Source organism: Chinchilla lanigera, unplaced genomic scaffold, assembly GCF_000276665.1.
Source record: "Chinchilla lanigera isolate Chin_1 unplaced genomic scaffold, ChiLan1.0 scaffold00064, whole genome shotgun sequence".
NCBI lineage: Eukaryota > Metazoa > Chordata > Mammalia > Rodentia > Chinchillidae > Chinchilla > Chinchilla lanigera.
In genome coordinates this window covers 9,647,618-9,791,796 of record NW_004955465.1, presented here as the reverse complement: position 1 = coordinate 9,791,796, position 144,179 = coordinate 9,647,618, and the positions used below count along the sequence as shown (strand labels likewise).

At 44.3% G+C, this 144,179-nt stretch overlaps 2 long non-coding RNA genes across 3 annotated transcripts in view; one reads left to right on the top strand and one right to left on the bottom strand.

Moving 5' to 3' along the window:
• LOC106150128 overlaps positions 1 to 820 on the bottom strand; it is a 3,678-nt gene extending 2,858 nt beyond the window's left edge. Inside the window, exons 1-2 of the long non-coding RNA XR_001236753.1 lie at positions 152 to 820; positions 1 to 51 (exon numbers count right to left, since the gene is read on the bottom strand). The exon at positions 1 to 51 is cut by the window's left edge and continues 23 nt beyond it. This is a non-coding gene — a long non-coding RNA (uncharacterized LOC106150128). The remainder of the gene's footprint in view (positions 52 to 151) is intronic.
• Positions 821 to 50,545: 49,725 nt separating this feature from the next.
• Positions 50,546 to 89,537, top strand: LOC102014225. 2 transcript variants are annotated; one of them, XR_001236719.1, is made up of 5 exons: positions 50,546 to 51,130; positions 52,107 to 52,206; positions 54,294 to 54,473; positions 54,910 to 55,070; positions 87,669 to 89,537. It is a non-coding gene; the product is annotated as an uncharacterized LOC102014225 (long non-coding RNA). The 2 variants fall into 2 exon arrangements; XR_263262.2 differs by lacking the exon at positions 50,546 to 51,130 and having other exon boundaries at positions 51,989 to 52,206.
• The last annotated feature ends 54,642 nt before the right edge of the window (positions 89,538 to 144,179 follow it).

The window sequence follows — 144,179 nt, the reverse complement described above, 5'->3', positions numbered from 1 at the left end:
TGCACATGATTTCCAACATCAGATGGTGCCTTCCAAATGTGTGCAATTTTTCTGTGTCAATTAAAAAATAAAAATAAATAAAAATGTAAAACCAGAGGGGAAAAAAGACACGACAAACAGGGGAACAAAGGCAAAAGTCAACAGTGCTTACCAGAAACAAGGCTGGACAGAGGACAATGGAATGACATCATTTGTTTCCGCTTTATTTCCTTTCATTATTTTATTTTACTTCTGGTGCTGGGGATTGAACCCAGGGCCACGTGCATGCTATGCACACACTCTGCCACAAGCTATGTCCTCAGCACTAAGGTTCCTGTTTTTAATCAGGCTTCCAGAGCACTTCCTGGGAACTAAAAGAAGCAGGAAGGAAAAACAGGCCAACAGCTGCCCACAGGAAATGTCTATGGGTAACACAGGTCAAAGCCCAGACTTGAGACTGCTTCCTTTTTATTCTCTTTCATTCTACTCCCTTAGGAAGGATAAAAATCTTCCTGGTCAACTCAAATGAAAATTTAAGCTCCCTGAAGCCAGGAGAAAGTATTTGAAGATTTTTTTTGTTTCCTCCATAGAGTCCTGCAAAGCTTAGTGATCTGTGGAAATGTTTTTAACTAACTAAGAAGGATCTCATGCTGCTGCTCCTGTCCCACTGGGATTCTGAGAGCATGCCGCACGGCATCAGCACTGACCACATCTCCATAGCCCCAGAAGCAGGTGGAAAATGCCCCTTGGGTCCCTTTCCCATTCTAAACCAGATTTCTGTGGGGGTGATTTGGGACTCCTTCATATATACATGAGATCTAAAACACAGCCAGCTGGGTCCCGTGCGCTTTCCTCAGTGGGCTACTTGTGATCCTTCCAGCTGATTTCCAGTTAATCTGTTTTGTTCCTAATTTGATGGCACAAAAAGAAACTAAGCATTTTGGTTCCTCTACTGACGGTGTAGAATACCTGCATCAGTGGAAATCTGCAGAAAATAAGGATAAATATTTCCCCAATAAGTGAAATCTCCAATTGGATTCCTTTCCACAATTAGATCTGGGAGCTTAGCATCCTGGTTTTAGCAACATGGTGATTAATACATTAAGCCAATTAAACTCTAAGTAACTTTTCACATGTGTTTGCCTTTTTTTTTTTTTTTTTTCCTGAGGCACACACAGAGAATTAGTCTGAACCAAAGGTGTAATTTATTTGTCTGCAGTCTGAGTCACCATGCCTCCTCAGGCCACCTTTCAACTTGTTCTTTTTTAATCCCTGTGGAATATTTTCTTCAAAACATGTGATTTATTTAGAAACAGGCTTCACAGCACAGAGCGTAACCGGTTCTCTGTCTCCTATTTCGGAATTTGCTCCCCTGACTGAAGACGCTTTGTCAACCTGCACTTCGCATATTGCTGCAGCCCTGAATGGGGATGGAGCAGTGGAAACCGTTGCTGTGGATGCTTTGTGATGGAAATCAGAAATGGCCACACTCCCCAGATGTGTCCGTCCATTTTGGAAAGGAAAAGCAAGGAGAGAGGAGAGGTTGCCTTCGCATCCTATTCCAAATCTGTTCAGCTGCATGGCAATCTAACACGAGATAATAGTATAGTTTAAATTAAAAAACAGCTTTCTTTCTAAACATTTACTTGGCTTTTGGCCTTAGGTGGAAACAGAATCAAAGGTGCAGACCTGCCTGGGTCACGTAAGAGCCTTCTGGCCAAAGGTAGATCGTACAGATGCAGGTGGCCCCATAAGGTGACAGTGGAGCCGAAATGTCCGTTGCCTGGTGATGCCATTGTGCACTGTGTCCCTCATGTGTTTGCGGTGTTACTGGTGGAAAAGACCTACTGTGCCGCCAGCTGCTTAAAACTACAGCGCGGAAGCGCAGCGTCTAACATTGCGCGTGATACTTGCGAGTGACAAGAACTGTGTTACAGTCCATGTACTTACCGTGCTATGTTTTCTCATCCTTATTTCAGATGTAGTCCTTCTACTGATTAACAATGCTAAACAGCCCCAGGCAGGTCTTTCCAGGAAACTGGCGTGCAGGTGGCCCCTTGGCCGTTGCTTTGCCTTAATCCTCCGCTTTCTCCACTGTCCACACTCCAACCTCTGAGTAAGCAGAGGAGAGAGAGAGGGCACAAGGCCCCGGAAACCTTACAATGTCTCACTGGTGCCACCAAGTGCAGCTTTCTCCATCACAGCCACAAGCACTTTCAGAGCTCTCCTGGAAACTTCCGACCCGCCCATCCCTGTGTGTTGGTCATACTTACACGCTGTGTCAGAGCCCTCGGCCAAGTCCCGCCAGGGCGGAAAGATCACGGGTGGCCATTTTCCCCACCGTCCATCTTCTCAGACACCTCCTGGCCCTGCCTTTGGTGAGATGACCACTCTCTCCACTGCACCAGCCAGCTCTGGCCTGTAGCCTCCTCCCGTCTCCATTAGGAAAAAAAATAAAAAGGCAAATACACGTGAAAAGTTACTTAGAGTTTAATTGGCTTAATGTATTAATCACCATGTTGCTAAAACCAGGATGCTAAGCTCCCAAATCTAATTGTGGAGTTTGTATCTCTTCAGTACTGCAGACTGGTTTCTACTCTACAAGTAATCCTAGTGGTTCTCATAAGGGACCCGTTGTCTGACCAAAAGTGGAACAGAATATACCCTTCCATAGAGGTGGGAGGTCAAATGCACACCTGCCCACAAGTCGTTCTCAGATGTCCTCTCTCAGCTCTTCTTATTCCCTGTATGTGGCAGGAAGTATAGGTGGGCAACAGGGAAGTGCAGAAAAAGCCATCCTCCCTTTGTGGCCTGGCTCTTTCATGGGAATATGTTCACTATTTGTGTATGAGAGTGTGTGTGTGAGTGTGTGTGTGTGAGTGTGTGTATGAGTGTGTGTGTGTGTGTGTTGTGCTGTGTTTGTTTGATTTTTGATTTTGTTCTTGGTTGCACTTTTCTCTCTCTGGTTTGGGGCCAGACAATGAGAAGATAGGAAGAGTGGCATTTCAGCATGCTGTTACCCTCTCCCTCCTTGACTAGAGTGCTTTTGTACTTTCTTGTGTGTGCATTTCCCCCACAAGTCCTGGACTTAAACAGGCTTCCAAGTTAATTTTACTCCTATTTTTCCATTAAGAAAACCAAGGTGAACAGAACTTAAGGGACTGGCTGGAGATTGCAGCGGGAATTATTACCTAAGAGACAAGAAGAAATGTGGAAAGGAGAGGAGGGGAGGAGACAGAAAGAAAGGAGAGGAGAGATGGGGGTGGGGAAGGAAGGGGACGGGAGGAGATAGAGAGAAGGGGAGGGAAGGAATGAAAAGGAAAGGAGAAAGAGGAGGAGGCTAAAGAAAGCCAGCTTAAGCAAGCTGGGCCCTGGGTATTTTGCTAGCTCATCATGCCAGAGACTTTTTCTCTCCCACAAGCACAGCCTCCATCCAGGAACCTTCTGTCCATCATATCTATTGCTTTCAGACTAGCTTTCTGTGGAAAACAAGTCATCTAAGGGCACCCTAAAAGCTTATTGATTACCAATGGTCCATTCTTTGCTAGGTACTTACAAGGAGGAAAAGAAAAATATAAATAAGCCCCAAATTTACTTCTGCAGAAAGAAATAGAGCAAATACCAATATGGCACCTTCCCAGCCCTGATCATTTCTTACACTCATTAAAATTCAAAAGCACAAATCCAAGTGTGTCCTGGCGGGAACTTCCCAGTCTCACTGATGGTTCGCCCCAGCCTCCTTTCCCACCTTCAGCAGGAGTTTTTCTGAAGGAAGATGGGGAAAGAAGGCACATGCTGAAGGCAGTGGTTCTTGGCTTGAGTGAGCGTCGAACTCGTCAGCGGACTGTGCACACAGCTCCCTGACTCTAGCCCAGCGGAGGCCTCACGATTCTTCAGAGCAGTAACTTGCATTTCTAACAATTCTCAGGTGCCTTAGTCTATTTGTGCTGCTGAAAACACCACAGGCTGAGTCATCCATGAACAATAAAATGTTATGTCTCACAGTTCAGGAGGCTGGGGAGCCCGAGATCAAGATGCCCCAGGACTCGTGTCTGCCGAGGGCTACTGTGCTTCCATGCTGGTCCCTCAGCACTGCGTCCCCTGGAGGCTGAAAGTTGTATTTTCACACAGCAAGGGCAGAAGGGCAAGAGAGAGCTCCCTGCAACTGCAAGCCATGTTACTAGGATGCCCATCCCACGCATAAGGGTGGCTTCCTCCTGGCTCGGTCACCTCCAAAAGGCAGCACCTGTTAATCCTGTTGGATTGAGGATTTTTTGCACATGAATTCTGGAAATAACCTCAAAATTCAAACCACAACACCAGATACTGCAGGCCCAGGCACCGCTGTCTGAGAACCATAGTAGCTCCGAACACAGATTGTGAAAGTCAGACCTCCTCCATCCAAATCTTGGCTCTGCCAATAACTGTGTGACCCTGGACAATTACTTTTTAGTGTTTCAGTTTCCTCACCTTTAAGATAGAAACAGTGGTAGGACCTTATAGTACTACCCACTTCATAGACTCAGACGGGAACTGAAAGTTAAAATGAAGAAAGCACTAGAATAATGCCCGGTACATAGTGAAGACTATGCAAAGTTGTTATGGTTTGTTTCTGGATGTCCGCCCAAAGCCTCATACTGTCATGGAAGGTGGGCTTTTTGGAGGCAGCTGAATCTGCAGTTTATGACTGATTCAGGGTCCAAAGCTGAGATTAAGGGTGTGAGTGCTACACTTTCTCTAGGGCAGGTAGCCTGCATACAATATAAGGGACAGAAAGAGGTTTGTCTCACTCTTCCTTTGCTTGCTTTTTCGATCTTCCACTACCATAAACTGTTTCCCCTCTGCCATGTGCCACCCTGCCTTGGAGCCAGCTGATTATGGACTAAGACCTGTACAAACTGTGAGCTAAACAAATCTTTTCTCCTTTAACTTTGGGTGTCAGTATTTTATCTCAACAGTGAGAGAAAAGTAACTAAGACAAAAGTGTTAGTTAATGTTTATACATTTTTAATGTCATTATTATTGCTCTGCAACTCCCTTCTGTCCTTGAGTAAGCAAACCTGCTCAGCTGAATGTCTTTTATGTTCTCCAGCACTGCCCTCTCAGTTCTGCTAATTATTAGTTCAACTCCTTCCCAAACCTCAGTTTCTTCATCCATAAAATGGAAGAGTTGGCTAAGCTGACTTTCAAGACTCCTTTTTATAGCATATATACAAAGTGATCTTTATTACTTACTGGGAACCCTTTGAATGTTCCTGGAGCATAAATTATGCCCCTCACTCCCTTTCTGACTGTCAAATATAAAAAATTTCTGTGTCCTGCTCAGTGTGAACAATGCCGCAGAGCTGACTGCACTCACCTTGATCCTGAGAGGCTCTACTCTTTTTGAAGTGTGTTTCTTGATTCCCTTCCCATTGTTGTGAAGGAAGGAAAGGGCAGGTTGTGGAGCTGGGCACTGTGCAGGTGCCTCGCACATCCCTTGGTCAGCCCTCTGGGTCAGGTGGCATTGTCCTGTGTTCCAGCTGGGGAGACTGGGCTTGGGAACACTAAGTCACCTGTCCAGAGCCAGCCAGCTGGCAAGTGGTAAAGTGGAGAGCCGAGCTCTGTGTTAGGTCATGAGGGGTAGAGAGGTGGGGACACAGACAGATACAAACAAAGAAGACCAGGGGTGCCAGTAGGCTTTGGGCTGCTGTGACGAAAATACCTGGAAACATCCTCATAAAGCAGGAAGGGTGTATCTTGGCTCATGGTTGGAGGGTTCAGTCCATGGTCACTGTGCTCTGTGGAGAGGCAGGAACATCGTGGTAGAGGGAAGCTGTTCACTTCACTGTAGCCAGGAAGCACAGAGAGATAGGGAGGGAGCTGGAGAGGAAGGGATCAAGGAGCAGATCTAGGCCCAACCCCACCTCTTCAACTAAGAGCAACATGGTGATTTCTGCCACTTCCCAATCATGCCATCAGATTATGAGCCTTTTAGGGGTTAATCCATGGGTGGGATTAGAACCCTGTGGTCCTTTAGACCTTATGAAAGCCCCACCTCTGAGTGCATGAGACTTTTGAGGGACATTTTAGATCTAAAGCATGATGCCAGAATACCCTAGAGGGGCCAGAGGATGGCAGGCACACCCCTGGGTGCTTGGCCCGATTCTCCCGGGATCAAAAGTTTCATTGTTCCTGTGGTCTCGGGAGGGCACATTCTCCTTCCAAACCTGTGTGATGGGTACTTCCTGCAGAAATGGGAGCACCTGGGGAGAGACGGCCTGAGCTCTGTTAACCACCCTCCTCTCTCAGCTCAGTCGTGGGGAGGATGAAATCAGAAGGTGCCTAGTTCACACCCTTTCCCAGTGAGGGCATCCTGTCGCTCCTCTATGCCCTAAAGCTTTACGGGGTGATGGGAACTCCAGCTGTCCCTCCATGCACTCCCCTCCGCCACTCCTGTGCTCACCTGTGCACCCGAACCACACCACCCTCCGAGGCGCTCTGAGGCCTACACCTCATGCAGGACAACAAGGCCCACAGAGCTCTCCTCCCTCCTTGCACCGTGCTGAGCAGCCTGGGTGTTGTCCCTTAGCTGGGGACACGCCCATCCCTGACCACTTCCTCTTCTCAGCTGAACCCATATGTGGAAGCCCTAACCTCAAAAGAAAGTGGAGGTTAAATGAGAGTGGGCTACGGGTGTAGCTCAGCAGCAGAGCACTCATCTGGTATGCGCAGCACCCTGAGTTCTATTCCCAGCACCCTAAACAAGTAAATAAAAAAAAGCCTAAGTGAGATCATTAGGATGGGCACTTCTCCAGTGTGACTATCATCCTTGTACTGCTCCGCCACAGGGAAGGAAGAACCTGAGTCATTTGTAGGGGAATGCACCTTGACACCATGATGTTACGTGAAATAAATCAGATGCATAAGCTTAAATATCATGATTTCTCTCATATGAAAAACCCAAAGAATAAATAAATTAAAAATTAAATAACAAATAAATAAAAAATAAATAAAAAATAAAAATAAATTAAAAACTAGAAGATAGATAATGGGAAACATGGAGATAGATCATTTGCCAAAGGGAAGAGGGCCAAGAGCCGGAGGGAGGGGAGAGGGAAGGGACGAAGGAGGGACGGAGACGTATGATGTGAGTGCACCAACTCCCCGCAAGGAGGGTGAGCGCTGTGTGATTTCAATTAAATGAAATTAAAATGAACATTTTATTTCATTTCAATTAAAATGAAAAAAAGACGGGGTCAGGACATACACACACACGGAGGAGACAATGTGGGGACACAGGGAGAGGACAGCCACCTGCAAGCCACAGAGAGGCCTCAGGAAAACCAACTCTGCCTGTGCTTTGATGTAGAAACTTCAACCTCCAGAATGGGATAAAGTAAATTTCCCATCTCTGATGCTTCATTACGGTAGAAGCAATCGCTCCTCTCGCCCTCTCTCCTCCGTCCTCTTTCTCTCTCTCTCTCTCTCTTTCTCCTTCCTTTCATTCTGCAATATTTGCACAACCATAATGAAATATATTGAGGGTGGGACCAAAATCTAAGCAGAAAATTCATTTACATTTCACACAGACCTTATGGACATAGCTAATTTGGTACAGGTTTTTTATTGTAAGTGCATTTTGACTGTGATCTGTTGTGTGAAGTCAGATGTGGAATTTTCCACCGTGGTGTCATGTGGGTGCTCAAAATATTTTGGATTTTGGAATGTTTGGGATTTTAGAGTTTCAGGTTAGGGATGACCAACCTTTAATCTTTATTCTCATGTTGTTCAAAAGTTGATCCCATAGATGGTCCCATGCACTGAGAAACCCTCCTCTTCTTCCTCCACACCCTTATGCTCATTTCCACCTCCACTAGCTGCTGTTACTGCTTTCTTTTGCCTGCCTTCCACATTTCATTATGCAAATGCAAGCAAATATAAACACATATTCATATTCCCCCCGTTCTCACCCCCAAGTGGGCAGAACAAGTCACTTCATACTTGGCAATTTTCTGTTTTTATTTAGTGATATGCCGAGGAGATATTTTCGATTTTAGTTCACAAAGAGCTTCCTTATTCTTTTCTACGGTTCAGGGGCATTCCACCCTGTGTGGGAATCGTACATTTAGTTAGCCAGTCCCTTAGACAGGGATCCTTGGGTCATTTCCAAGTTTTTAGTAGCCCGAACAATGCCGCACTGTATAATCTTATCATATGTCAGCTCAGACTTGTCAGATATAATCCTAGCAGTGAGGTTGTTGGGTCAAAGGGAATATATTTGAAATGCTAATAACTATGGCTGTTAGTAGGGGCTGTTATCATTTTGCAGTCCCACTAAGAAAGAATGACAATGCCAGCTTCCCTGGCACATAGCCAACAGAGCATTTTGTCAAACTTTTGGAATTTTACCAATTCGTTCAAGGGAAAATTGTATCCCAGCATAGTTTAAATTTTTTATGTCTTTGATTATGAATGCTTGCAAGTATTTTGGACCATTTATATTTCTTATTCTCTCAACTGTCCATGACCTTTTGTCCATTTTTTTTTTCTATTGATCTTGTGGTTTTTCTATTTTTTGTCACTGGGAGCTCTTCATATACTTTGGAGAAAAGCACTTTTCCATGTCATGAGCTACAAATATTTCCCCTAGCTTTTGTCTTTTTTGTGTTGTGCTTTGGGTTGTTTCCTAGCTAGACTTTTAAAATCTACTTTATTTTTAGCTTTTAGATCTTGAGACATAGTTAGATATGCTATTCTACTCCAAGGTTACTTTGTCAGTCAGAGTCCCAGTGGAAATCAAATGGCACTGTCAACTTAGTATAATTCAAGAGGGGCTTATGCACAAGGGAACTTATTAGACGAATCCTACTTTCACAAGGTGTGAGCAAGGTTTAGGGGGCCCTCAGGAGATGGTAGAGAATCAGGACCTAGCAGCAACTGAGGCATCAGCACTCCTAGGTTCAGGGGCTGGGGTGATAGCAGTTATCACAGCCTGAAGGAGAGACAGTTGTGAAGACCAGGTTGGCTAGAAAACAACACCAAATTTATTGGCAGAAATAGTCACCTACAGGACACCCAGATCCTCATTTTCTTCACTGTCTCCCAAGCCTTGTGATGAGGATCTTGTCGGCACCGTGGAGGGCCTCCTGCCTTTCAGGAGGTGAAAGAGGCAGAAGGGGTCTGAGCTTTGCCAGGGGCAAAGGGGAATGGAATCCATGCTTTCTGATGGTGCTTACATCATTTTACCTTTTTTTGTGTTTAAGCCATGAGTGTGTATCTTGGTGCACAATGTGTACCATGGTTCCAACCTCACTTTTTTCTGTAATGGCCATCGCTTTGTTCCACGGTTATTACAAAGTTTATCTTTACCAGTGATCAATGTCTACCGTATATTGCTGTCCATGTGTACACTGGGGTACATTTCTAGGTTTTTGTTCTGTTTCCTTGGACAGTTTATTCATGTGCTACTCTGCATGAATCACCAGGGCCTTACAATGAGTTTTAAGAACTGGGAAGAGCAGTTGTCTTTATTTCTCTTTTATTTTAGAGTTTTATCAGTCTATGACTGATGGCTCATTTTGAATGAATCTGCTTGTCTACTTCCGAAGGTGGAAAACTTGTTAGGAAATGTTGGAAAACTGTGTTAAATTTATACATTTATTTAGAACATCACCTATTTCTTTAAGACAATGATTTGCAAAGAAACTTAACAAACCTCACTTTCCTACCGCACCTTCCTGCCACACCTTCCAGAAAAATTATCATTGGAAGCAACAGAAACTAAGTGGCTTTTGTGCATCCCGATGGGACACACAGATACCACATACTTCCTAGGGTTCCCACCAGGAAGGTGCAGCCTCACCTTCTAATCATGGGAGGAGGTTACAAAAAATCTAACTGGGGACATTTTTAACAAAAGATGGCCAGAACTCTTAAAAAACCTGCTGTATATTTAAGGACAATGGAAAGCTGAGGACCTGTTGTAAATTAAGAGACATGGAGGAGATACGACAGCTATACACACTGTGTAGTGCTACTCGGATCCTGGGTCAGGGTAAAAATATCCATAGAGGATGTTAATGGGGCAACTGATAAAAATGCACTGTAGATTAAATCATGATATTTTGTCCTATCAAATTGCCTGCATTTGACTATTGTATTGAGGTTCCATAAGAGATTATTTTTGTTTTTACAAATTTCCTACTGAAATATTCAGGAGTAAGGGGCATGGTGCTTTCTATTAACTTTCAAATTGTTCTAGAAAAGCATAATATATATAAAGCAAATGCAGTAAAATATCAGTAACTGATAATCTGGGTGAATATATAGAAATTCTCGGTAGTGTTCTTGCAACTTTTGTAAATTTAAAATTATTTGAAAGAAGTTAAATTTGTTTGCATGAGTAGATAGGGAGGAAAAAATGTTAACAGGAATGAAATTCTTGCTTTTAGCCAATTAAGATTGATTCTGCCTTTTAACACATTAGTGAGAAACTCAAGAGGGAATCAATCCATTAATCCCTATCAGTCAATCTTATTTTCACTCCCAATAGTTACTCTTCACCACTTTGGTTAAGACACACAAGCACACGAGCACACACACACACACACACACACACACACACACACATGCAAACACCACCTTCCATCTGCAGCAGGACCAGTTAGTCTTCATTGGGCATTAACCACAGGCTGAGAAAAGACACAGAAAACACGTAATGGAGCAGAGTTTGCCCCTGGGCCTTGGGTTTTCCGAGGGTCCATGACCAGAGGATGATATTTGGTTTTGGTTTACAAAGTCCAAGGGGTAGAGCTCAGTGGCACTGCGCTTGTCTGGCAAGTGTGTGGTCCTGAGTTCAATTCTTGGTACAAAAAAAAAAAAAAAAAAAAAGAATCACTGGAATGCAGAGGGGAATCTCCCCAAAGCTTCTCTTTGGGTCCATCTCCACAATGCTAGCAAGAGCTGCATCCCCAGCCCCACCGTCTATGGCTGTTCACAGTACACCAGCAGGTGTTGTTATCCACTCAGAAACACCTTGCATGGAGGAACATTGTTTTCACTTGCACCTGTGGAAATGACCTAGTGTTCCTTGGCAACTGGCAGGCAGTGCTGTCCCCACTGTCCCCAGAGCTCAGGTACACCTTGCCGGTGGGCAGGGAGGTGGCTGCCAGCAGGATGTCAGGCTTCCAGTCACAGTCAAACCACGAGAACACTCCCAGGAACAGATTGCTCTTCGCCTCACGAAGTGTGGCCTGATGCCCCAGGGAGCTGGTTCCCTGAGCAGCGGGAAACCCAGGCGCCTGGGAGAAGGCCACACTCATGAATTGCATATGTGCCAGGAAAGCGCTCACAAATAAATGCTTGGGTTGTGGAGGAAGACACAGAATCCCTGATAGAAGGAAACATGCTGGTGTTCAAAAAAAAAAAAAAAAAAACCCACAGAAGCAGGGAGCTGTGGGAGCTGGAAGGTGTGGCAGGAAGGTGGCAAGGCTTCAGGATGATGGAGGACCCTGCGGGGAGCAGGAGAGGAAGGGGCCTCCCACCTGGGCGGGCAGACTCCAGCCATTGATGGATAGGGTCCCACATTTCCTGACTGCTCTTCTGTGTGTTCCGTGTTTCTCTGTGGTGTGTGTGTGAGTATGTGCAAGAGACAGACAGAGAGACAGACATAGACAGAGAGATGGAGATAGAGGATAGGGACTCATGCTGTTAGCTAATGATGCCAGGATTCTAATAGTTTATTAATCCTCAATTCTTAGCTGAGCCAGATTAAGAAGTGGCCCAGCTGCGCAGCAATTGTCCCAAATCAGCACCCTTCTGCAGTGCTCCTGGTTCTCCAGGGAGGGCCTGTGCATGGCTCCATCTTCTTGTGCTTGTGTGCTTGCAAAGTTTGAATTGGATTTATCTCTTCTGAAGCTCACGTTGGAATCTGAATTCCAGTGCAACAGTACCCAGAGGGGGTGGGGCCTCTGAGGGGGGATTGGGAGCGGGGCGCTGCCTCATGAGTGAGTTAATGTCTTTCTTGAGAGGCTGGTTTAGTTCTCTTAACACTGGATTAGTTACCTCGAATTTGGGCTGTTATAAAGAGAGCCAGGCACCTCCTCTCCCTCTTGGGCACACACAGGTGCCTCTTGTTTGTGCCCACTGACTTTTCTGTTTTTCTACCAGGAACTGAAGGGCCACATGACCCTTGCCATATGTGATCACCCTATGTTGGATTTTCTAGCTTCCAAACTGTGAGCCCAAGTGAATTTCTTTTCTTATAAATTACATAGCCTCAACTATCTTGTCATAGCAATAAAAAACACACAAAGACAGTATCTATGCCTTGGCATCACTGTGCTTTGTTTCTGATAGTTAACCATTGTGTCTCAATGGCTCTTAGGTGACAAGAGCCAATCTGCCTTTGCCTGCAGAATTCCTCAAGTGTCTGGAAGTCATAGCCCCTTGGCAGTGGCCCCCAGCAATGACTAACTGGTAAAGGAGTTTGAAAGTCTGGGTTGGATCCTTTGATACAGGACACACTCTAAGGAGGTATAATTTTTACCCCAAACTCCTCAGCAGCATGGGACTGAAGTTCCTCTTTGCAGTTTGGCTTGGGAGCTGCCCTTTTCCAGCAGTACTGTCCCCACCCTGAGCCACTTCCTCCAGGACACTGCCTGCATCTGTCACTCGCTCACAGGTCCTGGTCTCAGGGCCTGATTCTGGGGAGCCTGACCTGAGATGACCCTGAACTCAGTCCTAGAGCTGAAACCAGGAAGAGAGAAAGGACATTAATCTCTCAGAACTTGGCTTGATTGGAAAGAATCCTTGGAATTCACTTGTGAGAGGGAGTCTTTCCCACCCAAAAGGTCAAGGACAGTGCCTTCTAAGGAATGCACGTTCACTTACCTGTGGGCTCCCTTGTTTTCTGGTCAAGACTACAAATCAGGGGCCTGAGAAGATCTGCTTGCGACAGTGGTGTTGGGTTTGCACCTGGGCTGCAGGAGGAAAGGAGCAAAGCTGGAGTGGCCTTCCGCTCCTACTCTAAATAGCAAGTAGAAGTATGTTTCGTAACGATGACAGCCTCTTCTGTTACCCTGCAGAGGAAGCTGCTTCTTAGCAAGAAACAATAGGTTTGTACCCAGGTCCTCTGCGGGGCAACTAAGAACTTCAAGGGCCTCTCTGTGATGCTGAGATGTCCTTCGAGGCGGGGTGCTGAGGGGCAGGACATTCACGACCCCTCCCTCCTGGTGACCTGAGTAAAACTCAGACAGCGGAACAGAGGAGACTCTCGGTGGCTGGTACTTGACGAGTCACAGCTGGGCAGCTGTTCTGGGCCATGATCTGTCTTTCTTTTGTGAATGAGAAGTTTGGGGGCCTTCAGTTCAGAAGCCAGCCGCTTGCACACTCGCTACCTGTCAACCCTGTCTTTTAAAAAGTCTGCGATTTGCACATCATGAGGTTAACAGGATAAATTACATCCAGCTAATGGACCTAACAAACGTACAAAGGATGTGGCTGAGCTAATTCTGCAGTGGAGAACAGCTGCCAAATTTATGCATCACCCATGAAGGCTAGGTGCAAGCTTGCTTGCAGGAGATGTGGGGAATCTGATTTGACCAGCTCTCACGAACTCTGGGGCTGGGGATACATGAAAGGAACAAAGCCTGCCTGACCTCTGGCGAGCTTCTCCTGGAACAGGGGCTTAGGACTTGTGTCCTAACAGATATGTGAGGAGGTGGACTCCAGACCTGCTTGGTATCAAAGTCAAAGAAAGTCCTGGGCAGGGTGGGATCCACCTCGGCTGAGCAGAAAGGGTGAGAAGCTGACTTTTCACTAGAGCTCCAAGGAAGGGGTGCTGGTGTAGCGGCTTGGAGTGTTAGGGTAGTAAAAGCCCTTACACCATAGAGCTGCTCTGAAAATTAACTGAGATACTACGAAGTGTTTGGAAGACAAGGAGAGCAAACGTTAACTGACAGTTCACGTTAAGGGTAGGGAGGAGTAGCTGGCCTAGAAAAGGAACATACTGTGAATTAATGCACACACACACAACTATATACTACTTTAGATCTATTATTATTTAGTAGTGAACAATAATGTAGTATTATAATAATCACATAAAATGTGTGCAATATATCAACATATTATATTTGTAAAATAGGCAAGATATATTAATATACTGTCAAATAATTTCTTTTCTTATTAATACATATTAAAGGTCATCAAGCTTTGTATATTGTTATCATACATTAATAGAGCATACATATGCATATTATATTAATATATATAATTATAATTATGCTACAGTATGTGCTTAGCCAGGACAAGCTGGGACCTCTGCCAGGGAGGGGTCTCCCAGAGGTCCCTGGGAAGCTGAAGCCCCTAGAATGAGGAGGAGTAGGTTGGTGAGGGCCCCAGGGGGACTGACAGATGAAAATACTGCTCAGTGATGGGCAGGGCAGGGAGGCCACTGCCTGAAAGAGCCAGCTGGCTACGGATGGGGAGTGTGGGCCAAAGGACGAGGCTGGCTGTAGCGATGCAGGGAGACGTGGCCAAGGGTTCCAGGACCAAGCTCCAGTGCACCAAGTGAGCGAGAACATGGCAAGAAGCCGGGGCCGCTGCAAAGAGCTGGAGTGCTGGGTGTGTCCACCGACTGCAGCGTCCCTGGGAACCCTGGAGCAGGAGGTGGGCCAGGTGGTTGTGAAGAGGAGGGCGGGTGTCTGTCATGCCAAGGGGGTGAGAGAGCAAGGCATTGAGGACACAGGGCCCTAGGTGTGGGGGCAGACAGAAAGTGTCATGTCTGCAGAGAGGGCGTATGTCTTGGGGAAAGGTTGGCTTCTATTTTAACGTGTCTAGCATTAGCATTTGAAAATTGGCTAAGCTTGTTTTCCTGGTGTAAGATTCAGGATTTATAAACTCAGTTGGACTTAGGAAAATAGGCTGGGAATTTGTCACCCATACCCTGTCACCAGTCGAGTCATTGGCTCGCTTGCTTGTTGACTGTTAGTAACTGACCAGCTCAGGCACCTAAGTGTGTAAGCACCCCTCCCCTGCCCTCACACTGTACACATGCAGTGTGCACCCGTAGGGACGTGTTGCACCACTGTAATAATTGGTCTTCTGAGAATCCTTGGGAATGATCAGGACGATGACTAGGAGACACCAGGAGGCCTTTTGTGACTCTGTAACGGGACGGATGTTTAGACAATTACAGGTCCCAAACGGAAAGGCTCACCATGAGGAAGTGCTCTCCTCCTTGGAGTTGTTAGCAGGCTGGCAGAGCAGGGGTTCCTATCCATCCTGCATGAACGAGCAGGCAGCCGCATCGGGACTCGGCTCTGATGGCCACAGCCTTGTGATTTCAGTCTTAAAGATGGTACCTTGGAATCCCCTTTTTTTCTATCTCTAATTTTTACTTTCTGCCTAAGGTCTCAGGAGAACAGCCCATCCATGTTCTGAGAGCCTTAGGGCCCCCCACCCTGCTGTAGCAGGGTGGACGCTGCTTTCTCCCTGGAGTTTGTGGGGCGGCACTTTCTGAAACCCCGAACTTCACGCTGATGAAGCCGGTTGTGCTACAGCTTCATAGTGTACAGCAGACTCCCCCCAACCTAAATGTCACTCCCACCCCAATTTCCTGACCCAGGAGGACGCCTGACCCAGCAGGAACAATTTCCTGTCTACTGCTCGTCGTCTCCCTCCACTCTGCTGCCGCCACCCCCACCTTTCACTGCCTCCTGGGGCAGCAACCTAACAGGTGCTGAGCAAGCGCCACCATCCCACAGAGATTTCCAGAAGTGCAGAACCAGAGATTTCCACACTGCTTGTGACCCTAGGAAAGCTGCCCACGTGAGACCGTTTTCCTCTGAGTCGTAAATGAGAGGCATTAGGACAGCCCCATCCCTGTAGTCCTCATGGAACTGTCCAGTGGGAAACTCTGCCCTGGTTTCTGCTGCACCATGCCTGGCCTTCCCCGAGAGCCTGGCTGTGGTGCCACCCTCCTCCACCGCTGTATGACAAGCTCCCAGATGCCTCATCCAGCAGGAACCTCTCAGAGCCACACAGCAGGGGAGTTCAGGTGGCAGCACACCAAAAGGTCGTACTACGGAGGCGAGAAAATAACCCTGGACCAGGACCCAGCTCCTTCAGTGGAGCCAAAGCCCACCTCCAGCATCCTTCTGCCTCCTCCTTGGAGACACAGAGTTGAAGGCAGAGATCTCTGGGGTCCAGGGTGGTAGTCAGCTTTCTGTTACGGTAACAGTTGCGCCCCTGAGACCATCAGCTTAGAAAGAACAAAGGCTGGTTTGGTTCCCAGCTTTGGAGATTTCAGTTCAGGGTCAGTTAGCTCTGTTCCTTTGGCCCTTTGGCAAGGCAGCACATAATGTGGGACTGCTCAGGGAGCAAGACCACTCACCACATGGCTGGGAGGCAAAGGACAGGAAGTGGGGCAGTCCGGGTCACGCTTCAAGGACGCGTCCCATAGACCTCACTTCCCCGAGAGCGCCAGAAGCGCCTCTGACACAAGGGTCTCGGGGACCATCCCTAAAGCTCTGTCACTTGTCAGCCAGGAAAGAATCTAAATGAATATTTTTCCGCTTCTCTATTCTTCTTCGGTTGTAGAATTAGTAAATCAAGTGAAGCCTGGACCCTGTCCCGGGTAGTGGCTATTTTGCTGCACTTACTAGCTCTAAACCTCAGTGATTTCTTCTTGACACTTGCAAGGACCCATTTTCCTTGTGTGAGTGCAGGCCCCCAAGCCCTTACATGACCCCCAGTGTGCCAGGGTGCTGAGGGACCTGAATGACATCCAGAGATGCAGTACAAGAAAACGGGCTAAGCTGGAGCTCCAGAGTCCACTGTGTCCCCTTCCTGGCCAGAGGGAGTGCTCGGCCAGCGAAGGGCTCCACGGATGAGTCAGCAGAGGATGGCGAACAGGGCCCTGGCGGTCCAAATCCAAGACTGAGCAGAATATTGATTGCACAAGGCTGCAGGAAGGGCTGGGGGCAGGGAGAGACATGCACACCCAACAGATGCAGGGACAGAGGCAAGAGCAAGGCTGTGGCTCTGACTGCTGCACACGGCTCTTTCTCCACTAAAGCCTGAGTCACTGCCGATGCCTTCCAAATAGGCTGGCGGTGAGCCGGGAGGGCAGGGAGGCAGGGAGGTGTCAAGCTGATGATGGGCTGTCAGCAGCCGCATTTGTTTATTTCCGAGCAGGACTGTATTCATCAGCCACCACACTGACCCCTGGCTGGGAGGGGCTGAGTCCAGGGAGCTGACAGATACAGTGGGTCCCGTTGTGCAAGGGCGAAATTGCCGCAGAGAATGTGACTTTCCAGGAGAAGCACTAAATACCTCCCAGGCAGAAGAAAGCATTCATGTTGCTCTTCTGCACAGTGCAAGCTTACCTGAGGACGACTCTGCCCTCTCCCCCTTGGCTACCTCTGGAATTAATCTTCCAGAGTTAGATGGTGACTGCGAAAGAGAAATGAAAAATGTGGTCCTTAAATACTGAGCACCAGGTGCAGGGTCCTGGATGTCAGGAATGGGCATGTCCACACCATTCTTGTTCTACATTATCTGGTACACACTGCACAGTTAGCAGCCCAATAATCCAATTTAGCAGACATTTAGGAAGCAGCAACTCTGCACCCAGCCTGCTTCCAGCTGCAGGAGCTCCCAATGTGACCAGCTCTAGGCCGTTTCATATATATATTTTCTCTCTGTTTCAACTTCCTGATGATTTTGATAGTTGTCAGGAGAAAATTTGTATTATAGTTGCTTAATTGACAAGCCTGTGAGTAGTCACTCAAAGACTAAACATCCTTACATTTCAATTTTGTCTGTTTTATGAAAGAGCCAAAATAAATTGAAGCTGTGAAACCTTAAAAAAATATTTTTTTGCCACAAAGGAGAGGACAAGAAAAGAGATTAGAGCTAACATTAATAGATTGGCATTTTTATGTATGCATGAACACAAACACACATCTGGTCTATGTCTCAATTTCAGAGAGTATTAACTGTCTCCTTCCAAAGTGAGAGGAGGGGCCAGGCATGGTGGCTCATGCCTGTAATCCCAGCACTAGGGAGGCTGAGGCAGGAGGATCATTACAAGTTCAAGACCAGCCTGGGCTACAAAGTGAGCTCAAGGCTGGCCCAAATTGCATATCGAGACTCTGTCTCAAAAAGACAAAAACAAACTGAGAGGAGGCAGACTGGCATTCTTATACTCTCTCCATTTTCCTTCCTCTTCTGCTTCAGTTCTCCTATGTTCTTATTGTGGGTTGAACAAGTCTCCTCAAAAGTCATGTTGAAGTTCTGACCTCTGGGTGTCTGTGGATATGGCTTATTTGGAAAAAGCATCTTTGCAGAAGTAATCAAGTTAAGAAAGGATAATCCTCACAAACAGCAGGAAATTTGGACACAGACACAGAGAGGAAAGAAAATCACAGGAAGACAGAAGCAGAGTTTGAAGCGCAGCACCTGCAAGCCCAGGAATGACACACATTGCTAGAAGCAAGGCCTGGCCCTGTTCCCTCGAGCCTCCAGGGGGACTGACCCTGTCAACACCTTGATCTCAGACTTCCTGCCTCCAGAACCACAAAGGAAATAAAATCCAGTTTTTTAAAGCCACCCTGTTCCTGGTACTTTTTTTAGGCAGTCTTATAAAAACACGTGATAATGTTTGCATTGTTCAGGTTTGCGTTATTCACAGTCTGTCGGGCGATCATAATTCTTGTTGGTGTGCCATGTGTGCTGTACATTGCAGTAGGTTCACTGTGCCATGTCCACGTCTTCGGGTCTGCACAGAGTTTGGTCTCCTCTTCCCTCACCTTCCTTTCCTGAACTCCTGGTGAGACCCTCCCCTCCTCCCGCCCGCTCTTCTTCCCTTTCTTTGTGCTGTGTTTTTGCAGAGCCGCTCAGTGCTTCTTTTCATCTCACACCCGCTTGCGGAGCTCTCTCCAGACATCCTGCTTGCTCTCAAGTGGGGAGGGAAACCTCACGTTCCCCTTCCTTTGCTGACACTGAGTTGTCCTCCTCCAGAAACAGCTTGAGGCCTATTTCCTTTTCTCTTGTCTGAAACAGGCAGAGGAAGGAATTTAGTAGATGTGATCCGGTACCCTGGCTGGACCTTCTGGACTTCCTTTCCCTAAAGGACCTTCTATTAAATATCCAGTACCAGGACCCCCTTGTCCTAGCTGAAAGGCATGTCCCACCCCATGGGGAAGCATCCGATGGCTCTCCTGAGACCCTGTCAGTCCCGGGGACCTCTCTCTATGCACGATCCTGTTTCACTGTTTCCCTCTCACAGCTGACTCCACCGCTGCTGGGGTCAGAAGTGGAGAAGCGTGAGCTCCTCTCGCACCCACCAGCGTCACTGCTCAGGCTCGGCGGGGTTGGCTGAAGACCCAGCTGTGTCTCATTCCACAATCCCAGGTTTCTTTTCTTAGATTCTGGCTTGAATTTTTTTTGGTGGGGGGTTGTTGCACTCTTTTCTTCCTTGATTACTGTTGGAAGTTTTTTTCTCCTCTTTCTTCTTGCTTGTTTAAACTGTTTTTATTTCTTATTTGTATTGAAAATTTGTTTAAAATTCTGTAAATCTTAACTCAGAAGTTTGCTACTAAAAATAGTGACTAATGTGAAATTTATACTGAACATAATAGACCATGAGTGTCTCCTGGACGGACAGATGAATACATATGCTGTTACTCAGACTTCTAATTCCATCACTGTTGTTGTAGAAAGGAATGAAGAAAGGACCACCAGTGATGACTCAGTCTTATGCAACCACCATCATGAAGGTTGTCCACTCTTGGCCAAATTGTCCTTAAGTGGTACACAGCTGATGAAATGGAACCTGGGAAATTTCAGCATACCTCAAAAGAGAGGATAGGATAGTGAGCTTTGTGAATGGTGCCCAGAGTAGAAATATAGGATAAAAAGGATGGTGGCAGATCAGACTGTAGATAGAGCCAGGCAAGTACACTAAAGTTCAAATGAATGCAGTGGCTGGGACTGGCTGATGACACCCTGAGCAGTATCTGGAGCAGGTACTGATTTCAGCTAGGGCTTTCACCTTTACTCTCAGGTTGTTCCATTTAGGTGACCTGCTATCTGTATCCCAGTGGAGCAGTCTTCCTATTCCTCCATTTATTCATTAGTTTTATCTTCTCATCTTTCCAAATGTGCCTTTTGGGGAAAATTTTAAAAATCTAGTTAGGCAAGTGCAACAGGAACCCTGCCATCATCAATACTCACCATGATTTATTCATTGCCCACAAAGTTCTAAGCCTCAAGCACTCTGCTGGCCATTCCCCTACTATCCTCACACAACCTCATGATGCAGTATAAGGGTGTTCTTGCTCCTCTTTGGGTCTGTCTGGGGGAAATGGAGGCACAAAAGTGGTTCATTTCTTAGCAAGAGACATTGAAGCCGAACAACCCAACAACTTAGCCTGGGTAGGAATCACCTTGGGCCCCAAAGAGTCCTGAGGCCTGCGCCTTCCACTGCAGGCTGCATGGCCCATAGGGCAGCCTCATCACAGCTCAGTCAAAGTTAGGAGCAGGACTTGTCAGGCTGAGAGTGGATTACTCAGCGTTGCTGTCTGAGTGGCTATGGATTTGAGATGTGATTCGGTGGCCAGGATACCAGGCACTCTTGTAGCTTTCAAGGAAATAAGTTTGACTTAACATTCATGTCCTCGTCCTAGGTCATGCCTTCCCTTTGTCAGGACTGGCAGTGATGGATGCAGAAGTTCTCTGGTGCATGCTAAATGCTGAGTCAGGGAGGGCAGACTCAGCTTGGTACCTTTCCCAGCTCCTGTTATTCTATTTTGAATGCACTAGGTGCTTAATATATATATTTGTTTAACCAACTTGGATCAATTCATTCATATTCAAAGGATAATGGTTTAATGGCACTGAACATATTCCAAGTATATTTCAAAGGCAATTCTGAAAGGAGATTGTTTTAACCAGGGAAATTAAATAAATGGACAATGGCTGCTATTAAGGCTGAAGATAACAATGGTTTATCCTGCAGTTACATCATAGTCCAATGGGCTCCAGGATGACTCTCTTCCAACAATGACTTAGGTCTAGGCTGCTTCCGTCTCTGCACCAGTTGCAGCAACTCCTGATGGAGTTCGCCTTCCAAGTCAAATACAGGTGATCAAAGTTGTAACTTCAGTTGAAACTACAGCAATTCCCCCCACTTCCCTTATCTGAGATTTCACTTTCTGAGGTTTTTGTTGCCTGCAGTCAACCTTCATCTTAAAACTCTAAATGAGAAATTCTAGAAACAAGCAATAAGTTTCAAACTGTGTACTGTTCTGAGCATCAGGAAATCTTATGCCATCCTGGTCCAGCCTTCTCTGGGAGGTTAATCATACTTTTGTCTAGTGTATCCACACTCTAGACACTACCTACCCATTATTCACTTAGCAGTTGTTATGGCTTAGATTCAAAATGCCCCCCCAAAGCCTCATGCATTTGTTTTTGTTTTTGGTTTTTTTTTTGGTTTTTCTCCAGTACCGGGAACCGAACTCACGACCTTGCGCTTGCCAGGCAGGCGCTTTGCCGCTAAGCTAAATCCCCAGCCCCAGCCTCATGCATTTGGAGGGTGGTTGGGTCATGGTGGTGCAATACTCATCAATATATGCCTTCGTTGATGAAATTATAGCTAAATGTGCTGTTAGGTGCCGGAGCCTGGTTGGAGGGGTCACTGGGGAATGACTTGTGAGTATATTCTTGTCCGTTCTCTTCTCCAGCTCTCCCGTCTCTCTGCTTCCTGGCTGACATGGCTTGAACGCCTCTTTCCCCGCCATGTTCCTTTGCCATCCTATTTTGGTCCTGGAACCATCGGTTGACACTGTAAACCAAAACAAACCTCCCCTCCTTTAAGTTGTGAGTGGCAGGTATTTTGTCCCAGTGATGGGAACGGGAAGTGAGTAATCATATTGGCAATCAGATCAACTGTCGTGGTGTAACCAAGCTTGTGTTAACTAATCTTTATGTAGCAGCCTAATGGGACATCACGGTGCTTACATGTCTAATCATTCACCTCCTTCATCGCTTTGTGCAGACATTGCATCGTTTCCTATTGAGTCCAGCACAACGAGAGGGATTATAAGGACTCTAGTGATGATTTAAAATATTTAAGAGGATGCACGTAAGTTATATGTAAATCCTATGCCATTGTACACAGGGACCTAGGCATTCTCAGATTTTGGTGTATTTGGGGTTCTGGACCTACTCTCCCCACTCTGATGGATTATTACAGCCGGACTGTGTGGCAGGAGAGGAGGGGGCAGTTGGCAAGAAAGCCAGTAGGTGCCCGATGTGGACAACCTTATCTGTGCTGTGGTCAGCACTTGGGCTGTCTGGTGCCCCGCAGAGACCCTACTCTTTTCACAGGGGTAACGTTCTAAGTTCTGACTCTTTCCAAGGCAGGGCCTGAACCAGGTTATGTAAGTGGTCCCAGGACACATGAGTCAAGAACGGGGAAATCAGCACAGGGAACCCGGGACACCACATGCGGGTATACGAGATGTATGCAGAACGTGCCCAGAATTGTGCAACTGAGCCAGAGCCTGGTATGACTTCCTTGGGGCAGCAGGCCAGAGGTGACCGTGTCCTCCTGAGCTGTAGTCATGTGGCCGAGGCAGGGGAAGGTGGGAGTCACGGTATCTGTTGCACAAACACACAGGGAAGCCTTCAAGTCCAGAGTTCTGACCCAGAGACCTGCTCCCCAATCTACCGCCCTATCCATCTGGCCGTGGGAGTCGTGCTTTGGCTGAGCTGTCTGCTGCAGGAGGCCTTCGCTTGTCCTTGCTGGCCCACCACCCCTGCCCTTGGTCATTTGGTTCTGAACACAGCGAGCAACAGTGTCCTCTGTGTCCCGGTCACAACACAGTTCGTCCTGAAGACTGTCCATCGTCATAAAGCTGGATGCGCAGACAGCCAAAGCCATCCCTCATTCTCAGGCCACGCCTGGTGCAGCCCCGGCGCAGTGTGAGGGAGTGGAGCCCCCATTCGTCGTGCAGTGACAGCACGGGAATTGCATACAGGGCATGGATCAGTGACTTCCCCCATCTGTTTCCCAAAGTGCATTTGTTTTCAGATGCCCTGTGCCGCTTGCTCTGTGATGAGACCCTTTCCTCCAAGGTCACCTGTGTTGCCTCCCTTGAGACCCCTTTTCAGTGCCACTAAGTTCCCTTTGTTCTTGTTCTCCATTCCCTAAGGACATCCACCACCAGTGCACCTCCCACGCCCTGCTGAGCAAAGCCGGTTTGAAAGAGCAGCTCTGCAATGTGGCGGCCACCCTGGGAGGAGCCTCTGCACCAAATGAGCCCCTTTGATGAGAGCTGTATGACTTCCAGACCCCATAGGCTAGAGGCAGCTGGGCAGGAGCATCTCACTGTGAGCAGGACCTGCTGCCTTCATCCACGACCTGCCCAGCAGCTGGCTGCCTTGTTACCAAGTGGTGAGGAGGAGCAAGGGGACCAGAGGACAGAACCACTCCCCACAGTGGCTGCCCCTGTCTGGAGACCAGGTCTGAGACCAGGGACCCTCAGTGCCATGATCATCCTGCAGCAGGTTCCACCAAGGGCTTTGCAGGAATTGTATGTTGCGCTGAGAATGTCAGTGCTTTGGCTTCAAAGCTTCTCAGGAGGTCACCTGGAAGAAGAAATTTAAGGCTTGTGCTGAAAACACTTCTGTGCTTTTTTCTTTCTTTCTGCAAAATCCAACCTAAGCCATCCATGTGACCTCCCTGGTGGGAATAAATGTACTGCTGCTGAAAGCTCGGACATCATAGACCCAACTCTGCAACCTACCAGCCTTCTTCCCAGGGACCACTGCCTCAAAGCTGATCCAGGGTTTCCAAAACCACGCAGACAAGGGGCAGTATCCATTCTCACCTACACTGATGTTTGCTCATTCACGTCACTGCCGCCAAGCTCAGGCACTGTCCCAATCCGAAGGTGAAGAGAGACAGCCCCTCTCTGGGACCTCACTCTTGAGGGGCAGTAAGCGAATGTAGTGCAATGGGATGAGCACTGGAAGAGGAGTTGTTTCATGTACAGGAGCACAGAATTGCTGCATTACCTGGGTGAATCAGGAAAAGAATGAGGCATAAAGAGAACATTTTTGCTGGGGTCTTGAAGGGTAAGTAGGAATTTTCCAGTGGAGTGAGGAGGAGGTGGGCATTCCAAGCAGGGTAGGAGGTATAAAGTGTAAAGCACCATGCTTCCTCATGTGTCTGTGACTAGAAGATGGAGTAAAAGAGACATGGGTGAGGAGGTATCAGAGGGAGCCACAGCTTGACACTGGAGCTAGTTTACAACCCACTGTGGAGGTGGTTTCAGGATGCTGCTGCCGGGGCTCCTGCTGGCTGAACTAATTGCTACTGGAGATGAGATTACACTAAAGGAAGCTCTTAGTTTAAGCAAACGTGCAGCCTCAGCCTCCTGAATGATAAAAGCAGCATTTCTCCTCTGATGAGATTTGAAAAGCAAAGGATTCTGCCTACAATGACTTTCTTTATCAACTTGGCCCACTACAGGAAATGTCACCATCTGAGTGCCATCCCATGGGATCACCAAGGCCTTTTGATCTTCAGCATCTTTTACTAAGAATGCAGACAGCCCAGGAAGAGAGAACACCCTGGTCTGTTGGCTTTCTGTGATTTCCTGATCACCAAGGAGAGTGGCTTTCCACACGTGCCTGGCCATTCATGATTCCCCTCCTGGGCAATGTTGTTCCACGCTGTTCCTAATTCTTCTATTGAGTTGTTTTGTATTGATTTGCAGTGATGCTTTCTGCCCTTTGGTTGTTAATCCCTTCTCAGTTGTACGATTGGCAAATATGTTCCCCAGTCTGACTTGTCTTTTTATGAACACCAGAGAGATTTCATGGCATCGCTCTTTGCTAACACTTGGCCTGAGCTAATGGGCTGCTTTTGTGTCTGACAGATGGTCAAGAGCAAGGTTAAGACATGATGGAGTGCCTGGCCTTGTGCAACCTGATTACCTCTGCCTCAGCTTCCCATCTGTGTCATAGGGGGATATGTGACACAGGCACTTCAAAGGCAAGACTCATGGCACAGGTGTGGCATGGTACAGCCTCCTCTGGTTATTTGTTATCTATTGCTGTTTGAGCAGAACCCCAGCTGGCTTGCTGAGGGAACATATATGCTTCCTTACCTCTTAACTTTCTTATTCCCATTTGCATTCCTAGTACATTTAATATTTTGATTACTTGATACTCTATAGGAAAGACACCCACTGCAAACAATAAAATAAGAAGAGGGGATAAGGAAAGTTTGCTGTCTTGGTTACTTTTCTCTAGTTGCTGAGACAAGATACCCAACCCCCAAAATTAAGGAAGGAAAGGTTTACTTAGCTCACAGTTTGTGGAGGCTTCAGTCCATACTCAGCTGGCTCCAAGGCAGGGTGGCATGGCACAAGGGCAACACTTCACAGCCACAGAAGACAGCAAAAGCAGCAAGAGCAAAAGGGAGGACAACAAGCCTGTTTTCCTCCTTTGTATTATAAGCAGGCTACCCACCCTGGAGCGGGTATAGCAGTCACAGCATCTCTGTGCTCTCCTCTTGCACAGGATGAGGATGTTTACAAATTGAGGACTCTGGCTCCCTGCTGAGTCACTTAGTTAAACTTCTAGAGTTCTCAAGTTGACACAATGTATCCATCACCACAGTTGCCTAACAGTAGTTACAGTGAGAGTGAAAAGGAGGGGGTAAGCAGCTCTGTGTGCTCTTCATGGTAGGGTGACTACAGATACTGATTGCGTACCATCTATTTTCACCATAAAGAAGTGGTCAGTGTTCCAGGAAGAAGACATGCATAATCTGTTACACAGGGTGTAGATGTATTGAAATATCACAGGATAGTCTTTAAATATGAATTATTTTTGTTTTTAGGTCTTGAGAAAGAATACTAAGAGGTTTGGGAAATAGGAAAGAGGCAAATAAGAAAACAAGGAGAGAGTATTCTAAGCAGAATTGATTGGCTCTTTGAAATTAACCCATCTGCTTGGGCTGCAGAGACAGGATTAGGGGGACGTGGTGGACTGGGTGAGACGCTGGTGACAGGATCAAGGCTGATGACAGCAGGGTGGGTACATTAGGAGAGAAAATAGATGAGCTCTGCAAGCCGATGTCAATGGCCTGCCCATGTTTCAGATGAGGGATCTGTGAGCAGCCAGGGCTGTGGCAGGAAGTTATGCTCTGATCTAGAGCTGGATGGCTGTGGGGATGCTGGAGGAAGGTGGTGACTCTGGAGGATGAATGAAGCCAAACTTCCTGCTGAGAAGAGCAGCCACTGACAGTGTCTCGGGACAGGGTCTGGGGGTTTTCCAAAGCCGAGGTAAAAACCTAAACCTGTCCTGCCACACAGTAAGTTTGCAGGTTCGCTGTCTCCCCCTGTGGAAAAAAAGTTTGAGTTTACAACAGTAAGAGGCACTGAAAGGGTGTGATCAGGCAGAATTCAAAAGTACACAAAGAAACAGTGCTGCCCTCTGGAGAGGGGTGCTCATCTCCGGAAACTGGGATCATCCAGGCTTCTCTCAAGGGTTGGGAGCTCGGGCAAAAGTGACCCAGCTGCGGAGAGGTACCGGCTCATTCTAGTTTTCTTTTGTTTTGTTGTTTTCAAGACAGGTAATTTAAACATCTTTGGGTTCTCTCAACTGTTCATGTATCTTAGGGTCAGGTTCCTATCCTTGACTTTCTCAGTTAAACCAGTTTATTTCAGCGTTCCTGAGGAGTTTTGGATTTGATGGGTCTGGAAGGAAAGGAGTTTAAATGTAACCAAGGGAATGGTGATGGGGTCGCATCAGTGACTTGTCCTGGGAGTTGCAGTCTTCCTAGAAGTGCAGTTTTTAGTTATGATTTCCTATGGCCTTTCTACCTGTGGTGTCTTCTGTCTGACCTCAGGAGGAGCTATCCAGCACACAGGTGAGGAGCTATCTCTCATGGGAGCAGGCGGACTCCCAAGGAAGGAGGAGGAGTGTCCAGTGGTCAAGTGCTTCCAGAGAGGCTAGCTGCTTGACCCAGCCTCCTCCATCAGAGACTTCCTTTCATTCTGCAGAGATGACTTTATTTGCTTGGGACAATTTCTGTTTTCTCAAGTTTCATAATGGAGATTTAGATTCACTTAACCAAACAGCAGGCTGTGATATGACTGGTGCATCTCTGAAAGGACAGAGCCACGGAGCGTTCGGGGTCTTAGAGAAGCCCCGCTCAGAAGCTCCCATTGCCTGTGTCCTACATCTCCAGCAGGGCTCAGAGGCCCAGCGCTTTGCAGTGTGAGCCTTTCAGTCCTTGACTTAGGCTCTGGCTCTTGTCCAAAATAAAGCAAGCTATTGATTGACTGGTGAGCACGCAGGCATGGTGGGGGAGGGGCTACCCTTCATCTTGGTCACTGGGAGCAATGGCTGAGTCTTGCCTTGTCTCCTGCCTCACCTACTTTGCAATTCTGGTAAATTATGCGAATCCCAGGTCCCAGGGGCACTGGGCCCCACTGTACTCAGCTCCAGAGAAGACTGGTGGATGTGCCCTGCATGCATAAAATTCCTTCCTTGCTCTTGAATTGTTGATGAGGAACTTCTGAGGCACACATGGCCATGCTGCTGTCCCTGGTGGTTGCTGTCCACCAGCTGACAACAGAGCTGCTGCTTTTTTACTGACAAATAAAAATCGTGTATATGTATGGTGTGCACAACATAGTGTTTTAATTTATGCAACCATTGTGGAATAGCTGAGGCAAGCTCATTAACATATGCACTCTCTCACATATTTTTGTGATGAGAATACTTAAAACCCCTTGGAAGTTTTCACATATACAGTACTGTTAACAGTGATAGATCAGCTGCAGAGTAAATCTTTTGAATCCATTCCTCTTATCTCACTGAACCTTTGTACCCTTTGATTAACATCTCTTTGGAAATCACTCTTCCCCTCTGCTCCTATTTGTTCAGACCTCTATGCAAAAGGAGAATTCAGTGGAGAAAGGGGACCAGATGGTCTGCATAACATTTCCTTAAAGAGCAAGCACTCCTCCCAAAGAGGCAACATGACAGCCATGTAAAGAAGCCCTGTTGCAGAAAGGCGAGCACTACATGATCTGCCTCTTAAAAGGTGGCCTGCAGTGTTGGCCAAACCATGTTGTGTTTCTCACCCACAGTGTTACTGTGCATGATGGTTCATTTCAGTGTTAACCTGACTGGGCCACAGGGTGCCCAGACATTTTGTGAACAATGCAGGGTGTGTGTGAGAGAGGGTGTTTTGGGGTAAGACTGGCATTTGAATTGGTAGATGGAGGAAAGCAGATTGCCCTCCCCAGGCTGGCAGACCTCACCTGTTAAAGGCCTGAATAAAACACAAAGTTGACCCCTGTCAGTGTGGGATCTCCTCCTTCCTGTCTCTGAACTGAGGCATCAGCATTTTCTTTCTGTCTATGTAAATTGAAATGTGGGATTTTTTTTGGGTCTCAATCCTGCTGAACATTGGACTGGAACTTCTAACATTATTTCTCCTGGATCTCCGGGTTGCTGATCACCTTTGCAGATCTTGAGATTTCTCAGCCTTTATTATTGTATAAATTAATCTCTTATCATGACTGTATCTATCTATTTATCTATCTATCTATCTATGTATCTATCTATCACCAATCACCTAACAACCTTCTCTTGATTCTGTTCTCTAGAGAACCCTGACTAATACATGATCCTTGCAAATGAATAGTGGGAGAAAATACCTGTCCCAACAATTCCCCATGGGTTGTAATGAAGAGCAGGTATACTGAGCCTGTGTTGCGCTGGTCCAAGGGTAATCATTAGCATTAGCACTGTCAATAATGACCTTCAAATCACTCAGTCCCGTGGTTACTTTCAGTCTCAGTCTTAGTAACCAGTAGCATTGGACACAGTGAATTGTTGTCCTTTGCAAACCTTCACCTACCTCACCAGCTGCCATGTTCTCCTCTGTATCCTTTCCTTCTCCCCAGTTCTCCTAATTTCCTGGTCTGCAAGTTTTTGGGTGCCCCAAGTTCTGTCTTCGAGTCCTTTGTGTCCCCCTCTGTATTTCTTTGGTGATCTCAGTGTGTCTCCTACTCTAAATGTGGTGACTCCCTAAGGATCAGACTCTGAGAAGGAGATCTGTATGCAGGAAGTTCATTGGGGATAGCTCAGGGGAGCCACATCCGCTACACATTAGCTTAGGACTGGAGACTCTGGATAGAAGCTGGACTGTGATGTCATTGGAACTCTAACTGGCATGGCTCTTTGCAATCATCACTCTTGGAGAGAAGACACCGGGCTCTTCTGTGACAGCCACTGTCTGTGGCCTCCAAGGAGAGGTGTGACACAGACCAGTGACTGACTTTGGCAGAGGTCAAGTCCATCTGGGAAAGGGCTCTACTGAGAGCCATCTGCTGTAACACTCTTGGGTCTGGAAAAATTAGTCCTCTGTCCTCAAGGGGATTAGGTTGAGAAAGGTTGTGAATCAGAACCCTGGAAAATCAATTCCTGCTGTCAGATGGCAAGATTTGGACATGATTCTGGCTCCAAAGCAGTCACAGCTTGAGAGCCTTCAAGAGTTAATTAAATTTATTGTACACATTCAGAGAGATGGAAGTTTGACGAAGGCACAGAAGACAAACCGAGTAGCACTGTGTTCATCCTGCTTCCATAAGCACCGTGGGCTGGTGCCTCTCCATCATGTCAGGTCCCTGTTCCATCCGCAGACACCACATTTATTTGGTTGAAATTTATAGTTTTCATTTTGTTTTATTTAAAAAGAATTAGGTCCTCATAACATCAGTCCTGACTCTTTGCAGGGCAGACTTATGTTGGTAATCAGAGTTTGGAGATATTGACGAATATTGTGCTGTCTCCCCCTCCTCAAGTGCAGACCTAAGAAAAGCCCACTGGGATTTTTATTGCAGCCCTGTGATTCAATCCCCCTTCTCAAAGCTGGAGGAAGCTTCTCCCTTCACTAATAATCATATTATTGCTTCTTAGCCGTCACTCAGAAATGATGACCGCAACGTTCATTCTGCATGTACACAAAGTGCAAGAAGGGTTGCTTTCGGCCTTGATTCCACTGGTGTCAGCAGAGAGTGCAGTGCAACGATTTCTTTTATGATTATTGTAATCCTCAAAGAAAAGCCAAACTGTCATTTCTAGTGTAAAGGATCAAACATTAAAGCACAACTCCCTAATTTTGTTGCTGATTCCTCAAAGCCCTGGGAGGCTGCATGTGTCTGATCCAGGGGAAGTAGGTCAGACACTGGAACCACTTTCCAGCTCTGTTGGGAGAGGGTGTCAGATACGGGAGAGTCTTGCTGTGTATTTGTCACCTTCACCACCATTTTTGTCAGATAAATTCCGTTGAAAAATACACATTAAGAACAACCTTCAAGGTGGATACTGAAGGATTCCACACAGTTTTTCTTCTTAGCTTTATTATCAGATGTTCCAAAATATACGCTGTCCCCATTACTGTCCCCCAGAAGCTGCCCAGCCTTCTAAAGTCCACCAAAGACCCTGGAAAGCCTCTGTAATCGCAAGCAGGTCCCGCTCCTCTGGGTGCGGGGTAGGAAGCCATATTTCCGGCAGTGTAACACTGAAGAACAGCATCCTATTAATCAGAGATCCAAATTGTAGCATGAAAGGAAAGTTGGCCCCACTTAGAAGTGAATTTGGGGAATAGTAGCCACTGGCTGAGTTCAGAGGTCAGAATGACAGGTTGGACTTCCCACATGTACCTCCCTTCCTCCCTTCACAGTTAACCTAACTTTACTAGAGCACTGAAGCACAGCTAAGGACCTCACCAGGGGCCCACAGCTGGGAATGAATTGATTTTTTTTTTTTTTGGTGGAAGATCAATTCTGGTGCTTGGCAACCTGATTGAGCTCTGCCATCTGCTAGGTGTCAGAACTTAGGCGAGTTAACAAATCTCCCTGTGCTTCAGAGTGTTGGTTAGAATTCCGTCAACTTATAAGGAGAAAAGATTTATTTTGGCTCATGATTTAGGAGGTTCCAGTTTATGGTCTGTTGGCCTCATTATTTTGGGGACTGTGGTGAGGCAGTTCATCATAGCAGAAATGTGTGGCAAGTGCAATTGTTCTCTTTATCACCAGGAAGCAAACAGACAAAGACGGAGGGACCAAAGTCCCACAGTCCCCTTCAGGTCATGCCCTCAATGACCTAAACACCTTCCACGAGGTATTAAAAGTTCTACCATCTCTCCATAGTGTCATGTCTGGGGATCAAGCCTTTAAACACCCTGAGTGTTTGAGGGACATATGCCTCAGTCTCCTCCTTTCTAATACAGAAGAGCAGTGATTCCTAACTTGGAGGTTGTATCAGTATTTACTGAGTTTGTGGATGCAGAGTACTTAGGGATTGTGCAGGCAAGGAGTCCACAGAGTTAGCTGGTTATTAATTCCCTCTTGCCTGAGGAAGGCTTTGTCTCTGTTTAAAAAATAGTTCTGGAATGGGACTATGTTCCTGAGCTGATGGGCTCTCTTAATTACATTTGCAATGTGAGATTTTTAAAACTGTAATCAAAAATGAAACTCCTGAGCTCTGCTGCCCTGGAAGGGTGATGCATACTGTCCAGTGGTATTTCAGAAGACAATCTGTGCTGCAGATTTCCAGAAGATCAAGTGCCAAAAAGTAACTGTCCCTATGGTCACAGCAGTGGTCGGTAAACTTAATTCTGCGCACAGTGGACAACCAAGTGTGAATGAGAAGATCTCTTCTTTCCCCAAGCCTTGGTCTTCACTTCTTATAAGGCCCCATTTCAAAAACAGAAGCAAGAAAAATGTTCCTTATTCTTACAGCAGCCTTGTGAGTGGTTCTTTGTGCACAAGCCCAGCCTTTCAGAGGGAATAAATCGTGACATAATTTTCTATATCTCATCTTCCTAAGGGCTAACTCTTGTCTTTAGAACAATGTCTACAGGAATGCACAGAGTGATACCCAGAAGAGCATCCTGGCATAAATTAAGAGCTGAATAAATCAGTGTAGATTAAAGAAACTCAATCAAGCATTTAGGGATGGAGTTGTCCTACATATATCTATAATGTGTGGCTGTGTGGTGACATGATTCTTTAGAGGTCTCTATGGAGTTTTGAAACAAGAGTCAAAAATCTCATGTTCCAGATAGTCTCCAGGCTTGTGCTTCAGGGTACACTAAAGGTCCCAGGCCCAGGAGCAATGCCAAGAATTTAACAAGGGTAGGAATGCAAGCCTTAGGTTCAGGACACACACTTGGTTGCTCATCGGCCACATCCACACCAAAGCAGAAGGTCCAGTCCCAGCCAGGTGTATGTTTGAACTTACCAGTGAGGAGGGAAGACTGCACCAACCTCATCCTTGTGCTGGCAAGAATGCAGCCTCCACTTCCTTTCCCTGCTTTCTGCGAACACATTTCCTGCTTGTGTGACCTGGAGAAACATCAGACCCTTCAGTTGTTGGGGATGGATGCTCTTTCCTTGGATCGACTTCTGATTCCCAAGTTCAATGACTGCTTTCAGAGAGCCATGCTAATTGAAGGGGACCAGGGACACACACCACTGCAATGCAGGGCACAGACCCCAAACTGGAATGCTGCACAGGGAATACCTGGATGGGACAGGGTCAGTCAAGAGATGTACATTTCTGGTGGATGTGCACAGCCTGGACTGAACACTGTTTGATCTTTGCTATTGTGAGTCAACATTCTTGGGAAGTAAAGTCTACAAACTATGCACAAAAGCTACAGGGCAAGGAAGGGATCTACTCTTTGGTATAGGAAGGAAATCACGTGGTTTGATAGGGTTTCCGACCAGAGGAAGGCAAAAACACAACTAAGTCCTGCTGCCATTCCTGTGTTTATCCCACAAAGGCAATTCACATGTAATCCTGCAGTGCTCATTTCCTCCCCTCCTTGGTGTGACAAAGAGCAGACTCTGAGGTTCTGGGAGTTTGGGGACAAATGGAGCAGTATCAAGTTCTGCTCCATTGTCTAAAAGTTCTGCATGGGTGAGGGAGTTACTTAACCTCTCTGAATGTCATTGTTGTAACTGAAGAAGCCGCCAGTAACATGCACTCTGTTGGGTGTGAAATTTAATTGACAGATCCTTCAGTAAAGCTGTTAGATAAATAAGGCAAATGAAATCCATTTTAGAAAAGTTGAAATGTGCTGTGTGGCAATGCCTTCCTAGCTATAGCCTTGGGTACGGAATTCGCTAAATGAATGCTTCCTTTTTTTCTGTCTCCTGCTCATGCACTCCCTTTCCACCACTTCTCCTGCAGGAAAGCAGGATTCCTTAGTCAGCAAGCTCACTTCCACCTGCACCATCCCGGGGATTTCCAAGCCAGTGGAGGCGAGCGCGTGGGTCTAAATTGAAACAAAAACTTGCAAAAGTCAAGTCCAACAAAGAGGTGTGCGGAGGAAGCGGGAGGTGAGATGAACAGGAGGCTGCAGGTGGTCTGTTCATTCACTTCCGTCCTTTACTCTAAAAGTCTGTTAAAATAAGACACCTTAAAAGAGTGAGTGATCACCAGGAGTAAAGTCTGGGGCAGATCCGATGCACTGCCGCTGTCCCTTTGCTTTCTGAGGCATTAGGAGCCAACCAATAGAGCTCTCCATAGATTAAGGAAAGAAAGGAAGGTGAAGGTTTCTGGTGACGATTGAGTGGCAATGGAGAATTGTGTAATGGTTGGTAAATAAAAGGCACTGCTGCAGTTTGAATCCTAAGTGTCCCCCCAGTGCCCACAGGTAAAGGCTTGGTTCTCAGGGTGGTGTGCAGGGAACTGGTAGAGAACCCACAGAGTAGGGTCTACTGTAAGGAGATTAGACCACTGGGGGCATCCTTGAAGGGGACAGTAGGACCCTTGTTATTTCCTTTCTCTCTCTTTCGCTTTCTGGCCATGAGGTGAGTGTTTTTTAAAAAATTATTAGTGTATGTTTGTGATAATGAATACATTCAACATGGGGTACTGGTACATGTACATATAGCATTTTGATCCTTTTTACTTCCTCTTCCCTGCCCTCTCCTTCCTTTATGGTTGATTCATTGTTATAACTTGTGAAGTTGAGAAGTTTAACTAAGCAACTCAGCAGGGACCAGAGTCCTCACTTTGTAAACACCCTGAGCCTGTGCAAGAGGAGGGCACAGAGATGGTGGGAGATGGTGTTTGCTGGTTCTTGCAAGGAGCTCCAGTCTTCACCTTCAGCTTGGATGGGGTCTCCTGGCTTCTAGAGCTGTCTGCTCAGTTTCTGCCTGGGACTCTTCAGGTTGCAGCGTAGATGGTAGATTCTTCAGCCTTCCATCACAGACCCATTGGCCTCCTGATGTGGACATGCACGGACACTGCTGTGAGCTCCAGACATTGGACTGGACCCATCAGCCTCCAGGGCGCAGACTCCTCTGCATATTTTCTCATCCGACTCTGTGGCTGACTGTCATAAGCCTATCTTGTAACTTCTCCTACATTTCTGTATCATGTGTGATAGCTGTCTCTCTAGTAAAGACAGAGACTGTTGACTGCTGCACCTCCAATCTACAGATCCCCTTCCCATCTCCTCAAAGTCTAGTTCCATTTACCATCATTGTTGGGAGCCACTGGAGCAGGTTATTGGTCAAGCAGTCAAGCTACCTCAGTATTGAAAAAGGCATCCTGCCAGACAGTTGCAGTCGTTAGTTGCTAGGCAACATTACCCCCCCCCCCATGATACTAACTTTGCAAGTGTATAAAATAAAAGCCCCTACTGTTGAAGTCAGTTCTGTTCATCAGGCCAGAGGTAACTCCACCTGACCCTGGCTATTGTCTCTTGTCTTTATTTTCTATATCTTCTCACTGTTTTCTCCCGGGGACCACAGAGAGACCACCAACTCCTGCAAATCATCTTTCTTTTATTTTGCTCTTTAAATTGTTTATACTTTGGGTTTCTCATATAAGAGAGATGAGGTGCTATTTAAGCTGTGTGTCCTGCCATGTTGGACCTTCTGGTATTGTGAACCAAAATGCACCTTTTCCCTTTATAAACTATCTCAGATGTTTTGTTTTAGTAATGGAAAGGAGACTAACACAGGCGTGGAACTGTGGAAAGGCAATGGACTCCAAGAAATACGAGCTGAAGATATTTTATGAAAGAGAGAAATGGTGACTCCAAATATTTTCCAGCTATTTCTTTTTGTGCTTCTCCATGCCTTGATTTGACAATCATTTTTAAAAGTATAAGATGTACAAAATAAAAGATAAAAGATCCCTTAAATCCATATGCTTTTTGTTCTCATCACCTGGTGCCACTCCAGCCTCCCCGAATAGTTTGGGGGTCTTATTAGACTTTTACTCACATTATAGCTCAGAAGTGTGCAGAAAAATGTGGGTTCTTTCATCTATCAATATCTAATTTGGGGGCCTGGGGGAATAGCTCAGCAGCACAGCACTTGCCTGGTAAGAGTGAGGTCCTGAGTTTGATTTCTGGTACCAAAAAGAAAAGGAAAAGAAAGAAAGCATATCCAACATTATCCAGTATCTAATTTGATCATTTTTCTGAGCTCTCCCCACTGGTTAGTAAGGAACATTTTAAATCATGCTCTATATTTTTACATTTAGAATAATTAAAATATTAATATCCAATGTGGTTCCAATTTTGATCTGAAATCTGAACAGTATCATCAGGTAAGTTTCCCTTTCTCTAGGCAAAATAAAGGTCCCTCTGACTTCTGGGTTGCTCCCCACAAGAATGGGTAGGAAAAGTGGGGCTAGTGTGTGACCTCACCACCGGAGGAAGGCTGAAAGTTCCCAAACTGTCACCTGTCTCCGCTGCAACAACAACAGCAGCACCAGAAGCAACAACACCAGAAGCTGTTCCTCTGTTTCTCTGGCCAGACAAGGGTAGGTGGTGCTGGTCGGAGGTGAGACTTGAACCTCTGAAAAAGCCAGAATCATCTCCAAAGCTGCTTCAGCAGCTGGGCTTCACCTGGGGAGGGGGAAGAGGTCTGAAAATTCTGAACAAGCTTCTTGCTGGAAGGAGTGGCTGGCATGGGAGCGTCAGGGAATGAGAGTCTAAGACCTGTCAATCACTTGAGCCCACAGGTGAGTCAGCTGTGTCTTTAGGGAATCTCTTTAATTCTTACTGAAGAATTACTGAAAGGCCTGTGGGATCCAGGCTAGCGAGCACCGAGGTGGATCCGGCCCCGTGGATTCCATTTATGGGCCGCTGTGACAGGTCAGCATGGGCAGGAGGGAGCCACTCTGTTTCTGCTCAGCTCTTGACAGTAGTTTTGTGTTACTCGTTTAGCTTATGGCTGCAACTTCTCGAGGAGGAATCTCCGAGGCAGGAGTGTTGAACTGTTGTGCTGGGAGTTTTCACTCCACGTGTTCTCTCTCTCTCTCTCTCTCTTTCTCTCTCTTTCTCTCTCTCTGTCTCTCTCTCTCTCTCTGTCTCTCTCTCTCTCTCTCTCTCTCTCTCTCTCTCTCTCTCTCTCTCTCTCTCTCTCTCGCGCGCGCGCACACACACACACACACACACACACACACGCACACACACACACACACATCTATTACTTCTTCTGCAAATCTTATTTATTTCTCTGTCACCGCTAGACTTGATACCATGGTCCCCTGTGGAGGAGGAGCTTAGGTAAAGGTTAAGCTCCAAAGTGGCCCATAAGAATACAATTTAATGTAGACAAAATTGCTGTTGAAAGTCCCTTAAATTGACCATAAAACGCGATGTACAGAGTGCTGGGCTCAGCCAGCTGCACACAACTAATTTTCCCCCATGGCTAAGCTAATGCCTGCTTTTCCACTTCAGTAGTAGGAGAAGAGGATGATGTTCTTTGGGGCAGGGTTGTAAGAAATGTGTGTCTTGGATGTCAGAGTGCACTTGCTCAGTGAGGGGCTCACACATGGGAAATCCAGCAGCTGGGCCTCTCAAGAGCAGAGCAACCCCTCTCCTGCCCACACTTGGTATGGTGGAGAGTTTTCTGGCACCACTTTGTCTACTCTCTACGGCCAGCATCACAAAGTACCAGACTGGTTGGCTTCAGGGACAGAAACTTATTTCCCACAATGTGAAAACTGAAAGTCTGAGATCAAGGCATGGCTGGGTTGATTTCTCCCAGCAGCTCCCTGCATGGCTCATGGATAGCATCATCTCCCTGTGCCCTGGTGTGGTCCTCCCGTTGTGTATGTCTGTGTCCTGGTCTCCTCTTCTGATAAAGACACAGTTGTATTGTACCAGGGTCCGTCCCAAAGGCCTCATGTTACAGTAATTACCTCTTTTAAAACCCTACATCTGTGTACCATCACATGATGAGGTGCTGGGGTGAAAAGTGCAACATGTGAATTTCAAGGGGACACAATTCCGCCCTTTGAACTATGGAAATCTCTTGGTTAGCTTCTTGATATCAGTCCTCTCTCCTTCTGTCTTTCTCTCTTTCATCTGTCATCGTCATCACCATGACCATTCATTTATTTAGATCTACTATTTATATACTAATGTATTTACCTACCAATCAACATGCCCCTTCCTCCCCAAATCACTCGTGGAAGCCACAAGGGTTTCCTCACTTAATTTTCAAAGTCACAAGGGTTTCCTCACTTAATTTTCATAACTCCCTAAGAGATACATATTATCCTTCTCCATTTACATTTGAGGAAAGGGAGCACCTTGAATTCAGGTCATTACTCCAAGTATACACATTAAGTAAGTGGCAAAGCTGGGATTTGAACTTGTGTAATCTGGCTCTACAGTCCATCTTTTAGGCACTAAAGCAGTCTACTATTTCAAATATTTTTACTAAGTTTGTGTGTTCCTTTTCTTGATAAGGGGTTTGTCCACATTCCATAGACTTTGAAATTTGAGTTCTTTTTGATGCTATTTTCCAATTAGTCAGCCTGTAGTTATAATTATTTCATCTTTAATCATAAAGACTATTTCATCCTTGCGAGTATTAAAGAATGCTTTTAAATTTCTAGGTTAGATTAGAGAGACTTTATTTTGGTATTTATTTCACTGTCAGGGAATGTGGTAGGATTGATTGCTATCTACATATTTATCTGAATTTTTAAGATTTTCTGTAGCACACAGTCTATGAATAATTTCTACAAATCACCCATTCATGAATATTAAAAAAATTCTGTCTTTCACAGAATGTTATGTCTATTCAATAAAGCATATTGTGTAATTCAAATGCTCTAATCATATTACTTTTCCTCTACTGGATTTGTTAAATTTTGACAGACATGTTTGAAACTCATTGTAATCTTGTCAAAATAACCTTGAATTTCTAACTATTATTATCATTATTATTTGCTTTAAGTATGTCCATGAAATGTGGGTTGGGGTGTGTATGTTTATAACTGCTACAATTTCCTTACAAACACATCTTTTATCAGCAGATTTTCTCTGTTCAAAGTTTTTGACCTTAAAATGTACATGTGTGATTAGTATTTTATTATTTGCCATTGTTAGCATTTTCTGGATACATTCACTTTATCATTTTATTTTAAGTATATTCCTTAAAAATAGCACTTAGCTGCTCTAAGACATAGCAAGGGAAATAACTTGATTTATGCACATTATTATTTACTGTGATTAATAATATATTTGATCTTTCTCCTCCCATCTCATTTTATGTTTTTTGTTTATTGTGATTTTTTATTTCTTCTTTTTTTCACCTTTCTACCTCTTCCTTGATTGCTTTTTTGATTTTCCTTTATGGATGTGAAATATTACATCTAATGTTATTCTTTCAGTCATTACCCTGATATTATTGAAACACATTTTATCCTAGATTCTTCTGTCAATGTTAGGAATTAAATATCATTCATAACCACGGTTCCTCACATAAGCCACACATTTGAACATATATCTACTTCCTTTTTTTGTTCTCTTATTACTTGGCTTTTATTGAACCATCTAAAATGTTATTTGTATTTCTCTCTATTTGTTCCTTAAAACTAGTTGAACATTAATTTTTAATATGACATGAAAGTGGGAAAATTTAGGGTTTGTGAGCTGAGTTAATATCTTAGGGTAGTGGCCAGGGGTATAGTTCAGGAGTACAGCCCCTGCCTGGCAAGTGTGAGGTTGTGAGTTTGATTCCTGGTACCAGAAAAAAAAATCTTAGAGTTGTGTATAAAGGTTCTTCAGGGAAACAGGACTATGAGGATATCTGTCTGTCTAATCCTTCTTTCAATCATCAAAATTGTTTTATCACATTTTCTTTAATTCTCAGCAATTTGATTAGATGAGTCCGGGCATCGTTTTCTTCATACAGATTTTTTTTGCTGGGCCTCTTGAATCTGTAAATATATATTTTGCAAATGCTGGAAATTTGTAGCTATTATTTCTTCAGAAACTTTTCTTACACCAATTCTGCTATTTTTGCCTGATTCTGAAATTTCTTTTTTTCTTTTTTCTTTTTGTACTGGGAGTCGAACTCAGGACCTCACACTTGCCAGGCAGGTGCTGCACCACTGAGCTATATCCCTAGCCCTTCATTCTCGAATTTCAAAATTTCTACTTTATAGAATGTCTCTGGCATTTCTTTTAGTTGATAACAGCTGTTGACAAATTGCTTTAGGTTTTAGTCACTGAGGATATCTTTATTTCCTTTTACTTCTGATTATATTTTCATTAGACATAGAATTCTGAGTTGAAAATTTTCTTTTTCCTGTAAGCATTTTAAAACTTTTTCCATTATATTCTAGCCTCCATAGTTTCTGCAGAGAAACTCACAGTGATCAGAATTGTTTCATTCTGGGCAAATTCCAAATTATCTTTATCCTCCCACATTATTAAAAACATGGGATTATTGAACACAAAAATTATACCATTGCCAATGGTTTTTTGGAGTATATGGGTGTAATTCATATGATAATAATACAAAGGATATTAAGCAGAGGATAATGTGAGCTATATTGTTGTGGAGCTTCAGTGAATGACCTTCAAATGTTCAATGTCAATTGAGAGAGCAACTATGGGAACCATTTCTAAAGGTTTCCAACAATAAACATTGTTTAATGGGGGAAGAGAAGCTTGAGGTCTTCCCAACTCCTGAGGGCAGAGGATGATGGGATTCCTTTCAGAGGCGACTCAGGAGCTCGGCATGGGGCAGGAGGAGCTGCCTGTGATGCAGGGTGAACAGCTGCAAACCAGTGCCCATCTGCCCTCTCTTGCAACTCCTAGGTCACCTGTGCTCTGTTCTCTCTCCTTCTCTTCCATTTCCAGAAGCTGCAAGTGGGAGAGGTCCTGCATTTACTGGTGAAGCCTGACTGGGCAAGAATGTTCTTGGTACTCCAAACTGGAATGCTTCCCAGCCAAGACTGAGAAAGAGTGATTTGGTTTGCTGGACTAGTCAGTGATATAGTCCAGCTAGTTACTGGCTATATGGACTTTGTGCTGAGTGGGCTATGCAGTTAGCATGATGACCACTCACACCATTTCCAAGCAGCTGGTGTGGAAGGCAGCTGTCAGTCTAGGCTCTGTTGGACAAATACAAAGCATACAGAAAAAAAAATCATGGAGAGTCAAGTTCTCAGGAATTAAAAAAATTTATTTAAAATTTATATGCAGCAAAAGTCATTGCAAAATTTGATGAATGCTTATAGTCATGTAGCCACCATCATAATCAAGGTGCAGAGCACTTCCTTTGCATCAGAATAGTTTCTTCTTGGTCTGCTTTGAAGTCAACCAGTCTTGGCCACATCTTCTGACGTCACTGGTCTGTTCTCTCTCCCTAGGAATGTTTCACCTTTTCTCAAATTTCATGTGAATGGAAGCATACACTATCTCACTCACTGTATCAGGTCAGCTTTGGACACTCAGCACTGCCCTTGAGAGCCACTAAGTTGTATGGATTCATAGTTTGTGCGTTTTTTATTACTGAGAAGTTACATAGACAACATCACATAGACAACACCATTTGCTTATTCCATTCACCAAGGGAAGGAAGTTTGGGTTGTTTCCAGTTTTGAGCAATTATGAATAAAGCTACCGTAAATATTTGTGTGAAGATTTTAATGGGAGCAGAAGTTGATGTTTCTCTTGGATAAATAGGGAGAAGCAGAATGCCTGGTAATATAAGTAAAGAGTACATTTAGTGACCAACTATTTTCCAAAGTGAGTCATTCATTAACCCCAGCAGCAATATATAGCAATTCCTGTTACTTCACATCCTTGCCAGCAAGGGTTTTGTTCAATTAATCTGTGTCTGTACTTTCACCAGTGCCATACACTACTGACAACTAAAGTTACAGAATCGAAACCAGATAAAGGAAGTTTCCAAGTTTGTTTCACTTAAAAATTGTTTGGGCTTAGGCTAGTTACCTTAACATTTCCTAAAATTTAAAAGTCAGCTTTTTCATACCTATAAACAATTCTCCTGATTGTTTGTTTGGGATTGCAATTGATGTATAGATTAATTTGGGGAGAATAATATCTTAGCACATTAATATGTTATTTCCTGGAAAAGTTGTATAGAAGTGATATATTTTTTATTCTGAAAGATAGTTTGATGCCAATATAAATACTATATATTCTTGTGATTAGCTTTTGCATATTATATCAGTTTTCACTCTTTTACTTTTAACCTATCTGTCTTAATGAGGAAGAAAGTTTCCTTAACAAATGATGCTGACCACCAGATTTCTACATGCAAAACAATTTGGTTGGATTTATACCTTACACCATATGGGAAAAAATTAAGTCAAAGTCTATCAGACATCTAAATGTAAGAGCTAAACCTTTTATTGTTTTTCTCCGGTACCGGGAACCGAACTCACGACCTTGCGCTTGCCAGGCAGGCGCTTTTGCCGCTGAGCTAAATCCCCAGCCCCAAGAGCTAAACCTTTTAGATGAAGCCTGGGATTACATCTTCATGACCTGAATTAAGTCATGGTTTCTTAGATACAACATAAAAACACAAGTAACAACAACAACCACCAAACCCCAAAAGATAAATTAGACTCCATCCAAGTTAAAAATATTTGTGCTTCAAAGGACACTATCATGAGAATGAAAAGACCAAACAAAGAATGGAAGAAAATGCTTGCAAAGCATTTATCAGATAAGAACTTAATATCAGTCTATATGAAGTACTGGACCGTGGGGACATTGTGCAGAGTGAAACTAGCTGGACACAGCGGAGTGTGGTGAGTCCTCCAAAAGGTAAACATAGAATAACCACGTGACCCAGCTATACTCCTAGCATGTGCCCAAGATAATGGAAAAGAAGAATTTAAATGAAAACTTACACAGACTTACTAACAGCACAATCACAACAGCCAAAACATGAAGACAGTTCAAATGTCCATCAACAGAGGAATGGTCACAAAATATAAAGCACATGAATTTAATAGAATAAAACCATGAAGAGGAATGAAGTACTAAAGCATGGCACAACATAGACAAATTGCAAAAAAATTATGTTAGGTGAAAGAAGCCAGACATAAAGGCACTATCATATGACCATTTATATGAATATCCAGAATGGGCGAATCTAAATGTAGAGAAAACAGACTGATGGTTTCCAGGTGCAGGGTGGAGGTCGGGTGAGTGACTTCCTAATGGTGCAGATTTCCTTTATGAGAATGTTTTGGGATTCAGTAAAGGTGATAGTGCCACACATTGTGAATGTGCTTCATACTACTGGAATTATAAGATGTTTTCTTTTATGCTATGTGAATTCTGCCTGAAAACCAGAACAAAGCAGTGCAAAACAAAACAAAACAAAACCCCCTTAAAAACAAGCAATGTAAAATCCCAGTCTAATCATGAGGGGTGGGGAGGGAGAGAAATTAGAGACGTAGAGACAGAGAAAACCCCCAAATCCAAGACTAGCTGACGCTCTCTCTCAGCACTGAGAATGATCAGCAAGAAAGAAAACACCTGTGTAGAAACCGTCCCTGTTTAGGAGCAGGATTGTGTTCTATTTTTGCTCCACATTTTCTTTGTTCTTTCCCCCAGTTTCTCTGCTGTTTTCTCAGGAAGGAGAAATCGCCCAGCGGGGTGGAATTTGTACCCAAACATCCTCTTTGGATTGACAAGGTGTCCCACAGGGACACAGCGGAGCCCATGCAATGCCAGGGAGAGGTGGGAGGCCGGGAGATGGATGGGCGCAGAGCTCCCGGGAGACTTGGGCAGCCTGCAGGAGCTGCTGCCGGTGTCTGGCTGCGGCCTCTTGTTTGTTGCAAAAATTTTACATTTCTGTTTCTATTTTTTTCCCCTTCCCTTTATGAGTTCACAAACTAGCTCTGTATTCTGCATTACTGTGATAGTCACACTGCGGAAACATCTTCCAGGAAGAGGCCTTGGGTCAGCCCGGCCCAAAGGTTGGAAGCTGACTTTCCCTAGGAGAAATCAGCAAGAGGAGCAGGAGAGTTGGTGGGAATAATAAAGCTGATGTTCTTCAGCACTTAGGTGTGGATGAGGGACCCCTGGAAAAACTTTTGTGATTATTATTCACATTTATAGGCAGAAGAAGAGATACAGAGATGGTGGGGGATATGCCCAAGGTCATATGTCTAGGAAGGCCCTGTGTCTCCAGAGCCTGTGTCCTGAATCACAGCATTGTAAAGAAAAGGATGGCAGAGAAGTAAGCAGAGTGGATAATTACTTACATGTCTGAAACTTTGAAATGTTTGAGATACTTCACCGAAGTATATTCACTCACTTGATATTTACTGAGCACTTAGTGCCAGGAATTATGTGACTTAAAAAGTATTATTAGGAAAATTGAGGCACAGCAAAGGAGATAGGTCAGTAGACCGCCGCCTGTGGAAAGTCAGTTTGTTATTCGTAGTTCCAGGGGAGGGACACGCCACACCAGAGGGCCACACGGTCAGGGACTGGGTCATTCAGGAGGGATAGGGACAGGGCTCTAAGCAAAGGCTTCAGAGTTTCTGCAGGAAGGAAGAGGCCATGCAGTGCCCCGGATTTAGAGAATTGAATGGAATTGTTTCAGCTGGGCTCTGGGATGTGAGGGCTGTCTCGTTCCTGTGCCTGGCCTGGGGTGATTAGGGCAGGTGACGGAGCCCAGAGGCGAGTGTTCCATGAAGGAGGCAGGTGCAGTGTAGACACTGGATTGGCTGGTTTCTGTTTGAAAAGCACATTCCTGAGCAAGTTGTTTGCTATCTCTAGGAAGTGCCTGACCCTGGAAGAGGCATCAGTGTCCAGGGTCAGCAGGTCCTGGACAGGAACCCGTCAGAGCACAGAAAGTACAAGAAATAGTTAATACACTGTGTGAATGATATAGGGAAAGACACTCCCAGCCTGCTAGATGTCCCGTCCGAGTCTGTGTTCTCTAAAATCAAAGAATGAATTTTAGAAAGAACAGAGGTTAAGAGCAGAATATATTTACCGGGGGCAGAAAGATTCTGTTCCAAGAGAGAGATGGAAGCATCCTGAGTGGGTTGCCAAGGACCCTGCCTTTCCCAGGGATTTCATGGAGCAAAACTACACGGTGAGGTGAGTCTAAGATGGGGAAAAATGGAAAATCGCAAGGTGGGCATGAAGTGGGACAAAACTATGATCAACCATAAGATTGTGAGTCTCATTGTGCAGGTGAAATTAATTAAATTGGGATCAAGTGGGGAGGCGAGTCATGTAGGAAGTGGGTATGAATACAGAACAGGGGCTTTTCCTGGAGTGGGTTGGGTCAGGGACTCTTCCTGGCTTCCTCAAGATGATAGATACCTATCTAGAATGTCAGTCCCTGATGTTTATCCTTAGGGAGCTATGTGGGTGCATTTGTTTTATCCTTTGCCTTGAGGTCTGGCCCACAGCAGAGGGGCCTGTCTCCCCCACAGTCGCCAGGTATCTCATCTGTACTGGCTTCTTCAAGGACCTAGGCCTATCTAACTGACTATAATATTTTTATCTAACTTGGCTGCCTATGACATAAATACTAGGAATAGAGCTGTGAGCAAGGCAAGTAACGGAGTAACAGGGAAAATGTACACGCACGTGTGTTTGTGTGTGTGTGTGTGTGTGTGTGTAGGAGAAAGACATTAAGGAAACACAGTTTAATCACTAAGTACAATACTAAAAAAGTACAAGGAAAGAAGCCCCAGTTGAAGGACAGATTCCTCACAGCGAGTTTGGGTGCAGGCCAAACAGTTGTCATTATCCGTCTATTACAAGTTTATGAAGGAAGTGTTTATTGAGTTTCATTGCCTACCGAAACAAAAGGGGTATGGTGAAAGTGAAAGTTCTGAGAGCGACAGAAGGGGTCCCAAGTGGGTTGCCAAGAACCCCGCCTTTTCTAGGGATTTTAGGGATACCACAGAGAAGCAGAAGGCAACAGACACTCTTGGGACCATGTCTTAGTGTCTCCCCACTAGTGAGCCTGGAGGGTGGATGTGCCCTGTGGAGTGGAGACAGGAAGGGAAGACAACAAAGAAATCTGCAAGATGTGGGTGGGTGGGGCTGGGGCTAAGCCTCTGGGGTGGGGTGGGGCCTGTTTTGCAAGGGTCCCAAAGATGTGAGGGCCTGGTGGTTTCTGGGAGGGAACATTTATGAAGGCAAAGAAGGAAGTGGCACCTCTCTAAAGTCCCAATCTTGGAAGTGGCAATGTCATCTCTATGGTAAGCTAGAGCCACACGGGGCACTAGACCAAGATTGAATAGAAAGGGACATACACTTACCTGAAGGGCGGTTAACAGGGGGATGTTGTGGCCATCTTTGGAATCCAAGTTGCTGTGGGAACTTTCAGGGGAGGGAAAGGACCTGTGAAGATAAGGAGGACTCTGTTTTTACCACAGGAGAGGAAAGTTAACACTGTGCTTACCGAGGAAGTAAATTATTCCTCATGACACTGCTTGCATGTCCATTTGTGGACTGGGGAAGGGAGTCATAGAGAAATGACATAGATTTTTGAGGTCACCCAGCAGACAGTTGTGGGGTCAGCATCCCTGTGCGGTTAGGACTGCCTGGGGCCTGAACAGCCCCTGCAGCTGGCACCATCTCAGTCCTTGGTCTTCTTCACAAACTTCTCCATAATTCTCAATTGGGGTAGAGAAAGTAATATACAAATTTCAAAGCCCATGTTCTCCTATGATACACAGAAAGGGTGGAAACAACTAGATTTTTGTGATAGCTAATTTCTACAGTACTAAAGTATGTTGGCTTTTCCTGCTGCCTCCTTTGGGGGCTGCTTCATCCTTATTTGAAATCATGTTAATGCTGGATGCTGCAGTCCTGCCATCTGCGACCTTTACCTGCTCAACCAAGCACAAGCATTTGTATTTGGTTATATTTCTCAGCCTTGAAGGAGTGGCTTCTGGCAGGGCACAGCTTTCAAGGTTGCAGATGCTCAGCTTCACATGCTGCTGGTAAACTAAAGGCTTCCTTTTATGGGAGCAGGCGATTCATTGATTTTTGTCTTAATAGTGAAAGCAACCCCTTCAGCCCTTCTCTGTAATTTGCAAGCTCCGGTGCACCGAGCATTTTCCCCCTTGACTAAACCAGGTTATCAGGCTGACCTACTGTTCAGAGAGGTGGTGTGTATTCTACAAAGCAAAGCCCAAACTCTACATATGAAAAATCCTTTCTTTCTCTAAATATTGACAATAGGAACTTGATTTTCTTGCTTTCGTCTCACAGTGATATTTAGAGGAGACCGAAGTCCCCCCGGCAGAATATAGCACCTTTCTGTGTGGTTCAAACACAAGAGCAGGTTAGGATGTTATTGTGGCTTAGATTTAAGATGTTCCCCCCAAATCCCATATTTGGAAGTAGGGCGGGTCACTGCTGGCGTGATTTGAAAGGCTGTATTCTTGTCCCCAGCTCCTTCCTGCCCTTCCTGCTTCCTGGCCACCATAAAGTGAGTAGTTTTCCTTTGCCATGTTGTCCTCCTACATTAGATTTGGCTGAACGTAAACTGAGTCCACTGAAACTGTGAACCAAATAAACCTCTCCTCCTTTAAGGTGTGGGTGTCAGGTATTGTGCTCAACAACAAGAAAGCTGACTAGTATCGGGGTGGCTGTGGCAATGGAGTCTCTTGTTTACCTTGTCATTGTTGCTTATTTCTGTGGTCCTAATATCAAAGTTCATACTATTCTTTCACTTTTTACGTAAGGTTCAGATTCATTGGCTCTGACTAAAGACACACACATAATAGGTGTTTACCAAATATCTGTCAAACAAATTAATGTAAATTTTGCTACTTAGTGGAAGAGCTTTAGCAGATGCAATGCCGAGAAGCTTTGATCTTTTTTGTGAATGCCAGTAAATCATCACGGCTTCTGCGACTGGAATCATGGTATTCCCTCTGCAGGTACCATGGGTCAGGCGGACAAGCCAGTGGAGAGAAGCTTGACCCCTGTGCATGGGGCAGAGGAGTTCCCTGTCATAGGCCCCCACTGCTGTATGTGCACAATGACCTATCCACGAGAAGGTCACTCTCAAGGCTGCTCCAACACATTGAATGTAACTGAGAAACCAGTGTAGATGCTGAGGAGGCAAAGTGGAGGCCATGGGATAAACATCCAAAGCACTGTAGAACCCACCACAGGAGACTCCTCAGTCCCACACAGAGCCCACCCCCACATTATAGGCATCACTGTGTTTATTCCATTTCATGTCCATGGAGGGTCAGGAACAGCAGAGTAAGTGGGGTGGGGAGGGTGCTGCTGCCAGAGTGTGTGTGAGGTAGTAGTCATGATGGCTCCTCTGGATGGACACAGGTCATTGGTCAGTGCTGGTCACCTACAAGCCAGCCGAGGTCTGGGCACCCTTTTCCTTCACACTGCAGGTGGCCCATGGAAATATCATTGTTATATCTGCTAATGGAGACTCCCTACAACAGCCAAGAGTAAGGCCTCTGATGGACTGAAGAACATGGTTTCACTTTCTCCTGCTTGGGTAGGCTTTCTTTTTCTTCTAATTAAAAAATGGAGGGCCAGGGATATAGCTCAGTGGCACAAGTGCCTGCCTAGCAAGTGCAAGGTTCTGACTTTGATTCCTGGTACAAAAAAAAATAAAAAATGGAAAAAATAATTCTGCTCAGCGTGAGTAGTTTTAGAGATTTGGGATGGAATCACTTCTGTTTCTTTCTCAGAATCAATATTTCCTTTAATGAAAACATGAAGTTTCTACCTGTGTTTCTACCTGTGACCGAAAGTCAGCTTTCTGTCAACATCACACAATGCCCGAGATAATTAACTTATAAAGAGAAAAGGTTTTCTTTTCCCTCCCATATTTCCTGATTTTAGTCTGTGATTGGTTGGCTCCATGGCCTTGGTCCTCTGGAGAAGCAGGGCACCATGGTAGGGAACAAAGCTGCTCACCTCATGACAGACAGAAGGAGAGTGGGTCCCAGTCGCCTTCAAAGTCATGGCCCAAATGACCAAAATATCCTCTCCTTGGCCCCGTTTCCAAAAGATTCCACCATTTCCCACACCCCCTACCAATGGAGAACACTATGGAGCAGCTCTGAATAGGATTTAAAATCAACCAATTGGCTTTCTGTGTTTACTTGTGAGTCTGTCCAAAGTCTAGGCCCCTTACATGGAGGTGGGCAGCGGATTCATAGTAAGCAAAACTCTGTGAGTCACTGGTCCCTGCTGAGGCCTGTAGAGGCCTGTGATGTCTTGATGCCTCAAAGGACAAGACAAGAACAAGACAAGCTAAGGACACCTGGCTCCAACCCCAATTAACTAGATAAATACTGTAACCATAAGGCATCTCACTACTGCTATGAAAGTCTTCCTGGAGATAACATAGTTCTCCTGAATTAACATAAGCTATTGCTTGGAGAAGTCCTTGAATTGACTTCCAAGGTCCTGCTTAGATTTCAGTGCTTTCTTCAGTATCACCCTCCCTTGTTTGAAAACAAAATAAATGCAGGCCACCCAGGAAAGTTCCTTGTCTCAGCCTCCAGAGAATCTGAAATTCTTCTAGAAGATTTTGATCCTCCTGGAGTCCTAACGTCATACCACTTATCTCTTTTATTTAAGCCTTCACTGTCCACTTGTTTGGGAGGTTGTGGACCTGATCAGTCCACGATACTTTACCTTGAGGACCAACCCTTAACACATGGGCCACCTGAGGACACTTAAGATTCCAAAGACAGCAGCAGGCATGTACTGATTCCGTATCTTTTTCACCCCCTCTACTGACTGCAGACAGACAGGTGATCAGACTATGCTGCATTTGATTGTAAGTCTGTTTTTGAAACAGTTTGTTTCTTGGGTTTATTGCATAAACATGATGTAGTCAGTCATTGCCCAGGAGACTGAGCTAAGTTTCCAGCCACCTTCCCATCCCTCCAGGTCAGTCTGGCTGATATTATGTGGCTGACATTATCTGGCTGATAAATGTGGTCATCTTGGGATGGCCCTGTCCTAAGCCATCTTCTTAACTTAAACTCTCTAGGAGACCAAGTTTTCCTGCATTAGGATTAACTAGCAGGGCCCATCATAAATAACACATTCTTACTACTCAGAGAATTCAGAGGGCCTAGGGGCAATCTCCCAGTAGCTGGAGACAAAGGCTTGTCAAGTTCTTAACTGTGCTAGAGCAGCTGTGCTAGACTTTACTGCTGCAGTTCACTGATTCTGAATGCACACATTATTTTCACATTTTTACACCACTGAAAATGAGATTTTGCAGTTGTTGTTTATACAGTTGCTGTTGCCCTATAATAAGTTGTAGCATACTTATCAATCTCCCAGCTACACCTCAGAACTTGCAACATGGGTGTCAGATGCTCGGAAGAAAATACTGAGACAACAGCAGAGCATCCTTTTAAGAAATCCAATATCACCAAAGCTCTTGCTAGTACAAGAGACTGTGTGGCAAAACATTGACAATATTGCTGAGCACAGATATTCAGAAAAGTCGGTCTCTGAAGGAAGATGAAGAAATTTTAGGGACACCTTAACTGTGGTATGCAATTTGTTTCTGTTATAGCTTTTTTTCAATGCAAATACAAACCACTTTTTCCTCTTAGTAATATATACACAATGGTGCATCTTACAATTTATACTGCTATATTCAGTAAAATGTGTAGTTTCATAATTTTTTTTAGTACATCATGAATGTTTTTCCACATCAGAATAGTTCACATTTGCCGTGATATATATACTTCATTGCTTTGCTCTATCAGGATTTATTTAACTCATTCCCTACTATGACACACTGCATTCTTTCATTTCCACTATGGTAACAAAGGCTGACATGTGATTGGCATGCTTGTTCAATTGTTCAATTATGCATACTTGTTCAACTGTGTCGCTAGCATAAATTCCTAGAAGTGTAATTTGTGGGTCTCACTGTGTATGTGTCCAAACATGAAAAGCTGTCTCTAGCCAGCTCTCTCCAGCAGCAACAGGGTACAAGTTGCTCACCCTAAATGTTTTCTGTCAATCTCCTGCCACTACTGAACCCATCCCCCAGTATCTTGTTTCAGTTGATGTTTCAGTTCTTCATCAGTTTGGCCATTTTCCATTTTCAAAATATGCTATTAGACATTTATCTTTCTTAGATAAATTGCGTTTCTATTCTACTTTCTTTCTTTATTGAATTTCTTTTTTCTCATTTTTGTGATCATATTTTTCCCTTTTGAGGACTGGCTTTTAATCATGGCTTAATTACCTTTTAATTAACACGTTGTCATGTCATATCAAGACCAAAGAGAAACAGTTCCAGGTGGTGCCTCAGAGGGAATGGTCAGATGGGCAGTAATGCTGCCATGGGTGGTGCAGACAGACGGGGGTGGGGGGACGACTGGAGCACTATCACGGTCTGCATTCCCAGCTGGGACAGTGCATCCGAGGGAACCAGCAGTCCCAACCTGCTGAACAGCCAGGCCAGGGGCCCAGCCTGGGCGAGGACGGCAGCGGGGCCAGGTAGCATGCGGCTCCCAGCAGTGGAAGTGTTTTGACATCTGAGGGCCAGGCGCACTGTGTAGAAGTGGCCATGTGTTCCGTAGGAATTCAGAAGATCCCTGACAGTGCCAGCCTTTCCAGGAGGCCCCTGAGGCATCTCTCACCAGGCAGCTGCCATTGCTTCCTCCAGAAGGAACTCCCTGGCTGCATGTGGGGGGCACCTGGGCTTCCATACGGGATGTTTCGTTAGCAAGCATGGAGAGAGTGCGAAGCCCTCGGACAAGACAGTCCTTTCCTGGTGAGAAATTGCTCTTGGTGGCCTGAGTCATGGAGGTAAGCACCAGAAATCTTTGAAGGGGCCAAGAGAGGTCCAGACACCTCCTCACATCGGCAAAGTCAGACACCTCATTCTGTCCACACCACAGCCAAGTGCAGCTGAAGCTCTGCTCATTCCTGAAAATTGGTGATGTTCTTGCATTTTGAGACCTCTGCTTTCAATAAGACAAATTTGCATATGTCAAGGCAAAATAAGAAAAAAGAAGCTGGCATTTATTAAGGACCAATTATGTGCCAGACGCTGTGGTCAGCACTTTCCCATAGGTAGACACAACTATATGAGGAGCATGCATCCGAGACCAGTATTCGATCAATAAGAAAGTACTGTAAACATTGTACAGCACACAGTAGATGATGAGCAGTGTCTTTCCCCTCAAGGATTCAAAAGTGGAGGGAAAAACTAAGGGCGCTGATAACCAAGCACCTTTTCCCAACCCTTCAAATCAAATCACCAGAGGCTGGGAAGGTAGGGAGGACAGAGATTAGGGAAGGATTGGTTAACAGGTCCACAGATACAGTGAGATAGGGTTAAGCTTTAGTGTTCTATAGCACAGTAGTGTTATACTATAGTTAATAATAGCTTATTGTATATTGCAAAACAACTATAGTTTATTGAATATATTCTGTATATTTCAAGATAAACTTGATGCATATTATATAGAATAGAGAAATTTTAATGTTCCTAACACAAAGAAATGTTTGAGGTGATGTATATACTAAATATCTTGATTTGATCATTGTATATGTGTCAAAATACCACATGATACCCTCTGAATGTGTATGGTTACTGTATGTCCATTAAAAATTTTAGAATATCAAATCACACTTTTGCCTCTTCATATATTTATATGGAAAACCAAGCCAACATTTATATATATTTATATTGGTAATATAGTATCTTATAAATTTTCATATAAATTATATAGATAAGAGTTGGTTGCACAATACCCTAAGCTCCCTTTCATTTTGATAGATTTAGCCCTCTGGATGGTACGAAGGACCCAAAACTTTGGAAGGAAAGAAATGACACTTCTAGAGCACGCTCCTCTTAAATTTTCCACAACAGCAGAATGGTAAGAGTGTCACTGGAACAGATGTGTGTGTGTCTTCTCTCTCAGAGGGTGGCACGGAGCTCCTAGTACACCATGTGCTTGGTCCAAGTCTGCCTCGCGGACACTGGCAGGCAATATGGTATGTGCCTGGCCACTGAGATTGCTGCTGGCCTGGGGGTGGGATCAGGGTCTTGGACACTCTTGTGGGACCACTCACTGATCCTCCCATTACCATGGGGATGGGCCTGGGTGGAGGTGAGTGGGGGAAAGTTGAGAGCCCTCAGCACCAGTGGGTGCTTGCAGAGGACCACCAGGATGACTCTCCTTGAAAGAAGAGCAATTCTCTCCATTTTGGCTAAACCTGGCCCTATTTCTGTGTATTGATGATATGTGCAGAGCTGGCTACATTTCATCTTTATTCCCTCAATTGGCTTTAAGCAGTGCAAATGGGACTAGTGAGGTGCTGATGTGTAGTCTTTAAAGCAATGCGACAGGTCAGTATGCTCCACCTGTAGCTCCCAAGTATTATGTGTGAGCTAGGCTGAGTGATGCCACACTGTCGGCTGAGATAAAGGCTCGAGAAAAGAGGCTATGTATGACCTCTCAAGGCACGAAGATTACACATCAAAACTGAAGCACCAACCCCAAAACATTGGCTACTCCCTCAAACTGTGTTATGCAGATTAGTCTTTCTGCATCTCTCTCTGTGTCTGCATATTGCAGAGAACTACAGGCCTCCTACCCGGCCCAGCTCACAGGGTTCACATACTCCCCGCCATTCTCACAGCCACTCATCCCCAAGCCACTCCCCTTTTCATGAATTAATAAAACCCAGGTTCAGCCCTGGGCGGAGGCCTTTGTTCTGGTTAGCTGTTATTCTGACTGGACTTAGGACCCCCTTGGCTCCCCACAAATACAAATAGGCCTCAGTGTCTTTATTTTCGCTACGTGTTGCACTGGAGGTGGTAGATTGAAATTAATGTAGTAGAATTCCAACAACTTTTCCGTGGGATTACAAATATAAACTTCCTGGACTGTGACAGGGTCTGGGAGGGCTCTCTACTAATAGTACAGATATATTTCAATCTGTTTACAACTGGGATGGCCGTGCCAGAAGCTATCAGAGAAACAGCCCAGTTGGCAGAGCTCCTGAGCAGGATGACTGCTGGGATTAGAGAAGGGTAAAAGAAGGTTGATTTGAATAGACCTTGTAAGAAGCTAGGTCCTATGTGGAACTTTGGGTCACCTGCCCATGCTACAGATCACTCTTTCTTCCTCTTTTTCTCCCTCCCTTTCTCTCTCCCTATCTCCCTCCCTTCTTCCCTCTCGCTTTATCTCTCCCTCCCTTCCCGCTTTTTCTCTCCCCCCAACAGTGATCAGTTCTGATCTCTGCTACTTGTTTGACTTATTGTTTATATTCCATGTATATTTTCTCTAAATGTGTGCTCAGCCTTCTCAACTACATCACACCCTTGTGTTAGTCAGTTGCTGCTGCATAACAAATTACTCCAAAACTTGGCACCTTACTTCAACAAGTACTGATTATTTCCCATGTTTCCTGAGGACCAGGAATCTGAGATCAGCTTAGTAGAGGGGGCCTGGTGCCCCTCAGAGGAGGCATCTGAGCCTTTAGCCAGGGTTGCAGGCATCTGGATGTTGGGGCTGGAGAATTTGTTCCTAAGCTTGCTCAGGACTGTGGCAGACATGATTCCTCAGCTCCTCTCTTCCTCAGCTTGAGCACTCTCCCCAGGGTGGCATGGCAGTGGCTTCCATGAGCAGGTGAGCCAAGAAAGCAAGGCAGAGGCTGCCATGTCTTTGATATTCTGGGCCCAAAGTGAAACACCATCACTTCTGTCCTATTCCATGCTCCACTGTCAACCCTGCTATCCATGGGATCGGGCCACACAGGATGTGGCCATCAGGAGATTAGCCGACTCCTCTGAGGGACACAGGTCCTTACACATCTCTCTGTGACCAATGTTTGGCACATGTCCAGCTAGGTACAAAGTAGCCAGTGAGGTTTGTCAATGATAAACAGGTACTGGGATGAAAGGGAAAATACTTCTGTGGGTGACCCTGTCTGAAATGTTTCCTAATGCACACAATAGGTGCTGCATAATATTTTTACAAAGTTCTGCTGCTTTCATTTATATTGATGAAGTGAGCATTGAGCTGAAATGGAATATGATTAAATGTCTGGAGGAAGAATGGCAACGGGCCTGTTTTGGCTTGAGTGCATCCACCAGAAAGCCTGTGTCAGAAACTTGATCTCCAATGCAGCAGAGATGGTAAGTCAGGCCTGGGGAGGGGTCCATAAGGACAGGGGGCCAATCCACGTGCATAGGTGGGTCAGTGCTGTGTGTAAAGGGCTGAGGCTGCGAGATTGGTCTTTCTTGTGCCACCTCACCGTGGGATGCCTCCTGCAGGTTAGGATGGAGCACAGAGGCCCTCGCCAGATGCAGCCCCTCAACGCTGGCCTTCCCAGCCTCCAGAACCACAAGTCCTGAGTCTCTGTTCCCTGTAAATCACCCAGTCTGGGGTCCCTCATAGCAGCACAAAACAGACCAAGACAGGCTCAACTGTTTCCTTTCTCACCACCAGCAACCACCAGAAAGACAGCCCCTTACTAGAGAAAGATGAATCTCCCACAATTCTTCTTCTAAAAAAATACCCACATTATTCTAAATAGATTTAAGCTACACTTTTGTCTTTTTTTATTTTCAGGAAACTAAAAATGGACCCATTTAGGAAAATGATAAACCTACTCCAAGAGCAGTTAACCAAGGACTTATTTACATAGGCTCACATGAACTGAGCCTTTCCTAACTCCCAGCTCCTAGCTTCCTAAGTTCTAGGGAGTCCTTCATCTCTAAGGCAGGAAAAACGTAAGTATTCTTGGGGTGAGGTTGGTATTATAAAAATTCTTCATCATTTTCCCATTCTTTTTAAATATACAGCAAAATAAAATCAAGGTAAAAGTAATGACAGCTACCATTTATTGAGCTATATAATATACTCTGCACTCTACTTTTTATCTCTTTCCATATTCCACAGAGAAGGGGACATAAGACTAAGGTGTATGAAATAATTCCTCTGTGCTCCTAAGCATGCAACTACTCTAGGTGTCTCAACTACTGTGTCATCCAGCACAGTCTATAAAAATATTAATCTTGCTTCAAGAGCACATGACAATGAATTCTAGAGTTTACTGAACCTTTAAATGAGAAGTAACTGGGAGTTATATTTTAAGAATAACTTTTGGTAGATTGGATCTGGCCATTTACTGTTATGGACAAGATAACTATACACTGGACTGTCTCCTACTTGATAGTTGTTTTATCTCCACAGAATGTAACTTAAAGAACTGGTCTGAGCAACATAAATTGTTTTGAAAGTATTTTTTCATTGACACATAATATTCATACTTATTTATTAGGTATAATGTGCTGTTTTGATTCATTCATGTTTTGGGTAGTGATCAACTCAGGGTAATTAACATATCCAGTGCTTCAAGCAGCCAACGTGTCTTTATTGTGAGTACATCCCAATTTCTGTCTATTTTGAGATATAATGCATTATTGTTAATTATGTTTATTCTGCTGTGCCACAGAACACCAGAATATTTTCCTCCTATTGAACACTAATACTGCACCTGCTGACTGACCTGTCCCTTCTATCTATCCCCTTATCAAGACTCTATGTTTTTTTTTTTTTTTTCCAGTACCCTGGATCGAACTCACGACCTTGTGCTTGCCGGGCAGGCGCTGTGCCACTGAGCTAAATCCTCAGCCCCTATCCCCTTATCTATCCTCTCCCTATGCCCCCAGTCTCTGGTGACCACTATTCTAGTTGGCAAGATCTATTATTTATGAGTTCTCTTATGAGTAAGATCATGTAGTGTTTGTCTTTTATGCCTGGTTTATATAACTTAACATAATGTCCTGAAGGTCCAACTATGTTGTAGCAAAAGGTAGGATTTCCTGTTTTTTATGGCTGAACAGTATTCTGTTCTGTATTTTTACCACATTTCTTTGTTCATTTGCCCAAAGATGGACATTTAGGTTGATTCCGTATCCTGGCTGCTGTGAAAGAGCTGCAATAACTGTGGGAGTGCGGGGGTCTTTTCACCATGCTGATTTCATTTCCTTTGGGTATATCCCCCATAGTGGAATTACTGGATCATGCAGTAGACTTATTTCTAGTTCTTTTGAGGAATTTCCACATCATTCTCCAAAACAGCTATGCTGACTTACTCTCCTACCAACAGTGTATGAAGGTGGTCCTTTCTCCTCATCCTCACCAGCATTTAAAAAAAATAGCCACTTACACTGGGGTGAGGTTTTCATTTGCACTTCTCTAATGATCAACAATATTATTTTTATTATTATTATTATTTTTTTGTTTTTCTCCAGTACCGGGAACCGAACTCACAACCTTGCGCTTGCCAGGCAGGCACTTTTGCCGCTGAGCTAAATCCCCAGCCCCATGATCAACAATATTGAGCGTGTTTCATATATCTGTTGGCCATTTGTATGTCTTCTTTTGGAAAATGCTTATTGACATCTGTGGCCAATTGTTAAATTGGGTGATTTGTCTGCTTTTGAGCTGTTATTTAATAACTGCCCGCCCCTCCCTTGCTGAGCTGGTATTGTTAGGTTGAAATGTCGTAATGAAACTATAAAACCAATTGTCACCAGAGTTTGGCTTACAAGTGAGATTGTGGGTCAATGTGGACATATACAAAGTGAACCTAGAGAAGAAACAATGACAAACAAAAGTGAAAATGAGCATGTACTCATTAGCTCTGTCTAAACATAGCATCATAATGGACCAGGGTGTCCAAAGTTAAAAATGGCCACCTCATTAACTCTTTTTTTTTGTCTTTTGGAGACAGGGTCTCACTGTGCAGTTCAGGCTGGCCTTAAACTGACTTCATAGCCCAGACCGGTCTTGAACTTGCAACAATCCTCCTGCCTCTGCCTCCTGAGTTCTAGGATTATAAGAGTGCACCACCATGCCTGGCACTTCATTAACTCTTGACTAATAATTTAGTCTTTCATTCTTCAACAACTACTGCTCAGAGTGTACTGCATTTATGGTATACTCCAATTTCTAGGTGACTTATAATACTTCATGTACTGTAAGTGCTGTGTAAATAGTTGTTACAGCATATTGTTTAGGGAATAATGACAAGAACAATGTCTGTACATGATCAGTGCAGAGTAAGGTGGTAGTTTTGGCTGGCAGTTGGTTCCATCTGTAGATGCTGCACCCGTAGACATGCAGGGCTACAGGACTGTGTGCTGTAGGAATCCAGGTCTGAATGCTCTTCTGGGAAATGGCACCCTGCATGTGAGGAACCAGTGGAAGTGGCTGGAAAATGCTTGCCGAAAGGCTTTTCTGCTTGACCTGCTGAGGCCTTCTTGGCTGTTTCTGAGGAGTAAACCAATTCTGGAGGCTGAAGGGGGAGTGAAGAAGTCACTGCTGTCTGTTCTCCAGGACCCTGGAGCTACATCTATGACAGGGACAGTGTGTGGGGAAATGAGCTAGCTAAGGCCCATCTGCCTCCTGGAGAGGTCACCTCTGCAGCCCGAGAATGGGTACTAGGAGCTCCCTGGAGCCATTTCCTTGTGCATTCTGGTTTCCCAGTTATGGCTGAGAGGAGTGGAGAGAAAACTCTGGCCATTACTGACCTCATAATCATGTGGCAGCTCCAAGGTGGTCCATAGTCTACAAAGTAAACAGAAGCTTCCCTGGAGCAGCGTTGCCATGTGTAAGGCAGGCAGGGTGGCCGCGCAGTGTGTGGGCTTGGGAGTAGATGGGAAGGGGCATTTCTCAATGGCTGTGCACCCTCATATCTGGGGAGCTGGAGATGGATCACACAAGCGAGGGAGGCAAGCCACGTAAACAAACTGTCCCAGCTCGCAAACAAGTTGACATCAACCTCCTGAGTGTATAAATAAACACTCTGCAGTCCTCAGCCAGTTCCTTTCCTCCCAGCCAGAGAAAGAGCTCTACCTGACCTCAGTTTTCTGTCTCCTATCTTTGTTTCTCCAGCCTCTTGTTGCCCTGCTCCCTGGGAACTTTGAAAGCTGCTCTCAATGCAGCACTTGTACTAGTTCAACTCTGTGCCTCAGTCCCTCGTTTGCAAGATGAAGCAGCTATGATTCCCTGTCTCACTAGGCTGCTGGGAAACTCAAATGGGAAGATGCATTTGACAGACTTAGAGCAGCGTCAGCATACAGTAGGTGCCCAATGAATGTTGCTCAGGACTATTTCTCTACATGGCTGAGTGCATCTTAGTTACTCTGTACAACAGGGAACGAGGGATTATCTGATCCTGTATTGCAGATGACAAAACTCAATTTGGTCTTGTGGTGAGTAGGTGAATGTGGAGTGATTTGGCTCTAAGGCTGTCTGACTCTGGGAGTAAAAGTTGGAGATGATGCCTTGCCCCATAATGAGCCACAGGAGGGATTCTTAGGAGTCACAGGGCAGAAGGAAGGATGTAGAACTTGTTCCTAGACCAAGTGGACTTCACTTCTTCCTTACTTCCTTTCTCCTCTCTCCCTCCCTTCTTTCCCTCCTTCCTTCCTTGCTTCCTTCACTTATTCATCATTTATTCCATCATTTAGCACCTCTGAAGCATCTACTATGGCCAGATTTTTTACTGGGCACAGGTTAGGATGAGCTGTACAAATTCATTCCTGCCCTGAATGTGCAGCTGGTCAGTAAAGGCAGATGTTGATCACGCAGGGCTGCAAATGCCTAGATTCCCATGATAAGTGAAAGAAAGGCGAGGGATGGTACCAGAGCAGAGTGTGATCATCAGCTGTTGAGCTGAAATCTCAAGGGAGAGGAGTCAACAGGAGGCAGGGATGCCGGGAGAGAGGAAGGCCTTGGGGCTAGGGACTCAGGGGGCAGGGGTGCATGCATTGTCAAGGCACAAGGAGAAGGGCTGGGAGGCAGAAGGAATTGGTAGAGATGAGGCTAGAGAGACAGAGAGGCAGGCACTGGGCCAGTAGGGTTTCCTAAGCCTTACTAGGATCTGGGCTGAAAGATTTAAGTGGAAGGCTACAGGGATAATGCTTGGGTCTTTGGAAACTCCTTCCAGCTGATGTATATTAATCGATAACAATAACTCGCAACCTGCGGACCAACTACTGGCTGACGTGTGAAGGATGGGTTGGAAGGAGCACCGGCAGAAGTTTCGAGATCAGCACAGGTCTTCCACCTTCTGCTCGCCACATGCTCTGTGCACTGAAGCTTTCAGCATAAGGGAAAACACAGACATCTTGGGGCCCAGCAGGCTTCAAGCTCACGTCTCTCCTTCACTCCTGTGAGTTCTCTTCCCTCTCCTCTGCTCCGGCACCCGGTGGTCTCTCAGCGTCTCCCCTCATTCCTCCTGGCCAACTGTCTTCCCATCATTTGGCCCTTCCCCGTCTCTACCCACAGCCAGTAACTTCTTGTGATTAAAAAAAAAGACCTAAGATGGTCTTCTTGAAAATCCTTCTCCATCAACACTGAGCTCATATCTAAATTTGATGGGCGAGGGGGCTTATATTTCACTTTAGCATTTCTTGAATTGGATACATTTGAATCAATGATATTTAAAAAATATTAATGCAAAATATAAAAATACCTCTAAAATGAAACAGGAAAGTGTGATCCATGAGAAGCTCCTATGTACACCACACCCCCAGCCTGTAGTCTGTACCCTCCCATGGGCCACGTGGTCGTGTGTTTGATCATGGAGAATGACAAAGGAGCACATTCTTGAAATTGCTTCCCAGCTCTGCTCTGTCTTTGTGTCCTGATCTGGGGAGGCGAGGCCGGGTTACCATAAATACCCCCCCGCCCAGCCAGTATACTTCAGTTTGTTAGTTATCTAGGTAATAGTTCCTGTTCCAGTTCCGGTTGCTTCTGTCTCTTAGAAACAGCTGGTCACTGTGATGCATATTGTATAAACCAATCCCCAATTGACAAGCCATTCTGCCTCTATATTTCCTGTTTGCTTATCTCATATAAGCTCTAGACCACCAGAGACCAGAGCCTGATATTTTGGGGGTGATCCTGAACAGTGCCTGTTGACATAAATAAACCTGCCTCCAAATCCTGGGTTTCAGGGTTTCTGCTTGCCATCGCATTCAGGGTCCCCAACAGTTGCCCTCCTTCTTCTCATTGGGACTGCCACATGGACTGTAGGTCTGTCTTATGTTATTCCAGAAGAATAATGAGGAGTTGTCCTCTAGCTTGAGGTACGGCAACTCTGAAAATCCTGTTCCTTTTGTTGTACTATGTTGAGAGTGAAACATGTCATAAGTCTGTTTCATTGTCTGGTCTGACTGTCACATCTCACGACAACTATTATGTGTCCCCTTCTTCTAGATTCTGCTGTCTGCTACAAGTGACATTTCAAATGCTGTCATCCCGCTGGAAGAATTTTGGCAAAAGGGCTTTGACACGTTGTCCCCACTCCTCAACCAGCACCACCCAATCCCAACTATCTGGTGATGCAGGCACAGGAAAGGATGCAGTTCTTTCTGCAAGAGAAAATCCTGAGGGAAAGATACAGCCACCACTTTCTGCCTTGAAATTCTCCGCTGAGTTTCCTGTTGGGCCTGGCTGGGGTCCACCAAAGGGGTGGATGTATGCTGTCTCTTGTGTCTGTGGCTTGAGCGGCAGATGGCCTAGGTCTGGCTGCAGCTGTGCTTGTGGCCCTCTGGGTAATCCTTACTCTTTGTTCATGGCCTGTGGTTCTCACTTTGACCTGTCACTGGTGTTTGTCCAAAGTTCCCTGTGTGTGACCCTCCCCCAGGGGACTTTGACCTATCTCCGCTGGCAGTGCTTATCTCACATTAGTTCTGGTGGAGGAAGCATCTTGTTCTGGCTGGGAATAGAGCCTCCTCCTCTGTCCCCTCCACCCCCATCCACATGCACGTGTCATTAACTGGTCAGCTGTCATGAAACAGGAAGTCAGGGCCTTCTGAGTCATAAGGATACATCTGGACTAGGTTCTCCTTGCTCTAATTGCTGCTCTGGAGCATAAGGTTTACTCAGGGCATGGCAGTTACGTATCAGTATTTCTCAATCTTTGGTGTGCAGGACCCTGAGCAGAGGTTTTGAAGGTTGAGCCCTTGTACCTGAATTTGCATCTTTGGCAAGTTCCCAAGGTCTGCTGCTGCTGCTACTGAAGGATTTGAGATACAAGCGGCCTGTGAACAGCCAGGCTGGCCACCACTCTCTGTGACCTACGGTTGTAGCCGGTCACTCCCAGCATGCAGACCATGACCCATCCTGGGCCACCTGTTGCTGCTGGTGGGAAACCTGGGGAGCTGTGGTGTGGGCACTTGGTGGTGGGCGAGGTGGTGGAGGGGAAGGTCAACGCCTTTTGGTGAACCGGGTCCTTTTGGAGGGCAGAGCCATCCCTACTGTGCTGCTGGGCAGCCATAGAAAGGGCATGGACTTGGGAACCACAGCCTAGGCCACAACCTGCCCACATGGTACCAGCTTTGTCGGGCCTCCCTGACCCACAGTATCTTCTACTAAGGTTGTGTGAGGCCTTGCAAAGCTAGTGGGTAGGGTAGAGACAGAGTGCAGGAAAGGAGAGCTGCTGTAATTTTCAGGCCCTATGGGACATTGCTGCCTAGCGCTCTGCAATATGCTTAAAGGGGGAGGTCTGGCACACACAGTTTTCCTCCCTGTTTCTCTATGCTCTCTGGAGTCTTCCATAGGAGACCCCAGCAGGTATGGGGAGCAGCAGGACACTTAGCAGGACCCCACTCACAGGGCTGGGAGAAGAAGGGAAAGGACAAGGGGAAGGGAGTGGGGAAAGAAGATAGGAGTGGGGCCCCAGCTAACCCTGCACCTGCTGAGTGCAAGGCACTGTGCTATTTGAAGAAGGCATTTTGTCTGCATTTCTCAGATGAGAATGAGCATAAGGGACTGGCTTCAGGGAGAAGCAGAGCTCTTGGATGGGCTTAGTCTGGTATTTTGGAGATGAGCTAACCATAGTGGAGTGAGTTGCTGAAGGACAGAGATGGCTTAGTTATAGAATCAGGGAATATCTGGGCTTCTACAAACTTGGCTTAGCTTGTCATGTCATGGCTTGCCCTTCACTCTACCCAGAAGAGTTAAGCCAGGCAAAACGGTGTGATAGTCCTGGAGTGCTAAAGAAAATTTATTTTTGTTTAGATATACGTTTATCTTTGACACTCAGTCCCTGCACATATTTACAGGGAGCAGTGTGACTCTATACAGTCGTCATTGGCATAGGAATTGGCATATCTCTCACCTCAGACATTTGTCATTTCTTTGTTTGGGGAATTGAGAACATTCTCTATCTACTACCCTGTTTGAAATATTCAGTCAGTCTTTGCCAACCATAGCTCTCCTGCTGTGCCGTGGAGCATTAGGAGTGATTCCCACTACCCATCAGCACCCTGCATGGGTGCCATCTTTCCTCCTTACCCCTTTCCTTGGCTCTGCTCACCACTACTCTGCTCTCTGCAATCCACTTTTTAGCTTCTTCATGTTGTCTTTTCCACTTAAGATCATTGCTTTCAACAAATTGAAGCTGGTATTGCTTTTTTCCTTTGGAAGGATTTGGGAGGATGTCTTTTGAAGTGTCACTCTATGACACCAGCAGCCATGCTACATCTGAACAAGGATTACTGACCAGGGACCCTTGCCCAAGGTGGCTGTCACCTTTGATAAATTTGGATCCCAAAAGTTTTCTGAAGTGTTCTGCCCCTGGAGATGTCATTTTTATAGAGCAAATAAGATGTGATATATGGCAACTGTACCCCAGGGGGAATTCCTGAATTTAGATGATGACTTTTAAGTCAATGGGGCGGGGATCTTGGGCTTGAAATATTAGATGTGGCCCACAGAGCCATCTTACTCTCCTCATCAATATCAGGGTCTCTCTTCTTATCTCCCATCCAGCGGAATCAACCTTCCTTTCTCTATTCCCTCCCTTTTCCTTTGCATCTTAAATGAAGTCCACCTCTTACACTTTTTAGTGAGTAAATTATTCATAAAACAAGATTAGTAAAGTGTGAATCTATGCAAATATTAGAGCATTTTGCTGTAAAAAATCTAGTCATAAGGTGCCTTAACTAATTAAAACCCCATCGCGATATAATTTCTGTTTTTAGGGGTCTGGAATGCATTGCACATGTAACTGGGTAGTTCCTTTGTGTCAGGTGTTGTTCTAGGTACTTGGGGCCTGAGTGAACAGAACACCGAGTCCCTCCTACCTCCACTGCGCGGTGGAGAGAGACAGTAACAGCAGATGACAGACAAGTCAGTTTTGAAAGTGGTGACTGCAAAAGAAAACGGGAAGAGCAGAGCAGTGTGAAGGGGATCAGGTCTGCGTGTTGGGGATGTGTTGGGTGTGTGCTGGGCGTGTATGGGAATACGTGGTACAGATGAGAATGTGTGCGTGCTGAGTGTATGTATAGGTGTGGCTGTGTGGGTGTGCATTGGGTTTGTGGGTGTACGTGGATGTGCGTGCAGGTAAGAGTATGTATGTGCATGGGAACATGCCAATGTATATATGAGGGTGTGTGCATGCAGGTGTGTGTGTGTATGTGTGCTGGGTCCATGGATATGTGTACAGATGTGTTTGGATGTGTATACAGGTGTGTATTGTGTGCAGGTATGCACATGGAGTGTGTACATGGGTGCGCGCATTGGGTCTGTAGGTATGTTTCTGTGTGTATATGGGTTTGTATGCAGGCATGTGTACTGTGTGGTGTGTATATAGGAGTGTGTGCTGGGTGTGTGTATGGGTGTGTGGGAGCGTGAGTGTGTATGAGGCAGGTGAACTGTATAGTGTGTATATAAGAGTGTGTGCTGGGTGCGTGTAGGGGTGTGTGGGAGCATGAGTGTGTATGAGGCATGTGAACTGTATAGTGTGTATATGAGTGTGTGCTGGGTGTGTGTAGGGGTGTATGGGAGCGTGAGTGTGTGTGCAGGCATGTGAACAATATGGTGTGTATACAGAGTGTGTGCTGGGTGCGTGTGGGGCCTTGTGGGAGCTTGAGTGAGTGTGCAGGTGTGTGAATTGTGTGGTGAGTACATAGGAGTGTGTACTGGGTGCATGTAGGGCCATGTGGGATCTTGAATGCATGTGCGGGTGTGTGTACTGTGTGGTGAGTACATAGGAGTGTGTGCTGGGTGCGTGTAGGGCCGTGTGGGAGCATGAGTGTGTGTGCAGGTGCATGAACTGTGTGGTATGCATACAGGAGGGTGTGCTGGGTGCGTGTAGGACTGTGTGGGAGCTTGAGTGTGTGCGCAGGCATGTGTCCTGCGGGCTGCGCACATAGGAGGTGTGCTGGGTGCATGTAGGGCTGTGTGGGAGCTTGAGTGTGTGTGCAGGCATGTGTAGTGTGTGGTGTGCATATAGGAGTGTGTGCTGGGTATGTGTAGGGGTGTGTTCGAGTGTGAGGGTGTGTGCATGGTCCCATTTAAACTGGGTGCTTCAAACAGGCCTCCTTAGGAGGAGATACTTGAGCAAAGACCTGGCGAGGGGGCGAGCTGAGGAACCCACAATGGGGCGGGAGCAGACCTCCTCCCCAGGGACTTTTGCTGCTGACTCACAGCCACTCCCCAGAAATTCTGTTGGGGTGAGACTCCTTTTTGGGAGCTATGTAGAAATTTTCCTGTTTTCTTGGCAGGCTTTGCTTAGATGCATCAACTGTCTAAATTGGATGGGGCTCAGAAACATCTTTTTACAGGTGGCCCGGGCTGTGCCCAGGGACTGGTGCTGGATGTGCTGTCTTGGGAGGACTTTGGCCGATGCTGATCTCGGTGAGGCTAGGTGGGGCTCTGCGTCTGCAGGAGAAGCTGCCGCTACATTGGTTTTCATCTGGCTGGAGCGGACTCCCTGGTGACTCTTTGTAGTCAGCGAGCACAGGGATGAGCCCCCGGGGGAGGGCATCAAACACTCCACAGTCCTGGTAGGGCATAAGACAACTGAAGGAAGAGTTGTATGAGGGAAATACCAACTGAAAACCAACCAACAACTGGCTGCTGTGCTGCATGCCTGTAATCCTAGCTACTCAGAAGGCTGAGACAGGAGGATTATACATTTGAGGCCAGACTAGGTACTTTAGCAGACCCTGTCTCAAAAAAATGTTTTTTACCACTTGGAACTGAACCTAGGGCCTTCATACATCCTTAGTCATTTTTATTATTACTATCTTTTATTTTGAGGCTGAGTCTCACTCAATTGGCCAGATTGGGCTTGAATTTGTAATCCTCCTGCTTTAGCCTCTCGGAATGCTGGGATTACAGGTGTGGGTCATTGCACGTGACTTCAAAATTTAAAAAAAATTTAAAATTCTAGGTGCAATGGCACATGCTTGTAATTCCAATATTCTAGAAGACTGAGGTAGAAGAAACACAAATCTGAGTCCAGTCTGGGCAACTCTATGATTTAGTCTGTCACTTAGTCAGTGATTGACTTGCCTCAAAATAAAAAATAATAAAAGGGCCAGGGTGTAGCTCATGGTGAAGGGCCTGGCTTCCATCCCCAGTGCCACAAAACTATAAACAAACAAACAAACAAATACAAAAGGGCTGGGGATGCAGCTTAACAGTAGAACCGTTGCCTGGCAATCATGAGGTCCTGGGTTCATCCCAGGACCCCCTTCCTCCCCACTCCAAAGAACACCAACACCTGATAGAAGTTCCATCCCCCTGCCACTGCTCTGGAGCTGTGGACTGGCATTGGTTGGGTTCCTGTGATCTTCCCTGTCCAGAGGAGGGGCAGCACAGCAGCCTGTGTTTGTTGTTTGTGGGAGAAATCTCACTGCGTGCTTGCTGTGGAAGTACACGGAGATCCCCAGGCCCTGCCTGAGTCCTGCCAAGGAAGGATTGCTGCCAGGTTGGGCTTCAGCACCGGAAATTGCCTGTCCCTCGGAGGGAGTACTGTGAGGGGTGAATGTCCTGGCTCCAGTGTGAGAATTCAGGATTTAGCCACCAGGGCTTTATGGGAAGCTGCCTTGGCTGCCTGGCCAGAAAGCGCAGCTGATTCCTCCTCTTGTGTTATCCACAGCTCGCTGCATTGCTCACAGACACCAGTGGGGCTGACACAGTGAGAAAGGTGACTTTGTACAAGGCATTGCCTGTGTCTGCCTTGGAAACTGGGGAGGAGTTCTGTCAAGTTCTAACTGCTGTGATCTTTAATGGCACTGCAGGTGAGAACCGGATCTCATAGCCTGCCTCCCTCCTGCGTCTACCTTGAAAGGTATGCTTTGAGACATTCCTGCAGCACCTGAAAATTCCATGCGGCCAGTTGGCGCCTCACATACCTTTAGCGTAATTGTCGTCTGTGGAGTTGTGTGGGTTTGGGGGAGGGTGGATTCTTCAGATACATCACAGGGACACATGACACAGGAAATGCAGGGGTTCACATCAAAGATATTCAAAATGCAGGCTTGACAGTAGTGGAAATCCTTTCTCTCTTGATATTCATTTCCAAGTCTAATTACTGCCCAGAGAGATATTCCTGGAAAAGTAGTGAGAATACTGAACTTTTTCTACATGCATTTATTTTGTTGCCCTAATTCCTAACACAGCTAGTATTCTCCTGCCTCTGGTGACTGGGAATGGCATGCTGTCAGGGTGTGGGGCCCTGAGCCTGGCCTCACACCGTGTGGGTGTCTCAGTCCTCATCTCTCCCTTTTGGGATCCTCTCCAATCTGATACCCTTGACTTCCTGCATGTGGGGTTGACCAGATGTCCTGGAGCTCTGGTCCTGGCATGGAAAGGTCTGCTAGAGGGAGTGGCTGGTGAGCAGATCACTCGCTGGCTTGTTCCATACCTGATTCATGAAATCACATGACAGTGAGTGGCCGGAACTGTGGTGACAGACCTGTACAAGTGACTCAGGCTGTTTAAAGGACAGGGAGCCCTTCAGAGGAAAAACAAAGCTTTATCCCCCTTCCCCACAGTAGGGGTGTGCAGAGTAAATGTGCCAACAGTTTAGACTTTCTGATAGCTTGTCCAGGACATAGTTTGACATTTGCCTTTTACTTCTAAATGTCAGAGTGGTCTGTTAAACTAACTGAGTAAATAAACACAACAGGAGGGAAAATGGCTGAAGTACTTAAAAGAAAAAAAAAATTACTTCAAAAATCTTTGAAGTTCCTGTCTATAAATGCTTGAGCTGAACTTTAACATTTGCCGTCTACTAATTGAAAACAAATGCTATATCAACACCCGTACTTACATGTATATATTTAAAAGTATCAAATGCATCCTTTAAAAATAACCCCTTTGAGCTCCCTGACTTTTCTGCTGCCATTCTCAAGTTGCTATGATGGATAGTGAAGTCGTGTTATTCATTTAGTGATCCTCCGTTCAATTCTCATGGATTTCCAGACAGTTACTGATGTTTTGAAAAATGTGCATTTGCTTAAGTTTTTTTCTTTCCTATCCACTCTCCTGAGCCTTTGTGGAAAGGTGGCATTGGAATATTGGTAGGCAGTGATGGAATTAGGATATGTGAATTCTCCCTTCAACTCCTGTGCAGGGCTATCTCTCTGCTCTTCGGTGTCCTGATCTGTGGAACAAATGGTGTTAGCTGTGCTGTAGTTGGGAGCTAAAATACACCCAGGAGCCTGTGTACTGAGGTGTGGTCAGCAGCCTGCGGTGCTGTCAGGAGATGATAGAGCCCTAAGAGGTGGGGCCTGAAGGAAGAAAGTTAGGTTATGAAGAATATGCCCTTAAAGAGAATGTTGGGACCCTTCCCCCTCAATCACGATGTCAACTTGAAGGGATTAAGAGTGCCTAGCAGATTAGCAAGACGCAATTCTGTGAATTGACACATAAGCCACAAAGCAAATAGGGAAGACCAAGCCGGGATGTGGGTGACACTAACCAGCAGGCTTGTCTCTTGGATAGAATAAAAAGAGAAAGAAAAGCGAAGCGTGCCCATTTTGAAGAGCTCCAGCCACCCCTCCCGCCAGTGAGTGTGTCCCTCGCTGCCATTGCCTTTGGACAATGGCCTCCAGTTTCTTCAGCTTTGTAGTACACACTCACACTGAGGACTCCTCAGAGCATTTCTGTACCTTTGCCGTTGGACTGTGCTGGATCCTTGATCCCTCTTGTTCTGAGAATTCTATCTTGGGCTGAGCAGTTAATGGATCCTCTAGCTAATGGATGCCTCTAGCATGTAGATGGCCATTGTGGACTCTGAGCTCTGATCCAATCAACCTACCTGATAGGTCCTCTTGCAAAATTATATTTTCATGTAATTCTGTACCTCTAGAGAACTTCAACTAAGGTACCTGCCACGAGGTGAGCAGCTTTGCTCTATTGCACTTTTCCTGGCACAATGTTCTGCTTCATCAAAGGCCACCAAATGATGCAACCAAGTGGCCATGGACCCAAAACTCTGAAATCGTGTATCAAAATAAAGCCTGCCTTCTTTTCCTAGCTCAGGTATCCTGTGGCGATAATGGAAAGCTGACTAATGCAGACTGGGACCACAGTTTTGGAAAGTTGTCTTGGTCGTAGAATTTACCAAGCCCAGCACAAGGAACAGGGTAAAGCTGCTGGTGTTTGCTTTCCTTGTTTTATTTTCAGTCTCTTTTCAATAGAGAGTGGGAACTAAGTATAGTATCCCCAGAGGCATCTTTGCAGAGAACCTCCATTGCTCCATGGAATCCAGCTAAAAGTGCCCAGAATAAATGAGATCCATATCTTCCTTATTCCTTCTGATAGATTTAAACTGGGGAGAATTCTATAGTGAAGTGTTCTCAGTGATATAAGAAATCGCTTCATGGGACATTATTACAAATTCAGATGTTTATACTTGGAATTTCTTCACAATAAAATATGCTTGTGTAATTTGTGTTTTGACATCTATTCTACAAGCATGACTAAACTGTGTTTACAGCCAATGTAATGACATTAATGCTTGCAGTGAAAGTCTTATTGTTGTGAATAGCACCACAATAAGCAAGCATGTGCAGATGCCTGTTTTGTACATTGATTTCCTGTCCTCATACACCCAGAAGATAGTTCTATTGCAGTTTTCTGAAGACCCTCCATACTGTTCCCTGTAATGGCTGCACTAATTTAGCTTTCTACAAACAGTGTATGAAAAGTTTTCTTTTCTCTTCATCCTTACCAGCATTGATTATGTTTTGTTTTTGTTGTCATTTTGATAATAGCCATGCTAACTGGGATGACATGCTATCTCTTAGTAGTTTTTATTTCATTGTCTTCATGGCTAATGATACCAAATGTGTTTTCTTATATTTTTTGGTTACTTGTATTTCTTCTTTTGAGACATGTCTATTCATGTCATTTGCTAATTTTTATTGGATTATTTGTTGCTTTGTTATGTTTTCTTTTTTTTTTTTTTTTTGGTTTTTCTCCGGTACTGGGAACCGAACTCACGACCTTGCGCTTGCCAGGCAGGTGCTTTTGCTGCTGAGCTAAATCCCCAGCCCCGCTTTGTTATGTTTTTCAAGTTCCTTTTATGCTGTGGACTTCAGTCCTTTGTCAGATGAATAGTTGGCAGAAGTTTTCCCCATTCTGTAAATTGTTTCTTCACTCTGTTGATTATTTCCTTTGCTGTGCAGAAAACTTTAGGTTTGATGGAACCCCACTTGTCAATTTTTGCTCTTATTTTCTGTGCTTTTGAGGTCATATTAAAAAAAATCATTGCCTGTGCCAGTGTCTTGAAGTGTTTCAAGTATGCTTCTTTCTAGTGGTTTCACAATTTCAGGTTTTACATTTGGTCTTTGATGCATTTTGAGCTGAGCTTTGTACCAGGTGACAGAGGGGTCAAGTGTCAGCCTTCTGCATGTGAGTATCTCATTTTCCACTTGGACCTGGAGACAAGCATGAAGTAGAAACAGTGTCAGACCCGGTTATATAGAAAGGGAGGCTTGGGGTGAGGAGAGGACTCAAGGGCTCTTTGAATTACAAGATTATGGCTTAACTGAGGAAAAAAGAGAAATAAAGTAGGCAATAAAAAGAAACTAGAGGGTCTGGGGATTTAGCTCAGCGGCAAAAGCGCCTGCCTGGCAAGCGCAAGGTTGTGAGTTCGGTTCCCGGTACCGGAGAAAAACCCCCCAAAAAAAAAACAAAAAAAAAAAAAACAAAAAGAAACTAGATTCTCTCTTCTTTCACAGCAGTTCTGCAAAGTGCATATCATTTCCACTTTACAAAAATGGAAATAAGCTCAACAGTGCACTTGGTGATAAAGTCAGATATCGCTACAAAAATTTGTAATTTTATGACAAATTATTCACATTATTACACTAGAAAAAAAAGGTGACCCTGCCCAGGTCCCTCAGCCCCAAGCCCAGTTCTCCTCTCAGTCCACACCCACCTTGGTGCAGCAGCAGGCAAATCTGACAATCCAACCTGTGGCTGTCCCAGACTTAGGACTTCCCAGCCCTTGTTTTAGAGGGTCCCCCAGTCCTGAGCCGAAGTGGACCCATTTGAAGGACAGGTGAGCTTTCAGCAGTTGAGTCCCTGGCAGTTTCTTGGCTAAGATGTCAGGATGTGGGGAGGAGAGGAGAGGAAAGTGGGGGAGTGGAGGGGAGGAGGGGAAGGGGAGGGGAGAGGAAGAAGGGAGAGGAAATGAGGGGAGAGCAGGAGGGCAGGGGAAGGAAGGGGAGAGGAGGGGAGGGGAAGGGAGGAGGGGATGAGGGGAGGGGAAGAGCAGAAAGGAAGAGGGCTCTTGCTTCCCAACACCCACATCCTGGGAGCAAGGTTGAATTGTGTCACTTTGCTCTGAGCAGGACACTGGGGAACATGGGGGCTGTGGGAATAGTTGACCAGATGTCCCCAGAAGGGGACATTCTGTATTGGCAGGAGGTGGACCAAATGCTCGGTGTGATTGCACTGGGTTGGCTTGACAGGGACACCCAGGGCAAAGTCATAGGGGTAGCACTGCATGCAGGGTCTTCAGGCAGTGTCTTGGTTTTCTGAGTTTTAGGGTGGACAGTCTTTTACAAAAGGGAAGGAGACCAAGAGACAGAGGGAGGGGGGAAGGCGGGGATGGGAAGGAAGGGGACGAGAAGGAATTAGGACATGTTATCTACATGCACTGCCTCCCACAGTGAATGTAATCATCAGGCACTGGGAACCCATACTAACAAAAGCAAACGAACAAACAAAAACATTGAGTGGTTACCAGAGGTCCTAAAGATGTGTCGCAGGATTGAAAAGTCGATGGCCACCCCCACGAGGAGTCCATTGGGAAGAGAGAAATTATTCCTGCTGTGGAGATGCAACTTAACTGTGCTGAGGAGCTGCTAGGGGGAAGAAATTGAGGGCCACAGGCTTACGAGGAAGCCCCATGGGAACAACAGGTTGCTTCCTTCGTGGAGCAGAATTCTAGTTAAGGCATACCTGGCCTTGAAAGCTTGTACTTCTGCCTGTACACATCCGTCCCAGCAAGCCCGCTGTTTCCTTTGTCCAGTATGTGCTTCCAATCAGCCAGACAAGGGGCTTTTTGAAGCCAAGTCTCCTTCTTTCTGGGTCAGCCTCATCATAGACACAGCCAGCCCTCTGTACGCACATCTTCACATCTTCAGATTCATCCAGCCATAGGTAAAAATACTAAACAAAAATTTTGAGTCTATACTGAACATATACACAATTTTGGGGGGTCATTAGCCCCTAAACAGTTCAGTCTGACAACTATTAATGTAGTGTTCACACTATATTAACCATTATAAACCACCTATTGATGGTTTAGTGTATATGGGAGGATGTGCACAGGTTGTACGAAATATTGTACTATTTGAAATAAGAGATCTGGGCATGCATGGATTTTTGGTGCTGTCAGGAACTTGAACTTGGATACTGTAGGCAACTACACCAGCAGGAAGCATCTGGGTTGAAATGCTTTTCAGGGCCATGGGCTGGACACAATGGCACTTCCCTGAGCTCCTCACTGTGGTAGGAGGATGCTGGTATGGAGATGAATGGTGTCTGGGGCTTGGGTGGCAGGATTCATCTGAGTGACAGAGACATGCCTGCCTATGGGCTCAGAGCTGGACTGGCTCATGCGGCTCGGCCAGCTGTCTTTACTACTCACGTTGCTGGATGTGTGTCCCCAGCTGTTTCCTGCAACACAGGAGTCAGAGACTCTTGGGCCTCTGCTCACACTTCCCTCCTTGCCTCTTCTCTCCTTTGACTTGGGGCCACCTTGGTCTGTACAACTTGACGGGTCACAGTAGTTTCATGCTCCTTATCTCGCCTTGCTCCTTGTCCCCCAACAAGCTGGGTTCTGCACCCAGCCCAAGTGATCACACTGTGGGGAGGGTCAAGGCTTCTCAGACAGCATCTGACGAGCTTCCAGGGAACAGGGCGTAGCTGGAAAATCATGTTCACAGACACCTGCCCCCAACACTCACAGCCTGCAGTCATTTCTTTTAGTTGTAGTCTTAGATACTCATTTGTTTATCCTTACTCATGTTTTATTCTTTGAATTTATTCTTCTTCAGCAAATTCATATTTTTATTGCCCAAAGGAAGTGAAAAAAATTATTGTTTCACTGTTTCCAACCTTACATAAATCCAAGACCATTACTTTTACTAATTTAGGGGATTTTTAGGGGGTGGTGCTGAGCATTGAATCTAGGGCTTTGTGCAGGCTAAGCACACACTCTACCACTGAGCTCCATCTCTAGCCTCTAAGACTATTAATTTAAATCACTGGCTTCTACAGGAATTGTAGAAAGAAATTCTGGCACAGATATTTACAGGAAAATATAGGCTCATTCTGCAAAGATGTGCAAGGTACTGTTCTAGCCTTGGGACCCATCATGGATAACAGAACAAAATGTCCAATACTGTGGAACTAACATTCTAAGAGGCCTGTAAAAAAAATAAGTACAATAAAAAAGTAGATGTGTTACATGTCAGAACAGTGTTTCACAAATTTTGATTTTAGACTGTCTGGAGGACTTGCTAGAGGCAGATTCCAAATGAATGACTCGGTTGGTCTGGGGTGGGCTAGAGTTCTGCCTCTCTGCCAAGCTCAGGGTGATGCCACTATGTGGTCCTTCCATCACAGCTCACTTTCCAGCACAGAGGGTTGGAAGGTGTCAGCCTTAATCATTTCCAGTATTAAGGATTTATCCTGTGTTTTTCAATAGAAGCCATATTTCAAGCCAAATTTAGTAGATCAGAGAAACATGCTTCTACAGGAGAAAGACTGAATGATTTGTTGATACAAATGATAGAAAAATAAAACATTTTGCCATCTAACATAAAAGAATTGATTTTTATAAGGATCATAAATGGATGGCAAACCATCAATTAAAATGTGGGCTGGGACCTAGATAGCCATATGATAGCAATGTTACTCATATATCATTTGTTCTTTAAAATTAGGGAAATATAAATTTACACTGAAGGTGTGAAGCTGTTACATTCTTAACCTCTTGATCAAGCATAGCAACACTTTCTTTGGAACTATCAGATCTTTCTTTTTTTTTTTTTCCCCGTACCGGGAATTGAACTCATGACCTTGCACTTGCCAGGCAGGCACTGTGCCACTGAGCTAAATTCCCAGCCGCTGGAACTATCAGATCTTAAATGCTGTCATGTACAGCACAATATGAAGAATGCAGCATAACCTACAAAGTGTTATTGCCAAAAATGTTTAGTCTGAATCTAATCGAATACTTAGGTAACATCAAGGAATTGTCCAGATTGTGGAACATTGTGGAAATGAAATAAATATAACAAAATTGTTAACAATACTTAAGTCTTTATTAGTAGCTTGTGGTTATTCTCTTGACTTTAACATTTTTCATAATAAAAAGAGTGTTGAAACAATACATTCTCTAACTTTTTTGTTTGAAAATTTCTTTATTTGACTCTTGTTCTTGGAACATAGCGCTGCCAGGTAAAAATATTTGAGGATGACAAATTATTTTCTCTGAGCACACAGAACATATTATTCCATTGATGTCCCTTTCAGTTGTTCCTATTGAAATGTCAGCTGTCTATCAGCCTTTTCTATAATACCCTGACTAATTCTGGCTTTTCTATTAGGCTGTTTTAAATTCTACTTTTGCTCTGCTATTGTAAAATTTTGCTATGATTTGTCCAAGTGTACTTCTTTCTGCATTATTCTTCTTGGAATTGATGAATCTGTGATCTTTTTTAAAATCAATTTTGAAAGCTTTCAATCAGTACATAGTTGCCTAATCCTTGTTGCTTTTCATTTTTCCTTCTGGAACTTTGAGTAGACATTTTAATATGTTTTTCACTGTTTCTTCCATTGTAGTTTGACCTTTTAATTTACGCTAACTTTCTGAGTGTCTGTGTTAGAAGCGATTCTCTAAGGATATCTAAGTAGTTTTTAAATGTTCTTTTAATCTTTAGTCTATACATTAATCACATAATATTTACATGTAGAACTATTTTTTTTTTTTTTTTTTTTGGTTTTTCTCCGGTACCGGGAACCGAACTCACGACCTTGCGCTTGCCAGGCAGGAGCTTTGCCGCTGAGCTAAATCCCCAGCCCCATGTAGAACTATTTTTATACATCCTGAAATACACAGGGAAAACTTTCAATCTGAGAACTCAAGTCTTCATTCTGTTTTGGAAAAAATTCAACAATAGTTTATTTAAGTACTATTTCTACATGATTTCCTCTGTTACTTCCTTCTGAATGTGTATTATATGTATGTTTATCTAATCTATCACACTGGCTTCCATGTCTTTCAAAAGTAATTTCTTTACCATCTATTTTGAGTTTGTTCTGGTGTTATATTCCAGCTGACTAATTTTTGTCTTCATTGAGTTTGATATATAATTTATACTTTCTGTTGACTTTTTAAAATGAAAATAATACTCTTGTTTCCATTAACCACATTTCTATTTGTGTAGTTTAAATATCTTCCTATTACTTTATTTCTGTCTATTTTGTTTTATAAATTTTTATCTGTTGGTTGGTTGTTTTAATGGATAATACCCTTACTTTATCTTTCTTGGGATCCTAAACTTGCTTATTTCTATGATTTAGATCAAGAATATCCCCTAGGACCTCATGCACTTGTGGGTGAGACTTTTGGAACTTGATTGAATCATGAGGTGATATAGTTGATTTGCTGTTAGAAGGTGGGGTTTGGTCAGAAAAGGTGGGTTGATAGAGGTGTGACCTAGAAGGGTATATTTCCCTTCTCAGCTCCTCACTTTGCTGTCTGCTTCCTGGAGACCACGACATGAACAGCTTTCCTCCACTGGATGTTTACACCGTGTTGTTTCTGTGTTTAAGCCTGCTGAACATGGATTGAAATTTCTAAAACTGTAAACCAAAGTAAACTTCTCCTCCTTTTAGTTATGGGTGCCACATATTTTGTACCGGTAATGAGAGAGACACTAAAACAGATTTTGGTACTACAAGTGGGGCTATTACCATGATTGCCTGACTATGTGTTTTAGAAACCTTTGGAAGTGGTTGGCAGGAGAGGTTTGGAAATGTTTGGAGATGCCAGCTAGCAAAGCTCTAGAACAATGTAAGTGGAGCTGGATGAGAGATTCTGGTCAAGGTCAGAAGACCAAAATACTAATAAAAATACGCACAGCAAAGACCAAATTTAGGAGATTTCAGTTGGGAACAAGGACTCCATTGGCAAATAGATTTGAAACCATGTATGTTATGCTCTGAACAAAAATTTGTCTATATTTTACTTACATTCTGAAACTTTGTTGGAGACTTAAATTAAGGATAACAGATTAATTAACCTGACAAGAAATTTCAAGACAGCCCAAAGGTGAGGCTGTGGCATGGCTACTGCTGGTAGATTTTAGCCGTATCTACCATGAGAAGCAGGGCCCAAAGGAGGAAAATAGTTTGAAAAATTTCACTCATGGGCATAAAGGAAGCACCTGTAAAGTTAGGACCTATAACATTGAGGCCTGCAAAGTTAGCCTGCATAGTTTTGAACAAAAAGAACTTGTAAGACAGATCTGCCTACATGCAGTGAAGGCAACACTAAGAAGGGCAAGTAATAAAATTAGCAATCCAAAGATCAATTAATTACAAATTTTAGAGTAATTCACTGTTTTTTGGTGCACAGGTAGTGGAAGAACCAGGACCAGAACTAAAATCTATTGCATAGCACACCACTCCATAGCCAGATGGGGTAGTGCCTGAGCAATGGGGCAAAATACTGGGATGATCCACCAGCACCATAGATTGAAAGAAACTATGCTCCGCAGGAGTGACACTATTGCATACTAACATTAGAAAACACTGCAAACTTTAGTAGAAGTTTCAGGTCCTCTATACACTGATGTCTGCTCTCTTGCTTTTACACACAGAAAGGAATGTTTTTCCTCAAAAAAAAAAAAATCAGACTTTTGGTTAGAATATAGCTCACAAAGTAATAGTTGGGAAATTTGAAATTAGGGAGCAATATGTTAAAATATTTAATTACTCCTTCACCTGGATGAAATAGTTTGGAATGTATCAGAAAAAAACTAGAAATATCAATTTAATCTTTTCATTTAATAGTTAGAGGTTAATTTGACTCAGCACATTGCCCTAAGAGGTATCCTTTATTATTGAACATAAAAGTTAATATTTGTGTCTTATGTTTGTGTGGCATTTAAAAAGTTTTAGATGAGTTTTAATTAAAGATCCTTTACCTGAAGTGCTTGGATCTAGAATTGTTTCTGATTTGATTTCTTAATTTTGAAATATTTGCATATACGTAATGGGATGTCTTGCTGATAGAGACCCAAGTCTAAAAATAAAATTGATTTATGTTTCTTATGCACCTTACACACATGGCTCAAACATAATCTTATACAATATTTTTAGTGCATCTATATTTTGGCTGACTCATTGTATGTGGTGAGGTGTGGGATTCTCCAGTGGTGGCATATATTGCCTCCACCCCCAAGTTTTAAATTTTGGAGCATTTTTGATATTCATATTCAGAATGTTCAACCTGTACATATAGTTTATCCTTTTAGTATAAAATCTTCTATGATACATAATGTTTGTTCATTATCCCATTTTAAAAGATGAGAAAATTAAGGCGTGGAAAAATATCTGACTCACCCAGTGTTGTTTATCTTGGTGACAGAGCCAGTACAATTTGTTAGGTCTGTGACTCAAGTCTTGCAAGATCAGATCTTGTCCTACCTGTTTTGATGTTTTGCCTTTAAGATTGACACCAAAAAAAATGTGTATGGCTCCAATCACCCAGCTTGATACCCTGCTTGGTGATTATGACTCTATAACCAAATGCTTTGACCTCTGTATTTGTCATCTTGGATTGCTCATCTACTCCTTTAAATATGCCCTGAATACCTACTCAGTATGAGCAATGTGCTTTTGTATCTGATCCCTCTGGTTGCCTGTGACATTCTTTACTCAAGCAAATAAAATAAATTTGTTATCTAATGTGGTGAGTTGAACACTATGAGTTTAGAGCAAAATAGACCATGTTGGAATTATCTCCACTTCCCTTAGTTTTATTTTGAATATGTTCAAATGTAAAAGAAAGTTGAAAAAAATGTAGAATGAATCCCCACATACCTATTAGTGTTTGTGACGTTTGCCTTCTCTCTATACAAACAGAGCTTTTATTGTTGTCATTGCTCTTTTTGCTGAACTCTTTGCCAATGGACTGCAGACACCATGACATTCCACACCTAAACACCTTAGCACACGTCTCCAAAGATGTTCTTCCACCTGGCCACATTATCTCTGCTTTCAGAGCAAATCCTAGATGCTTTCAGCCCAGGAAAGAAAATCTTTATTTGCAGAGGGGCAGTTGTACTAAGCAGATCATTCCTTCACTGTAAATTGCCCCCACTGCAAACACACACAGACACACACAGAGACACACACACACACACACACACACACACACACAGTCACACTCTGTCACATACACAATATTGGTTCTGCTTTCTCCACATGGGTTTCTTTCGTTTTGGACATGATGATGTAAACCTGTCCCAGTGCTTTCTTGAGAGCAATCAAGGCAAGAGGTAGCGGAAGAAAAGAGCCTGTCTAGAGTCAATGCCAGTGATAGATCAATCTGTTCCTGACTCCACCCGGAAGTGACTGTGTGAAGTCACGCATGCAACACTGTCTGACCTGGGGCTATTGACAACTTGTTGTCCCCTGTGGAGTCCAGGAGACGTCTTGCTATGAGAGTGTCCCCTTACTTGGCTGGGATCAGAATATACAAGGACTCAGCCTGGCTTCTCTGGGCTTCCTACCTTAGCTCACTGTATCTGGTTGCTTGGTGTGAATGCACAAATTGGCTCTCAGATTCAGGGGCAAGTGGACCTGTGGCCACTGGATCCTCTTGCTTTCTTCCCTCTGCAGCCCTTAGCATCAACCTAGAAGGAGACTCCTGTGAATTAGTATTTGATCTCTCAACTTGTCTGAATAGCTTGCTCTAAGGGAATTTAAATTTTATAACCCTGAATTTTTTATGCATGGCTTTCTGGGCTTGAATTTGGAAATATGCCCTGGTACCATCAAAGAATTGGCTATGCTCCTTTGAGCATTTTGAGATGTGTTTGGATTTTTACCCATGAAACTCTAACCTATGATTGATGTTTTAACATGGTAAGTCAGGTAAGAAGCCAGAGGGGTTAATACAACTGCAAAAGTATGAGGAAAGAGAATTTAAATGGCCCCAGGAATCTCTGAAAAACTTACAAGTATTTTCCAAGACCAAAAATCCCTAAGTCATGTTGATAAAATTTCAGGACACAGTTAAGTGTAGTTTGACACACCTGGTGCCAGGACCTTTTATTTTTCCCCCAGCGGATTTATTTTTAATTAATTAATTATTAATTGACAGTGGTATTTATGAGGGACTGTGTGACATTTCATACAGGTATATATTGTTTAATGATCAATTCAGGATAATCCGGTTAACCATGATCTCAAACGCTTATTATTTCCTTGTGATGAGAACATTCAAAATCCTCTCCTTTGCTACTTTGATTCATACAATGCAATATTGTTCACTGACTATTCTGTGTAATGGTGCAGCAGAGCTTCTTTCTACTCTGCCGTCAGTTGTCCCTTCTAACCAATCAGCAGCTGGTGGCTGCTGCTGCTATTCCAGAATACCCCAGGGTCTTGCAACCTCCAGCCGCGGAGGAATCCAGGTGGGAAGTGCTTAGTTTCAGGCTTTAGTCACACTTTGCAAAAAGGGCCCTCAAAGCAGGGCTTACAGAAATCTCTATTCCTGCTCACCACCTTCATCCCTGGAAAAAACACACTCCTTATTTTGCTTATGATGAAAACTAACTTTCAGGTTGTTTACGAGATTTGCTCTAATCGCCTTATGGTGATAGACAAGATAAGGGTGGTCATGCGGTCCGTAATGATGGGCACATGTTCTGTTCTAGAAATGATTTCGTCACAGTGCGAAGAGCGGAGTGCACAGACACAGACCTGAACGGCATAGATGAGGCACACAACATAAAAGCTCATGCAACCAAGAGGGGGTAAATGAGATGCCAGGTATCACTGGGTACACCGGGTTACTGTAAATACCTTAAAAGTATGAACAGAAGGAAGATATTTTCAAATAATGTAAAGTATAATCTAGTAAATACAAACCAGTGACATAGTTGTTTGTTGTCATTACAGAGTCTTTTGTACTTTGTGTAATTGTATTGTTATTTTTTATATGCTTGACAGCAACAGTAGATCTTTTTGTACCAGCATCACCACAAACGTGTAAACAATGAGTTGTGCTGGATGTCACAATGGCCTTGAATAACACCACTGGGCAGGAGTGATGCTTCAGCTCCTTCATAATCCTATAGGGCCATCATCACATATGTGGCCCATCTCTGACTGGATTGTTGCTATGCCACACACAACTATAAAACCAGCCTGAAATTTACCCTCCCAACTAGCATTGGCTCGAACATGTTTGCATGTATGTACATAAATCCATGTATTTATTTATACTTGGGTAAAAGTTTAAGATATACTACCTACAGCAGTTAGTATTTTGTAACACATCATAATACATGGCAGCTATAATTTTAATGCCATTTGGCCAAAAATATAACTATATAATAGACAATTCGGTCTCATTATGCTGCTGAGCAGTAATTTATAAAGACTGCTGAAGACAAATAAAATAAAATTTTAATTAGCAGCAGCATTCACAGAAAAAAAGCAATTTACTATTACATGCAATGTTGAGGAATATAGTAACTTTAGTTTTCAGTACCACACCAAGCAAATCTTATTTTTCTTCATTCTGAGAAAATAGAAGCCTTTTTATTATACTTATTATTAGCCATACTTTCCAGGGAAAATGATAAAAATAGCCTTATTTTTATTGTTGGGAAAATCTAATAACACAATACTCCTATTGAGAGCTCAGGTAGCAATTTTCAGTTTTCAAAACATTTTGGCAGCAGAAATTACCTGAAACCTTAAATAAAATAATTGTATGTCTCCCAGAGTGCTGAGACTTCTGTTAACAAGGGGGACAATTGAAGCAAACAGTTCATTTTTCAGAGCTGTGGAGGATGGTTTTATTGGAACAAGGGCTTCTCAGACTCAGATAAATCCTCCCATGGTATTATCAGAATTAGAGAGTTCAGTTTCTGAGTGAAAGAATAGAATAAAAAACATGATGCTTCTTTTCTCATGGGTAGCATTCATTGAAGAGACTTTCTCAGGGTGTGACTCAGAAACTACTAAGTCAGAATGTCCCGGGCCTGTGAGGCTAGTTCTGTTGTAGAGTGCTTACCTGGAATGCTGGAGGCCCTGGGTTCAATACCCAGCACTGCATGATTTGTAGAGTCTACCCCCAAAAAGTGTATGCACACTTCAGGAAAAGAAAATCTTGCATAGCTAACTTAATACCAAATGTACTGAGACATTATGAGATCAACAGAAGTTATCTCTGGCCTCTACAATTAGAAGAGTTGCTCAAAGTGGTGGCCATTAGCACCTAGACATTTATTAGTATGGCAAACTGTTGCTTGGATAACCTTGGTCATTGATAGTGCATTTTCAATTTCTTCTAAGAGTCAGCAGTGTAGTGGGTTTTTTGTGATATACAACATCCTCTAAGGTCTCCCATATGAGGGTAACACCATCTGTTGAAAGAAAAATCACACTATTTTTGTTTTCCTGAAGTGTGTATACATTTTTATGATGAATTTTGTATATATTACTGTGGAGGCTTGACAACTGGTGGTCAACTTGTGACACCAAGCTGAACTGAATCAGCGTGGTGCTGGGTGTGGAAGGCCCACCCGAGGATTGTTGCCAACAGCATAAAAAGGAGAACTGGAGGGGAAGAGGAGGGGCTGTTGGTGTCCTGGAGGAACTTGTCATCCTGGCTGTCCTGATATGAACCCGGCTGTTATCAATGGAGGAGCTCAGGACCTTGTTGTCGCTGAGGATGGCTGTGGTAATTTTGTGGGGAGCTCTGGTCCTTACTTTGAGTGTCACTTCCTGGCTCCAGTGCAGATCCCTCAAGCCTATTGGCAAAGATCCTTCATCCTGAGGGTGCAGACTTTTTAGTTTCCACCACTGACCTTTGGGCCTACCCAGCACAGATCTGTGAAACAGACTTGCATGAGACATTGTTGTGGGCTCTAGACCTCTGGACGTACTCATGGGGGGCACTGTCATGAGCTCTAGGTCTTCAACTGAAGTCATGCAGGACATTGCTGTGGGATCCAGGCCCTCAGCGGGATTCTTTGGGTCTTCAGCGGGTGGACACATTTCCTGCACTCTTTTGTACCTGACTCTTTGTGTGACTACTACAAAATAATTTTATAAATTATGTGTCCTGTATTACATTGTTTCCCTTGCAAAGCCTGACTACAATTTCTATTACAAAACTTACAATGAGATAAATCAGAACCTCCTAGACAGCTTAGGAATTCAGATTCTTGTCCCCTAGAATCACTGAATCAATCTCTGGGAGAGTCAGGTAACATGCATTTTCAAAACCATGTATGTTATTTCTTGTCCAATTTGGACAATAAGAGTCCCTATCACACAAGATATTCTTACTCAAAATGTCTCTGAGACATAGTGAGATGTCCCAGCAGCTGGAGAGTTTGGCTTTAAGCAGACACTGCAGAACACTTCTCCCTGCTTGCTAGATTACTCGGATCCTGAGTCGTGGTATGGCTGCAGTCTAGCAGTCTGCCCTCCTGAACCTTTGAATTAAGCAATATTTTACAGCAATTTCTCTCTTTGGAAACCAAAGCTTCTCATACACACAGTGCAAAGCCCTGAGCCCCTCAAGTAAATCAACTGTGTAGTCACTGAGGAACCTGCTATCCTCACACCCAGTGAGACACAAGGAAACCCCACGAGACTGATAGGCAGGTCAGTGAATTTGGGTGGGCAGCTCCTGAACAGATTAAGAAAGTTGTGTCAGTGAGAAATTTCCATTCTTCTTCCTTTTACTATATGGAACCCGAGAAATAATTTAATTAGAGCCAACTTACAAGTAATTTCTATTGAGAGTTTTACCATTATATAACTTCTAATTCATTTTGTTCAGAAAATAATAACCAATATTGATATAAATGATAACAGCTCCCACTGGGTGCACACCAGACTGAGTTATTGCACTTAATTTTGTCTTTTATACTCTTCACAACCCCGTGAAGAAGCTATCACAATAAACCCCTTTACTGGTCAGATTTCTATTACTATAACAAACACCTGAGATGATCGACTTATGGAAGGGAATGGTTTAGTTTGGCTCAGAGTTGTGGAGGCTTCAGTCCATGGCTGGTTGGTCCCACAGCTTTTGGGCCTGTGGTGAGGCAGAACATCATGGCAAAGAGCATGTGGTGGAGCAAAGCCACTCACCTCATGACCCAGAAATGAAAAGAAGACAGGGAAAGGAAGAGGCCATGTCCCAGTCTCCTTCCGGGGAACACCCTCAAACACTGAAGGACTTCCCAGCAGGTCCCATCTCTTAAAAGTTCCATCACTCCCAGGAGCACCAAGCCCATGGATCTTTGGGAAACATCCCAGATCAAAACTGTAGCAATTTCACTCTGCAGATAAGGAAACAATGGCTTGACGAGGCAGACTGCAAAGCTGTAATTCTCACAAGTCACAGAATCACTCTTGAGCCAGTATATACCTGACTTCAAAGTTTTCACTCACTGTACGGCCTCTGGAACAAACTAAGGATAAGCGGGCCCACCAGTTTCTTTTGTGGCTTTCCATCTATAGAAGTTTTTTTCTATTCGCCTCATGCTTATTGAAACTCTACTGGGTGTGTTTGACCAAACTCAATAAATGGTTATTGAACTAGATGGACTGAATTGCAGCCTAAAAAACAGAAGTCAGTTCAGTGGGGACCCCAGCACTCCAGGTACAACACCTGATCCAAACAAAGAAAAAAGGGGGACAAAGGACAGTACGTAAGTATGTACACTGTGACTATGGAAAGATACACACCTTGTGAAGTGAAAGAGTCAGGGCATAGTAGACTAGGTTATCCATCAACTTATTTTTGAAAAAACTACTGATGCATAGAAAGGCGCTTATATTATGCATATGTCTATATGTACTTAGAGACACATTGAAGTACATATATGTTTTGTGCATATGAAGGACATATATAAGTGTGTTTCTATTACTATGGAAGGTATGGTACTGTGCTATGCATATAGATTTGTATACATGTGGAAAACATGATGTATATTATATTTGTACAGGAAAGACACATATGATGTATGTATATATGTATTTGTATGCACATGAGCAATAGTTCTAGGGCACATATATACTTGTGGCTGTATGGAAGCCACATGGCATATATACATATTTATAAGACACATAAGATACACATACACATCTCCATGCACATGGGAAACTCATGATGTTTGTGTGTATGTGGAAGATATGTTATGTACAACGTTTTTGGCTGCATACAGAAGGCCAATATAATGTACATATGTGTTTGTGTGCATATATAAGAACTTAGAAAGCACAGACCAAGAGGTTATCAGTGATCATTTCCAGGTGATTAGAGTTACAGCTCTTTGATATGGTCCATTTCTCATCAGTACTTTTTGATGTTACTGTGATGTGCATGTAATCATTTTCACGATAAGAGGTAACACTATACAAAACTTCATTTTCAAAAGGACTCAGCATTTCATAGCTTCAGTGTCTTCCACAGCTCGGGATGTGCATTTAGTTTTAAAAGAGTTAGGCACACTGCTACAGTCCAATGGCCAAAACCGTGAAGAAGGCCACAGGATTTCTTTTTAATTAAGTCCTGTTCTAGAAAATAATTTGCTTCTTTGCAAATAAATGAAAGCATTCATTTAGGGGACATTGGGTTTAATAGTTAAGGAGAACTTCAAGTGTGGCCTGAGGAAGAGATACTGGGTAGCCTGAACACCCTCTCGTGTTCCACAGAGACCTTTTTATGAAGGTCAGCAAACATTTCAATCATCCAGGGTGGGGGCCGCTTATAAAGGGGAATTTTTACGTGGTTCATATTAGTTTTCTGTTTTAATCCAACTGTTATACATTTCACTCCCTCAACTGTTTAATTTTAGCTTTTGCTTCTCTATGGTTTTATGTCTATCTCTCTAAGAAATTTGCCTAACTTTAATGAAACCTGACTTGTTGCCAAATGGTACCCATGTGCATCTTAAAGCCAGTTGAGGTGAATCTTAAAACAATAGGATGGCTGATACCAATGTACAAACCACCCACCTTTCATCATTCTTAACAGAGTTCAGGGCTACTTGGTACATTCTTGGGCAATAAATATAATAAATAAATTCATGGGCAATAAAAATGAATAATTTCACAGTGTGGTTTACAGTTTCCAGGAAAGATGACTACACATAATTAGAAGAAAGAAAAAATAAACCAACAAAAAACCAGAAAGAGGAGAACGCCTGCCAGAGCATGGCTAGGATTCCCTGGTCCTGCCACCATGCACTGGGGCCGCCTTGGGGTGTGTGACCTCCTCCTCGAAGGGCCAGGGCTTGCTTTGCTGCTCCACTGTAGCTATGCTGACATTCTTGATAGTTTTATCTTCAGACATGGGTTCTGTAAATGAAAGCCGATGGGACAGCCGAGCTGGCCCATGAGCAGTGTAGCACACATGTCACCCAGATGCACACGGTGTGCTCAGAGCGCGGGGCTTGGGAGGCAGCAGTGGGCAGTCAGCCTGTTTTCTGGCCAGGCCACCGTTGTGTGCCTCACGACTAACTAAGGCACTGAGGGCCCCACCTAAGAGCGTATCAGCAATGTCAACGGTGGCAGAAACAGCTACAGAGAGAATGGCAGAGGCAGTGGTGTGGCTGTGGGAGAAGGGAAGGGTCCTGCATGGGGACAGCACGGGGCCCTGCCGTGAGAGGCTGGCTTCTCTGTTGATACCCAGGCCTGTCCTGTGGCATCTGCACAGATAATAATTCCCCGGCCTGAATCTCAGCACAGGAAGTTGCAGGCAGCAAACTTTGTCAGTAAATTTTTACCAGTGAAGGGGCACTCACAGACACTGCCGTCAAGCAAGTCAGGGCCGCAACTGCTACCCAGGAATGTGTCCAACTGGGCGCGTGTGGTGTGGCTTCAGCACGCAGCCTGTAAGCCTCCCAAGGCCTCCACCCAAGATCCGCCCTCATTTACCTCTGCCACCTGTTGCTTTCTCTTCTCCATCCCTGATTTTCCACTTATATCCCGTTCCATGGTTTCTTGAAAGTACTGTGCCCTTGGGGCTTTTGGATTCTTACTTAGAGTCACCTCAGGAGCACAGGAAACTGGGGAACATCATTCTTAGTCCTTACATCAAGATCCCTCACTCATACTAGGCTCTTCTTGTGAGAAGGGGTGTAGATACGGGCCAGGTGAAGAGAAGGCGGTCACTTGATTAAAAGAACCTTAAGGAGACCAGAGGTTCATGTATCTACGACTGGTCCAATTATCTCTCTACCAACACCTGCACAGGGAGTGGCACATTCTCAGCAGTCCACTCCTATCTCCTAATTTGTCATTTTTTGCTTCCTGCCCTCCCTTCATGTTAGTATCAGCCTATGGAAAACATGAGACAGGAGAAAGACACAGATACCTGGAAAAATCTTTCTCATCCTGTAAGATCCAGCTGGGGCCCCACCCCTCATAATTGCAGGCCCAACCAGACAGCTGTATATGGTGACCCTACACCTTATAGCTTCCTCAGTGGCCAACATCTATAATACCTGTGGCAGAATTGTAATCTATAGCTTGCAAGGAGAAGCTTAACTGCTTATAAGCATCCCTCTTCACTCCGGCTCTTGTCTGTCTGAGAAGGATTTGATACTGCCAATCTTCCAGGAAAGGGGAACCAGCTTTTAGTCCTGTAAATTAATGTTTTCTTGCTCCTGTAAAGAAAAAAAAAAAAAAAAACAACTGGCATAGAGAGCTTTGGCTACAAGTTGTTAAAAGTAAAATAAAAAAAATTTACAGGAACAAAGAAAAAAATTGGGAAATATAAGAATAAAATATTGTCTGGAAGTAGATTTTTAAGCAATTAGTTTTGTAAAAGATGAAGATAATAATGAAAAGATGTTAGAAGACATATGAAGCAAGAAACTAGAAAAGCTGTCAAAAGATAACGAATTTTTGAATGGGTGTCAAGTCCCCAGTCAACTGCAAGGCGTGACCCAGGCGCAGGCTCCTCTGCCTGCTCCTATGATAGGACGATAGACAAATTCTCCCCTCGATGCTCTTGCTCCAAGGTTGGCATCAATGCAGCCAGCACCTGTGGGGGGCACAAGATGGGTAGTGAATACTCTAGTTTGCTGCTGAGCCTTTCCTCACATGGGCATCTGGGTTGGCTATGTCCAGGCTTCAAGCTGGGTAGTGCCTCTCTTTGAGAATGTGGGAGAGCAGTTAATCCATCAACAGAAACTACTAAACAACAAGATCCTGTTCATGCCTTGAAATATGGCTTGGTCCCTGCCGATTAATCACAGGAAGACAAAGCCGTGGCCATGTTCTCTAACATCCCTAAACCCATCAAAAGAAAGATGGGTCTTGAGGTCACGAGGATTAGGAGAACCACTTCAAGATCTCCCAAACTGGTAAGATGGGCAGGGGCATGCCCGTTACACACAGCGAGTGCTGGAGGGCAGGAGTGTGTGTTTCGTCTGTGTGTCCATAGAATCCAATATAGTGTTCTTAGTGCTCAAGAGTGAGGACAGCAGAGGGGAGGAAGCAAAGGACAGAAGGGAATTTAGGACCTCCAGGGAAGGGGAGAGAGGGAAGCACTGTTCCTGGCAGCGCGCCCCCAGGACGACAGCGTTCTAATGAGCAGCTTTTCCTTCGGAGCACAGACTGTGTGGGGAAACAGTGAGCTCGAGTTTCCGCTTCTACCAGCTGCGCTTCCTCCTCGTTCCTTCGGTGCCACGGTGTGCCAGGAGAGCAAGCTGTAGTGCCCCATGCAGACACAAGTCCAGGCTCTGATACCACTCCTTTCTGCTTCCCTTTGACAGGAAGCAGTTCCCAGCTCGCCCTCAACCCTGTACCTTGAGGCAGCAGGGCAACTCCCAAATCCCCACAGGAGCCATACTGCGGAAAGTCTGCAAGATGGAGGCGCTGGTTTTGAATCTCCCAGATGCAGACGATTATGTACAACTGGTGATTCACTCTGCGTTATCCCGACAGGAGAAACTGCCTTGGCTGCTCCCCACCTCACAGCCTGGTGAAGTGGGAGAGGCGATTTTCCAAACGCTGTCTTTAGGAAAGTGTCCATTTATTTCCTGAATTTTAAGCAGCTCTCTTGGAGATTATCTGATTCAGTTTTGATTCTTTCTCTTGATCATGAGATGCCTTAAACATCCTCATTACTATTAGATAATTCATACTGCAAGGCAGGAAGCATACCAATCTAGTCTACTATTAAATCCTAAACATCAGACATGTACAAGATGCTCAGGATTGCAGAGATCTTCAATGTTTAAAACAGTTCCTGCTCTGACTAAACAAGGGGTGCATACTAGCCAGTCAAACCAGGGACTCTAGGACAGGGCGCAGGACTGTGTTCATCCCCTGAGTTCTGGCCGTCTGTGCCGGATCTTCTGAGTCCCTGAGCGAGCCCATCCCACAGCTTGCATTGCGACACTCGTTCTGTTCACACCCGGAATACGCTATCACAGGCATCAGAGGCAATTAAAATCAAGATGAGGACAGCATTCTCTTCATCATGAAAGACTGCCTGATGAGACACCAAGGAGAGTTTATGAAATCCACTGCAATAACGATGCTTTGAGCTTCCTTTCATCTGAGGATTTCAAAGTGCTTCTTTAATTTAATCACATTTTCATGAGACTTCTTAGTACAGATGGAGAATTAGACCTTTGCACCTGGCTAATCCACAGGCACCTCACTCTCAACAGACTCCAGACAAAAGTCACTATAATTTCCCTAAACCTTCTCCTTGACTCTGGATTCCCCTTCCTGTCGTTCACCATGTTCACCTGGACCCCAAGCCCGAAAGCCAGATGTCATTCTAGACCTCCAGCTCCCGTCCCCCCTCACCGCCTCCCCTCCCCCGTGTCTCTGTCTGTTTTACTAAAGGCAGACCTGATCATGGTGATGGCTGCTTGAAACCTTTTGCAAGTTCTCCAGCCCCTGTGAGTAAATTCATACACCTTGTCACGTTACCCAGGCATATTTCCCGGATGAAGGCTGTGATCCAGTGAGGACTGTGATCCAGTGGTCACTGTAGCCCCACTTCACCACTGATACCCTTCCAGATTGGAGGGACTTCGGTTTCTGAAGCTGCTGGGGTGTAACTTGTACTACGGTGACATAGAAGTTACTGATACAACATGGGGGATGTATTTACAGAATTTATTGTGCACCTTTGGGAATCCCATACAATTTCCCCTTGGCCTCTCAGCATTATTTTCCTTAGGTTTTATAAACCCCAGATCAGACACCACGACAATGGGTTCATTTGACGGAGACATTGCAGAACTTTGCTCACATGCATACTGAATGCGGATGATCATGATCATGATGAAGAATAGCAGCGCACCTTATTGAAGTGCTTCTCTCCCACATGAACGGTTATTTTATTTGCTGATCTCATTATAATACCAAGTTCCCTGTTAGGCTCTACTTGTTAAAGGAGAAGAGAAGAAAAAAATTGCTTCTTACTCCTTGTCATTTTAACAAGAAGATAGAGTTCCAGGCTTCTTGCCCTTAAACAACCAAAAATTACACGAGCCTCTTCCTTCAAATGTCAGAATGGCATTTAGCCTGACAGCTTTCTCATTATTATGCACTGAGAGTTTCTCCAACCAAACCTGTCAAGCATCTCTAACTGGCAGGCGCCTTATAAACTTGGAGTCCATGTCTCCGCTTGTGTCATGATTTTGAAGCTTTCAGTGAGTGAAGGGGTAAGAAGCCTCCTTGGGTGTTCTTTGATACCAGAACACCCTGGGGGATTCCTCACATTCTGGAATAGGAAGAAATAGTGCTGTGTCAGTCAGCTTTCCTTAACGATGACAAAACATCTAACATAAACAACTTAAAGGAGGGGAAATTTTATTTTGGCTCATGGTTTGTGAGGTCTCAGCCCGTAGATGCTTGGCCCTATGGCTTTGAACCTGTGCAGACATAGTACAAGATGCGGGAGCCCATGGCAGAGAAGATCTGTTCACTTCATGGGGACCAGGAAGGCAAAGGGGGAGAGAGGAAGTGTTCAGGGTCTCAATATCCCCATTCCAAGGCATGTTTCCAGTGATGTAAATTCCTTGCACTGGACTCCATCCCTTAAAGCTTTCAACACCTTCCAACACCCCACAGGTTGGTGACAAAACCTTCAACAAGTTGACATTTTGGGAACATCCAGGATTCATACTGAAGCAGAGGCTAACCTGGGGTGTGGGGGCCTAAGAAGGATGTCTTTAAGTAACTGCTTTGCAGATGATTCCGGATCCTTTTGCAACTGGTTCAGTCACATCAAGGAGCAATCTAGTGGGCAAGCTCCCAGGGGCACTGCTCTATAAGCAATGCTGGTACCTCACTGGGACAAAATGGAAATCTGTTGCAAGGTAACCCAGCTTCCCACACTAACATCATCCATAACCTATGATGTGTATAGTGAGTCTTCTCTGCTAAAGCAAATAGTGCTATGTCTAATATGACTACACTTGTAGACCAAACAGAGGATACAGGTGCTTTCACCAAGTCCACACCTGCCCTATCCGATGAAAACTATGCAAAAAGGGAGTTCAAGAGCCCGTAGGACAAAGACAAATACTCAGTGGGCCTTTGATTCTGTAGAGGCCCCAAGCTCCCATTAGTTCCCACACGGCGAGAAAGACTTTACCTGTTCATCCAAGAAGCTCTCCTTGGCCACTTTCCCAGGAGGCTTAGACACTTGTGTACCACCCAGGCGTGTGCTCACCTGCCTGCCAGGTGCACCCGCAGCACTTCTGCACATTTATTTCTGTCTCCTTCTCTTCCCTTAAGGACACTCTCTGCCAGTGTTGAGTAATGGGGCTGGAGCTGGTGGCCCAGCCTTCAGCTCTGACATCAGGCAGCTGAAGACGCCTCAAGCCAACCCCAGAGTCAGCTAATTTTTTAAGAACAAGAAGGGACAGCATAACACTGTTTATTGGGACCATGTAGTTTATTTTATTGTGCATATTTTAAGCAATTGAACTCATTTATGGCTGCCAATAAATCACGGGTTTTGGAACATAACACAATAAATGTGTGTCATAAACCCCAAATTTAGGACATAAACAAAAGATATATAATATTTTTAAATGCCAACTCTGCTAAATAGATGTTAGATTACTGTTTAAAGAACATTGGCTTGAAAGGGACCCAAATTATGCTCATGTGTCTTGGCCCTGTGCCAGGACAGGGAGCGGTGAAATTCTTCTTCATTTGGGGAAAGGACACTTAAGCCTCAGTACTCATTTACAGATGATGTTCAGTTCCCTGGCTGCTACTTGCAGAGCTGGGGGTAGCAAGGGGGGATGCAGCACTGGGCATATCTTCCTGCCCCAGGGACTCCATCACCACAAGGAATCCGGAGGAGAAGGATGGATGCTGGTGGCCCCCACACCTGGGGACAGAGAAGCTGGGTCTTGGTGTGTGCCACACCTGGCCTGGTGCCTCCTGGGTGAGGCTGGAGCTCCTTGCTGTCACCTTGGGTGTCTGTCTCTGTATAGGCTCACAGGTGGGGCTGGGAACAGACTTTCCACTTTGGAACATCCACTTTCATTTCTCCAAGTGAAGAGGCAGCATGCTGAGTCTCAGGATCCACTTCCTCCAGCAGGTGGGTGAAAATGTGAACACCCTGTCCCTGTTCTCCAGTGGCCTACTGAGGAAAGACTGGGCGCCTAGGGCACCCACCACACTGGGCAGTTTGGGGCAGGACCAAGCCATCTCTACAGTTTCATGAGGAAGCTGACTCTGGCTTTAGTAACACGTGCTGACAGGGAGAAGAATTCCTGCAGGCACCCAGCCTGTGAGCCAGAGGGTCAAACCTCAGCCAAAGTGACCACTGCACAATTCTGCCCTCTGAGCTCTATCACAGTGGCACATAGGCTTGGGACAGCATGCTGGTTCCCATGACTGCTGGTAACTCCATACAGGACTATTCTGAGAAGGGCCCCAGCCCGACAGGGGAGAGGCCAGGATGGACCAGCACGTCCGTCTTCATCACTAGCCCCATCATGAAGCAGGCTGTTTTTCTTTCTTCTTCAACTCCTTCTTCCAGCAAATTCAAGCTGAGAGTACATTATGACATTTCCATTTAATTTTAGGAATAGCAAAGGCGAAAAAAGCTCAGGTGCATATATCCGGGAAGCATGGTTCAGGCCTTGGAGGGCTGTAGTTTGTGCTTCCGGTTGAATCAGTCTGCCTCACCCTTGGTCCTAGGATGCTTCCAGGATTTTGGTGTCATGGTGGCAATCTAGGGCAGGGGGACATGGGCACCACAATTGGTTTCTCTTGACACCTCCTTCCTGGGCTTGCAGACGGTCACCTTTTCATCTTGTCCTTACCTGGTCTTCTCCCTGTGTGTGTCTGAGTCCTGATCTCTTGTAAGGTCACCAGTCAGATTGTCATAGTGGCTTAAAGTTTATCCTAAAGGCTTCGTTTTACCTTTATTACCTCCTGATAAACCTTGTTCTCCAGACACAGTAACATTCTGGGTGGCTGGGTTTGGGAATGTAACGTATGTTGGGAGGGAGATGCACAATTCCACCTGTGAAAGGCAGGCAGAATATTTCCATCTGACAGCAGTGGTTAGTAAGAAGTAGGGTTCCATTTAAAGGGGACATGCATGCTCTCTCCACCATCATGGGCCCCCTCTCCATTTCTCCAGGTTTTTACTATAAAAATTGGAGTTTACATCTGCACAAGCCCACCCCTGGCTCTATCAGTTTCAGTGAGAGCATCAGGAGAATGCTCAGGAAACACAAAAGTGCTGATGAGCACTGATTTTAATGGTGCAGAGGAAAGGTAGGAGGTAGGGGCTCGGGGACAATGTAATGAAGACTCTTCCTTCAATATGCACTGCAGAGCAAGACAGAAAGTAGACATGGAGCCACTTTCCACGTTGTCACCTCCATGCTTCCTAAGACACCCCTCTCCCTCAACTGCCTGGCCCCAGCCCTGAGTGCCATCTGCTCACTCTCTGACTCACCATCAGACCACAGGGCAGCTCCTGTCGTCTCTGTGAACAGCGTGTGTTCACATTTTAATGAGCACATATTTGTGTGTCTACCACCTCCCCCTTGTCTGAGAAGTGCTGCTCACAGTGTCCCATGTGTGCTTCTCACAAGAGCTGTCCCTTTCTTAAATGATTCCTTGCCTCATTGTGGTTCATTTGCCCCAAGGTGGGCTTCTGGCCCAGGTTGGCTTCATGGAGGAGTTCCCTGCTAGTGCTGAATACTGAGGCTGTGAAGCAGGGCTTCGCTGTGGTCCGGGCTCAGCTCTCTGCCCTGTGGAGGAATTAGTGCACCTCAGAGAAAGAACCTGATCCTCAGAGAGGGTCCAGGAGGACCAGAGGGACAGAGAGAGAACCTGGATGATTACTGAAGATCCAGGCTGTTTCTGAGCCCTCAGATTCCCTCTAGTAACCTACTGCCAAGTTTCAGGACTTGGCTGCTATGGCTAAAGTCAGTGGTTAGAGCCCCCTCAGCTCCGAGCACTTTCAGGCAGAAGCTCCCTAGCATCTCCTCCTGGCCCCAGCACTGCCTTAGCCTCAGGAGGAGCATTACACACTGGCAGGGTGTGAAACTCACATGCACTTTGTCACCAATAGATACAAGCATTATCTTGAATGTTCTGTGACCCCATGGTTGTCAACTTCTCGAAGTTTGGAGCCAAGTTTTATTTAGCCCAAATAAAAACCAGTTGTGCTGTTCGTGATGGCAGCAAGACAAACAGTAGTTTGGGAAGGTGTGAGAAAGGCCTCACCCCTGAACATGAAGTTGGTATCCCAGAAAACATGGCTTGTGCTTCCTGTGAACTGTCCAGCTGGAGGGCTTCCCCCCGGCAGTCTCCAGGTCTCTTCACAGTGAGCTTCTTCATCCTGGATGGGAATGTCCCCCAGGACAAGGTCCCCAGCTATCTCTAGCAGACAAGCAAGGTCCTTAAAGGAGAGGATTCAGAAAGCATGGAGGTTGTGCATTCAAAGGGGTCTGGACTGAAAAAGAGTGAGATTTTTCTTCTCTGACAGATGCCTACAACTAGACATCATTCGACTCTTAAAGCTATTTTTCTACCACTGCAGAGCAGATGTAAGCTGTCCTCTGCCAGGAGATTCTGAGTTCTAAATATTGAGAATCCTCTTAATGAAGTGAGAGCTCAGGTATGATGACTAGCAAGGGACCTGTGGGGCCAATGAGCAGAGTGGGAATCTTTGAGAGCCCTTGCTCTGCACAGCCCTGAGAGCTGAATTCTTCTTCCACCCAGCTGTGGACAGGAGTGGCTGGGTCCCTAACTGGGTCTCGCAATCTCTCGCACAGGTGAACAGGAAAGAATGAAGCTTTTCCAGTTTGAATACCTTTCATGTTTGTTGGTCTTGTGGTTTTATTTTCTGTGTCCAAAGATGTTTAAGTGAATAAATAAATCCAAACAATATAGTCATTCTGAAAGGAATTGCTAAGTCCAGACCTTGTCTGACCAGACACCTGGCCAGAGGAGAAGCAAACAATACCATAGATCTCAGGCTTCTATCTGAGCTTCTGCTCAGCATCAACAACCTGAACTACAACCTTTGTAAGAAAGATGCTGTGGATCGCAATAGAGTAAACACGCATACTACGCTCTCCGCACATATGCACAGGTATCACATTCACTTCACTCATACACATGGATGCATAGCACACACAGCACACACCCTCATCACACAATACACTATATACATACCATGTGTATGCACGTGTGCCCGCAGACATACATACAACAGGCATATGCAAACATGCAATGTACATAGAGATATGCACGTATACCACACACATTTGTACACAACCATGTATAAATTCCACACAGCTATGTATACACTCCACACTTCTTTCTAAAGAAGTGATATTTTTCCTCACTGAAAAATGTCTAAAACTGCAGCATTTGACACTTAAATATATACTGCACATAAACACACACATGTATATACATATTCTATACACATACCACCATAAATATATGCACAGACACATAGATCCCATACACACATGTGCATACTCCTGCACTCCTGCACACACACTCAGACATGTATGCACACTTAAAATGGAGTGTGTCCTGATATTTATGTCTTGGTCTACTTTGCCTGCCTCCCAGTATTCACTGAGGTACCAGTCACAATCCTCTCGGCTGACTTTATGAGTTCCTTAAGGGTTCCATCCTATGGTTTGAAAAACATTAATCTAAGACCAAGTAGGATCAAGAGAGAAAATGGAGCCCGAGGCACTCCCTAAAATCAGGACCCCAGACCAAGTCTCCCCGCTTGCCAGGGGCTTTGTTTCTCAGTTTACTGTGAATTTACCCTCCTTGGAGCTCCCTGCATCCCTGCACCTCACATTCCCTGCCATGGTCCGCCCTTTCTGACAGCTCCTTTTCTCTCTTCACACACCACCTCTCACTGAAGACCCCTTGCCACATTCTTCTGACGCCCCTTGAAGGATAGCTGTGTGTCACTCAGGCCTCCAGAACACTTGGATTTCTCAAATCCATATTTGGACAGAGAATTCTGCCTTTGCAGAAGTAAGTTGTGAGGTGTTTTTCATCTGCTCTCCACGCCTCAGGTTCTGCACCTATACTCAACCAATCAAGGATGGAAAGTATTTAGAGAATCTGGCTGTACTGAATATGTACAGACTTTTTGGTTGTCATTCTTTCCTAGACAATACCATATAAAAACTGTTTGCGTAGAATTCACATTGCAGCAGAACGTCCAGAAGTGATTTAAATATACGGGAGGAGGAGGTACCTGGGTTCTGTGCAAAGCCCACACCATTTTTTATGAAGGACTCCAGCCTGGCAGGAGATCTGGGATGAATCTTACATGAGTACCCCAGCACCACCGCCTGTCTTTTTCTTGCACCACTTTACATAATGCTGTGTAGGCAAATTGAAAATCATAATATGTAGGCCACAATCCCAGGACTCCGAGAAGTGGAGACAAGAGGGTTGCAAGTCCCCAGCCCAGTTTGTGTAACATAGCAACTTAGATGGTGTCTCAAAATAAACAAAAATTTTAAAAGGGCTGGAGATGTAACTCAATGCGAAGACTATGGGTTCAAGCCCCACTATGACAAAGAAGAAGAAGACCACTGCATTGCCCTTGAACAGCTACAAAGACTTTGATGACAGTTTCTCCAAAAACATCAAAATGTCCCCAGAGCTTTGAAAGTCTTATTCCCCTATAAGAGCTCTCTGAGTCCTCCCCTGGGTGGGAAACTGAAGCCTTTGAACAATGCAGGGGGTAGGTATTGTTTCACACACAGAAGAAATCATGAACCAGGGAACTTCCAGGTTTGGCTATCTCAGCAAGTCAAAGCTTCCATCACCATCAAGGCTGGGACATTTCTGAATTCCCAGTCAGCCCCATCCCCTTGGGTCCTGACTGTTCTCCAGCAGCACCCCCTGGGGTTGTAAGATGGCTGCTGTAACCTCCAGCATCATAAACTCACCCTATAGATGTTCCGCCACGGTACATGACCTTACTGTTCATATTCCTTTTTAAGAGCTGAGAAAACTTTCCAAAAACCACTGCGTCTGTCTAGATTCAATATCTAGAATGCAGAAGAAATAGCTTCTGGATCGACCAGGCACCTCCAACTCCCACCCCTCCACCACTAATGATGGGCTTATTTAAATTGGAGCCAGCCTTCTACTGCCATTGGCTTATTTTCGAAGAACTCTTCCTCCTCCTACTTCTATTGGCTTATTCATGACCCACCCCTCCCTGCCCAGAGTGGCTTATTTGAACAGGACCCTCTCACCATTACAATTATGTTTGTTTAAACTGGAATTACCCAACAGCATGAGCTATTTCACCTAATCAGAACCTTCCTTCTCTGCAAGAAGCCTGGCTGGCTGAACCAGGTGGAGTTCTGTTACAAAGCAGAAGGCTGGTCTTGATTTTGAATAGAGAACAAAAGGTTTGAGCTTCAAAGCCTCAGATTGCTGGGTGCACTGAGGTTTAACTTAATTGTCTCCCTCGATCCCTTCAACTATAAAAGGAGGGTGGTACTCCTTCCAGGTTGCAGTTTAGGATGGGTGGAAATGTGGAATGTGTCAATATGTAGCACCGGGTGTTGGTTAGGATTCTTCTCACAGGAACGAAATCAGATGTTCTTGTCTGTATGGCAGCTCGTCAATCTGACATTCATCTGGGATCCTTGTTTACAATGCAGATTCAGCATCTTGTTAGAGAGTCTGACAAAACAGTTCTTACACCAACTGTTTAACTCTTTACGGTTCTCACAGTGAGCACGGCCAAGCCACAGGGCAGCTTGTCTCCAAAGGGGAGTCAGGAGGGAGCGATTAGTTTCCAAGAATTATACAGTGAGTAAGGAAAATTTTCTCCTAGCAGAGCACGTGTCAGAATAAATACACATCTTACAAGGCACTTTATATATCCAGTTTTGAAGAGGAGAATGCATTTGGTTATTGGCAGCGTGGAAATCATGGTGTGTTTTACAACACTGAGAGGCTGTATTTTGCTGGCAGGACTCCACTTCCAATACTGTCTCTTCTGGCTCTGATTTTCAAAATAGAAAATAAATGCACTGAGTTACCCTGAAGACAGCTTTGATTTGAAATCTCATGATCTGGAGAATATCCTCCACCATTAGACCAATGTCTCTTGTCCTCTGAGAACTTTATGAAGTCAAGATGTGGACTTGATTTCTAGTTCGGCACCTCTATGTGAGTTTAAAATGTGGAGCAGCATACACACTGTCGATCATAATTTTGTCATAATTTGATCATAATTTTGTCCCACGCTTTCTGTATCAATGGGTTCCATATCCTTGGATTCAATGGAGGATTAAAAACATTAATAAGGCACCAAATCTGTAGTGAATGTTTACAAACTTTTCTTTCTTGTCATATTCCCAAAACAAAACAGCAAGACAACTACTTACAAAATGTTCATGTTACATTAGTTATCACCAGGAGCCCCAGAGATGGTTTAAAGTGTACCAGAGAAGTCCACAGGATTCTCCATTTCACAGAAGGGACTTAAGCACTTTCCAGTCCCAGTATCCAGGGGTCCTGGTATTACAGACAGCTAAGTTAAGTAGACATAGTCTAGGCAATCAGACAGGGCTGGGCTCTCAAAGGAGTCAGTGCAAAAAATAAAAACACGTGACAAATGGAGTTCTTCACTGTGCATTCACTGAAGGTCAGGCCGCAAGATAAAGGTGGAAGGACTAGGCCTACACACCTCCCTGAGGGATACACACTAATGATCGATATGCTAGATAGGGATCAGTCACAGAGTGGGTGACCAGGACCCTGTGACCCCTCTTTGAAAAAATCTCCTTGTTCTTTCCATGTACACTTGCTTTCCCATTGGATCAATACTACCTAAGTGACTGTACTTATAATCTTGCTGGTTGATCATAATTTTGTCCCAAGGTTGTACACACCTTGTGATTTGTACCCACCTTGTGATTTTGCTCCATAAAACCTCTGCTGTAAAGGGGAGTCTGTGGCAACTCACTTTTTGGGTCCCCTCCTATCTTTCTCAGGAGCTGGCTCTTCCTCAATAAAATTTCCCACTCTTAACCACTGTGGTCCCTCAGAATTAATGCTTCAGTTTTGGGGAATATGAACTTGGCTTATCGGACATCTAGCAGATTGGGAGTTATATTTCCCTATATCATTTGGAAGTCCTATATCAGTGGAACCAATCCTCTCTGGATAGTGAGGGACACATATATTTTGTCCTAGCTTCTACAGGTAATGATTGCCTTCTTGTATCAACCAATCTCCTCTCCTTGCACCTATGCCCCAGTCCTGTCCTTCCTATTACCATGTTTCCTGAAGATTTTTCATACAGGATTGGTTCTTAGCTGGGCACAGAGGCACAAGCCTGCAATCCTGGTGCTCTAATGTAGTATGTATCAGAATTTCCTGCATCTTTAAGGTTGAGTAGGATTCTATTGTGTGTGTATACCTACATTTCCCTTAATCATTTTCTTTAACCATCAGTGGCCACTTGGGGTGGCTGCTTCTCCTGGCTCCTGCGACCAGGGATCTGTTTTTAACTGTATCTCAGGGACTCCAGCACGTGCAGTCCAGTGCAAAAAATTTTGTCCCAGGAAGATTAAAGGAAGGTTTAAGTGTCTGGAAAGCCATTTAATGTGTAGTAGAATAATTCTTAGTAGTTTTCAAAAAGCGTGACTCTCCCTTCATAATTCTCTTATCTCTCTGTCATTTAGGCAACCCTAAGCTTCTCCGTCCCCTGCTGTCCCCTGGGGTCCCTGCAAGAGAAGAAATGGAGTTCTTCACTATTTGAATTGTAAGAGCGATTACCTAGAGACTCCTGAAACCCTCCACAGAGGCAACTGTTTCTAGAGAAAAGGCTTTCTGAGGTGCAACAACCAGGATTTGTTTCTTTTCAAAAGCCCAGACTCAGAAGGACAGAGGGCATTATAATATAAACGACTTGAGCTTTAGTTATCTTTCTGGCATGGTGACAAAGTACCTCAATAATCAACATATAAGAGAAGCGTTGTTTTGGCTCAGTTTCAGAGGCATTAGTCCATGGGCAGTGGGCGCTCTCGCTCGGCCTGTGGAGAGGCTGCACATCATGGTGGGAGTCCGTGGCTGAGAAAACTGCTCAGCTCATGGTAGCCAGGAAGCAAAGAGAGGGAAGGGAAGGAGCTGAGCTCCCAATAGCCCCTTCAGGACCACCCCTCCAAACACCTCACTTTCTAGACCCCACCCTGTCAAGGTTCTATCACCTCCCATAGCACCATGGGCTGGGCTGGGGACCAAGCTTTTAGCACATGAGTCTTTAGGGGCACTTAGCCAAACCATAGCAACATGGGGAAGATAGACAAGGAGATGGAGAGTGCTGAGCCATGCCCACCCCAGAGTGGGCACAGAGGGTGTGGCTGGATTGGTGAGGGTGAGGGCCTGCGAGAGGAAGACACTAGAGTTACTTAGCAGTGCTAGGCTGCCGGGAGGGCATTGCTCCCAATTCCAGTCCCCAGTCCCAGGATAGGGGAACCACAGAATCCTCACATATGCTGGGGATTTAAAAGCAGAGAAGATTATGACCCCCTTTCTGGATGTAGGCACAGCAGAGGACCTCCAAACCAGGCTGGAGGGGTCAGAATTCAAATGGTGGTCTCATAGCCTAAGTGGAGAGGCTCATGACAGTCCGAAGTGTCCTGTGTTCCCAGAGAAAATGGGAACAACATCCAAGATGTCCCCTAAGCAATAGCTCAGGAGGATGGTCCAGGGACCTGGGGAGCTCAGGTCACCATGAGGGGAAGCCGAGTGACCTCCATGGACCAATGGCTGGACCACAGGGAGGACATCAGCAGGGGAGGATGCCATGCAGGGCCACCAGGCAAGCAGGCTCAGTGGACCCTACATTGACAGGGGATCCCTCCCCACCATCCCTAGTGTCCTGCAAAGCCCTTGAAGAGTTGCCAGCCCCAAGAGAAAAGAGGGAGGCAACTCTGAATGCCTGAGAAGACAGGTTTGTTTGACTTTATCCTGACTTCACAAAGATTGACTTTTTGAAAGGTAGAAATTAAACTGTTAGGGAAAGATTTAGCTCCTCCTCCTGTTCTTCCTCCTTCTTTCCCTTTGCCATGATTTGCTGCTGGTGGAAACAAGGAACATATGTGTGACTCAGTTTACTCATCTGCATTATGAGAATGAAAGTTCCTAATCATCTTCCCATTGTAAGGTTATGAAGGCTCATGAGATGTGAAGGGCTGAAAGAAAATTCACAATTGTGATTCTCCCAGGATATAAATTCTGGGCTCCAAGTTCAGGCTTTTTAGTTGACTAGTTTGCCAAGCTATTGATGCCATGCTACAGAGTTGCTACAGGACTAGTTCTTCTATATGTAAGGTCCCTTGGGAGATCCTGCCCCATGACCTCACTAGGGACCTGGTGTTAGTCTGCTAGGGGCTTCACAGAACTTTACTGTCTCTCACTTCCGGTTGCTGGAGTCCAGAATCACGTCACAGTGTCAGTAGCACTGTTTTGCTCTTTCCACCTGCATCTGCATGCTCTTCTGTCTGTGAGTGTCTCTGAAGTCTATCAGGATTTCAGCATATGAATTAGTGGCACAGGGATACAGGGGAAGGGACACAATTCAGACCACAGCAGGAGCCACATGTAAACCAACTGATTGGAAATTTCCAGTTGTTAGAAATGCAGAAACTCAGGCCCCACCCCAGAGCCACTGAATCAGAATTTGTGTATTTGCATCATAACCAAGTCTCCATGTGACTCATGCGCATTCAAATTCGAGGAACACCTTGGATTTTTAACAATTCTCCCCCTTACAAGCCTGAAGGAATTTCACAATTCCATGCTTGCAAAGCAGTATTGAAAACCAACAGGGGTGAGCTGCCAGGGCAGGAGGCTCTAGTGTGTTCAGAGAGCAACGGAAGGGCCTGAGTTTCTTGGCAAAGGGCTGCAGATCCCTGGGGCACAGAGATCCAGAGATGACAAAGGGTGTGGCCATAACCAGGAAGCTGTGAGTGAACTTTGTGTCATGAGAAAGGTGAAAGAAGCTTAGTGACAGGATAGGAGTGTTAGATTTAGTATCAAAGACTGTAGGTGATGAATGTATTTGCTGTTAACCTGAAACTCATATTTACTTGGACATCCTGCGTTGTACCTGGCAACCCTGCAATAGAAGCCCTGTTGCTCCTATTGCTCCTAAGTGAATTCTCTGTCTTTCCGCTCGCTACATTCTCCCCCTCCTGGCTTTGCCTCTACCCTATAAGGAATAGGAAAGCAAGGGTAACCCTTAGGGTCCTGGGATGCCTATTCTTTCTACTTGCTGGTTTGCTGCAAATTCCATCACCATCAGGCAGTGTGGAGGAACTGGCTGTCCCACCTCCTCATTTCTTTCCAATCTGCCACCATGTTCCTACCCACCGGGCCCAGCCTGCAAGGGGCCACCCAGTCTTTCCATGGAGCCCCCAAACACCTGGCCAAAGTAGAAGAGGGACTCTGCTGTGGGGCCTGAGCACAGCTCTCCGAAGTTCCCCTTTTCAGAGGCTGGGGACTGTGTGCTGTAAACACAAGCACGCCACTGATGCTGGTGTGATGTAGAGTGAGCGGACTCCTGAAGCTCAAGAAAAGCTCTAGGACCTGGCCGGTTGTCTAGGGCCAGAGTAGCCGTCCACACAGGGCCTTAGTGTTCCAGCATCCACCTTGGATACCAACATTTCTAGAAGTCCACGTCCCTTACACAAAGTGGCATAGTGTTTGCATAGAACATGTTCACATCCTCCCATTTAAGTCACATCTAGATGACTTATAATTCCTATTACAGTGTAAATGATATATCAGTAGTTAATATACTATACCATTTAGGGAATAATGATAAGAAATAAAGTATATGCATCCAGGGCTGAGGCAATTTTTTTCTACATATTTTTCATCTGCAGCTGGTTGAATCTATGGATCCAGAGATGGTGGTTTTGGAGGACTGACCACATATTCTGCAAATTAGAAAAAATTAAGAAGCAGGAGCTCATCTTTTTTCTGTGTGCCTCTACTCCAGTGTTTATGTATGCATTCACCCTCCTGGTACATGTCGAAGACTTGAGGCCAACAGTTGGGTCTCTGAGGAGCATGAACCAGTTCTTCAGGGCTGGGTGAGGGGAGAGAAGTAAGCAAAGAAAACTCCGCAGACAGTAATGTCACCATTGCCAAGTACCCACCATTCCAAAAAGGCAAGGAGAAGACGCAGGGCTGTCGGGTGTCCAGTGTCCCATGCCTGGCACCTGGGAAGAGCTCCGAGTTTGCCCCTCCTCAGAAGAGTGCTGGCAACAATCTCAAGTAGGTGGTGGCTGACAGGGATGCTTGCTGTAACGCAGCTGTTTATTCACAAGCCCATCTCTGTAATTACAACATAAGTTTCAGGACGACTCAGACAAGAGCTACAAGAGCGCAAAGACAATGCCTATTCACACATAATTGCCACTTAATAAATGTTTATTGAACATGTATCTGAATAGATGAATACATGAATGAATAATTAATAACAAAAAACGACTGCTGCTGAGCATTGTGTTTTGTTCCTAAACTGAGTGTGCCTGGAAATGAAAGGAATTCCTCCAAATGGTGATTATTGAAATGTTTGTATTCCCATGTAGAGTTCCAGAAAGCAGGTTGAAGGGACAACAGGAACCATACCACAACTATATTCCACCAAGTAGGGTTAGGCAAGAGTTGGGAAAAAATAGCCACAGGAAGGGGTCAGACGTTCAAAAAATGGAAAAGGCTTGTTTTGACAATGCTAATAACATTATGTTCCAGAAATCTCTCCAGAGACTTATCACTTTGTACTTTTAAAGTCTTTTTTATTAGTAAATACAGCAGTAAGAAATCTGCTGAGATATCTGCTCCACTCCCAGAAGGTAGAACTGAGAGGACACGTAAGTGGGTGTGGTTGTAGCTAGTGTTGCCGTATCACAGCCATTGCCCACCAGACCCCCACCTGCTGAATAACATGGGGAAACCGCACCGGGGTTTTTTATTTGTTTGTTTTTTGTCTTTGTTTTACTCCAAAAGGAACTAGGGGTTGTGCAGCTTTCTGCCTTTGATTTGAAATTTGATTTCCTTGGTGAAAAGAGGCATTTTAAGCCACAATGTCTATGTGTTAGTCCATTTTCTGTTATATGATAAAATACCCGAGGCTGGGTCACTTGTAAGAAAAAGCTTTATTTAGGGCACAGTTCTGTAGGTTAAAGGGCACAGTGCCTGCATCAGCTTCACTTAAGCCAGGGCCTCAGAGAGGACGACATCAGAGTGGTAGGGGTGTGTGCGAAGGATCTTATTGTCAGGAAGGAAGCCAGAGGGGTGGGGGTGCATAGACTGTCCTTCTACAATAACATGGGGGTTCCACGAGCATAACCTTACTGTCTCCCGAGGACACAGCCCCCAGTGACCTCGAGGCCTTCCTCTAGACCGCACCTCTTCAAACTCCTGCACCGGCTTCCAGCTCTGTCACCTCGGCACCAGGCTTCCCACACATGAGCTCTTAACCCCTGGGGAGCAAACACATCCAACCCACAATTTATTTTTTTTTTTTAATTTTGAACATTTCAAATTGCATGTGAAATAGGAAGAAGGTAGAATCAAGGTGGCTCTAAGTGAGGGAGGCCCACGGAGTCACCGAGTCACCAGTAGGCTCAGCACTGGAGGAGCTAATGGCACGAGGTTATCTGAGGGCCATTTCCACATGTCTTTGCTGGTGGAGCCAGGCTGTCTCCTTATCTGAGTGTGTGCAGTGAGATTCCTGTATTCCCCTAGCAGTTCCCACACACAGCTTGTTTCCAGGCACCACCAGCAAACAGGAGAGATTACCACCCATTAATATTCCTTCCTCAGGGGGGAGGTAGGGTGTAATATTTCCTGGAGAATGACTTGCCTCATTGCTTTCAAGTCACTTTCTTCAAACCTATTTTGGATGCCAAGGACCTTAGCCAACTGCAGAGGCTACGAGCCACTCCTACATACGAGCACTGGATAAGACCCATCAGTAAGTTCAAAGGCAGCTTCTTAACACAGTGTTGATTAAAGCCCACTGAAACTTCTGATTTTTATGTAGACTTCAAAGTTCAGGCACTATTCATTTTCAACTGGGTGCCTCAGAGGAAATTGAATCTATTAGTTCTGAAAGCATTGGTATGCCACCTCGTGTGGGAGGACATGCTCAGGTGTTTAAAACACACCTTGAAAACCAGCACGAAACTTTCCAGGAATAAATTAAAGCACACATCTATTTTCTCTTCCACCAAGATAAAATGCAAATGGAGGAAATCCAATTCCAAGTAATTTAGGCAAAATAGCAAATTAATGTTTCTTGTTATCAAGGAAGGGCTAGAGTTAGCCTCAGCGATGACTGGATCCAGGACCCAAAAGCCCCAGGCTGCCCTCTCTTCTGTCTCTTCTCTACATTGCAGCTCTACTCTCTCCTGCCGTGGTTCCACTTTGAATGGACTGGGAATGGATCTTGGTTGCCTACTGTCAGAGGCCTGCTCATCAGCTTACTGCAAAAGTAGTACAGTCACAGGTGAAGATGGTATCAGCGGCCCTATCATGACATGGCAAAGGGAACGTGCAGGGCCAACAGAGCAATACTTGTCTTGTTTAAGTCATGTCTTCTTGGGGCTGGGGATTTAGCTCAGCGGCAAAGCGCCTGCCTGACAAGCGCAAGGTCATGAGTTCAGTTCCCGGTACCGGACAAAAAACCAAAAAAAAAAAAAAAAAAAATCATGTCTTCTTATTCTGTAGTTTTGATGCTTTGGCCTCTTGGGGCCATGTAGACCCTGGAGAGACCTCCAGCCCCTCACCCTCTGGCCAAGCTGATTCCTGGAGACACCAAACCCTTTCCCTGTAGAAACCAACCTATCCACAGCCCACACTCCAATCACCTTCTTTGTTTGGCCCTCACACAGTCTCTATCCCTTTGCCCTAAGCACCCCAGGGCCAAGGTCTAGATTCCTAGAGACAGCCCTGTGCCCAAGAGCCTGGGGAAATTTGAACTTCCAGTCATAAGCCTGCTCACCTGCCTCATCTACTCTCCCTTTCCTTCCGGCTGAAATCTCAACAAAAGCTCCTGCCAATACTCTCCCCCTCCCCCTCTGCTCCTAATGACCCTGGTTCATCCTTGTGTGGCCCCAACATGGCATCTGTGAGTAGAGCGAGCTTCTTCCTCTTTGATATCATTTCCACGTCTGCGTCTTACTAAACCTGGTAGAAGCAAATGTTCAAATGTTGGGGACCCTTAAAACATGCCTGCTACAAAAATAGCCCAAACCTGAAGCAGTTGGAGGAACCAGCACTGACTCACCAGTCTAGGCCCCAAGTTCTAGAGTCACTTTGGTGATAAAAGAGAATAAGCAGGAATCAAATGTAGAGGTTGGTGGAATCAGAACAGATCTCACGAGCCATTTTCCGAAGCCAGAAACACCATATGGCACTTAAACTTGAGGAGTAGAACAGAGACATACAACTGAGAAAGACATGAGTGTTGCCTTGGTTCTATTGGTGCAGGATGGTTCAGTGTAAATTCTATCCTCAGACTGCATAGGCTCTAACCTTGCTATCCCCTGTAGGTGTGTGACCTTGGGGAAGGTACTTTCTGTAAACCTTAGTGCCTTTTCTTTGACACAGAGATAGTAATATTATCTGCTTTCTAGCTAGAAACAGTGGGGTTTACCTGTAGTTATAGCTACTTGGGAGGCTGAGGCAGAAGGATTGCTTAAGCCCAGGAGTTTGGGACCAGAATGGACAAAATATCTTGATGTTGTCTAGACAGATAGATGCTGATAGATAGACAGACAGATAGACAGATAATTATCTTTCTATGAGGCTAATGAAGATTAAAAGAGAGAATATTTTGTGCATGTTAAAATGTTTATGCTATCTGTTACTATTTCTAACTTTGTTCTTATGCCCAAATTATAACAAAATAAAACTTGTTCTTATGCCAAAACAAATATGACTATATAACAAAATTTATAGCAAAGTTTAAACAGGAAAATTTGTAGTAAGAAAATAGAAAAAGTAAATAACACAAGAGAAAATAAAAAGTAAATAACACAAAATAATATTTTAAATCTCAAAGATTAATAGTCTCATGTCATTGAAATGTGTAAGGCATTCCTAAGAATGACACATTACCTCAGAAGCCACAAAGGAAGACAAATATGACAACATTAAAGTGGACCCTTGCAGAATAAAGCTAGGCAAAAGAAAGTTAAAACATAAATGAGAATACACTAAGAAAAAAGCAAAAATCCCTTGGACACACATATTTCAGACAAAGGGACAAATCTTCTAATGTGTAAAGTCCTCTAAGAAGAAAAATAAGTTACCCAACAGAAAAATAGGCTAAAAATATAAACAAATGGTTCTCAAAAAAAAACAAAAAACAAAAAACAAAAAACAAAAACAAAACCAAAACCTATCCAAGCAGACAGTAAACACATGACAGGACTTTTTTTTTTGTTTGTTTGTTTTTCGTTTTTTGTTTTTCTCCAGTACCGGGAACCGAACTCACAACCTTGCGCTTGCCAGGCAGGCGCTTTTGCCGCTGAGCTAAATCCTCAGCCCCTCACATGACAGGACTTTATACCAGGGTAGTTTTGTCTGTAAGTAAAGAACACCTATAGCTCAGTGGTGTTCTTGGGGGATGTAGCTCAGTGATAGTGTGCTTGCCTAGCATACACAAGGCCCTGAGTTCAATACCCAATACTGTAATAAATAAATAAACAAACAAACAAATAAATAAATAAATACCTAACTCGCAATAGCTCAAGCCAATTTGGATTTCTGTTTTCACATAACAAAGAGTCTGAAGAAGTCAGGGGAGCGCTACCTGTATCTAAATCCAGCCTCTATCTATCTCTCTGTCTATCTGGTCTGTCAAGAGAGGGAAGGAGAAGGAACAACCCCCTATTACAATAGGGTAGACGCTTGAGCTTACCTGGGAAGGATGCCCAGGAACATGGAGAAGATGGACCTTCCAGCCAAGGACAGAAGCACTCACCAGTCCTTCCCCATACTGGTGCCTCCACTCTGCCCCGTGTTTGTTTCTGGGACTCTGCTGCTATTTAACTGCTATCTGTCCTCTCCTTCTCTCTCTGACTGTCTGTCAAACCTTGCAGGTGCTCTTGATTTTGGGTCAGCTTTTCCTCCCTGCGCACTATCCAGGTTTGGTTAATCTCTGTAGAGCTCTCACACAGACCACTGCCAATGCTGGCCATTCTGGGGAAAGAATTCTCCCCTGCTGTGTCAGCTGCATCTACCGCAGTGGCGAGGTCATGGGCATGATGGCCACTCCGACGGTCACTGCCTCTGACACAGCCCGACAGCGTGTTAGGCACTGGAGATGCTCCCAGAGTAAAGACTCTTCCACTGTGGTAGACTGTCTGATACTTGAGAAAGACCCTTGGCGGCTGTGTGTTCTGTGACATGGTGCTGAGCTTCTAAGAGCCACGCCAGGTATTCAGTTAGTCACCTGCCCCAGGGAGAAGGGAGACACTGCAGCTCTTTTTCAATGGGTGGAATTTTCCAGCTTCCAGTGTGGCTTTGTGTAATGTGTTAATCATTGGTCAGTATCTTGCAGAAATCAGAAGATCTGAGGGAGAAGGAAGGGAGGCACCTGCCTGAAGAGAGGCTGGAGGGAATCGAGATACACTGAGGCACACTCCAGGAGCCTAGGCTCACCCTCCGGAGACCTGGTCTATGGCTGTGCTCAGCCTCAACTCCTGCTTCATCTTCTCACTGGCAGAATCAGGGTGACCCCCACCCACCCGATAGGCAGGAGAGGGGATGCCTGAGACGTGGGCTGTGAAGCTTTCTCGTAAATGTACGTTGAATCCCCTATCTAAAATGATTGGGCCTACAGGTATTTTGGAATTCAGATTTTACAACATTTGCATGTGCATAATGAGATACCTTGGGGATGGAACCAAGGTCTAAGTACAAAATGAATTTATTCTTTTCCATATAGCATAACCACAACCAATAGATGCACTAATGTGATAATTAAGTGATGTGTCTCTAAAGCCCTATAGAAATTTAAAACAATTTACTGATGTTGGTGATTCAGAGTAGGAATGACTGGCTGGTCTGGGAGGAGGCAATGGGGAATAGCTGCTTAATGAGTATAGGAGTTTCCATTCAGGGGTGATGAAAACACTTGGAAACAAGCTAGCGGACAATTGACCAACCTTGTGAATGTACTTAATGCCACTGAAGTGTACATGCAAAATAACTAAAATGGTATTTTACCACAAGAAAAATGTTTTGAACTAGTGGTTGAATTTTCACTTCCAACTACAACAGAGCAGCTCAAAGAAGACCAACTCATAGCCTCAGAGTAACTATGAAAGCTGGATACAATTATTTGGATAATACCTGTTCAAAGCCCTCAAAAGAAAACACATGCAGTCATGGCTTGGAGGCTGAGATCTCTAGGAAACTGAGGCGAGCCTGACAGTCTCCACTACTTTCCCCACGTGGGGAAGACAGAAGGTGCACAGCACTGGACATCCAGGTGGATTATGTCCTATATAGCAAAGTTAGCACAGCAGGACACAGGCTGGACAAAAGGGCAATGGAAGGGAATAGGGGGTTGTTCCTTCTCCTTCCCTCTCTTGACAGACCAGATAGACAGAGAGATAGATAGAGGCTGGATTTAGATACAGGTAGCGCTCCAGAGTTGTGGGGAAATGAATAACTGGGTCAGTTACATATGGAGATAGAAGTGGGTCTAAACTTCCCACAACTCATACCATACACACAGACCCATGCCAGCCAGACCAAAGACTTACCCGATAAAAAGGCAAACAACAGAACTTCCAGATGATAGGATATTAGGAAGAACTCAGGGAAGAAAGTGACCTTTTTTCTTTTATTAGTACATGTTTGCAGTTCATGTAGTTTACAGTCGTCTTGGGGAGAGGTTACATGTACATACAGCCTGTTTCTTTTTTTAATCCCCATTCCCTCCCCCTCCCACTCTCCCCTTCCATTCCCAAATCCCATTTTTCTTTCTTTTTTAAAATTCTTTTTCTTTTTAAATTAATATTAAGTTTATTACTACCATTTATAGATACATAATGATCACATTCGTCATAGGGAATTTGTACCTGTACATGGTATATTTTACTTCCTCTTTTTTCCCGTTCCCTATACCCTCCCTTCAATCCCTCTTCCCCTCCTCATTTATGAGGGTTTGTCTCCACGTTATCCTTCTTTTTTCATGCTTGTTGATATTGTTAACCCTAGCTTGCGTTGCAGCATGTAGTGAGTACATTAGTTGAGGTTATCAGATTCCTGTGCATGGCTTATCTTTATTCTGCTCAGATCCCCTTCACCTCCTACTTACCCCTCACCCTTGTTCCCTTGGTCCACTTCCCCATTGCAAAAGATCCATCCCCTCATCTCTTTCTATCCATCCTTTATCATTCTCTGAGTTTGTATTTAGTCTCACTCAAATGAGAGACACAATACAGTATTTAAGGTGCGTGTCTGGTTTATTTTACTCAACATTATGTTTTCCAGGTACATCCATTTCCCTACAAATGTGTTGTTTGTCATTCTTTATAACCAAGTAACATTCCATTATATACAGATACCACAGTTTCTTTATCCAGTTGTGTGCTGATGAGCATACAGACTGCTTACAGGATTAACTATTAAGAACTGTGGCACTATAAACATTGGCATGTATGTATCGCTGTAGTGTGATGACTTAAGCTCTTTGGGGAGGACACTAGCAGGGGGAAACTATTTCTTAAATAGGACTCTTAAAGGAAAACAGGTAATTTCAACCATATTAAATTAATTGTGTTTATCAAAAGACATCATTCAGGAGAGTGAAAAGGCAAGTAATAGATCAGGGAAAATATGTGTATGTATCAAATGGCTCATAATCAGTAGATGTTCTTTTATTTTTTTTTTTTTTTTTTTTTTTTTTTTTTTTTTTTTTTTGGGTTTTTCTCCGGTACCGGGAACCGAACTCACGGCCTTGCACTTGCCAGGCAGGTGCTTTTGCCGCTGAGCTAAGTCCCCAGCCCCCAGTAGATGTTCTTTTAAAAGCCGCCTACCAGTGGATAGGAGAAAGACAATCCAGTATTTTAAAGATAGATAGGAGATTCAAGCAGAGGTTTTACATAACATGATATCCAAATGGCCAATAAAATATGAAAAAATAAATATTCACTTTAAACCACAAATTAGTACTGCTGTATACCTGCTATCATTGTTAAAACACTAACAACAAAAAATTAATATGTTTTTGCAAGAACATAGAGCAACTGAATTCTTAGGCACCATTGCTAGGAATATAGTTTGGTCAACTATCTGGAAATTTCTATGGCAATTCCTGAGCTGAATCTTTAAATATATATGCAACAAAATTGCTGACCTATGTGAGCCAAAGGATGTGGACAAGGGTGATTACAGTGGTGCTATTTGCAGTAGACCCAGATTGGAAAGAATGAAAATGTCCATCAAGAATAGAAGGCAGCTGGGCTTGATCGCATGCGTCTATACTCCCAACTCTCTGGGAGTCTGAGGCAAGAGATCACAAGGTTGAGCCCAGCCTGGGGTTTAATAAAACCTTGTCTCAAAATTTAAAAAAGGGCTGAGGATGTAGCTCAGTGTGGAGGCTCTTGGTTAAATTCCCAGTACCACAAAGCAAACTACAAATAAAGAAAGAAACACACACACAAAAAAAGACACAGATTAATTGTTACTATATATCTAGAGTGGAGTACCCTACAGCCATAAAAATGAATGAACATCTACAAGCACAAAATGGATGAATCTCACTAACAGAACATAGAGTTTAAGGAGCCATACCCATGCTCACCTGGTCTTTGACAGGGGGTGCAAGAACAAACAATAGGGAAAGGACAATCTCTTCAATAAATGGTGATGAGAAAACTCGATATCCACACACAAAAGAAAGAAACTGGACTCTTATCTCACTTCATATATTAAGATAAACTCAGAATGGATTAAAGATTTAAGCATAAGACCTAAGACTGTGAAATTCCTAGAAGAAAACTTAAATGAAAAGCTCTGTGACATCAGTCAAAACATTAATTTTCTGGATAGGACCCCAGTAGCGTGGGCCAGAAAAAAAAGGCTGAAAAAAATTGTTTTAAACTAAAAAAAATACGCTTTGCAGCAAGAGAAACAACAGAGTGGAGAGACAGCCTACACAGTGGGAGAACACATGTATAAACCATACAGCTAATAAAGAGTTAATATCCAAAATATGTAAGGAAAACAAATCAAACACCCAAACACCCCAAATCAGGAAAACAACCCAATTAAAAAGCGGCCAGAAGACCTGTTTGAAAGAAGATGTGCATGTGGCCAGCATACATGCGAAAATATGCTTGACACCCCTAACAATCAGGAAACTGCAAATGAAACCCCTAGCATGATAGAGCCTGACTCCTGTTAGAATGGTTTCTATCAAAAGACAAATGACAAGTATTAGTGAGGATGTGCTCTCATAGCCTTTATGGAAAACAGTATGGAGGTTTTATAAAGAAGTAGAGCTTCCCTATGCTCCAGTGACCCCGCTTCTGGGAATGTGCCCTGAGGAAAGAGAATTAGTATGACAAGAGATATTTGCACCCCATTTCCACTGGAGCAGTATTTGCAATAAAGAAATGTCAAATAAACATGAAAAATTCAAAATAAAAATAGGCAAAGGGTACGAGCAGAGATTTGTCTACAGAAAATACACCAATGGCCAACAAGTACCTGAAAAGCTGTTCAACATCACTAGTCACCAGGAAATTGTAAGTCAAATCTCGCTTGCAGTAGCACTTAAAATCAGTTATGATGACTGTTATCAAAACAACAGAAAAACAGTGAGTGTTGGTGAGGTTGTGAAGAAATTGAAACTATTGTGTTCTGTGGGTGGCAATGAAAAATGATGTAACAACTCTGCAAAATAATATAGTGGTTCCTTCAAATTTAAACCTGGAACCATCATATGGTCCAGGTATTTTACTTGGGCATGCAAACCTAAAAATTGAAAGCAGGTTTCAAGGACATATCTATACATCCGTATCCATAGCAGCATTATTCACAATAGTCAAAAGGCACAAGCAACACAATCATCCACTGACAGATGAATAGATAAACAAAATATGGCATGTGCATACAATGGGATATTATTCAGCCTTAAGTAGGAAACAAGTTGTGAAATCTGCTACAATATCAATGAACTTCGAGGACATTAGAAGTGAAAAAGTAGCCACAAAAGGACGGATACTACATGATTTCCCTTATACAAGATATGTAGGGTAGTCAAACTCGGAGGAAGTAACATGATGTTTGCTAGGGGCTGAAGGGACGGTGGTGGGAAGTTAGCATTAAAAGCTATAAAGTTTCAGTTTTGCAACATGGAAAGAGTTCTGGAGATCGGCTGCACAACTGTGTGAATGTACTTAATTCATCTGAGCTGCACACTTTAGATTAGGATAGTAAATTTTGTGTTATGCTCATTTTATCATGATTTTTTAAAAAACCAACAATCCCTAAGATCTCATTTTGGAGGACAGAATAGTAAGAATTGGGATCCATGAACAAAGCACAGAAAATTAAATCCTAGAATGTAAAACTTCAAACAAAATTAAGAAACACAACATAATGTTAATAATCCTTGAATCTGTGAGTGTTTACTATATCTTTCAGCATTTTGATACATTTAAAACATAGAATTTTATTTGTGTATGTGTGGTCTCCAAACTTGTAACTTGAATATGTATTAGTATTGTTAGTTGGAAAAAAGACTTTCAGAAGCAAAGCTCTCTAATAAGGGAAACAAGTTACCGAACAGAAAAATAAGCTAAGAATATAAGCAGATGGCTCTAGTTCCTTTCTGTGATGGAGAAAAATCTCAGTTCTTCTGTTTGCAGTGTAGACTGATGACACCTAAGCACGTGTTGCTTTACTTCAGTGTGCTCTGCAGGGTTGAAAAAAAGGAGTGTGTGAATAATAATAGAAACCAGCAATAGTAATTCCTCCTATCCAAAATGTTACTTAAAACATATAAACTAGTTTCCAGGACCACTCCTACCAGAATATTATTTTTACCTACTTCTGTTGGATGTACTTTTTTGAGACAGAGAGGGATGGCGGTACAGGTGGGGAAGGAGATTTGCATGCAAACCCAAGTCCTGTGTCTTCTCCGATGGTAACTGATATACAGTTTCATGTCTCTTTGCTAAATGGTTGGAGACCAACCCAAATAACGGCAGAATTAAAGTAGTGGAAGCAGCAAGAGTCACCTCTGCACAAAACGGAACAGTGGCGTTTCTTTATTTTGTCAAAATCCCTTGGCTGTGGAACTTGAAATCTACACTTGAGAGCAAAACTCTGACTTTTTTTTTCTTTTGGTCTATGTGTGTCTTGGGTTCAGTTTCTTTAGGATTTGATTTAAATGTCCCCCAACATTCTCATGTGTGGTGTGTTGTGTGATTGGACTATGGGGTGTTATAGCTGACTTGCTGTAAGTGGTGGAACCTGGTTAGAGGTGGGCCACCAGGGGCATGATCTAGAAGTGTGTATCTCCCTCCTGGCTTCTGCTTTTTTCTGTCTGCTTCTGGCTGCCATGATGAGGGCAGCTTTCTTCTACTGCACCCCTCTCCCATGCCTGCCTTGCCTTGGAAAAGCCAACCATGGACTGAAGTAGTGAGCCAAAATAAAGCCTAACTTAACCTTTCAGTGAAGTGTCTCAGGTGTTGTGTCTCAGAAATGAGAAAAGTGAGTAAGACACAGGCACTATGTTAGACAGTGTTCTACAGTTAAAACAAAATACCTGTGAACATCACAGTGGGAGCATGTGGTAGAGTAAAGCTGCTTCCCTAATGAAGGCGGATGAGCAGAAAGAGAGAGAAAGAGATGAGCATCCCACTATATACCTTAAGGCCACGCCCTCAAGACCTAACTTCCTCCCGCTGAGCTCTACCTCTTAAAGGTTGCACCACCTCCCAGTGGCAACATAGGCTGGAGACTACACCTTTAGCACATGAGTCTTTGGAGGAAATTTAAGATCCAAATCATAACAGGCACCTATTGGCTAAAGAAGTGAATTTCCACTCTTTCCTGTACTTACCTTTCAGCAATTGTGGCCTGAGTATTTTAACAGTTAAAAGGAAAAGGCAGTTGTCCACTTAGTTGCTGTTAGAAACTCCAGGGCCAATGGAAGCCAAGGACAGTTAGTGAAAATTCTGAATGTTCTGGATGATGCTTTCTTGCCAGATAGCTGTCTTTCTCCCACCCAGAGAGAGGCACTGTTTGTCCAGCTTATGTAGGTAGCTAATTGCCACACTGACTGAGGTTCTAGACGGACCCATTGCTTCTGAGAATTTAAGTACAGTCTTGTGGGCTTAAGGGAGTATCAGTAAGTGTCTGCCACTGAAAGTGCTAGGATTGAATCTAAAATATGCAGCAGAGAAAGGAATAAACTCTAGAAAATAAAGTCTCATATTCAGTAAATGACCACATATTTAAGTGCTCTGACCCTGTGCTGGGGGATGCGTCACCTTAGTTGGGGTTGAGAACACTGGGGATCAGGAGGATTAGGACACACATTCCTGCCTCCCATCTAGTGAGACCTTCCTTATCATGAATTCTCCCTCATAGTGGTTGTTGTTAAGCAAGCAATATGTCCTCATAATACTTTACTCTTTTCTCATCCTATAACTCAGATCCTATCTCTGTCTTAGATTTTACAAGGCCTTGGATTTTTCTGCATCTGTGCATAAATCCAGCTTCTCCAGCCATAGTATACAGTTCTCAATGACTTTCCTCCTAGTTTATTGCCTTAGCACCTAACCTAAACAGAATTCTTGTTGATTGAATCAAAAGAATATTTGGACCAGCTATGCAATTTCTGAAGATTGATACAAGTTAAAAGAGTAAGACCCCTTGTTCAAAACCAGTAAAAAAATATAAAGGCACAAAATATAGAGTTTATCCCTCTCTTCTGCATTTCTCTCTTGATCTGACCTGGTGGGGTTTTCTTTATTTGCTTGCTTTTTAATTAAAAATTTATATTGCTAGCATGTTTTTTTCTGTTCATCTTTATATGGCACAACACCAGTTTTGAATGCAAATATGGGAGCATTTGCTTTCAATCAGGAATCGTGGAACTGGCATTCCCCTTTTTGCTAATAGAGGAATGCAAACTTCTTTCTCACTGTAACAGGAAATGCTGCACTTGGCTGTTTTTGCTTGACTGTATGATACACGCACATTCTACAACACTCTGCTTTGTTGTACTGTTGGGAAAGGAAACACCGCTTTTCTCTTTCCTTCTAGTTTATTCTTCTCAGCATGTGAGGTTGGTGGATACAGGGACAAAACACAAAAGCAAAGGCACTGCAGGGCTCCTGGATTGTTCTTGCTGTCACTTCTGCCCTCAGGGTGAGTCCTAGTTCACAGGGAGTGAGGGTGTTTTGGGGCTGTCAGCATCTCACTTCTTAGCCATGAGTGTAGCACGCTTCCATCTTACATGCACTTCCGGTTTCCCTGGACATCCATGCAGCATGACCCACCCAAATTCTGTGCTCATAGGGCATCCTGAGCTCTATATCCAAATGAGGTGGAAAAGAATTGGGCATGTGCTTTGTTGAGGTGTATGATTTATTGTCCTATCAGGCTGGTAAAACTGTACTGGAAGGGAAAAATATGATGGTTTCAAGACAGCAGCAATAGAGCATCAAACACAGCCCAGCACCCTGTCAGGAGCAGAGCCTCATGTGACTGCACAGGTCATTGCCCCAGAAAGCCAGCCTTAGATGGAGCACCGAGAGCAGCCAATGTCAAAGAAAAACCAGCTCTCTGAACACCCAAAGTGAAGATGCCACAAAATTTGCCACAGTGCATGCGAGGCCAGAAGGAGAACACACTACCATTGCACCCTGCCTGGAAGCCTCTCACCCACGCAGGGCCCTCCCAAACTTCCAGAGAATATGGAAAGTGGAGACTGTGGTCTGTCTGCAGGGCTGAGGGCCTCCAGGTATGCAGGCTTCAAAAGCATTGCTGGAAGTCAGGCTGTAAAAAGAGAGAGAAACTCAAGGAGCATAAATGTGCTAAATAAAGCAATAAGGAAGAAAGTTAAGACAAAGAACAGTTACCTGACATAGTGGAGCATTTGTATAAAAATTACTGGTAAGTATTTGTTGAATCTGATGAAGCCATTGGAAAACTTTAAGAGCCTCATGGAAAGCAAGGAAAAGCAGAGCTATACAAAAAAGGGAATAAACATTAACACAAGATCTTTATCTCCACCTTGGACTGTGTAGTCAAAAGAGTCTCAACATGGATTGATTATTCTAGAGAATGTTGGGTCCCACTGCTTCCTTCTTCCTGTCTCACTGTTCTGCACTGTTTATCTGTAGCTCACCTTCACTGTTGAGGCAGTGTGTGTGTGTGTGTGTGTGTGTGTGTGTGTCTGCGTATACATGTGCAGGAAATGTTAACTCACATGGCATGCTAGGCAAAACAGCGTTAGGAAGGTGAATCTCTTGCAAGGGCAGGTTCTGGTGTTCTCCAGTGGGAGGTAGATGACTTCTGTTCATCTTGGGTTGGTACCATATTCAGACAGTTGCAGGGACCAGGACCCAACTCCTGAAAATTCCTCGGAGTCTACAAGGGACCTACCCTGCATTCACAACAAATTACCTTTGGAAGGGTACAAAAATTGCACAAATATTACATCCTGCTCTTCCTGAAAAATGTACCATTTCCATGAAAATAGCTGCTCAGCATAACACAGGTTCAGTCTAATGGAATATCCTTATGCCTGAGAAGCCAGTGGCAGAAATGAAGTCCATTCAAACCCACACTGGTCTGGCTTTCACTTCTCCTACCCAGGTGTAGAGCCTGATGGCTTCTGGCTGGACTGCCTTTCTCAGATGGGCTCAGAAACAGAGCCAGGACCCAGAACTGCTTCCACTCTAAGGCTAGGCCCGCTGTCCCCAGGCCTCATGCATGTGACATATAGCCCATAGCATGGCTATTGAGGCCTCAGTATGATACTGTTCCATCAAGAGCTGATGTCTCACCACAGGACATATCCTCAGAGGTGACTCTCCACCAGGTCCAAGCCAAATGGGGGAAGAATGGGCACTCAGGGCTGAGGGCTAGGGGATTCCCTCACTGCCACTGTGTGCCCCACATTGTCAGCCACGCCTGGATGTGGCACTACCCATACTCAAGGCTTACGAGTCCATCATCAAATGGCACTTTCTCCATCTGTCTACACCTCTTTCCTTTGTGGAGATCCAATGGGCACCAGTATCTGGATGAGGGGACAGTCTCAACCTGGGTCTCCATTTCCTTGCCTGACCCACCCTCCATACCCTAACCTGGTCTTCCTGAGCCCTCACACGCAAAACACCTTCTCTTCTTCTTCCTAAAGCAAACAAGGCCTTCAGTAGACATCACATAAATTTGGAGCAATGGCTACCCCTGGATGCTGTCTTCCTGGGCCCATCCCCTCGCTCGTCACACCCTATACACATGCTTTCACTTCTGTCTCATGGCTCACACAGCAAGCTGGTCCACACTGGGGGTGACAGCCATGTCCTAATCTCAGAGTGTCCCTGTGTCCTGCATGATGCCTGGTACATAGCTAACTACCAGAAAGAAGAAGGGCAGGGGGTGTTCCAGTCACTCTTCTGTTGCTGGGACACAATGCCTGACACTCACAATTTAGAGGAGGATGAGTTCCTCTGGCTCATAGTTTCGGTCCATGATCAGCTGGCTCCAGGGCAGAAACGGGATGCATAGGGCATGGTGGAGGAAAGGCTGCTTGCTCCTTCGTGGCCAGGAATAAGAGAGAGAAGAGAGGAACCAGGGACAAAACACACCCACACACCCACACACTCTTTGTGACGCTCCTCCAACCAGGCCTCATCTTCCAGCAGCGCATTCAGCTTAAACTCATCAATGGGTGACTTCCCTGGGGAGTAGAGCACCCCCAACCACCTTCCACACGAGTGAGAATTTGAGGAGGGCATTTGAAATCTAAACCAAAACAGAGAGTGAGAAAAGGAAGGAAGAAGTCAGGGAGGAGGAAAGGAAGGAGGAAGAAGATAAAAGGAGGGAGACAACTCACAGCATTTCCACTGAACTTTCAGGAGACAAGGTTTGGATTCTGTTTTACACAAAAGGAAACTGAACTTCAGAGAAATTAAGTAATTTGACCAAGATTTTCACCATGTAAGCTCAGTGAGTGGCACAATCAATATTTAAACATGCACTTAGCTGATCCTCAAATCCATGCATTAGCCACCTCCTGCAGGTTTTCTTCCAGGGGTCGGAATTCTGGCCACACAAATCAGAGGTGTGCACTGACATTACCAGGGGGAAGGAATGAGAGTGAGAAGGGATCAAGGAATTCAGGCAGTTCTTCCTGCAGGCAGAAGGAGGCTGACAGAGGACTTGTGACCCATGACAACACAATGGAGAGACTGAAGGGGGAAATATGATCCCATTTGCCCTTAAGTGAGAGCATTTTGTTGGAAATAGTGAAGGGAAACAAGAACCCGGGTGAGGGTCGTAAAGCGATTGTCTTAGTCTGTTTTCTGCTGCTCTATCAGAAGCCCACAGGCCACATCAATTATAAACAAGAGCAGGTTTCTAGCTCAGGGTCTGGAGGATGAGAAGTTTGAGTTCAAGAAGTCACATGTGGTAAAGAATTTCTTGCTGCAGTAATACATCAGCAGACATCATGTGGCAAGAGAGAAAAAAAGAGGGCCAAACTCCCCCCTTATAACTAACCCACTCCCATGATAATGCACAACCCATTCAGGAGGCAAAACTTCCGTGACCTAACCACCTCATCAAAGTACCACCCTTTCCTAGCATAGTTACCATCACAATGAGATTTCAACCTGAGTTTGGGGAGAATCATTCAATCACACCAGTGGTAAAGGGAGTATAAATCCAAATATGTTATTCTAAGCATTCAAAAGTTAAAAACATGGCTCTCATTCAAATATAAATGAACGTGTCAAAGATCTTACTTGACTCACCCAAGAGGAAATCATTTTAAGACAATGAAATGGATCCGAAGGCATTTGACAAAGAAAGATTATATTGTTCACCTAGAAAAGTATTTTAAAAACAGAATGTAGGGCTAAGGATGTAGCTCGGAGATAGCAAGTGTGAGGGGCCTGTGTTCAATCCCCAGCACTAAAGAAAAAAGTTAAATTAAGATTGTCGCTTGCATTCCAGAATTGGCTAAAGTCTTATGATGGCATGAAGACCTCACCAGGCAAAGTTTAAATGCCTTGTTTTCTCTACTGAGTGGAAACCTGCAAGCTCATGTGCAAATTCTTATTAAGTACTAGAAGGGTGATCAAACATGGATTGATTCCCCTCAATCATCTGTTATTACTGAGTGGGTCTGTTAATACCCCACCATGACATGGGAAGATCCTGTTTGTCACCTCTTGGTTTTGTTGTTAAATTTTCGATAGTTTTTCTTCACATGTTGATAAACTGACTTTTTCTTCCTTATTTCCCACAGCTCTTTTGGCGGATTCCTGTGCTTGGTCACTCTAAATGTTCTGTGTAATTGTTGGTCACTCTAAATGTTCTGTTCTAATTGTTCTAATGTTCACTCTAATTCCTGTGTAGGTCACTCTAAATGTTCGCATAATCAGGTCATGGAGTGGGCTCGTTGAGCAGGGTGTAAGCAGCACTTCCATTCTTTCTTACCACTCCCCTTTACATTTGTGCCATCACATACCAGCAGTTCTTTCTTGCCTTTGGTGTGAAGCCAAGACCCCAGTTTTCCCACACACAGCTGCGGATAACAAGAAGTCCAGTCCATTCTTTATCAAAATTCCAAGCTCTCATCTAATTTAACATGTCCGGCTTCTGCCAGCTGATTTCTGCCTCAGGCTTGAACTCCTGCAGTGGGGGTGGGAAGGGGCCCTAGTGGGCTTCTTTTCAATTCTCCCTCCATGTCCTCCCTTGCGTTCATTGGCATCTATTTTGGGGTGAGGTTTCTCTCTGAGGCCTCCCTTGAGAGGTCATTACTCACCTCTAGTAGGCTCCACCCTTGCATTAAGAGCCAGAATTCCCACATAGGGATTTTAGCAGACATAAACACACAGACCACAGCAGCAGTCATCCCCACAGGTGTGATTTGCGGTTTTCATTTCTTCTGCCATCGTCCTTTTAACTAAGTGTTTTTCTTGGAGGACTTGTCACAGGATGGGGAGCTAAGATGTGGGACTGGCAGGTGATGGGAAGGAAGCAAAGAGGAAGAGGAGCTACGTGTTTTTGGTGTACCACTTCTTCCCTGCTTTGGTTGCCCCACACTTAAGGAGATATATTTCACTCTTTAAAAAAAAAAAACAACAATAAAAATGATACAGAATTTCAAAACAAGGTGATAGGAAATTAACAATAGTTATTACATTGCATATTGTTATCTTCAAAGTAGTTGCTCAGATTACCAGATATAGGCATGCAAAATTGATCACACAATATAAACACTAACTGTTCCTTTTAATAAGCTAATAGAAATTAGTAGTACAATTATCTTAGCTATCCTGTGTATGTATATATATATATATATATTTCCCTCCCTTCTTTTTCCCTTTCCTCCATCCTAGTTCTTTCCTTTTGAGCAGTTTCTTTAACCTTCAAAACCCAGTCAAGTCAGAAAAATGAGCTGGTAGAAACCTCTTGGTTTGAAAAGGTCACACAGTGATAATGTTCATCTCTGATTGGTGTTGCTAGGATATTTGATTAGAAAAAATACATTAAAACAAAACTTATGATTGTTCACCATGAGCCAGTGGAGGCAAAGGCAGGATATCTGGGCATTTTACATAACTGGAATCAGCTGCCTGTGAGTTAGACAGGACATGTTTGGTTGGAAGAATTAGAATATCCAGCTTCAAGTGGTAAAAACAACAAGGAAGACATCACCACAGATGGAGAACTCTAGACACATGAATTCAGGGTTGGCTTGACTCGGCAGGTCAAGTTCAAACCCCAGGCTTGTCTTAGGTTTGCTTGATTACCCTCTTGGTGCTTTGGTTCCCAGCACCAACACTGTCCTGTTGCTGAATTTCAGATCAGCCACGTCGCTTATCAGAATGATGGGTACAAGTGGTCTTCAACATATAATGGCTCAATCTATCAACTTTTCAAACTTATGATGGTTTGGAAGTATATCCTTTCAGCCATTCTGTTTCTTCACTTTCAATACAGTCTTTAATAAATTATACAAGATATTTCACATTTTTAATAAAACAAACTTTGTATTAGATGATTTTTCCCATCTGTAGCTAATGTAAGTGTTCTGAGCATACATAAGGTAGGTAAGATTACACTATGATGCTCACTAGGTTAGTAAATGCAGTTTTTGCTTATGACATATCCAACTTATAATGCCTTTACTGGGACATCATCCCACTGTAAGTTGAGGAGTCTGTGTATATAAAGAGAAGGAGTTACATTTCAAGAGCATGCCACACTTGGCTTGCAAAAGTTCACAGTAACACCCTGCTTTGGTCTCCCACCATCTTTAATCACGGATCACTCTTCCCAGGAATCCATGAATTCTGTCTTATAATCCATTGGGAGCTTCTTCTGAAAGGAGGCAGCTTTCTTGGACCACCCGCCCCAATTCAGCAAATATAAGCTGCTCATTGACTGAAGGCTCAAGAGGACAATGGAAACTTGTGAGGGGATGGGAGTAAGAACAACAATCCCTCCTACAAATACCTTGTTGAGTGTCTATTCTGGATGCTTCTGTGCTTGAACTAAGTATGCAAGAAATGCAGATAATACAGTGGCAAGCTTTGGTCAGAGGCTACGGTCCATAAAGTCTAGCTGATAGTCTGGTGAATAGAAACGCCATAGATCTGTTCACCCAAACAGTTCACCTCTAGTACCTTCCTGTGACCACTCTACCTCTCCTCATACTGACTTCATGACGAGTTATAGTCTGGAAGAGCATGGAACAAAAGTGACATTTCTTTGATTTTTTTAGTGCAAGGTTACAAACAGATTGAAAATAGCTGTATCCCTTTGTGTACCAGCTGTCAAGTGATCTTGCAGGGCAGATTGCTCAATGGGCCACCAGGCACCTTCCCGTGACTGCATCTGGCAGAACCCCTGGGTATGACCGCGTGCGCTGAATCGTGTCCTCAGGTTTCTTTTCCTGTTGGCATATGTCAGCTGTGGTCGGCCTTGTAGACTGTGCCAAGAAGGAGTTGCAAAACACAAGCATGTTTATCTCATCTCCTGGTAGAAAAAATCAATTCAGCGCTTGTTGGAGAAACCTCATCTTTTATGAGACAGGGAGGTGAGCATTTCAGTCCATGTTTTTTTATCTCCTCCGTCAACATACATGCAGGGAGGCATCCCTGTGGGATCCTTTAGCTGACATTCACTTCTGGTACACGTAATCCATGGTGGGAGGAAATTATTGGGGATCACTGCTTTACAGGAAGAAAGAAAAAAGAGTTCTCTGGAGAGCCCAGACATCCTCTCAGAGATTACTCTCTCTTTCTAAATGCAAGCTGACTGTCTGTGTTGCATGGACATGTGGACTGATCACAGGCAGGGGCAGGAGATCAAGGGTTCTTTTCCTATTGGAGGTCAAAAGCACATGCAAATGTCCTAGTAATGTATGAGATGCTGCAGAAATCTAAAAAACAAAGGTGATAAGGGGTTTCTGTTGTGTTTTGTTTTATTTCATACATACTACTAACCCTTAGCTCAGGGATGGTGAACCTTTTAGCTTTCAATGATACAGTCTGCTGTGGCACATGTGTCATGGGTCTGCCACCACTGCTTTAGCTGATAAAATGATTGAGTGACAAAATTCAGAATTGTCATGTCTTCCATCAGAAACGTGAGCAGCAAAAACTGATCTAGTAGCTTTCCCAGGATAGGTGGCCTAAAGGGAAAGAAAAACACATCACTATTATTGAACTCAAGACCACAATCCAATAACACAACTGTCAAACTGTGAAACACATTCAGAAGCACTTAATCTACACCTCTAAACAAGGAACCAATGCATTAAGTATTTTAACTGCCTACCTTTCTTGCTTGTATTCTATTTTTGGAGTGGGAATTAAATTTACCATGGTTCTCACTCATTCTGTTAGCATTTATTAAGTACCAACTAAGCCTCAACACACTGCTAGGGATCCTAAGTTTCCAAAGCTGGCACACTTGACAGATGGGCTGGCAGTGTTTCAGAGACAACACACAAACACAGCAGCACAGGGGCTTGGTGTAAGATGAGGTGTAGGAAACTGTGGCTCCTGAAGCTCAGTCTGGGTGAGATAGAAGTGTTGAAGCAAGAAAGCTACTCACTGGCCAAGCTGAGCAGATTATTTGGACCATCAATGGCAGCTCCTCAGAAACTTTGTCCTTGCCAGACGTAAGAGAGGTTAGAGTGATATTGCCCAGCTAGTATTACCTGTTCTTGCCCCCTACACATAGCATACATAGGGTCCAAATTCTCACCTGTACATTGTTCCTCCTAGTCTCCTTGGAGGAGTTCTTACTGGAAACCTGAGCTTCCAATAATTATTTCAGTATATTGCACTGTGCTTTCAGTTCTTCATCTGTTCCTCTGACAGAGATCACACTGCTGCAGCAGTATCTGTCCCTCTCCCCCACCCCCACTGCAGTCCTCACCCTTCGCCTTCAAGGGAGCTGCTGTCTTAAGTCACATGTCCTGTCAGTGTCACAGATCTGATGTAGGGACTGTGAATGTGGACTCACTGAGAGTGGGAAAGAAGCCTCCACTGCTGAGTCCTTTTCAATCCATGGTAGTCAAAATTCCTGCTGAGCCACATCGTTCTTAACCTCCCATACCTCATCCCTCCACTCTCCCCACCTGATCCCAAAGAGTCACGTGTTCCACCTCACCTCAGGGGTTCCTTTCCTTAAGTCGATATTCTGCCTAAGTATCTATAGGCACACTTCCTTTATTTCCAGTCTCAGTACATTAAGACAGATCTGAGATCACAAAAATGCTTAAGTTTTTTAAGTAAGTGAGACAGTCTCTCATTTACCCCTGGTCTTCCAAAGGACTTTAGTAACTGATTCAGTTGGAAGGCATCCGGTTGCAAGCAACAGAAAGCTCATCCATCAGTGGCCTGAAACACAAAAACGTTTCTTGTTTATTAACAAAAAGTCTGAGCGTAGATGGTCTTGGGTTTAGTTCAGGCACTATCATGACATCAAGGATTCAGGTTCAATCTTTCTGCCTTGCCAAGCTCAGGGTGTGGGGACAGTTTCCCACCTTGATCGGACAATCTCACAAGAGCTCTAAGCAAGGCAGCTTCACACAATGCCCCCAATTTGAGCACCTTGCTTTTTTTTTTTTTTTTTTTTACCACAAAAGGAAAATTGTCCAAACCTCTTCCTTGCCTGTCATACTTCACTTATGTTCTGCTGCACCGAAGTGATTCACATCTCCAAGCTTAGAGCAAGTCCTGACACTCAGCAATTGCCATAATTAACTTAGATAAATCAGAACTGATGCCCTGGCACCTTGCCAGCCCCACTCCTTGAAAACTGAGATTCTATTAGCAAACTGAAAGGGAGAATAGCGGTTAGGAGCCAAATTCTAGTGTTTGCCACAGTTGCTTTCTCAAGACATTTTCGAAATGCAGCAACATAAGTCTAATATTGAGTTTAGGGGCTTTGGTTCCACTGCGTGGCACCGTGTCTCTGTGAAATGGTTGTCACCAATTCCTGCTGACCCCACCGATATCCTAAAATTCCCCTTACTTTTTAGGTAGAATAAAAATAGTAGGCCCATTATTGTTTTTAAAATATGAGAATAAAACAATACCAATTTGAATTTTTTCAATGAAATTAGGGAATCACTGCCGCAATTCTAGCATAATATTATTTGAACGGAGGATCTATGTAGTTTGTCATCCTACTATGGTGTAACAGGCCCTGGTGTGGACACAGTGTTCTTGTATCTACGTTCACTAAATGCATGAGTACCTTAACACATGCTGGCAAAGTCTTTGGTCTTAAACACACTGGCTGCCCCATCAGGCACATATGTATGAGTGTACGTAGAAGGAAAACATCTCTCCAGATACTACAAGCTCACTGGAAGGAAAGCACTACACACAGGGTAAGTCAAGGAATTCTTCACAGAGGGGATATGATTTCACTGTTCTTAAAAGATGAATAGGAACTCACTGTGGGTGGGGAAGAAGGACATATAGGGCAAGAGTCAAGACCCTAGGGCACTAAAGCATGAAGAGCATGGCAGACTTTGGCCATGAGCAGCTAGGGCATGGGAACTTCAAGCAAAGAAAAGAGGACCATGGAAAAGGTGACAGGATGGAAGGAGCACAGATTCTGATGAGCTTTGTTATGCCGACCTACTCTATTTGTGCTTCTATAATGAAACACCTGAGACTAGGTGACCAAAGAACTCAAAAGAAAGTATGCATTGAACTGGAAGAGTAGATAAACAAAAAGGGAAAAAATAAGGGAATGAGCACTGGAAAAATATGCAATGACATAATAATAATACTCTATCTAAATTGTCTTAACTACCTAGTCAAAAGACACAGTTTGACAGGTCAGATAAAAATAATATAATCTTATACTACCTACAAGAGACACACATCATCCAAAAGAAAGCACATACACTAAAAATTAAAGGATAGAAAGCTTGAAAGCAAGCAGTAGTAATTATCTTATTTTCAGATACAGCAGACTTCAAGCCAAAACTGATCAAAAGAGACAAAGATGATAATTACATACCCATAAAGGGAACAATTCTACGTGAAGATGTAATAAATGTAAATATATACGCATCAAATGCTGACACACCCAACTTCATAAAGCAAAAGCTACTGGACATAAAAAAACAGAAAGACACTAATATAATCAGAGTAGGTCTTGCTAGCTGCAGCCCTCATGGCCTCTCCACTAAAGTAGCTCCACTCACTGCTTGTGGCTTTCCTCAGCAGACCTTCCATGTTCCTGACATCTCAAAATTCCTAGGGTCTCCACTGCAATTTTGGCTTGCCTCTTACAGCCTTGTGCACTGCTCTGTCACAGACACTCTCCCTGATCTCCCAGACCTTCTTCTGAAATCTGGGTGAAAGACTCCGTGACCCCACAACTTTTGCATTTTCATGCCTATAGAACAAACATCATGTGGATGACTCCAATGTCAATGCCAGCTCGAGCAGTTCCTGGGCTACCTTGCATCATGACTGCAGAGACCTCTGAGTGCCTCCATGACTGAGCACAGTGAAACAAATTCTGGGGAGTCAATTCCCTACTTGGCCCTTTTTGAGCAGAGGTACTGGAAATTTTAAGCTTTATAGTTCTACACCCTTGATCCTCTGAAGGGTGATGTCTTGCTAATTCCTGAGATGACTTCAAGTCATGAGTCCCATTCTGCTGATGGAAAGTACTTGACTTCTTTTTAATGCTCATATTTTCACAACCATGGTCACCATGGTCCCAACTTTACAGATTCTTCCTCTCTGCAAATTTGTCACATCTTTTGTCTCTAAATAGTATTTGCTCCTGATTCTTAACTTGCTCTTAAGCAATTCTTACTCTTGCTCCTAAATGCAGGTTTCAGTATCCATGTTACAGCCTGAATATTGGGCTGCTTTGAAATTCCCCTTGCCAGATTAATTAACCTACCACCCTTAATGTCAGTCTCCCACAGAGTTTCAGGATATCAACAAAATGTAGGCAGTTTCTGCCACAACGTAACACACAAGGCCTCTAGACCAATTGCCAAAGGAGTCCTATTCCCAGCTGAAATGTCCTGAACCTGGCTTTTAACATTTTCATTTCTATCAGCATTCTTGTCTTCTAAGTTCCAACAGAATCTCTGATGAAGCTTTGTTTACAACCTTCTCAAGCTCCTCTAGCTGACATCTCCAAACCTTTGCAAACACTTGAAAACCATTTTCAAAGCCTTTTGAACCACATGGTCAGGTAGTGCCACAGAAATGACCCCAACTGTTTTGTACAAAAATCTGTCTTAGTCACATTCCTCATTGCTGGAACAAAAACAAAACAAAACAAATGCAACACCCACAACCGTAAGGGGAAAAGTTTATTTAGGCTCATGGTTTTAGTCTGTGGTTGGCTGTCTCCAACGCAGAAGTGGGATGGTAGTGGGGTGTGGCAGAGGAAGAGATGCTCAAATTGTGGCAGCCAGCAAGCAAAGAGAAACGGATGGAGGCAGGGACAAGAGTAACATCTTCCAGGTAATCCCCGCAGTGGCCAGCCTATAATCAGGAGCCCCTAATAGCAAGTTAGCTATAGCACCCCATGATTCCAGCACCTTCCAAAAAAAAATCAATAAGTGTTAATCCTTTATAAGTAACATATCCCTTCTGAAAACAAGGTTAAAGAGAGTTGGTGAAAGGTTTTGAGTCTGCTATTAGGTAAATAATACAAAACAGAGGTAGGGAAATGGCTATCTCAGACAGATTAGTTGTAGAAATATGAAATATAACTGACTATTGAAGGATGGATGAGTCATTTCATTTATCTTTATGGTCCCATGATGTTGCTACATGTTTTAGATTTTAGGACTGTGAAAAGCTGCCCTTTAAATCATCGTATTACTTAAAAAACGTAGAAGAAGAAGCAGACCTTACACCACTTGGATTGTCTAGGTCAAAGTTGGCAAATAACTTTGACACTTATATAAGACCAGTTGGTAGGACTAAGAAAGAATTCTAGGACTGTGTTGGGATCAGGGAGGAATAGGGATGGGCTATCAGTATTGCCACAGGTGAGGAGGGCTTGGTATGCTCATGGTCACCATCCTGCCATGCCCACTGAAACTATACCCCCAGCAGGAGGGTTCACTGCTACCTGATGAGTCAGTGCCATTTGCAAGGTCCCATGTTTTACTCTAGCTTTCAAAAATGAAAATTCCCATCTCCCTAAATTTAATGAGTCCACTCACCAAATGGACATTTTTAAAAACTCTGGCACCCATTTCAAACCAGTAGGGAAAAGGCTTTGTTAAATAATGAAACAAGGTTACTATGTAGCATACTTCTACTGTATGTTAAGTGTTGGGCTGAGCTCTTTACATACCTGGTCTCATTCAAGCTCTACAGTAGTGTTTTTGGAGAAGCATTATCTTCAATTTACACGTGAGAAAATGTGCCACAGAGCAGGGAACCAATTTGTGTAAGCCACATATCTTAAGTGTTAGAGTCAAGGTTTGAACCCAGATCTGCCCAACTGCAGAACCTGGCTTTTAGCAATTCAGTATACTTCTTAAACAGGGCAAGGACAGCTTAAATCACTGGGAAAACACATTCAAAGGAAATAAAGTTAGGTGTCCTACTTCATGCTTAAAGTACCTCTCACTTTGACACAGGATCTTCTGGAAAGTTAGGTGTGATCTTTGTCTGTCGTGTCTGCAGTATTCCAGCCCCAAGGAAGGTGCCTGGTGAAGAGTAAGTCCCATCTTTCCACCATGAGCAAGGAACTCTTAGACCCAACCCTGTCTGATGCTTCCTTTCACGGAAGATATGTGGAAGGACCAGCTGATATTTGGCCACTTTCATCCCTCATCAGCCTTTAATTTGATGAGCAGAAACGGCATAGCCAAGTTCCACAGAGAATTCCCCAGCATCAAAGCAAAGAAACAGCAACCTAGAAGTATGGCATCGTCCAGCCAGAATCAGAACAAGCAGTAGCTGCTGGAACAGGTCTCACCCTCACTTCTTTGGAAATTTTTATCACCGAACCAACTTAGAACCTAAATGAACACCACTGGTGCATGCCTCACCCACATAGCAAGGAGGCCAGGCCTCCGGTGTCCTTCACTGACAGGTGTTTTCATCACACATCAGGAATGGTCAAAGGCACAGGCAGCTCAAACCCATGAATGGCCACAGTGGACTTGTCCAGAGCAGTGAAGGAACAGTGAAGGGAGTGGACAGCTGTGTGCCACAAAGACTTCTCTGATAGGAAGAGGTCGGTAGAGAGAGGACTGAAACCCGAGCCCTGAGCCCTGCAGGAAGTGAGCAGAGGACACAGAGAATGCCTGGTCCATGAGGGGTGGAGTCAGAGTTTGTCTTCTGGTATTCATGAATGTGCTGGCTGGAGGGGCTCAAAGGAGAGAGGTTAAGAGCCCTAGTGGCCACCCAGACACCTGATGCTCTCATATGGCTGAGAATGGGCTAATGCTCATTCAACTTGGCAAAAAAACATCAATTAATTACTGCCATTTATGAGTTTTCTGACCCCTCCTGGCTACTTACCACGTGCACAAATGCAGTGTTAGTCAGCTTTCCCTTACTATAATGAAATACCGAGATAACAAATTTATAAAGAAAAAAAGTGCTTATTCTGGCTCACAGCTTTAAAAGTTGAAATCCATGATCCATGGACCTATTGCTTTGGGATTCTGGTGGGGGTATTGGATGGCTGTGGTGGCTAGGGCATGGCAGAGCTAGCTGTTTACCTCATGACCAGAAAGAAAGGAGAAAGAAGAGGGTGTCAAAGAGTAGAACCCCAACTGCTCATTCAAGGTTATGCCCCAGGGGGCAGGGGATTTAGCTCAGCGGCAAAAGCGCATGCCTGGCAAGCGCAAGGTCGTGAGTTCAGTTCCCGGTACCGGAGAAAAACCAAAAAAAAAAAAAAAAAAAAAAAAAGTTGTGCCCCAGTGACCTAACTTCCTCCCATCAGGCCCTAGCTGGTCAAGGTTCCAACACCTACCAATAGCACCACCTTTTCATCACACACCAGGAATGGTCAAAAGGCCTATTACACATAGGCCTTAGGGGACATTTAGCATTCAAAGAATAGCACACCTCTGGTCAGGAACACGAGTCACATTCATGATGGTGTAATTTGTATTTCATCACAGTACTGAGTTCTGTGATGGCCCTGCCTGCTGATGCCAGTCACAATGCTGCAGAGGTGTGGCAACTTCGAATGAAATAATAGTCCCAGAACTGTGTTGCTTAACTTTTCCAACATTGTAATCCTAATTACACACCCTGTAAAATTTTAATACCCCAGGTATATGCATGTCTATTTATGTAATATATATAATCTTCTGTAATGCACATATCTAACATATTATATATATATTATATAATATACAATTATAACAGTCTGTATATGTCATATAGACACAAGTTTAAATATTGCGTGGTTTCTCTTATATAAGAAATATATATATAATGGGAGAGAGACAGAAAGTAGAGGATAAAGAGGAAGTAGGGAGATCTTTTCCAAACTGATGCGGGAGCGAGAGATGGAGGGTGGAGATGGAGTAAAGAGAAAGCGGAGAAAGGAAGAAAATTGAAGTGAAAAATGGTGAAAAGGAAGCTCTTACAAATAAGAGAGATCCAACAACTGGAAGCAGCAGGGAAGGAGGAGTGGGAGGGGACAGAAAACAAAAGAGAATTAAGATGCATTATGTAAATGTACCAACTTCTCACGATAAATGTCATCTTTATATACTGCAAACATGTACTCATAAAAAGATATGTATATCTGTGACTTATATATAGAAAGATTAAGGGTTTTTTGTCCCCTGAAAACAGTGCTCTTTCTGTTGGGAGGCATTGCTGTCACTGAGAATTCATGCCCACATATTTATCACCAGTGGCTGCTGATATCTCACAAAGAGACAAATGGACACTATATGCTCCCTTTTCAAAATCTTACCCAACAACTACCTAAGTCTGAGAAAGCTTCTAGGTCTAGGCACCAGTTCGTAGGGAAGAACAGAATCCTAAGGAATGTTTCTGAGGATATCACGGGGACGAAGGCAGCCAGACTACAGAAAATTGTATCAGGCAAATGACCCCATTTTTCAACAGTTAACTTCTGAGGGGCAAATGGAGAGATAGAGGGGACACTGTAGACTGCGGGACTCCCAAGACATGTCACTAGCCTCTGCCATCAAGCAACTGTAGTGCAGCTGCTTCCTAGGATCTGACTCAACCAAACTTAGAAAAGTTGTATGAGACAAATCGGGAAATTTGCACATAGGCGAGTATTGAACATTATTAAAAATCATCATTAATTTTTAGCTGTTGGTTATAATGATGTTGTTAGTTTTCTCTTTCAAACACATATGTCAAAATATTAATAAGGAAAATTGTTAGACCTAGGGTTATTACATCTGGGATTCATTTCAAAGTAATCCTGAGTTGAGGATACAGACAGAAACATTATGTGATGGCTTTTGCAGCTGAGTAGTCGACACATAGAAGTTTCTTTTACAATTCTTTTCACTGGAAATGCTCCATAGCTGAAAATTAAAGAAAAATCATTAGATTGCCCCCCAGTGGTCTCATCTGAGGGAGGTGGCAGACTCAGCTTCACCTATAGCGGCTCTTCACTGGGGCCCAGCCTACCACAGGCTCTTGTCTTCTCCTCTCAGTCCTTGCTGTGGCGTTTAACTTGTGGGAGAGTCACTGAGCTGACACAGCCCTGCACAGGTGAGGCAGCCTTGTCACCCAGGATTTACGCTGCTGGTCACATCTGGACCGAAGCCAAGGCACTCAGTTCCTCACCTCTGCGGAACAGCGCAGCGTGCCACTTCCTGTTTGTCTGCTCCTTTTGCACAGCGGGGAGAGCTGGGCTTGAGGGTCAGGTAAGCGTGTGTGTCTCCAGCCCCAGCTTTGAGCACGGAAGTTGTGGGATCTTGTTTTGTAACCTCCCCAGCTGGTTTCTCTGTAAAACGTGGAAGGTGAGTGAGATAGTGTTTTTCACTGCTACTAAGAGCACCCACTCCAAATGGCTGAAGTAGGAAAGAACCTAATTCAGGCATATTGGGTAGGTCTTAGAATTGTCAGAGATGCGCATAAAAGCATCAGGCTTGGAGGCTCTGCAGAGAGCGAGAACCCACACTGTGCTATCACACTATCTGTCCCACCCCTGGAATTCGCACACTTCAGGCTACTCTCTCCAGGGCTGACAGTGGAGGGCACTTCCTTCTCCATGGTATTGCCATCGAAGAGCAAGTCTGATGGAGGCCCCTCAGATCCACCGAGCCCAGCTCTGGCCAGCACCTGATGCATGGGAGGAAGGGAGGAATCCGGGAACACGTATTCTGTCTTCTAACTCAGGGATATAGGGACTCCTAAGATGGTGAGACTCAAACCCAGAAACCTGTGCAAACATGCAGGTGACCAAAAGCAGCAGTCAATATCTGCTCTGGAAATAATCTCAGAGTCTTCTGAGGTCTCCATGGCCCTTGCAGGTCTGGGACAACTTGGCCCAAACACAGTGTCCAGACCCTGTAATGTCTAAAACTGCAAGCCCCATGTCTGGCCACTTTAGGTCATTCCTTTGCTACATTACTGCATCCTCAAATGCCTTTGTTTTTATCACAAGACTCTAAGACCCAGCCCCTTCACAATTTTGAAACAAAAGGACAAGCTGAAATTTACTTACATGAAGTGTTTAAGGATTTATGTAAAATATTCTAAGGTTTTATGAGTAACAAGGAGGCTGTCTCTCTGTCTCTCTGTCTCTGTCTCTCTCTCTGTTTCTCTGTCTCTCTCATCCTTCCTTCTTCCCTTTCACACAGAGGATTCTGTTCCTCTCCGCTCTCCTTCCTGGAGAGTTCAGGGCTTTACTTTCTAACCCAAGCACTCTTTAAGTTATAATTTCTACATAAACACAATTCTCCCCCAAAGGGGAAATTTAATGAACACAATTTTCATCATCTCACTACAGATGGTGACTACAAAGGATTAAATGAGATGATGATTATAAAGTCCTTAGCACTTCATAAATTCTCAGCAAGTTATGAAGAGAAAGCTATCATGTCCACTTGGTTTGAGGAAAAAACACACACAGCTGAGAGAACAACTTCAGCAGGAGTCTTAGTTGGAAGCTTCTGCGGTGATATCACCCTGAATGTGCTGCTCTAGGAGTCTTAGTTGGAAAGAACTGGTGATGCGCTCCAGGTTCCTGACTTCCTGTTGCCCTGTGAAATTGATGTGATATTTAGCAACTTCCTTCTATCCAAGGAAGGAGGAGGTTCTTTATTTAGGGTGAAAATGAACACAGCTCTTGGTGTTTAGATTAAGGTAGATGGAAGATTTCTAACACAACTCTACTTTACCCTGACAGTGAACAGAAAGCGAGGCCAGCTAGTAGGTAAGTAGTTGGGCTAGGATCTGACTCCTGTAGGAACCTGCATAAACTGCGTACTATCTCTGGGCCCAGGTGCCCTATGGCACAGGATTTGACAGAGGTGCCCACTCTCAGGTGCCAGGAATATTTTGCCAGATCTTCTGGTTGCCAGACCATTTTCTTCCTTATATCTCACCTTCCCATTGATAAAGCTATGGCTCAGTTTCAACCCTCTCAAAAGCAATTTCCTTCTGGAATCTTCTCTTCCTTGTTACCAATAAGTCATAATAAAGATTGCAACATGAGACTTGCTTCTAATTTTACGAAGCATTCAGTGTAAAGCCTTCCAACCTCCCCAGCCCTATTCTCAACCCTCGTCCCTTCTCCTAACAAGAGTTTTCATCCTGACAAGAAGTTGCCAACATTGCCTTGTGTTAGACACACAGTCAACATGGCAGAAAGGCACCTTAGAACCCTAACCAGCCTGCACCAGGCTACAAGGAGGCCTGAGCCCAAGACACTTTGAGAGGTTGCTAGATGTCTGTCACTGTGAAGGCAGATACTTTGACAAGAATGCAAAGAAATTATTTAAAAAATGATGAGAGTTTTTAAAACTTAGAAGCTCTCGGCATTTAGAACTATCACTTTCTGGCACTTTCTTCTTCCTGATTCTGCCTGAAACTTTCCATGTCTCCCATTTGAACCTGAAGAGGCAAGAGGGAGGTGGTTCTTGCTGTTTCCTGAGACCAATTCTTGGCCAGGCCACAGCCTGGAAGTGTTGCTCTGCTGCAGACCAGCATACACATGCAGGCTGGAGAGATGGCTTAAGAGTAGATAACCCACTGTACCAGCCACACAGATGGCTCAGCCTGCCCAAAGCTGGAAGCAAAATTCCAACACTACTTTCTTCAGTGGGTAAGCGCCCAGTGCACTCACCCCAAGCTCTGTGCTCTCCAGGGGAGACAACCAAGGTGCTTGGCCTTGGCCAACCAGGACCTGCCTAGTGGTAGCCCTGTAGTGCCCAGTGACCCTGGAATATGCTTCAGCTTCTGGTTGGTGATGAGAGGTTTCCAACATATTCAAGGAGCTCTGGTGTGCAATTCACATTGCCTTTGCCATCCAATGACTCTGGTAGGAAAATGCTTTTGTGGTTATTTATATAACTGCAGGGTGATGGCTAGGTGTTCAGGTCACCAAGCTCGCACCTTGATACTATGCCGAGGGAACCCGCGAGGAGTGCAGGCTTACAGCTAGGTGTGTTTGGAAGCTTACCTGGCATGTGGAGTGGAATGCGCAGCAGCTCTAGTAGTATCATCCACATATGATGTTTGCATAAAGACTGAGGATACCTGCTACCAGCAACCATTTAAATAAACACATGTATAGGGCCCTAATAAGGGCTAGACACTCTACTAATAGCTAACAGGGCCAGTGCAAGGTTTCTGCTCTCACTAAGAGTTTACATTTTATATTAGACCGATAGTGCAAACAACCATTAACACCAAGTCAAATTGTGCACAGGATGGGTTGGGTTAATAGTGTCCACCAGTAGTCCATGCCTTGAGCATGCACTGGACTGACCTAAACACACTTAAAACACAGCTGGGTTGGCCCACCCTGGAGTTTCTGATTCAGTAGTCTTGGAAGTGTCTCAAAATGTGCATTTCTAACAGTTTCTCCAGTGAGGGGATCCCACCTTGAGAACTGCTGTTATAGATGAGTAGTTTCCTGCCTGGAGTGCATATTAAAATCACTTAGGGAACTTAGAAGATATCTGGTGCATGGGTCCTGCCCAGACTAACTGAATCAGTCTCTGGGTAATGCTTGACCTTCCTAGCTTTTTAAAGCTTCTCAGTGATTCCAATGTGAGGAAGCTCGTGTGGAGAACCATTGGGCAAGGTGTCGCTTGGCTGACCATTTTTCTGTGTCAGTGCTAAAGCTGGGACTGGCCAAGGTCAAAGCAGATGACATGGCAGCCTGGAGGCCATGGAATGCCCATGCCAGTCAGTGGTCCTCAGCCTCAGCTGGCATGGGAATCACCTGCTGGGTTTAAAGAATAAAAATACCTGGTACCCACACCAGGGACCTAATTACTTACACATTTCTGAGTACAGCATGGGCATCTGGACTTTCTAATGCTCTGTAGTTAATACTGCTCAGAAGCCAATGTTGAGAACCACTGGACCAGGTGAAGAGAAGAGAGTATCAGACTGATACTCGTGACCTCTCAAAGATCGATGTCAGAGAAGTGCTTCAACTAGCCAAATCTCAAGGACCAGGGTACATACAGTGTGAGGAAGAGGAGAAGGCAGTGAATAAAAACTTTTTTTGGAAACATTTGGCCAACAGAAGTGAGATTTAATGGAAAAGTACTTGTCTTTTCCATGGGTGATGTAAAAATTTCTACTCAAATAGCTTTTTCGTTAAATCTGCGAACAACAATTACCATTTGAGCTCTTGCAGTGGCTGGTGCAGGACTCAGAACACAGCCCACTGTGGTCTTCACAGCACAGGACAGAGAAGGCTTTGCAGCTGACCCCAGGCATCCACCTCCCCTCTGGCCTCACGGAGCAAAACAGCAGCGCGGTTTGAGGAACAGACTCTGGCTCCAAGGGTGGAGGACTTGGGATAAATCATATAAAAACCACAGTTCACTCTCCAGTTTGAGTTTCAAAACCTAGACCTGAGCCAGGTCACAAATGGCATGTCTGCCACAGTAGATACATGGCAGAAGTGAGAAAGTGACCATCCCAAGCAGACCAAAGGGAGGATGCTTACTCCCTCGTTGGAAGAAAGATGTTCTCCCACTGAATCGGAGCTCACTTGTGGCTGGGCTTGCCATCTGCTGTCATTCTGTATATATGAGGGGGACAAACTGTCTTAGTACAGCTGACACTGAGGACAGTAGAGGAGAGCTGTGCAGAAACAGCTCAGGGCGGCATCACCAGATCTACCAGTCCTGAAGTCAGCATGCTCCTTCTACTTCGGGACTTCTGTTTGTGTGCATTAAGGAACTGACTTTGTGTTGGTTTATCTATTATTTGCACCTGGTGGCATACTAATTGTACTCAAAGTCATCAGGAACAGTAGGAGGCAGGTGATGGAAAAATAGTCCAGATACAGAGGTAGCCTGAAAGGGCATCCATCCCTTCCAAATCACAGTGCACAGATAGGACCAGCTCAGTGATGATTCAGAAAAGTCCTCGTTGCCAGAAAGGCCAACTTGTGCAACAGGACACTGCAGCAGGAAACTCAGCTGTGGTGAAATACTTGGGAGCCAGGAGGCTGTAGGGAGGTCCTGTGTGTCCCAGATCTGCTGATCAGGCACAGCCACAGGTGACATAACTCAGCTCTGGGGCAGAGAGAGAGGGAGGAGATACTTGCAAGAGCTGACAATTAAATGGTGATGCCTATGACAGTTTACCAAAGGCTTACCACATGTCAGAGGCTGTACCAGTGCTTTGCATACATTACATCACCATCAGAGATCATTCAAAACATCACAACATAATACAAAACAGGAAAACTTAGGACATAAATAATAGCTGTTCCTGAATAAGAGATTTAGAGTTTAAATATTGTTGGTTCAACATCCAGAGTTAATCCATGTCGTTCACTATGTCAACAGACTTCAGAATATGATCATCTCAATAAACACAAAGCATTTAACAGCTCCAACTTCCACTCATCAGAATTTCTCACAATCAAGGAGTTAAAAGTAATTTTGTCAAACTGGTGAAAGACATTTGGAGAAAAATAACATCCTATTTAATGACCAAAGACTGAATGATCCCCTCCCACAAGAACAAGGTAAAAATGTATGCTTGTGCTTATCTTATTCAGCATTGTACTAGACTTCCTAGCCTGTAAAATATGGCAAGAAAATAAGCCATTCAAAGGAGAAAAGGAAAAATAAAATTGTCCTATTTGCAGATTACATGCTATAGTCTACACAAAAGAAATAGTCTATACAAAAGAAACTGGGATCAACAGATGCAGTGATCAAGGTCACAGATACAACATCAATATACAAAGGTTAACTGTGTTGCTCTGCACAAATGATGAACTACTGGGAGTTGAAATCAGGTTTAAGTATAAGGTAATAGAAGGAGAATAGAAATCAGGAGGGTGGAGCTTCTGGTTGGCACCAAATCCTATCAGACACACCTCCAGCATCTCTTTCTACCCAGTGCAAGAATACCCAGTGTCTATATGGGTCAGACAGTGCATTTCTCAGGCAGCTTCTGTTAACAAGACTGAACTGAAGATTTCCAGGACTGTAATGTTTGGTACATTCCACCTTCAGACTACATCATGACTGGGACAAGACTGAAACTACAAAGGCAGTCAAGGACCAAAGTGTAGGGAGGTAAGAAAGGGCAGCAGGGACCTATAGTCTCCCTGCAAAGAGCCCTTCTTGGTAGACACTACAGTGTCCTCCCTTCTGTGTACAGTATACACAGAATTTTGCTTTCCATAGTCTTAGTCAGCCACAGTCCACAAATATTAAATGGAAAATTCCAGAAATAATTTATTAGTTTTAAACTGAGCATCATTCTGCTTACTGTAATGAAGTGTCATGGCACACGTTTCCATCCCGCCTAGGATAGGAATCATCTTGTGTGCAGGGTATCCACATCATGTACACCACCCACCCAGTAGTCAGTAGCCATCATAATTATCAGATTGACCATTATGGTATCACAGTGCTTGTGTTCAAGTGACCCTTATATAGTAACATCACAAAGTCTACCTTGTTCACCTCGTCACCTCATCATGTAGGCATTGAATCATCTCTCACAGTATCACAAGAAGAACAAAGGTAATTACAGTACTGTAGGATCAAAAGAAAGAACCAGAGAGACCACATTCAATGGATTTCACTTCAGTGTATCCTTGTAACTGTTCTTCATTGTACTTGTTAATCTCTTACTGTGCCTAATTTATAAATTAAACTTTCCCTGGGTATTTGTGCCTAGGAAAACCATAGTATGTATTGGGTTCAGTACTATTCAAACAGTTTCAGTTATGTACTGAATGTCTTGGAGTGTATCTTCCATGGATGGACGGATCTCTGTATTTATTCAGGTTACTGGGAATTCCTGCAGCAAATCATCTTTTTCTGGAGTTAAATGGAGCTCTACTGGCCTGAAAGACTTTGTGATCAACCACTGGCATGGTTCCTCCCATGCACGGTTTAGGCTGCAATAGCGTTGTCCATACTTGGTGACCTGCTCTGAGCAGAGAGCAGAAGCAGATAAAGGCAGAGTTACCCAAGAGAATACAGCTGGATGTGACAGAGGCCACAAGAAGAATACGGGCTATTCATCAACTCAGTGCAGAGCACAGGAAAGGGCAGCATGCTCAGTAAACAGGAAATTGGACAGCAAGCTCACATTGGTACAAACCTACACATGGAGTACTACACAGTCCTTAGAGGTGCGACTCACCAAGCCAATGAGCAATGGAGTCCATGTCATGTCCTATGGGTGGAGTAGGGGAGGGAGTGAAGGAAGGGGAAACTGCGCTGAGTCACTTGTAGATGCTAGTCACAGTGCTCAGTCCTCGGCTTGACTGATGAGCTACAGTGTGCCAGTTCTGACCTGTGAGCCCTCAAATCCCACTCACTTGTTCCTGTTTATGCCCTGGGCTGTATTCTCCACCCCTGAGGCTATGTTCTCCAGGTTCCTGAATCATTTGGCTTTTCCCAGGGGAGACACTGGCTGCAAAAAGCAAGCATCTTGACCTCAAGCATCATCTTAAAAATGCCCTCTTTATGGTGCCATGTATTAGTCTATTTTCTGCTGCTATAACCAAAGACCTGAGACTGGATACTTTATAAAGAAAAGGGGTTTATTTGGTTCACTATTCTGGAGATTCAAGGGTGCAGTGCTCACTTCTGCTCAGCTCTGTGGCCACCTTGCAGCAAGATGGGTGGAGTTGTGGTGGGAACACATGCAAGGACAGTGAGGACATGGCAGAAGAAGACCCCAGAGAGGTTCTGAGGCCACGCTTGTCCTACAGGAACCCACTGTCCTGGGAACTAACCAGGTCTGAGGAGAGCTATGTTAATCACTGCTGAAGGCAGTGTCTCCATTGACTCTGAAAATTCCCACCACCTCAGCACTGTCACACTGAGGACCAAGCATCCATGAGCCCTTGTAGGTCACATTCAACCATAATGAACAGTAGCACTCCACTACCCAGCTGGGAGGCTCATAAACCCGGTTGCCATGGGGATCTAAACACATAGCAATTGCTAGGTGGCTGCAGGTGGGGTGTGCAATGGCTTTCTAGAGATGAACTAGAGTGTGGGCCTCACGTCCTCTGAGGGCCTCCTCGGTTGCTCCATCCTTTGCATAACCGACATCCTGCAATAAAGTCCCTCTGCTGTGAGCATCTGCAGCAGCTTCTGTGTTCTTGATTTGTCTCTGAATGATCCTCTTATTAAGGATCCCACCATTCAGATTTGCTTTGCTGCTATTATTATACATGCATCTCTCAGCATCCATGACAGGGGTATTGTTTCCAGTACCCAATTCAGAAATCTGTGGGTGCTCAAGTCCCTTAGAATTTTCTCATATCTTATGCACATCCTCATGTTTAAGCCATCTCATCTCTAGATGACTTGCGATATCTGATAAAATGTAGCAAGAAAAATATTCTGCAATGATACCTGGCCCCTCTGTGCAGAATCTTTGTACTTGGAAAGCCGGCAGTGTCATTTACTCATGAGTGGCCTGAGAAGTAGCCCTTATACACCGATTTTCACAGATGAGGAAAGCAAGCCTCAGACACAACTTGACCACAGAGAAACTGGAATTTACAAGTGAATCTTTTACACCTGAGAGATATGTTTGCTCTCAACACTGCCTGCTAGCTTCTCTTGTCTGTTATCTTAGTCTTCAACGTGTGGAGCATTCCTGTAAGTTCCAGCAGGGACACAATGATGCACCCGGTTAGAATTCCAGAGGGGGGATGAGTGACACTGCACAGGCATCTATGCTTTCTGAATCCCAGAAGAGATGAGCTGAGCCCGGATGAGATTTCCATTAACTGATAAGAGTTTGTTTTGCTACCAGAAATTTTCTACTGGAGTCTTCAGCATCATGATGGAAATGAATCTTCAATATTGACATTGAAATGAGAATCCCACTGCGACTAGCAACAGGACTGCTTTTGGCAGCTGGCTCGCTCTGCTTAGCATGGTCCAAAATGACCCGGACCGTCAGTGTTTGTAGATATCACTAAAAGACAAAAACTAAAACTAAAAACCTCACCTAAGTGTTCTTACCTAAAACCAGTGTCCCCATAGAAGGTTAAATGTTGCAGAGTTTCTCTTATGTGGGAAACCCAAAGTGTACCTCACTTAAAGAGTAAAATAACAGAAACATGCCAGGAAGCAGGGAGATAGCCTTCGTGGAGATGCAAAGGGTGTGGGGATGAGGGGAAATGGGGGGGAAACACACACTAATAAAAAACAGAGTTCTTACATTTCTTTTTAAAGATTATACTGAACATTGACAAATTATAATTTTATATATTTGTGGGATACAACGTGATATTTTGATATATGTATACACTTTGGACTGGTTGAATAAAGCAGGAAACATATCCACCACCTCAAGTAGGCATCGTTTTCCACAAGTTTTACTCAAATACCCTTAAATTTTTTTCAACAAGACGAGAACTTGGAGGGAGGCAGAACTCAGAATCTGGGACTTCAGGGCAGTGTGCATTGATCTCTGGAGCTCCCAGGGTGAAAGGCTGCTTGCAAACAAATTCATCCTGGAAATGGCAATTTTAAAAAGCCCTGTGGCCAAATGGGGTTTACTCAATTTGGATGCTTTCCATTCTGCATACTTCTATCCTCTCAGGGCTGATAAGACATTTAGAGGCCATTTAGACCTACCCTCAGCCTATGGGCAGGCCCGCTCTCCACTGGCAAAGCCATGGGTCCTTCCTTTTCCAGAACAGCCTGCTGCGGTACAAATGACATGTAACAAATTCCACAGGTTAAAAGTGTGTTATTTGATGGATTTTAGTTTGTGGACACAAACACACAACCGCGGGCCCAATCAAGATAGTGAGTACATCCATCAGAAATTTAGGGGGATTGGGGAAAGGAGAAAAGAAGGAAGGGAAAAAACTATATATATATATACACAGGATAGCTAAGATAATTGTACTACTAATTTCTATTAGTTCATTGAAAGCAACTGTTAGTGTATATATTGTTTGATCAATCTTACATGCCTATATCTGGTAATCTAAGCAACTATTTGAAGATAATAATATACAATATAATAACCATTGTCAATTTTCTATCATCTTGTTTTGAAATTCTGTATCACTTTTATTGCTTCTTTTCTTCTTTAAAAGTAAAAAAGAAGAAATTTAGGAGGAAGCATTGGGAAAATTTACTCAGGGACTTTTATTTTTGCTTATTATTTTTAAAATGTAGGTTACCGTGTTTTGTAATATAGTCATAAATTTGTGCAACCATCACCCCCCTATTTACTCCAAGAACATTTCACCAGCCCCAAGACAAGCCCACTGAAAGTCACATATTCCCTCCCAATGTCTTTTTCTACCTTCTTTCAGCCGCTGACAGATATCAAACTACTTTCTATCTCTATAGCTTTGCTTGTTCTGCACAGTTTATATAAATGAAATCATGCAGTATGTGAACGTCTATGTCTAGCTTCACTCACTTCACATGTTTTAAGATTCTTCTTTGTGGGAGAAGATATCAGTAGAGTCACAGGTCACAACAATGTGCATGTATGCTGTGGAAAACATCACGGGTGATTTCATCACTGTGTAAGCACCACGGAATGTATGTACTAGAACCTAGACTGTTAGCCAAGTACACACCTAGTGGCCTGTGGTATACAGCCTCTTCTCCTATGGTCGTGATAAACAAGATGACATGAGACTAAATCAAGCACAGGAGGAAAAGGTGTGATCAAGACTGAGAAAACACAAGCCGATGAGGCTGCTGCTGGTAGAATATGGCAGAAAACATTTTTACAAGTAGGATTGCACTTTAAAACAACTGTGAAAGTAAACCAATACTAAATACATAAACCAGTATCACAGTCTTTGATTGTCACTACCAAGTATTATATACTATACATAATTGCATGTATTGTGCTTTTATACCATGGGGCCAAGATTTTATATCTTAGCATCACACAAACACCCAAGTCATCCCTTGCTATGACCATTGCTGGCCACTCTACCAAAACAGTAAGGATTTTCAGCTCCACATATTTTGCTTATCTCCTCATCAGCCGGTGCACATTTGAGCTGTTTGTACTTCCTGGCTGTTCCGAATAGTGGTGCTATAAACACAGCATAACCATCCAGCACTTCCAACACCATGGTGAACAGCAGTAGTAAAAGCCAGCATTCTTGCCTCTTTCCTGATCCTAGGGAGAAAGCTTGCTGTCTTTGATCATGAAGAAATGATAGTGGCTTGAACCAGAACAGAGCAGTAAAGTGGTGAAATGTGGCCAGTTTCAGGATGTTTCCAGGTGGGATGCGAAGGCCTAGATGTGACTTTTGAGCAAAACAGATTAGCAGCCAGCCCAACACCAAGATTTTAGGTTGAGAAACTGAAAAGAGGGAATATCTGTTCCTGAAATGCAGAGTCTCTTAATGGAGCAAACCTAGAACTTGAAGAATGTCAGCATCCCAAAAGCACACCTAATGCAGACAGCCGTGCAGTTTGAGACAGACACTGTTGATGGCCAACCACATATCCATTCTCTCCTTCCCTTCAAGCAGACCCTGATTCTGATCGATATGGTTATATACCAACCAAAACCTCCCCTTATTTTCTAGCCTCACTTGCAGTAAGGGTTCAGAATTCTGTCTGACTGGAATTCTTTTGGGAATTTCCAGGACCTTCCTGCTGTGCGGATATGAATTTTTCCCATCATTCCTTGCCACTTATTGAGTCCATTTCCCGCCACGCAGCCAGAGCTGAGGTTGCCACAGGGTAACAGTGCAAATAAAAACCACATACATAGGCTAACACAAAAGGAAGACGCAGAGAGTACGGGGAACTTAGAAGAGCATGCAGCATTGACCAGCCTTGGACTGCTTTCCTTGCCTTGTTGTTAACTGTCCCAGAAAGAAAAAGAAAAGAAAATTTGACCCAATTTTGTTAAAGCCATTGTTGTTGGCATTGTATTACAAGTAGGCAAACGCAATCTGCATTACCGCAGTGGCTTCCTCTGAGCCATTGACTGAATTAATGGGAAGGTGAGCACCAGAGAACAGCTCTCTTCAGACAGACCCGCACTCCCTGGATACTAAGTTCATTAACCACATTACAATCCAATCCTCAACTGTCCATTGTATTCACCAAGCTGTAGTGAGATTCTTTTCCTAAATCCAAATACACTATGTGCTGTCACTCCTCTGCTCTATTAATTTAGGAATCTGTGCAAAGTGTACTGTTGTGGGCGTGGCTTCCCTTGTTCTGCTTGAGGCCAGCAGTGTTGGCTGCCTGTGACCTCCTGTTCTCCTCCAAAGCACTCGCAGACCATTTACCTGACTACCTGTGTCAGTGTTTTCTCTAGAATGCAAATATGATTGGTAGCACATACATGCATCCCATCATTCCACGA